Below are 144,179 nucleotides of genomic sequence, written 5' to 3'. Positions count from 1 at the left end.
AGAACACAGAATTTTATACACCCCACTTACTAAATTTCCCCCGGGTTAAATCCTTACCAGGACTAAAGAAATTACCCATTGGCCTCAACGATTGGAAACATGTATCAAGGCCTAATTTACGCAAAATCCGTGAAAGTTTCTCACTCAAACAAGGTAGAAATGTCAATAAAATGGAGCTTTTTGATACTCTAAATTTAAAAACCTAAGAAGTTCTATTAGCCCCATTGTTACGGTTAGATATTTTATTTTCAATTATTTTGTCAATGAATTTAATTTGGTAATTGCTACAAAACAAAACATTCCTCAAGTATAACGATTCCGTATCCAGAAATTCCTGGGAACAAATTTCAAAGGCTCTATCCACTACTGAAATTACAACCCCCCGTTTCACCGACATAGGTTGGCAAGAATGAACATTCAAATACCTATCATTGTGCGTAGGTTTTCTATAAATCGAGAAAAGTAAATGGAGATTCCTTTTAATCAATAAAATATCCAGAAAAGATAATTTATTATTTTCCTCAAACTCAACTGTAAATCTAATGTGGTTATCAAAACTTAAATGCTTACAAAATAGGTCTAAGGAGTCCAATCCATGTTTCCAAACGCAAACCACATCATCCATGATCCTACCCCAGAAACAAGGGAAGATTCGAAAACTGTGTATAGCGGAAGTTTCAATAGAATCTATGAAAAGATTTGCTAATAAAGGAGATAGAGAAGCCCCCATAGGTAACCCAAAATTTTTCTATAAAACTCCTCTCTAAAACCAAAATAAAAAGAAAATTCATTTACTAGGATAATTAGTTTCATAATGACTTCAATATCCAAAGTGGCTAAAGTCACATCTTGTATTAAATCAAAGTGTTTTTCTAATTTAGTTGTTAAAATTTCTTTGTATCTTTTTACATCACAATTAGAGTGCGTGAGCACAAAATCTAGAGCATAGATGATTGAGCTTCCCTGCGACGTGACACTTTGCAATTTAATTGTCGGACCAGTCGAATTTTTCTAGTATGATTTTTGTGTTTCGGAAGGTGAATGTAATGCCAACCAGAGCCATTGTCCTCATTTCGAAACAGGTGACGGAAAAGTTGACACAATGGGTCGGAAGGGGACTCCAGTCTTTTGAATCTTAGGTAAACCATAGATCTGGGGTGCCAAACAACCCCTAGGATAATATTTGTTATAAATCTGTGGGGTAATGTGAAAATTGTTTTTCAATGACTCCAATTCCTTTCTTGTCGATTTTACATATTTATCTGTAGGATCAAAATCAAGTTTTTTGTATGTAACTGTGTCAGAAATAATGGGTTTTATTTGATTATTATAGTCATCAGTGTTCATAATTACAATCGTGTTTCCTTTATGGGATCCAGGGAAAGTAAGGAATTTATGCTTTTTCAAATCTGTACGTATTTTAATGTCATTTTTTTGTGAGATGTCTTTTTCAATTATGCTCATATTAAAGGTATGTAGTCTCCTTACGATCTCAACTCTAAGTTCTTGAGGAGTTTCAGCTTTATCTATAGAAGCCATAATTCCTGACTCCACCTTTGAAATTATTTTTGAATAGAAGATTAGTGCTGGAAAACAGAACTTAGAACCCTTCGACAAAACTGTCTCCTGTTGAATATTAAGAGGCTTAGAAGACAAACTCTTAACTGCTGGACCCAGAAAAAACGAGGATAAAAAACATCTGAATCTTGGAACTTCTGAAACAAAAGTTTATTAAACTTGTCAACCAGACGAACCTTACACAAAAGAAAATCATGGCGAAAAGATCTAAATGGCCATTTCCTTAATTCGCATAAAAATGTCAGATGGAAGGTTATTCCTTAAAAGGGTTTCAACAGAATTTAAGTCCTTAGACAGTTGAAAACGTCTCTGTTTTGTTCAGAAATAACGTGATTTAAAGACATTAGGCTTAATTTTTTTTAATTTTGATTCATTTTCAATTCCGAAATGGGTACATATTTTAAAAGATTTCCGAATCACTGATTCCTTCTTGTAATTTTTTAAGAAAGTTTGTTGATTTAACAAATTTGTATGTTTTTTAACCAAAGACAAATAATAATTGACAGAAGCGGCTAATTGTTACCCGTACAATTGACGAATAAAAAAAAGGAAAAAAATGACGAATGAAAATTTTTCATTCGTTAATTGAGAGGGCTGTTAGTTGCTCTCCAATCACTTTTAACTTAAAAAAGGCACTAGCCCTTGCGATTTCCAATCGAATGAGGCCTTTTGACGTTTTTACGACAACGCTTTCAAAAAAAACCTTATTTGCCCCACGGGCATAACTTACAACCCTTGCCCTGGGGGCTGGGGGGGGGGTTCCCCCCCCCCCCCTCAAAGACCTAATTTCTAGAAATTTCAACTACGTTGAACCAAATAGCCTTCTCAAAATTTTGATTGGATGTGTTTGGGGAAATGGTGGACGTGAGAGGGGGATTTGTTGTCCTCCAATCACTTCCGACTATTAAAAAGGGCACTAGCCCTTTCAATTTCCAATCAAATGAGCCCTTTTTGAAGTTTTTACGACAACGCTTTCTAGAATAACTCCTTATATGCCCTAGGGCATAACTTACAACCGTTGTCCTGAGGGCTGTGAGGGGGTTGTCATCCTCAAAGACATAATTTTCAGACCATTTAATCACGTTGAACAAAATAGCTATCCCAAATTTTGACTGGATGTGTTTGGCGAAATGGTGAGTGTGAGAGGGGGTTATTTGCCCTCCAATCACTTTCTACTGTTAAAAAGGGCACTAGCCGTTTCAATTTCCAATCCAATGATTCCTTTTTGAAGTTTCTACGACAACGCTTTCTATAAAAAACCTTATATGCCCCTGGGGCATAACTTACAACCCTTGCCCTGAGGGCTGTCGGGGGAGTTTCATCCTCAAAAACATAATTTCCGGACTTTTTAACTATGTCGAACGAAATGGCTATCTCAAAATTTTGATTGGATGTGTTGGGGGAAATGGTGGGTGTGAGAGGGGTGTTAGTTACCCTCCAATCACTTTCGATTGTTAAAAAGAGCACAAGCTCTTCTAATTTCCAATCGAATTTCTGTGTAATTTTCTTCTAATTTATGTGGGGCAGTGTCCTCCTCATAAACATAATTTCTATCTGGAAATCAGCTACGCTGAACAAAATGGCTATCTCAAAATTTTGATTGGATGTGTTTGGAGAAATGGTGGGCGTGGAAGGGCTGTTAGTTGCCTTCCTTTCACTTTTGACTATTAAAAAGGGCACTAGCCACTCCAATTTCCAATTGAATGAGCCCTTTTCGAAGTTTCTACGACAACTCCTTCGATACGAAGTGCCCTGGTCTAGAACAAAAAAAAATAATAACAAATAATACATTTAGCAAACATCGTTCTTAACTTAGGCAGCGCGGTTGCACTGCCTATGATACGCCTCCGGAGAATAACTTAAAACACTTGCCCCAGGGCTGTGGGGGGTTGTGTTGACCCCGGAGTTTCCGTTATCCGGTCTTTTGAGTTAATCATAGGCAGCGCAATCGTTAAAAACGATCTAAGTAAAGAACGATGTTGGCACAATGTATTTTTTTTTTCTTTAGACCAGGGTACTTCGTATCGAAGGAGTTGTCGTAGAAACTTCGAAAAGGGCTCATTCGATTGGAAATTCAAAGGGCTAGTGCCCTTTTTAATAGTTGAAAGTGACTGGAGGGCAACTAACCCCCTCTCACACCCACCTTTTCCCCAAACACATCCAATCAAAATTTTGAGATAGCCATTTTGTTCAACTTAGTTAAAAGTTATAGAAATTAGATCTTTGAGGATGATAACCCCCTCAGAGCCCTTTAGACCAGGGCACTTTGTATCGAAGGAGTCGTCGTAAAAACTTCAAAAAGGGCTCATTCGATTGGAAATTAGAATGGCTTGTGCCCTTTTTAATAGTCGAAAGTGATTGGAGAATAACTAACACCCCTCTCACACCCACCATTTCCCCAAACACATCTAATCAAAGTTTTGAGATAGCCATTTTGTTCGACGTAGTTCAAAGGTCCAGAAATTATGTCTTTGAGGATGACACTCCCCCACAGCCCTCAGGGCAAGGGTTGTAAGTTATGCCCTGGGGGCATATAAAGTTTTTTTTTTTTTATAGAAAGCGTTGTCGCAGAAACTTCAAAAAGGAATTATTCGATTGGAAATTGAAACGGCTTCTGCCCTTTTTAATTGTCGAAAGCGATTCGAAGGCAATTAACCCCCTCTCACTTCCATCATTTTCCCAAACACATCCAATCAAAATTTTGAGATAATCATTTTGTTCAACGTAGTTGAAAGGTCCGGAAATTATGTCTTTGAGGATGACAACGCCCTCACAGCCCTTGTAATGTTGTAATTTATGCCCTGGGGCATATAAGGTTTTTATAGAAAGCGTTGTCGTAGAAACTCCTAAAAGGGCTCTTTCGATTGGAAATTGAAAGGGCTAGTGCCCTTTTTAATAGGCGGAAGGGATAGGAGGGCGACTAGCCCTCCTCGCACGCCCACCATTTCTCCAAACACACCCAATGAAAACCTTGAGATATCAATTTCCTTCAATGTAGTAGAAAGTTCTGGAAATTAGGTCTTTGAGGATGACAACCCCCCCCCCCCACCCTAGCCGTCAGGCAAAGGGTTTTAAGCTATGCCCTGGGAGCATATAAGGTTTTTATTGAAATCATTGTCGTAGAAACTTCAAAAGAATTCATTCGATTGGAAATTGAAAGGGCTAGTGCTTGTTTTAATAGTTGAAAGGGATTGGAGAGTAACTAACGCCCCTCTTGCGCCTACCATTTCCCAATCAAAATTTTTAGATAGCCATTTTGTTCAATATTGTTGAAAGTTCTTAAGATTAGGTCATTGAGAATGACAGCCCCCTCATTTCCCTCAGGGCAAGGGTTGTAATTTATGCCCTGGGGGGATATAAGGTGTTTATAGAAAACGTTGTCGTAGAAACTCAAAAAGGGCTCATTCGTTTCGAAGATCGATTGAAAATAGAAAGGGCTAATTCCCTTTTTAATAGTCGACAGTGATTGGATGGTAACAAGTCCCCCTCCCATGCCCACCTTCCCATTATATTTAAAAACTGAATGTTGCCTTAAGATTAAATCAAAATGTACTGTGTTAATGCTAATTCCCAATAAGGCATCTCAGCAGTATCCCAAGAACGACTGAGGGTATTATGTTCAAACTTCGGGGCTACCTCTGCTCTTAACATTTAAATATATAATAAAATAGCGTAAGTGTATCCAAGCTATCAAAGAAAGTGAATAGATTTTTTGCGAATGGTATCAAGTTTTCTATTTCAGGTCAACTAGAGGAGGTATGAAACTAAATTAAACACTCCTATTTGTGTCCAGATTTTTAAAAGGTTTTCCAGTTGTTAAATATCGCTTAAAATTTTTCTCCATTATATAAATAGCAGGCCAAACTATAAAGTCTTAAAAGAAACGAAAAGATTTAAAGTATAATTTCTTTTTCTCTGAAAAGACCATGTCAATATAAAACTTACAGAAATTAATTAAAATAACTTTTTCCACAAAATAAGTTTTTCAAAGAAAAGTAAAAACTCCATTAAACCAAAAATGAGCAAAAATAAAATCAAATAATATATCAAGCGTGAAAATACCACAAATCAGCATCGATAAATAAATGAAACCCAAAACGAACAAAAATTACAATAAATAACGGGCATTTCCTTATTTTAAATTAAAAATTTATAATTTTTGATGACACCATAATTATTTTTGCAGTCTACATAATAGCTTTTTAGCTTTATACACTATATACACAGGTATATCCAAAGTATATACACAATTTTGTGGAAAAATCAAATTGCTGAATATCTTGTCACAGTACGATGGATGATAGTGTACCTCTTGATCAGAAGTTAGCATGTTAATTCTCGCCTGTGGGAAGGCATGGTGCCTGCATTAGTCTTGTGTAATCATCATTTGTAACGATTGCAATTTTCTTCTTTTTTTTGGGGGGGGGGGGGAGGGATGTCTTCCTACAGGCATTATATAACTGGCTGCTTTGAAAACTGTAAGCGTACTGGGGTTTAATCTGTCGTATCTCTCTTTTCATGCTGTAATTGGATTTAACCTAATAGAAAAATAAAACTTTTTTTTTATTACGTGTTTATTTTGTTGTATATCTCTTTTTATGCTATAACTGGATTAAACATAATAGAAAATGAAACTTCTTTTAAAATTTTCAGGTACTTCTCTATTTTCAATTGAAAAAATGATAATTTTTAATGAGGCCCCATAAATATTTTTGCAGTTTACTTAATGGCTTTAGAGAGTCGGAACTGAAAACTGACATAAAGTAACATTTAAGATACTTTTAAGTTCAATTCAAAATTATGTTGACACGTGACGTCATTGCAATATTGATGTATATAAAAATGACATCATTGACATGAATATGTTTTTCCAAAATTAAGGCTCTTAACAACTTTTCTCAAGCTCCTGACCTATTTAGATTTTTTTTTTAGGCCAGAAAATCCCAGAATACAAGTTGTCCTGAAAAAATTAGGAGCTGTTTTCGAGAAAAAATAAATGAATAAATTATTATTCGTTTAAAGAGATAGTATATATATATAGTTTCAGCTTCGTCACTGACAGTAATTCATTTTTAAGCAAAAGAATTGTTTTTCTGCAGAGGAGGAATTTTTATATTAAAGAAATGAAGCTTTTTCAAAGGTATAATACATTTTATTTTTACTAATGTAATTTAACTTTCCAATTCAGTTTTTAAGCATTTAATTTCGAGCTTTGTGACTGATAATTCATTTTTTTTAAGAGTTATTTTTCCGCAGGGGAGGAAGCTACGTGCTCGGCAGGAATAAAGCCTTTGGCTGGCAAACCGTGGTACCAGCAAATTGGTCGGAAAGAAGCGGAAATTCTGTTGAGACAAGGTAGGCCAATATTGAAATACTTTATTTCACAGCATTTATTCTATTTATTTTGTTTCAATGGACTTATTATTTTAACCCAATTTAATTCGATTCTCCCTCTAAAATATGTAATAAAAAGATTGGGAGAACCTACTAGTTACCAGAAATAGATACCGGTTACCTGAATTTTTGTAAAAGATATCAATCAAACGTCCACTATACTTACACCAAGAACTATCAATTCAATTCTCTATTGTTCAGTGACTCTTCAATATACTGGATTAAATTTGCAATGAATTTTTTGCTTGTTCTGAATTCGGCAATAATAAATGTTGCCGAATCTTGGAGGGAAAATACTTATCAGATTATTTAATTTCTTGTTTTGGAATTCTGTAATTTCTCTATTAGTGGGAGGACAGTGTTCCTTCTCTTTCCTGATATATTCGGAATCTTTGGTTTTAGTAAACTTGTCTTTTAGCTTTTTTCCCCTTTTTTCGGTGTAAGTAAATAGCTTCAATGTTGACCTTTTTGTGTACTATGTTTAAGCAGAATATGTAAAAAGCGAGTGATTGCGTGTTTTAAAAGTTTATTTACTATGGATGTAATATGGTAGGTGTACAAGGTCCAAAGCGTAGAACTTGGTTGGGCACTATATTCAGGGGTTGTTTCTCTCTAATAGTATAGATATGACCAAGAAGGTTTTGTTAAGTAATTTATAAGGCCACACGAAAATTTAGACTTTTGTAATTTAGGTAATATTTCTAATAGCTTGTGCTATTACCTTGCTTGAAGAGAACTGTATCAGAAAGGTGGGACCGGTTGAATGTTGTCTAGCTCTCTTTGTTCATATATCTCTCACGGGCAGCGCCTTTTATATTTCAAGATATTCTGAAGTTTGATCTTTATAATCTCTGGAATTTTATTTGTTTTCTATTATGAAAATTAATGCTTCCTCTGGTAATTTTTCAGATAATTAGCGATTTTATTCCGGGTGCCATAAGGCGTGCCATAAGCGATTTTATTCCGGGTGCCATAAGCGATTTTATTCCGGGTGCCATAAGGCGTTCATCAAGACGACCCAAAATATGGTTAAATAGACCAGAATATTTTTGGTAATTTGAATGGCGCCTGACAATGTCTAATGAGATTTTGAGCCACCTAGGATTTTGTCCACCTATTCTGTTTTATTAGATTAATTTAAATTGGATATATATTAGTTTAATTAACTATATATTATAGATTGATTAATTAATTGATTGGATCAAGCACTATTACATTAATTTTAGCCGTTAGTGTGTATTTTTTTTTCAAATTGACATTATTGACCCTCTAGTATGTTTATTGCTGACTTTTTCTTTTGTTGCTACAGGGAGCAATGGCACTTTTCTTATTCGGGATTCGAAGCACGGTGGCCCATCTAACCCTTTTACGTTAAGTTTACTCTACGAGTCAAGGGTTTTTCACATCTTTGTGAGAAGAAGACAGGATCAGACTTTTGCCCTGGGTTCTGAAAAAGAACATGAAATGGTTAGTATTTCTGCTTTTATCTATTGTCAACTAAATGATAATTGTGAAGAATTTTCGTTTCTCCCTTATGCTCGTCATCCTTTTCTAACATTCGGTGCAATGATATAGGGGTTAATTTCGTATAAATGTTTTAAAAACAGAATACTTTTTGTAGCAATCAATGCATTAAAGTATGTTTTATAATGAAAATAGCTCAAATATAGATAAATTGTTTATATACCTTAGAGGTTACATCTTTTAAGATTAAAAGACACTTTTTTTCAATAAGGCAACAATAGGCTGTAAGTTAGATGTCATAGCTAGAAACGTGTAACTGTCTGTCTGACTCTGCACAAAGAGATTTCTCCCCCGTGGCCCATCTTACAACTCTTCTCTTATTACAACGTTAGTCGAACATTGGTAAAAGGTTACTTCGTCTGCGGTTGGGGTGGGAGGATGTCATAAAGAAAGACTTATGGGAAACGGGAACTTCCTGGGATGTGTAAAGAGGGAGGCTTTGAATAGACTAGGATGGAGGAGTGTGCGTAGCTATGTTTGCCTCAGGAGGCCTGGTGGTGCGGTGAGTAGTAGTAGTAGCAGTTTGAAGCTAGTCAATACGTTCAAACTATTTTAGAAAGTGCAGAATAGTAATTGAGTCTTTAAAGACTCAGGTATCAATGAGAAAAGTATTTGGTCTGTCCTTCCTCCTTTGATCCTGGAATGAACCTGGAATGTGGACCTGGAATGCCCACAAGTAATTTAATATAGTTAAGACATATAATATATGTGAAACCCCTGGCTTTCAGCTAAGGATTACCTGTAAGAAAATATTAGTTGATTCAACTGTTTATGCCTAACAAAATACAGGTTCCGGTGGTTGGGGCATGTTTTACGGTTGTACTTTTGTTATTCTAGCTAGAAACTTATAACTGTCTGTCTCGCTCAGCACTCTGTGCTGATTTTACAGATGACTGTGCTGACTGTGGGTTTGACAGATTTCCCCGCCATGGCCTGTTTTACGGCCCTTTCTCGTTAAAACGTTGGTTAAACATTGGTAAAATGCTTCTTTGTTTGAAGTTAGTCAAAATGTTTGAAATATTTTGGTGAACAGGGTCTAATAATGAACTTTTTGGAGATTCGGGTCTTACTAGGAAACAAACCCGAACATCCTTCTCCCTCCTATAACCTCGCTTATAATAACTAAACAGTTAAGAAAAATAATTGCTATAAAACTATTGGCTTTCATCCAGTAATTAGCTCTAGCAAAATATAGGTCAATTCTACTGCCTATGCATAGTGAAATAAGTGGTTGAGACTGTTGGAGCATGTTTTAAGGATAATATCTTATCAAAAATGTGATTTTTGGCTATCTAGCTGTGACGAAGCAAAAAACAGAACCTTCTCATGTGGTGTAAGTATTGATTATAAGGTAAGATTTTATAGAGGGTGAAGCACAAAATAGAACGGGGCGGAGAACGAGTGCGTGCAGTTGTGTTAGTTTCGGTCTGCAGTAAGCTGTTTTGTAGTAGTATCAATGGTTTTTGAGGTGAGTGGTAAGAAAAATTCTTCCTTCTGCCTTGTATAAGAATTTTTATTTCATTTTAGAAATTCCCAACAATTGATGGGCTGGTGCTATTTTATCAAAAAGAAGCTTTGCAGCTCTACTGTGAGGGGAAACCAGCTGGATCGACTCCGCTGACCACGTGGCCATCGAGTGTTGAACCTGTTTGAATGTGTTTAAAACATTGAGTAGTTTTAAATATTCCCGGTTGTAAGTTTGAATCTCTTGCCAAAGTTTGTTTTTAGTGATTAACTGTTGAATTTGTTGCGTTTTGATTGCTGATAATCATAGTCATATCTTGATGAAGTTGTCGGTGATGGCTTTTTTATCGGAGCTTTCTTTTGTTTTACATTTTTAACTTTTACTTTTTCTTACCTTCAATAAAGCTGTTATCCAAGCGCTTTGTTTTCATCAAAAACTGTAGGATTTTCCTCATTTGTAAAGCTTTAAATTCAGAACGGAATTCACTTTTGACGGGTCGCCATAGAAACAGAATATTCGACACTTTATTAAAATAAAATTGCACTCTTTTTTGAGGTTTCCCTCAAAAACAAAATTCTAAGCCTCTCCCTCCACAAAAGAAACTTTCCATGAAGGTTCCAACTTGATCCCCCAGTCGTGCGACGAAACAGCCGTGTGACAAAATAGTGCATATGTATAAAACTTTCGCGTAAAACTTGCTACCTTTCAACGAAACCTACTGACTGCAATCTCTTTAATAAGATATACTTGCTTGGCTTAGGTCGCCTGTTCGCCTGCGATTCCAGGCAATTTGTCGGTCATGTGTCAGTTCTAATCCTTGGTCGCCCGCCAGACACTCTAGGCGGGTGGGCCTATTATGCTTAGGTTGCTTTTTCACCTGCAAGTATAGGTGACTTGTTGGTCATGTGTCAATCCTAAAACCTGGTTGACTGCCTGTGATTCACACATCGACTTTCCAAGTAGGCAAAGCCACTACAATATGAAATATCAAGGTCACCCATTCGTCCTGCGACTTCAGGCGACGTGTTGGCCATAAGTTTTCCACCTAAAATGTATGTCATCAACTCATTCTGACTCCAGTGGGCTTTTCTAATAGGCAAAACTCAGAGTTTTTGATGAAATCTCAGTCGCCCGCTTGCCAACAAGTCCAGTGGGCATTGTCAGTCATGAGTCAACCTACGAATCTTGGTTTACAAAAAATTATTACGAAAATTATTTACGAATCTTGGTTCCCCACCTTGATTCTGCTGGACTTTCCCAATAGGAAAAACTCAAACTGTTGAAAATACCTCACTCCCCCGTTTCACATACAAGTCCATTGGACAATGTTCGTCATGGGTCAACCCAAAATTCTCGGTCGCCCCCATTGCAATTCCAGTGGGCTCTCCGAGCGGGCAAAGCTCATATAATATGAACAATCTCAGTCGCCCACTTGCTTACAAGTTCTTTGGACATGGTCCATCATAAATGTTCGAATCCTTTTTTAGTCTCAAATTGCCTTAAACGGGGTATAAGGAATGGTCTGTCTTGGCTTTACTCTAATTCGTCATGGCTCCCATGTCTTTCACCACTTCCACCAAGTTGATAAATCAGATATTAACGCCATAAAAATGAACTCAAAATTCAGGCATAAAAAGAGAAGAAAAACGTATAATCTCTTGTAAGCACCCGAAAACCAACTGGCTCTGCTTTTAAAAGTACCACGGAGAAATTTTTACCCGTTGAATGGCATCACGTAACTGTTTTCAGATTAGCGACTGGCTGGGTGTTGCGGACACTTACCAATTACATAAATTAAAATAACTGGTAATCTGAATTAGGGGAATTTTGATTGTATCTCAGATATTCCATTAATCCAATGGCGGAATCTAGAATGGGAAGTACTGAACCAGTATGGAATCTTTGTTCGGAAACTCCTCTGTATTGGAATTTGAAATAAGCTAAATCCATAATTCCAGTAGTTATAATTAAATTTAACTAAATGAATAGTAAACTTTAAATTTGGTAGTAAAATTTAAATTGATAGTTGATTTTAAATTTAGTTGTCAAACTTATATTGTTATAGTTAAAAAATAGTTAATGTTAACAGAGAAATACTAAAGTTAAACTAGTAGTTAACAGTTGTGTCAGTAGTCAAATTGTCATATTAAACTATTCAAGTGAATATTTAAATTTAAGCTAATAGTTAAATTTAATGATTAGCTGTTTAAATTACGGGGATTCAAATTCCAACTGTTACTCCAAATTTAAATTTCAACAGTTTTCGAGTGGGAAAATAGCCCGTTCAGTTAAAATTACCTTACACCCACGAAATTTCTCATATAAGGTAAACTTAAATGACAAAGACGGTTCTTCTTTTTTTTCGAATGATATTTGGTTATTCTACATCTTCTTGCAGTTCCCAAGAAACAGCATTGTCAGGTATTGAATGACGCTTTTCATCACAGTGACAAATTTTTGTGTTAATTGTGTAGCATACATGGATATACGTTTGTACTTGCCCAACTTTTGTACATAGCCAGGGTAGAAATCACAACAAAATAAATGAACTATAACGAATCATGGAAAAAGATTATCAATGAAAAAGTCATTATTTAATTGTTTTTTCTTCATCTTTTTCTTAGGAAATGCTTTTAGACGTCGTAAAAGTCTGTTTACTTATTATACTGACCTGATCATGACCTGATTCATTTATTCGACACTTAATTTTTACGAGATTGCGCTAATTCCAGATCCTGTGTAGTGAGTTTTATTTCATTCAGTTTCGTATATCCAGTTCAATATCTTGTAAAATAAATGTTCTAAATTTTCTCACTTCTAGAAACCATAATAATCAATAGTAATCAAATATTGCATAAATAATAACCGTTGTTATATATGATGCCCACACACACACAAAAGGTAAACTATAAAGAAAATATACAATATTAGCCAATGAGCTTGTCGGAAGACAAGAATAAAGAAGAAAACAATAACCATTTGTTTTGTGACAGCTCGATAAAAACAGTTTGCCCGTTCATCCAAGATTCCAGGCCCCCTTACTCCCTCTCCCTTGAAAAAAGGAAATTTTCCAAGGGATTTTCAACTCGACCCCTAAGACGTGAGACAAAGCAGGGTATACGTAGCAAGTTACATATGAAGTTTGTCATCCATTTATGAAACCTATTGACTATGCAATCTCTATAAGAGGCCACGCTATAGCGTTGCCTATAGTAAAGGCCATACGGCTCCAATGTTTTATGATTTATTTACGTATTTATTATTATTTTTTCCAGAGGCACTTCATATGGAAGGGGTCGTCGCATAAACTTCGGAGGGGACTCATTCGATTGAAAATCGAGAGTTCTAGTGCCCTTTTTAAATGTCAAAAGTGATCTGAGGGCAACTCGCCCCTCCCCCCCTCAAAGCTTTTTTTTTCAAATAGCCTACAATCGATAAAAATTTTGAGATAGCCATTTGATTCAAAATAGTTCAAAGATCATATAACAAAAACTCCGGTGTCAACGCAACCCCCTCGGGACTGCTGGCTGGCGTTGTAAGTTATACCCTGGGGGCATATTTGGTTCCTATGGAAGGAATGCTCGTATAAACTTCAGAGAGAGCTAATCTGATTGGCAATTGAAAGTTCTAGTTCACTTTGTAAGAGTCAAAAGAGACCGGACGGTATCCACCCCCCCCACCTACCTACGCCTTTTTTCTCCAAATGCATCCGATAAAAATTTTGTGATAGCCATTTTTTTTTAAATAGTTCAAAGATCATATAACAAAAACTCCAGTGCTGACAAAACCCCCAAGGCCCGGGGGGGAAGGCGTTGTAAGTTATGCCTTGGAAACATATGGTTCTTATGGAAGGGATGCTCGTATAAAATTCAAATAGGGCTCATTTGATTGGAAATTCAAAGTTCTAGTTCATTTTTTAAGAGTCAAAAGTGATCGGAGAGCAGCTAGCCCCCCTCGCCCCTTTACGGCCTTTTTTCATCAAACCCATCCGATAAAACTTTGAGATAACCATTTAAAAAAACATAGTTCTAAGTTTATATAACGAAAACTCCAGGGTCAACACAACCCCCCAGGGCCTGGGGGCAAGTGTTGTAAGTTTTACCCTGGGGTCATATATGGCTCTTACGAAAGAGATGCTTGCATAAACTTCAGAGAGGGCTTATTTGATTGGAAACTAAAAGTTTGAGCTCACTTTTTAAGAGTCAAAAGAGATCTGAGGGCAAGTAGCCCCCCCCCCCAGGTCCCTTTTTCCTCAAGTGCATCCGATGAAAATTTTGAGATAGCCATTTTGTTAAAATACTTCAAAGGTCAGATAAGAGAAACTCCGGTGTTGATACAAACTCCCAGGGCCCGGGAGCAGGTGTTATAAAGAATTCCCTGGGGGCACATGTGGTTCTTATGAAAGGGATGCTCGTATAAACCGCATAGAAGGCTCATTTGAATGGAAATTGAAAGTGTTAGTTCACTTTTTAAGAGGCAAGAGATCTGAGGGCAACTAGCCCCCCTTCCCCAACGCCCTTTCCCCCTAAGCCCATCTGTACAAATTTTGAGATGCCATTTTTGAAGATAGATAAAAAATTAGACTACAAAAATTCCATTGTCGACACAACCCCCCTGGGCCCGGGGGTAGACGTTGTAAGTGTTATCCTAGGGGCGTGTATGGTTCTTATGAAAGGGATGCTCCTAGAAACTTTAGAGAGCGCTCATTTGATTGGAAATTGAAGGTTTTAGTTCACTTTTTAAGAGACAAAAGAGATCCGAAGGCACCTAGCCCCCCCCTCTCACACACACACCCTTTTTTCTTCAAACCCATGTGATAAAAATTTTGATATAGCCATTTTGTTAAAAATAGTTCAAAGGTCAGATAAGAAAAAATCCTGTGTCGAATTAGCCGAGTGGGTTGGTGTGCTGGATTTAGGTTCCTTTGTCCGAGAGGGAGAGGGTTCGAATCCTAGTATACCCAATTATTTGGTTTGGGACAACGGTCAGTGGCGTGATTCTGTAAGCTCAGCCAGAGTCGACCCAGCTCTAAATGGGTACCTGGAGAAATCTGGGGAAGGTAAACAGGAACGTTGTTCGAAAGCACAGGATGTTTGGCCCCTAACTCCCCATTGCACTTCCTGGCTGATGGGCCAAGAAACGGAGATTTCTCTCATTTTTTTCTCATTCAGAGCTTAAAAATCTCTACTTTTCTCGCGGCTTCTTCTTGATACTCGCTTTGAAAGGCAAACTCTTTAAAATCAGGACTGGTATGCCGGCTTAATTTGTTTTCAGAAAATTTTCACAGACTCTCATAAAAGCTGCTACGTTTGTTAGTTAGTGTTGTCCCTTTTTAAAGACGCTATCGGAAACGTACTTTTTCCATACTTGCCCAAGTTCTTTCTGACTCTCTGCAGCTTGCCCTATTCAAGTGCTGGAGCAGAGAGAGTTCTCGTTTTTGTCGGTCATCAAAACTAAAAACCAGAAAAAGCTAAATGTCTCGAGTGTTTCGTCCCTGATGAAAACGAAACAACTTGTTCTAAGGTCGTCAAGTGGAGTACATGACTGGGTGATCCCCAGCAATTTGACTCGGGCTATCAAGATATGGAAACAAGTAGATCCCTTCAGTCAGAATTTGACACTAGTGGATACTTTCAATTCGGATGAGGCCGAGGACGATTAAAGCCTTTTAAGTGCAACTTTTTTTTATTGTGACTGCATATTTTTATTTTTACTTGTCAATTTGAATGATTTGCCTGACCTGAAGACTATTGACACAATGTTTTTTTTTTAAACTAATTATTGTATTTTATATAAGTTTTGTTTTTCTTGGCAGCCCTAGTCCAATTTGAGGTGAACTTTTTAATTTACATATTTTTATAACTAAATCGGTAGCTGAATATGTCATTTCCGTTTTGAAGTGACATAAATTGTATTGGTTTTTGATTCCCTTGAATACGAACGAGAGAAAATCCAGAAAAAATCAGTTAAAAAAAATCCTAAATTAATTGCTTTAAAATTTTCCAGAAGTCTTTGTAAGCAGTTTATCCCTTATTTAATAACCAGCCTAATTAGTGTTTTAAAAGTCGCAAATTTCCTCTTAAAAATGCAAAATTGAAGGGTTTAGATTTCAAACCTAAAAACGGAAACGTGGGCGAAAAATTTCAAACGCCGTCACTTTCAAACACACCTCAGATTCTAAGCACTCCATCGCCTGAATTGCTTTGTGAATATGAGGTGTAGCTGTTTTTCTTAGTTGATTGTTTTTCAATTTTCAATATATATGAACTTTATGATCTGAAGACCATTGATAAACTTAAAGCCGGGCTTCACCAGCAGGATTTCCAGAATCTAAGATTCCAGACTATTATTTGACGTCTTGGATACAGCGCATCTGGAATATGAAGCCTATCTAGTAATACATCCAAATAATAATAAAAAAGGATTTTTGAACTTATAGGTTTCCGGAATTTTCAAACATACCATGAAAACGAAAGAAAAGAGGAAAAGAGAATAAAAAGAAGAAAAAAACAAAAAAGATTGTGGAAATCCTATTGATTATCCGTCAAGCATCGATGCTTGACAGTGCGCGTGCGGCGGTAGCCACACGCGCAATTTTTTTTTTCAGCATTTAGTAAAAACAGATGCGATTTAGTAAATTTTTTCTCACATATTTTGCAAATTCTTCCAGGCCAGGGTGGCAGCCCTGGATACGAGTCTGTACCTCCTAGAGCTGCTGAGAAAGGAGACATGAGGATTGGGATGGCAATCTAGCAATCCTATATAAAGGGCTAGGTATAATGCGGTGTAAAGGGGTAGTTAAAGGAGTGCGTTTTCCTTTAACCTCAGCAATGTGACGAAACGCATGTCCTATGGGAAACGATTCAATGGGTTTGATTCCAATGCTAGTTTTTCAGAATACTGCAAATATAGGGTTATATAATGAATTAGCTTATTTGAGCTAGATTTGCAGATATATGTTGCAGAAACTACGAGAATTTTGTTCGTTTTAAGTTTCTACTTCGATCTTTACTTCGATCAGAAAAATTGGTTGTTTCAAATTAGTATCAAACAGTTCGTGGTAACGAACTGTAAGTAAGGAGCGACCCGGCTCAATGTTAACAGAAACTCTAAAAAACGGGATTTTGATACCAATAGATACATAAAAAGAATCAGATTTTAATTCTGATTTCAAATATATAAGTTTCATCAAGTTTAGTCCTACCCATCAAAAATTACGTGCCTGAGAAAATTTGGCTGATTTTCGAAAAAAGGCGGAAAGACCCCCTAAAAACTATACAACCTCAATAAAAATCACACCATCAGATTCAGCGTATCAGAGAACCCTACTGTAGGGGTTTCAAGCTCTTATCTACAAAAATGTGGAACTTTATATTTTTTGTCGGAAGAAAGATCACGGATGCGTGTTTATTTGTTTGTTTGGTTTTTTTTTTTTTTTACCATGGGTGATCTTATTGACCCAGTGGTCCTAGAATATCGTGGGATGGCTCATTGGAACGGAAATTAATAGTTATAGTTCCCTTTTCAATTGACCAAAAAAAATGGAGGGCAACTAGGCCCCCTCCCACGCTCATTTTTTTCCCAAAGTCACCCGATCAAAATTTTGAGATAGACATTTTGTTCAGCATGGTCTAAAATATGATAAAAATGTCCTTTAGGATGACTTGATCCCCCAAAGTCCCCAGAGGGAGGGCTGAAAGTTATGAACTTTACTCAATGTTAACATATAGTATTGGTTATTGGGACGTATACAAACTTTTTCAGCGGAGATATTGTCGGGGCGGTGGGGGCAGGAGCGGGGCGGGGGCTATAGGGAAGTATCTTTCCATGCAGGAAGTTTTCATGGGGGAAGGGACATTGCTATGAAGGGGGCGCCGGATTTCCCAGCATTATTAAAGAAAAAGATCCGGAATTAAATGAAAAAAAAACAAGTTTTTCAACTGATCAACTGATTGTGATTAAGAGGTCATTTTTAAAGAACTGGAAAAAAAATTCGAACTATAGTTTAAAGAGCAGGGTATTGACTAGGGGGCGAACCCCCTAATATACGTGTTAAAAATTTATGAATATAGAAGTTCGTTACGTAAGTTAATTCTAAGTTACGTATATTTATTACTAATAAAAACGTTCGTAAATAAAATTAAACAAGTTTCGAGAAAGCCATTTAACCAAATATAATATGCAAATTTTGTTTTAATTATTCATGTACGGTGAGCCAAAATCAAAACCTGCATTAATTCAAAAACGTTCAAAAATTAAATAAAAAAAACAAGTTTTTTTAACTGAAAGTAAGGAACGACGTTAAAACTTAAAACGAACAGAAATTATTCCGTATATGAAGGGGGCTGTCCCCTCCTCAACGCCTCGCTCTTTTCGCTAAAGTTTGTATTTCTCACAACTCTATTTTTTTAAAAAATAAAAAAAACTTTAGCGTAAAGAGCGAGGCGTTGAGGAGGGGACAGCCCCCTTCATATACGGAATAATTTCTGTTCGTTTTAAGTTTTAACGTCGTTCCTTACTTTCAGTTAAAAAAACTTGTTTTTTTTATTTAATAATACTAAAGATCAACTGAGATAAGTGGATATTCCTGCAAGAAGCTTTAAACACTGTAAGTGAAGGGGCTAAACAAGAAATTTAAAAACAAAAGTAAGACCAAAAAACAAAAAGGGGAGAAGACAATCAAAAAGAGAAAAAAGATTAATTAAAGTGCTCCTAACAGAAAAACAAGATCACGTTTCTTTAAGAAAATATTAAACGAATAATTAATATGGTATAATTAATTGCCCTTGCTCACTTGTTACGCCTTAAGTCGCATCCAGGCTCATCTTGGTTTAAGAGCTCGAATTCTATTGTATTTTAGTTCATTTATTTTATATGCTAAAGAAATTTAATCAAAATAAGATAACAAGAATCAACTAAGATAAGAAGATACCCTTGCAGGGTGCTTAGAAACGTGCAAATGAAGGGGTGTGACAAGGTTATGACGAGCTAGACTAAGACACAGAAAAGAAACAAAAAAAGAGAGTCTTCTCACAAAAAAGAAGAAATAATATGACTAATAAAATGATAGGCCGCCTAATTAACTGAGAAACAAGAAGATATTTTTCTCAAAATAATTTATTAATCAAATAATGGAGACATGGAAATATAAAGAAAACCTGCTTTTACCTTCTTTCAAGACAAAATACAAACTATTGAGCTGCGTAAAAAGTATCAACGCTTCTACATACGTCACGCTAATATAATACCATCAGTCATTTGATCTCGGAAAGCTGTTCATCTAAATGAAACAGGTTTTCAGGAATGGATCTGTTGCATATTAAATAAAAAAAGACAAGTTTTTTAAACTGAAAGTAAGGAGCAACATTAAAACTTAAAACGAACAGAAATTATTCCGCATATGAAAGGGGCTGTCCCCTCCTCAACACCTCAATCCTTATGCTAAAGTTTTTTATTGTTTTAAAAAATAGAGTTGTGAGAAAGAGTCTAACTTTAGCGTAAAGAGCGAGGCGCTGAGGAGGGGAGAGCCCCTTTTATATACCGAATAATTTCTGTTCTTTTTAAGTTTTAATGTTGCTCCTTACTTTCAGTTTAAAAAAACTTGTTTTTTTTTTTGTTTTTGAATTAATGGAGGTTTTGATTTTGGCTCACCGTAGATGAATAATAAAAAAAATTGCATATTAATTTTACTTTTATTTGGTTAAATGGCTTTGTCGAAAGTTGTTTAATTTTATTTACGAACGTTTTTGTTAGTAATAAATATACGTAACTTACGTATTAACTAACGTAACGAACTTCTATATCCATATATTTTTAATATGTATATTAGGGGGTTCGCCCCCTAGTCAATACCTAACTCTTTACGCTAAAGTTCGAATTTTTTTCCAATTCATTAAAAATTACACCTTAATCACAAAGGCCGTTAATTAGAATAAATAGCTCTTATGAAAGCATTAAAAAATCTTTGGCTTAAAGAGTGAGGTATGGACTAGGGGGCGAACCCAATCATATACTTAATAATTGTTGTTCGTTTTAAGTTTTGATGTGGCTCCTTACTTTCAGTTGAAAAACTTGTTTATTTTTTTATTTAAATTCTGATCGTTTTTTTAAATGATGCTGGGAAATCCGGCACCCCCCTCATAGCAATGTCCCATCTCCCATGAAAAAATACTCCATGGAAATATGCTCCCACGTAACCCGCAACCCCCCCCCCCTGTTACCAGAAAAAAACCTTGAAAATGTCAGTATGCTTCCCAATAACCAATACTATATGTAAACATTGGGTAAAGTTCATAACTTTCAGCCCTCCCCTCGGGGACTTTGGGGGATTAAGTCATCTTAAAAGACATATTTACTATATTTTCGACCATGCTGAACACAATGGCTATCTTAAAATTTTGATCAGGTGACTTTGGGAAAAAAATGAGCGTGGGAGGGGGCCTAGTTGCCCTCCATTTTTTTGGGTCAATGGAAAAGGGCACTAGAACTTTTAATTTCCGTTCGAATGAACCCTCCCACGATATTCTAGGACCACTGGGTCGATACGATCACCTTTGGAAAAAACAACAACAAATAAACACGCTTCCGTGTTCTTTCTTGTTGCAAAAAATATAAAAGTCCACATTTTTGCAGATAAGAGCTTAAAACCTCTATAGTAGGGTTCTACGGAAAACTGAAATTGATAATGCTACTTTCATAGATGTTCTATAAGGCTTTTAGGGGGTCTTCCCTACTTTTTTCAAAAATCAGCCAAATTCTCTCAGGCGCGCAACTTTTGATAGGTAGAACTATAACTTGATGAAACTTATATATTTAAAATCAGTATTAAAATCTGATTATTTTGATGTATCTATTGGTATCCAAATCCCGTTTTTAGAGTTTCGGTTACTATTGAGCCGGGTCGCTTCTTACTTACAGTTCGTTACCACGAACTGTTGAGAGGTACTATGAAGAGTTCACGACCTAACATAGATACTAGAATTTTATCTTAATTTTTTTTTCTTCTGCATAGTCTCCTAGTGACGCTATACACTTCTCTCAGTGATGCTCCCATTTCTTTAATCCGTCAAAATACTCGGCGTTCTTCTCTGCAAAATAATTGTTCACGAAGGTGATTGCCTCCTCATTTGACAAAGGTTTGTGTCCTCCGAGCGCATTTTTTAGTTGAGGGAACAGGAAGAAGTCGCTTGAGGCTAGGGCTGGTGAATAAGGTGGTTGATCAAGCAGTTCAAATCTTAATTCATGGATTTTCGCCATGGCAACTTTTGAGATGTGAGTTGTCTTTGTGAAACAGGATTTTCTTCTTTAAATGTGACCGTTTATCCGCAATTTCTGCCTTCAACTTGCCAAGTAAAGATGCGCAGTACTCTCCTGTAATGGTTTTCCCTTTTTGAAGAAAATTCATTACCATAACTCCATGACTCTAAAAAAACAGTCGCCATCACTTTCCCGGTCGAAAAAACAGATTTTGCTGTTTTTGGAGCCGATTCCCCCTTTGCAGTCCACTATTTTGAATGTATTTTTGTTTCAGGCGTATAGTGATGTATCCATGTTTCATCTTCAGTAATTGATCGGCCCCAAAACTCGGATTTATTGGGCCTAAACTGCGCCAACAAAGCATTGCAAATGTTCATTCAAACCCGCTTTTGGTCTAACGGTAGCAAACGCGCGGACAGCTTTCTCATGCTTAGATCTTGATTTAATATGTAACAAAAACGTTCTTTTAACATTTTCATTGCTCTGCTATCACTCTCGCTATAATTCGGCGATCGTCATCTGGTGGACTTTAGCGTTGTTTTCGTCAGTAGTTACAGTTGTTGGACGTCCCGAACGTTCATCATCTCCCAAGCCCTTACGGCCACGTTTAAATTCAACTGCCCAAAGTTTTACTGTGGTAGATGGCGGTGAAGTCATCGTACACAGAGTCTAACTCATCTTTGATTTGCGTAGGCGTATTTCATTTCAAAGAGAAATTTTTTATGACAGCTCGATACTCGATTTTTTCCATTTTCACACAAAGACTCACATCGACTCACTAAAACGACTGTCAAATAAAAACTGCGCGTCCAAAATGGCTGAAACTTTGATGTGTTGCTGTCAAAAGATACACAACTACATTCCCTGACCTTTATTGACGAGTTCATAGACATAGACATAGACATAGGTTTATTAATATCAAACAGCGTAGCCATGGCTATTTTATGTCGTCTTTACAACAATATGGAAAAAAAAAATACAAATAACACTATAAGAACACTAACACGCAAATACAAATAACACTAAGTCTTGTTGTATGCTTCTACGAAAAAGGGGACAAACGTGTTTTTGTAGCGGTTGGTCCTGCAGACCGGGGGTTGTAGCTTCGACTGGGATCTGGTTCTTTGGTTAACAGGAGCATTGGGTGGGAGGATCAGTCTGTGATGGGGCGAAGATAGCAGTGACTTGCCGAGGGACATGATCAGTGATAATCGTCTGTCGCTGAGAGATTCAAGGTTCAGTTCTTGCAAGAGTTTGTTGTAGTCGTGACTTCTGTTACCAACGATTATGTTAACAGCTCGCTTCTGCAAAGATTTAAGGTCATTGCAAAGGTAGTCGGTGCTCTGGACAAAAGTCCTCATACAGCAATGGCGTATTCGAGTAAAGGTCTCATATCCGTAAAATATGCATTTTTTAAGCTTTGAGCGTTGCAGCCAAACCTGCGCATCAGGAATAGGGTCTGAAGTGATGCATTGCCAGCCTTAATAACCTTCTCCACGTATTCGGTGAATGTGCAGTCCATCGATAATGTGACTCCGAGGATTTTTGCAGATGGAACAACAGGGAACGGGACTTGCTGGAATTCCAGATCACGTTTTAAGGGGCAAAACCTGAGGATCATTGATTTATCTGCATTCAGTGTCAGCTTGTAACGTTCACAGTCCTCAGAGAAGGATGCCAGAAGGGTCTCATTGAACTGACGTTCGATTACACCTTCTCTCACGAGGTATTTGAGGACAAAGGATAAATCGTCGACGAATTTGAGTCGCTCTTCGAAATTCTGAAGGAGGAAGTTGATGAGGGAGATAAATATGAAACCAGCAAGTCTTGTACCCTGAGGGGCTCCACAGGTAACTTTAGACCAGTATGAGATCAAGTCACCTTCAAATAATGGAAATACACACTTCATTTTGTCCTGAAGGAAGCTCATCACTAATGCAAGAGACCGCTTCTGTGCGCCCATTGCTCGCATATTTTTTGCTGCCGTAAGATGACAAATCAGGTCAAATGCCTTCCTGAAATCGGCGAGAGGTAGGTCGGTGAAGGTACTTCCCTTGTCAAGCCACTTAAAGATAATGTCAACTAGGCGCACGAGGCATATCGAGGTATTGCAACCTTTGAGGCCGCCATACTGGTAACGGTCTATATTTTCCCGCGTTTACTTGAGCAATTCACGCAGGATGAATGACTCGGTGACTTTTGCAAAGGTAGATGTGATTGATATCGGTCGTAGACATAGGTCGCGTTTCCAGCACGACGGGAAAGTTGACTGGGCAAAACATTCTCTGATGATGTGTCCAAGTGGCTTGGCCAGGAAAAGAGAGAACTCTCGTATTAACCTTAGAGGGAGCTCTTCGGGAAAAGAGCTACTGGATGGACTCAAGTTGTTCAACTCTTTGGAAACTTGATACTCAACTATTTTGATTTCACCTTCGTCAGGGCATAGTGACAGTAGATTCTCTATTTCAGTGTCAGTTGGGGCATGAAAGGATTTACCTACCATCTTCACTTTGAAGTCGGAAACTTTTCAGCACTGCCATCTATCTTTTCTATACATTAATATATATCGATATATATGTACATATATATATATATATATATATATATATATATATATATATATATATATATATATATATATATATATATATATATATATATACGCCGCCAGCGCGCCGCAAGCACGCCGGCAGAGGTGGCGGCGTTCGGTAGAGTATAAATTATTTTTACGGCAATTCTTTATTGCGTCAACCGCAAAGTCGGAGCTTTTCCTTCTCGTGTGGTTTAGTATTTCGATTTTCCTGATTGGAAATCAAGCAGGGCTTGCACCAACCCTGAATTTTCAGGTATTTCCCCAAAAATCTAAGCGTCACTCTGAAAAAAAAATTGGTTCTCCGAATCCTCAAAATCACGCAATCACGGTGCCACCCCTTGCGATTTACCACCTGTGTCTCACCTTGCCAAATAGTACTTTGCATACCATAATTCTTCACTACTCTTTGGTTTAGTAATTTTTGTCTCTGTTGGTTCTTGGCATAAAAACCAGACAGGGGCAATATGCTATTGCAAATATTGCAATATACATAGTTCTTCATGTGTTGACAAAAAAAAGTACCAGCTTTATGAAATGAGTTTAAATCATTTCGAATCCAGTTTCCCAATCGCTATTTCTTACATCATTCGTAGTCAAGATTTTTATTTTCAAGTTGAATAGAATTATAGAACGCATTCACTACTATACAGCTTCATCCTTTTGTTGGATTTTGAAATTGACAGCCGATATATCGTTTCTACAGCTGAATTGTAAGTTTGCAGATTTTTTTTCTTTTTTTGTTTGCTTTTTTTATAAAATATTTAATTAATTTTAAAGAAAAAATTATTGAACATCTTATAGAAAATACAATCTTCTTTCGGAACCATTTTTATCCCCCCCCCCAAAAAAAAAAACAGACTGCGGTTGAGCAAATATTTTTATTGTTAATAAGCTATGGACAAGGGTGTTTCCTTAAAGATTGAAACTTCATTAGCCCCAAAAATATAGTAAAAAAAATATTTTAGTTTATTGCCTATCGGGGAGGTTGATAGTGGGCTATCATTTTTAAATGATAATAAATCATTTTTATTTTATTGAAAGTGGAGAGGCAAAAAAGAGAATTACTTTTTTAATTTAAATTGGAGACAAGAAAATGATATCAAATTCCCTGGGAAACCATTGAAATATTTTGATAGACCCAGGGCCCCCCATTAGGACTTGTTCATTGTCTTGGGTATTTTGCGATTTATCATAGGCTACTGGCCTTATTTGGCTTTTGTGTGCGCTCCCTTTTAATTCGATTCTTTGGATCTTATGGAGTGCCATGGCGAATCTATCACTCAGTTTTCGAATAATTTGAGGTATATCTGAATAATTTTGACATTTTTGTTGTTGTCTTTGTACCACTTTACTCATACCCTCAATTTTTTTTTCAAGGAACACTAAGCTGTTTAACGTTATTTTGCGTGTTTGTTTGAACCATATAGTGACCTTGTTAATTATTCAGTAAACTATTTTTCTAATGAAAGCTGAGACGGTATCCTATGAAGGTGGTATCCAAGGGGGGGGGGGGTAGGGGGGTATTATATTTAAATGATAATAGCTCGAAATGTTATTTATTGAAAGCAGGGATCCCAAAAAGTTCATTTTTTTTAATTTAAAGCAGAGACGGCATCCTATCAAGGTGGTATCCAGAGGGGGGGGGGGTATTTTGCTATCAAATTTAAATGAAATACCTCGATGTTTTTTAAAGCAGGGGTGACAATAAGTTAATTTTTTTTTTATTTAAAGCAGAGACGGTATCCTATCAAGATGGTATCCAGAAGGGGGGCATAGTGAGTTATTATATTTAAGTGATAGTACCTTGGTTTTTTATTGAAAGCAGGGATGCCAAAATGTTGAAAAGTTGACAAAATTAACAAGATTTTTGTGAGTTATACTTGATGTAGCACTTGCATGGCTTTATCGTCCAAAGGGAAAGGGACATATGCGTCCAATCCGTTTTTTTTTCCTATTGATGAAACGGGTTTACTTTGAAAACATTCATTCATATGTACCAGGCAGATTCACACTAAAACGAATTGGTGTGACGAAAGCAATATCGACATCCCCACCTAACGGTGCGCTCGAGTAACAATGGCGCCCTTGGTCGCCATAAAAAAATAAAAGCTTTCGCATAATAAAAGCTTTCAATTTGGGAGGTTCAAGGAGGAGTCTTTGACAGTCTTATGACCTTAGGGTACTAGATGTTGCAACGTTCTTACGTATCTACAGTGGTTTAGAAAATTCGATCACCCCACAAATGATTACCAAAAATATGCACAAATGTAACATTTGGAATATTATAACACTTTTTTCAAAGCTTCGAAGAAAAGCAAAAAAGTCTAAATACCCCTAACTACGCTTGAAAGCTATTTTAAAAAGAAACTCTTTGGAGATTTCCATGGAAATGACCATAGCAGAAGCTTTGAGCCTGGGTGGGGATCAAAGAGGACTCTTAAGTATTTCGACCACAAGTGACATTGTAGTGGCTGTCTTAAATTTTGTAAGTCCCGTGATCACTTGGATATGCAAGCTTATACTCTATTACTGCCAATAATTGCCCTGGTGTTTTAATTTGACTAATATTAGCGGAAAATGAAAAACATCCAGGCAGAATTCTGGAGTTACTTCGGTCTGCATATTATTTCATTTAATTACACTTAAAACGGATGAGCTTTTCATTTTTTATCTAAGAAAATAGCTGGTACTTCATTTTTTTTCATAGCCAATAAACTATTAAGTGTTTTTTGTGTCATTGTAATTGAAGTGTTCTCATGTGAAGTGTTCATCATGTAGTTTTCAATTTGATAAATTTACTCCTTTTAGATACAGTTTATAATTTGACTGATATTAGGTATTTATGAGTTTATAATTTGGAATGAATCCCCAAAAGAAAAAAATGAATGATATCCAGAAGAGCAGCCGACAGCGATAAAAAAGCAGTAGTTTAGTCGTAGTCTACCAGGCAAACATTATATGAAACAGCCAAAAAAACTTTAAAATGTATTTTCAGTAAATAGTTATTAAAAACAATTTTTTAGCGATAGCGGTCCGTTTGTGAGTCCAAAAGAGCAAAAAAAAAAAAACAATCAATTTCAAAGTTACAACTTTAAAATTTTTTTAAGTTGTAAGAAAAGATGCTGGACAAGAGAATCATTAAAACATTAAGCTTCTAAGTTGAAAGTTATATTCAAAGTTTTACCCAGATGACTGACGAATTCTGTGATATGGTATTTGAAATTGTATATGCGGTAATGCTTGATGAAAAAAACAAATAATTTTGATAATTATTTATGTTAAGAATACATAGCTAATAGATACTTCAACCAATCGGATTATGCAAGGGTTCTGAAACGCCATAGCCATTTCGTTTCTGCCAGATTTCTACTTCTCTTGATGAGTAATCGAAGAAGACCAGTTTCCAGCCAGCGACTTGTGAATTTTTGAACTCATGAATAGGCTCGAATCTATTGTAAATTGAAGCTGTGATTTGAGAAAGACTGATGTAAACATTACTGTTTGCGGTCAACATTGATCGCGCCGGCGGCGCGCCGCCGACATCCTACCGGCGGCGTGGCGCGCTGTTTTTTGCTTGAATATTTTTTAAATCCTGTCAAGTTGAACAAAATGAATTCTTGAAGCATTTTCATCTAGGTAAGTAAATATCTACGAAATACAATATACAAATACATCAAATTCGTTTTTACGAGTGCTTTTTCAAGACTTTTGGATCTAACCTCGAAAAGGATGAGGGACGTGAGGTGTGGTCCCTTCGCCTCTAACTGGCTTTTGCTGTCTATTATGCTTAAAAACGCAACATTTGAATAAAAATAAATGTCAATACCCATGTTGAAAGCCAACTATTGAAGTGAAAGTTACAGCGTGGTACTTTTGAGAGAGAGAAACTAAGAGAGAGAGAAAGGTTTTAATTTAAATAAAGCAGCGGAACAAAACAAAAGAAAAAAACACAATAACAAAACTTTAAATGACAAAAAAATCCGAACACATCGACTCCACGTCCGGGAGCCTTTCCAATGAAAAAAAAAATAATTGAAAGAAAAGAAACATTTTTTTTTATGTTAGCTCATCTAAAGAATATGACTACAAGCACACAAAAAAAGAACAAAAAGATACAACAGCAAATAAATGCACCCACAATTTAACTAACATTTTAACACTTCTAGAACTGCGAAAACTGTAATTGTCTGACTAATCACCGACAAACCTATGTCGTCAGTACAATAGATATTTCTCCTCTTTAGAGTCAGATTGGCAAAAAAATTCAGTTTTTTAATTTAAAAGACTGATGAGTTAATTTAAAAAACTGTTTCTTTTTACTTTGAGTATTTTTGTTCGTTGAAAAAGGCTTCCGGACGTGGAGTCGAAATATTTGAATTTTTTTTGTTATTTAAAGTTTTGTTGTTGTGTTTTTTATCTTTTGTTTTGTTCCACTGCTTTATTTAAATTAACCCCGTTTTCTCTCTCTTAATTTTTAAATGGAAAAGCAGTGTGGTCTAAGAAATTATTTTTCGTGGTACTAACAGGAAATCAAAGTTTTGTTTTAAAACCGCTATATATTTCCATAAAAAAATCAACTAAAAAGTAATTAGTTGAAATGAACTTTTAAATGATTGCCTTGAGCTCTCGACGTAAAATCTTTCCAGTGGCAGATTTCGGGATATTGCCAAGGAATACGACACCACCATGTAGATGCTTATGAGGTGCCGCTCTTTCTGCCACAAAAATGCTCAGTGATTTCTCCGACACATTTGAACCTAAGCAAAAAGTAGGAGATTAGTACAGATTACAAAGGGAAAACTTGGTACAGTAATTCACGTAAATTCACGAAGAAACTTTTGGACACAATGTTATAAATCCCTTTATATATAAATGAAAAAAATATACATGAAAAAAGATCTGATTCCATAAAATCGAATAAAAAAGGATACCGAATATTTAAACTATTTGGCTAGTTATTTCGGGCAAACAATGCTAGTCACATCGTAGAAAACCGATTACTTGTTTTGTCATATTCAGAAAATTCGCAAGGTGAATTACAAAATTATAAGAATTTTAAAAGTGATTTATAGGGTTGGCATTTAATGCCAACCCTATAAATACCACGAAAAATGTGGTTCAATACCACTCTCTATGGCTATAATGAAAGAAAGGTTGAGGTGGCTAGGGCACGTTGTGCGGATGAAGGATGACAGATTGCCGAAGATTGTTCTTTTCGGCCAACCGTCTAGGGCTAAACGGAAAGCAGGTCGTCCCCGTCTGGGGTGAGAGGACGTCATAAAGAAAGAGGTAAAGGAAATGGGTGCTTCATGGACGGATGTAAAAAGGGAGGCTTTGAATAGATTGGGATGGAGGAGGAGTGTGCGTAGCTGTGTTGGCCTCAGGCGGCTTGGTGCTGCGGTGAGTTGTTAGTAGTACTAGTAGTAGTAGTAGTTTTTTGAACAAACCATTTTCCAAAGGGATGTCTCCTATGGCCGTGGGAAGGGGTCCAGGGTTCCAATGGCCCCAGTAAAAAAGAAGACATTAAAAAAATTATTTGAATAGTAAATTGTAAAATATTCCCATTTAGATTTAGGCAAAAACTAAGCTTCGGATAGCACTTGAATTTTGACCTAGATATATCGCAAGGTATCTAGCAATATTAGGCAAAACATTTTTAATGAAAATAATTTAATTGCCATACCTATATAGTCATCAATATTTTTGTTATCTAAAGTAAAAGGAAGGGGGTGGGGAATGTCTAAACTCCGATTTAAGGATCTGTAATTGATTAGATCCTTTATTACAAGCTTCTCTATTACCCTAAGCTTCTTAGCTGACTTTGTGCTTTCAAATTTCTAAATCTTTGCTACAACCATTGCCTTTAATTCTAGCACTTCCCAGTTAAGTGTATAGATTATAATTAAATTGGATTATACCTAATTATAATCGAAAAGAATATTTAGCCACGGCATCATCTCCGTAGTTGATTGGGTGTCGTTCCTTAGAAGTAGTTGAAATTTATATTTTTCCCTCTACAAAGTTAAACAGATAGCCTGTAAAAAGTAGAAACTTCTGAAGAATCACCAACGGTGTGTTTCTACTAGGTTTTAAGCTAATTTTCAGGCTAATGATTTAACTTAATTGTTTCTAAGTATATTTTAATGATTTTCAAGGTCAATTTTAGTTAATTTTCTAATTACCTTTAGTTTTTTAAGAGTTTTAACTTTTGATCTTTGTTAACTTTATTTTATTTAATTAACTTCTAATTGCCTCTATTTTAAGTTAATAACTACAAATGTTCTTGCCCTGTTTGCCCTGTTTTGCAATGTGTTATACTTTTTATTTGTTTTCTTGTAACTTTTTTATTTTCTTGTCTTTTGCTTTGGCAATGTTTACTATCTCTTGTCGGCATACATTAAATATTAAATCAAACTTAGGTTCAGAACTTTTCTAGCTGATGACCAATCGTTAACAATATCACAGTAAGACCCCTGGTCACCCCTATGATTATGAAGAAATTAAAATAAAGCCCCCATGAGTATATTCGCAGGTCACATGGTCTTGCAATATCACAGTGAGACCCCTGTGATCATGAAGAAATAAAAAGCAAGCCTCCGTGAGTATTTTTGCAGGTCTTATTGTCCTAATGAGCCAAGTTACAAGTTGAGTTCGTGCGAAAAAAAAAATTCAAAAGTTAAAAGGAACAAGATTAAACCTTTATTCATGCTCTGAAGAATATGCATGAAAAGATGTACTCAAGTCTGATAGAACTACAATAAATTACGTTAGGAAACTCTACAGTTCTTGCTAATAATGCAACCAAATGCCTTGGATTAATCCCAGATAGTAAACTTAGTTTTAAACCACATATCGACCATGTACAGAATTTAACAAGTGAAATATAGCGAAAACAAAGATAGTATTTTAAACAAAGCAATGGACAAAAAACAAACAAAAGGGAAACAAACTTTAAATAATAAAGAAATACGAAAATTTCGACTTCAAGTCTGAAATATGGTGGTACTCAAAGCTATTAAGATGTCAGCTTTGTTTATTATATTTTGTTTTCCTTTTCTTTATGTGTTTTGTTTAATTTAGCTTAATTCATTTTGTCGTTTTGTTTTCCGTTGATAAAGGCTTCCAGACGTGAAGCCGAAATATTCGGATTTCTTTATTATTCAAAGTTTGTTGTTTTTTTTTTTGTCCACTGCTTTGTTTAAAATATTTGTACCCATTTTCACTATATTTTCATTTGTTAAATTCTTTAAATAGAAAGGCAGCGTGGCCTACTAAATTATTTATCGACTATATCATACAAACATGCTTCAAAAAACAATAATTATGCAAAGATTATATGGTTATACATTAGAGCAACAAGAAGAGAACCGTCCTTAAACTCTATACCCAGTACATGAAACCAATAATGAGTGTGACCTGATCAACTATGGGAACTTGCTTAAAACAGCTTTTCACAAGACTGGAAACTATACAAAATACAGCAACCCACCTTGCAGCACGATGCATGAAAACAACAAAGATTCAAACTTGCCTTCAAAAAGCAGAAGTTCCTCGAATAGTAAAAAAGGAATAAACTTCTACTGGATACTTGACAAAAGTAGGAACAACCCTTACCAGCTGTCCTTTCCAGAAGCCAGAGCTAGCCGAATAGGGCCCAAAAAAGACCCGCTAATTGCATCAATCCCAGCCCGGGCACAAAACCCATCATGCTACCATATACACTTCAATAGCAAAAAAACAAACAGAGAGAAAAATCTCAATTAAAAAAAAAAAAAAACCAACAAACGAGACTGCGGCCAGTGGAAAGAAAAGACGTAAAATGTAAAAGAACGCGGATATTTTGCCTGTATCAAAAGAAGGCGTCTTCAGCACAAAAGAAACACAAGAAGAAAACCAAACTAAAAAAAATAAAACGAAACCACCACCGAAAAATATGCAATTGGCGTAAACTGATCCACGTAGGGAAAAACAACTATTAGATTTACATCAGTGAGAACACCAAAGCAACTGAGATAAAAAAAGATTATGTTAATTATTTTGTTGCGAAATAATCCTCTTGTTGGCTATTATTGAAGCAAATCGTTTTGGTGTTGTGGGTAAAATAGTCCCTTGGTCTTTGTTTAAGATCTTAATTTCCTTACTGACTTTTGATTCACTTTTCAAAAGATTATCATAAATTAAGTCAATATTCAAATTTCCATGTTTTCCAAATATATATTTTTTTAATTTCTATGGCTTCTTTCGCCCATTGAGTACAACCCCTATAATTATAAATAGCTAAGGCCTCATCAAATTTTACAAAATGATCAGGTTGAAACCAAATATGCTCTGCTAAGGCTGAAACAAAGGTTTTCGGAGGCTTGGTTAATTTTAGGGTTTTTTCTATTGAATTTCGATGTTCAATAAATCTTTCAATAAATTGTTGGTTAGTCCTACCAATATAGAACTTCCCACAAGAACACGGAATCTTATACACCTCTGTTACTAGATTTCCCCGGGTTAAATACTTTCCAGAACTAAAGAAACTACCCATTGGCCTCAAAGATTGGAAACATGTATCGATGTTAAATTTACGCAAAATCCGTGAAAGCTTCTTATCCAAACCAGGTACATATGGCACGAAATGAAACTTAGATACGTTTAAATCTGAAGACTGAGAAACCCCAATAACCCTACTGTCATGTTTAACACGTCTATTTTCAATTATTTTGTCAATGAACTTAATTGGGTAATTATTACAAAACTAAATATCCCTCAAATATAACAATTCCGAATCCAGAAATTCCTGGGAACAAATTCTGAAAGCTCTATCTACTAGTGAAATCACAAACACTCGTTTCACCGACACAGGATGGCACGAATGCAAATTCAAATACCTATCATTGTCCGTAGGTTTTCTATAAATAGAGAAAAGTAAGTGGAGATCCCTTTTAAATAATAAAACATCCAGAAAAGGTAATTTGTTATTTTCTCAAGCTCAACTGTAAATTTAATATTATTATCAAAACTATTCAAATGTTTACAAAATAGGTCTTAGGAATACAACCCATGTTTCCAAACGCAGACTACATCATCCATGATCCTGCCCCATAAGCAATGGGAGATTCTACAACTGCGTATAGCGGAGGTTTCAATAGAATCTATGAAAAGATTTGCCAATAAAGGAGCGAGAGAAGCCCCCATAGGTAGCCCAAAAACCTGCGTATAAAAATCTCCTCTAAAACCAAAATAAAAAGAGAATTCATTAATCAGGATAACTAGTTTCATAATAACTTCAACATTCAAACTGGCTAAGGTCATATGTTGTATTAAATCAAAATGTTTTTCTAATTTACTCTTTAAAATATCCTCACACATTTTAAAATCACAATTTGAATACATGAATACAACGTCAAAATTACAAAGAATTGAACTCTCCTCCAATGTGAAATTTCTTAATTTATTGGTAAGATCAATCAAATTTTTGAAATATGATCTTTGTGTTCCCAAAAGAGGACGCAATGTCACAGACAACCATTTTCCTAATTTCGAAACAGGTAGCGGAAAAGTTGACACAATGGGAGAAGGGGGGCCATGATTCATAAGACTGGAGGCCCCCCCCCCCCCCGTCTCCGTCCCTGAAGTAAGTCATAGTTGCTTTTCCCTACGTGGACTAGTTTGCGCCAATTGTATATTTTTTGGTGCTGGTTTATTGTTTTTAGTTTTTGTTTGTTTTTTATCTTGTTCTTCTTGTGTTTCTCTTGTGCTGAAGACGCCTTGTTCTGATACAAGCGAAATATCCGCGTTGTTTTACATTTTTCGTCTTTTCTTACCACTGGCCGGAGTCTCGTTTGTTGTTTTTTTTTCATTGAGATTTTTTTTTTTCTGTTGGTTTTTTTGTCATGGCTGGCCAGTTCGGCTTAAGATCTTTCATTCTTCAATAGCAAAACTCCCTCCATAGACATCCATCACCCCAGAGGTCAAACTGGAAGTCCTCCCAGAAAGAAACGAACAAATTGACCCTCCAGCAACCATTTGACATTTTAAACAGCTTCTATAAAATATTTACAAAGGATACAGCCTCCTATTTGACGATAGGTCTCTATATGACGAGTGGTGTGGAAGTAAATGCTTCTTACAAGAACAGGGTCTGTGAGCTATCAAAAATATAAGACAGGGACCAGTATATAATTATTGAAAAAGCTGCAATCGACCTGGGCTTGGAGTCTCCAATCAAGCCGAATAAAACAAAAAACACATAGTGATATTCTATGACCCTGACTTTGTCCTGTGTATCCTTAATAAATAAAATTTTGAATTAATAGATACAGATCTTTATCAGACGAAAAAACTCAATAGAATTGGAAGACTGTTGTGCTATTAAAACTCACTACATTAATAGACATCTAGGCATAGAAGGAAATCAGAAATAAGATGGAATAGGAAAAAAGGACCAAGTTCCAAAGAGAAGTAGTAAAGGTGAAGGGAGGAGGTAGCTTTTGAAAAAGGCCCTTTTTAACTATAACTTCGAAGTATGGCACCTCTTGATTGAGATGCTAGTCGACAAGCAAGAAGGACATCTTGAGGAAGACACCTGCCGATAGACTACCCCAAAAAGAAGGCTAGCAGGGCAATTGTTTTGCACATCAATTTTCATCAACTTACTACCATAGATTTGAAACCTGTCAACCCAATCAAAAAGAAACGCATGTCTTCCGAGCTTCAGGACGCATGTATAGCTTGTAAACAGCGGATTGATAAGAAAATTTCAATGGGAAATTTTGAAAATTAATTCTTTGAAAATTTACATTAACCTATAATTTGTATTTTGCCTCTTTGTAGTTCTTTTTATGAACCGCTAGAATTTGTGACATTTTGAACAACAGTAATAAAAAAACATAGGTTAATAAGATTACCTGGCTTCACCACAACGTAAGCTCTTGGCGCTTCCCCCGCCCTTTCATCTGGTACACCGATTACTGCAACGTCCATAACTTTTGGGTGTGACCTTAATAGATCTTCGAGCTCACTAGGGGCCACTTGAAGTCCTTTCACCTGAAAAGTATATCACAAGTGAATCCTTGTCAATAAAAACGATCATTTGTTTGACCAAGCACTTTAGAGATTTATCCTAAGTAGAGAAATGAGGAGCCTCCTTATCTAGTCCATAGTGGTACAACTTAGAATCTAAGGAAAGAGGAGTATCTGAGGATTTTCTGGGGAAGGAGGAGACAAGAAGTACTAAAAACATTGCATTCAAGATACAATATTTTCTGGGATCAATTGGTTCTAATAAAAATAATTTTTCTACTTCAAAGTTACTTGTTCCTGAGTCTTAAGTGTATAATGAGGAAGTGCGGTTGATTGCAACGTATGTGTAATATATAATTTGATTTGAAATTTTTAAAATAATTTAAGTAACTTAGAAAAAACAAAAACTTTGAAGTAACGGCAAGAAATTATAAGTCTAGCAAGTTTGCTACTAGGTGGTGATGCCATGCTTGGGAGATTGAATAACGTTGCTGTCACGCGTAAACGTCGAATTTAACCATTTCTCGGTTCTGAGGTAATGGCTGAAACCGTCCCCTAAGCTATTCTCAAAGGGAGGGTCATCAAAACTAGGTAGCTCAGGACGAACAAAGTGTAATTGAGCATAAATTATCCTTCTGGTTCTCCCTTTGGGCGAACGAACAGCTAAGCAAATGTGCTTGGTAATTATCTCAGAAGTGAAGAGATGCCAGATCAGTATTACTGAATTGCAGAGGCACGGTTCTGATCGAAGCCAAGGTATTGACGACTGCTCCTCTATCCTGCAATTTTTGAAGCCTCTGATTAATCCTCTTCCAACTAAACCTCAATGAGTTTAGAACAATTTTATGATGCTTTGCCAGTCCTCATTTTCTAGTATACCTAGTCCTGCTTTTCTAGTCCCTAGTAATTGTGCTTTTTCAACCTATATTTGTGTGTTGCTTACTAAAACTATTCTGGAGACTTTCAGTAGTTTCTCTGAGGATAGGCCATCACATCCACTGAATCCATGAACGCTACTGCTCTCACTACGTTTCCTAGGGTGAGCGAAAATACCTTATAAGGCTGCCCTTTTTCTATTAGTCCTCCTTAATCACCAAATATAGTTATATAGCAATTACAATAAGTGAACTAATCTTCCAATCGCTGTCCAGTAACTGCCATCCTCTCTATTCTCTCAGCGTGAGACAAGTACACTGTTGATATCAGATGAACTGAAGCCAGTGATGGCTATTAAAATCATGCCCAGGGGTTCAGTTCTCCTGGGCTTATGAAGTGCTGGCCGTGGAACAAATAAAAATCCCCTGAGGATAATTCTTAGGTTGGAGAAAGAGGTTCTCTTGCTTGTAGCTAGACGCCATAATAGTAAAATTATTTGAAAAAAACTACGTTTTCTAAAGAGTTAAAGAGGCTGAGTTACAAGGTCGAACCTTAAAACGTACAGAGATTAGGAGGCACAGTTGGGGGCTACCACCCCCAAACCCCCGCTTTCGCAGCCTTTAAATATAAAAAAAAATTCTTTAAACTGAAAGTAAGGAGTGACATTAAAACTTAAAACGAACAGAAATTATTCCGTATATGAAAGAGGCTGTGCCCTCCTCAACGCCTCGCTCTTTACGCTAAAGTTTGACTTTCTCACAACTCTTTTTTTAAACAATAAAAACTTTAGCGTAAAGAACGAGGCGTTGAGGAGGGCACAGCCTCTTTCATATACGGAATAATTTCTGTTCGTTTTAAGTTTTAATGTCACTCCTTACTTTCAGTTTAAAGAAATTTTTTTTTTATATTTAAAGGCTGCGAAAGCGGGGGTTTGGGGGTGGTAGCCCCCCAACTGTGCCTCCTAATCCCTGTACGTTTTAAGGTTCGACCTTGTAACTCAGCCTCTTTAACTCTTTAGAAAACGCAGTTTTTTTAAATAATTTCTGCACGTTTTTGTACAGTTTATTACTTATTATTGCTTGACTAACTGTTAGCTGATCAAGTCAGGAGTTAAAGTTGGGGGGCTGCCACCCCCCGAACCCCCCGCTCTTGAACATTCTTGTGTTAAGGCTTTTAATTCCTGAATACTCAAATCACGTCGTACAGGGTGCCTCCTAATCCCTGTACGTTTTAAGGTTCAAACTTGTGACTCAGCCTCTTTAACAGCCCCCCAACTGTGCCTCCTAATCCCTGTACGTTTTAAGGGTCGACCTTGTAACTCAGCCTTTTTAACTCTTTTGAAAACGTAATTTTTTTCAAATAATTTAAAAAAGAAACTGAGTTTCTTTTTAAAGTTTAAATTCAGTATATAAAAAAGTCGCTCTGATGGTGAATCGAACCCGGGTTTTCCGCCTGACAGTCTGGAGCATCAATCGCTGGACTATACAAACACAATAGTAATTGTTGTTTAGCAAATGGAAGCTATTTTCGACGCAAGCAAATTCCCAAAAATCTTGATATGTGGTTTTTGGAAAACAGGGAAGGAGTGATCAGATTGAGCTGAAATTTCGAGGATAAGCTTCCAGACCCCAGGACAGCTTATCCTCTCAATTTCAGCCCGATCAGACAACGTTAAAGGGGGGTTGTGGTGGGAAAAATTAACATCGGCTAATATAGGAAAATGAGGTTTTTCGTGAATGTAAAGTCGGGGGATAATATTTTCGGTCTGAAAATATCAAAATGCCCTAACAGGTCAAATTCTGCTTTGAATGAGCCCTCATTCACCTGGATCTGTTGCCACCTCTGGCCTGTAGGCGTGGCTAAGAAAAAAAAGAAATGATGATGATGAATTTTAAGTGGCTATATTTGGTTTTTTGAAAACAGGGAAGGAGTGATCGGATTAAGCTGAACTTTCGAGGATAAGCTCCCGGGCCCTAGGAAAGCTTAACCTCTAAATTTCAGCCCAATCGGACAACGTTAAAGGGGGGCTGTGGTGGGAGGGTCCAAAATTCCGGCCCAGTTTACCCCATGAAGATAAAGTCGGAGGAGGATGAAATTTTGCGAGTTTCTTAGTTTGAGCTTGGGCGACAAAATGCGATTACCGCTGTCTCTCTGTGACCTCTAGGACCTGAAATCGCTTAACATTGTGGTGGGTCGCCTCTTTATAGAGGCACAAGTGTGCCTCCTTGATATTGTACTGGCATGTTAATAAATTTAGAGCGAATAGTCAATCTGAACTTGGCCCAGTTAAAGACAGGAACGGGGCCACAATTAGCGACAAGAAAAGAATTAAATAGAGATGGGCAGAACATTTTGAGAATTTGTTAAACCGAGACAGAGTTGCAAGAAAAGATATAGAGGAAAATGAAAAAGTTTGTGATACCTTGGATCTCAATGAAGAATTGTTTTGTGAGGAAAAATTAGCGACAGTACTATAAGGATTAAAAAAAATGAGGCTCCAGGTGCTGATAGGGGGGTAAATGAGTTTCTTAAATATGGTGGCTCTGAGGTTAGAAATAAGTTACTGAAGATTATGAATATGATTTTTGAAAAAGGGGAAGTACGTAATGATTTTAGGAAAACCTTAATTAAGCCACTTTATAAGAAAGGTGATAAAAGTGAGTGTGGTAATTATCGAGGCATTAGTCTGGTTTCTGTAGGTAGCAAATTACTTAGTAATATGATGCTTTTTAGACTGAGAGATGCCACAGACAAAGTTTTAAGAGAAGAACAGTGCGGTTTTAGAAAAGGTAGAGGATGTGTCGACCAAATTTTCACTCTTAGGTTAATAATTGAGAAGTGCCTGAGTTGTCAAAGACCTTTGGTCCTCAGTTTTATAGATTATGAGCAAGCATTCGATTTGGTTGATAGAAGAGCTTTGGTAAAGGTTTTATCGTTGTATGGTATACCAGACAAATACATTAAAGTGGTTAATGCTATGTACGAGAATAACACTGCTGAGGTTAAGGTAGGAAATGTGGTTAGCAGCTGTTTTTGTATTAAATCAGGAGTTAAGCAGGATTGTGTTCTATCCCCATTGATACTGATTATTTTGATGGACTTTGTCTTAAGGAGCACAGGAAAGGCAATGGGAGACCACGGAATCAAATGCGGAGGAAAAAGTCTCCTGGGCTTAGATTATGCTGATGATTTAAGCATCCTAGATGAAAGTATGAGCAAAATGAATGAACTTTTAGAGGTTTTGCGAGTTCAGGTTTTGCGATGTGGATTATATCCACATTGATCTTTACTATAAAAATGTCAAGCCTTCCAATTACTTTCGACAATTAAAAAGGGCACTAGGCCTTTCGAATTCCAATCGAATGAGCCTTTTTCAAGTTTCTACGGCAACACCTCCTATAAACACCTTATAGGACCCAAGGGTATAAATTACAACTCTTACACTAAGAGCTCTGAGGGTGATTGTCATCCTCTAAAACATAGTCTCCAAATCTTTTACCCATGTTACACAAAATGATTCTATAGTTACAGTTAGTGAGCATGTTGAGAAGAACGCTAGCCGAAAAAGGGGCAATTGTCCTTCTTCCGTCACTGTCGACTATCAAAAAAGGCCATAGTCCTATTTATTTTTAATTAAATGATCCCTTTTTATGTTTCTACGACAACGATTTAAATAAAAACCTTATAGGCCCCCAGGGTATAACTAACACCCCGCGCCCCGTGGGCTGGGTGGGGGGGATTGTCATCCTCACAGACCTAATTTCCAGAACTTTCTACTACGTTGAACAAAATAGCTATCTGAAAATGTTGATTGGATGTGTTTGGAGGAATGGTGGGCGTGAAGGGGGGGTTATTTACCGTCCAATCACTCAAATATTAACAAGAGCACTAGCCCTCTAAGTTTCCAATTGAATGAGCCCCTTTTGAAGTTTTTACGACAACTCTATCATTAAAAACCTTATATGCCCCCTGGGCATAACTTACAACCTTTGCCTTGGGGACTCTCGGGGGTTTGTCATCCTTAAATACATAATTTCTAGAACTTTCAACTACGTTGAACAAAATGGCTATCCCTAAGCTTTGATTGAATGTGTTTGGGGAAATGGAGGGCGTGAGAGGGGAGTTAATAACTCTCCACTCACTTTCGACTATTAAAAATGGCAATTTCAATTTCCAATAAAATGAGTCCCTTTTGAAATTTCTTTCTATAACAGCTTTCTATATAAACCTTATATGCCCCCAGGGCACAAGTTAAAACCCGTGCACTGAAAGCTCTGATGAGGTTTTTATCCTAAAAGACCTAATTTCCAGAACTTTCGACTAAGTTGAACAAAATAGATATCTACAAATTTTTATTGGATGTGTTTGGGGAAATGGTGGGCGTGAGAGTGGGGTTAGTTGCCCATTTCAATAAAAACCTTATATGCCCCCAGGGCATAACTTATAACCCTTGCCCTGAAGACTATGTGGAGATTGTCCTGCTCAAAGGTATAATTTCCTGAACTTTAAACTTCGTGGAACAAAATGGCTATCAAGAAGTTTTGATCGGATATGTTTTGGGAAATGGTGGGCGTGGAAGGGGTGTTCGCTGCCTTCCCATCACTTTCGACTATTAAAAAGGGCACTAGCCATTTCAATTTCTAATCGAATGAGTCATTTTTGAAGTTTCTACTACGACGCGTTCAGCAAAAGCCTTATATGCCCCCAGGGCATAACTTACAAATCTTGCCCTGAGGGCTGTGGGGGAGTGTCCTCCTCATAAACATAATTTCTATCTGGAAATCCAAAACACTGAATAAAATGGCTATCTAAAAATTTTGATTGGATGTGTTTGGGGAAAAGGTGGGAAAAAGAGGGGGCTAGTTTCCCTCAAATCCCTTTCGACTATTAAAAAGGGCACTAGACCTTTGAAGTTCCAATCGAATGAGCCCTTTTTCAAGTTTCTACGACAAAGATTTCAATAAAAACTAACCCTTGCTCTGAAGACTGTGGGGGGAGTGTCCTGCTCAAAGGTATAATTTCCTGAACTTTAACTGCGTGGAACAAAATGGCTATCTCAAAAATTTGATTGGATGTGTTTGGGGAAATAGTGGGCGTGGAAGCGGTTTTACCTGCCTTCCAATCACTTTTGACTATTAAAAAGGGCACTAGCCATTTCAATTTTAAAATCAAATGAGTCCATTTTGAAGTTTCTACGACAACGTGATGTATAAAAACCTAATTTGCCCTCAGGACATAACTTACAACCCTTGTCTTGAGGGCTGTGATGGGGTTGTCATCCTCAAAGACCTAATTTCCAGAACTTAAAACTACGTTGAACCAAATGGCTGTCTCCAAATTTTGATTGGATGTGTTCGGGGGAATGAAGGGCGTGGGGGGGGGGGGCTTGTTGCCCTCCAACCACTTTCGACTATTAAAAAGGGTACCAGCCCTTTGAATTTCCAATCGAATGAGCCTGTTTTGAAGTTTCTACGACAATGCATTCTATAAAAACCTTATATGCCCCCAGGGCATAACTTAAAACCCTTGCCCTGAGGGTTGTGGGGGATTGTCCTCCTCAAAAACATTTTCTATTTGGAAATCAACTACGCTGAACAAAATTACCATCTCAAAATTTTGATTGGATGTGTTTAGGGGAATGATGGGCGAGGGGGGGGGGGGGGTTGGGCTAGTTGCCCTCTAATCACTTTCGACTATTAAAAATGTTACTAGCCCTTTGAATTTCCAATCGAATAAGTCTGTTTTGAAGTTCCTACAATGACGCCTTGTATAAAAACCTTATATGCCCCCAGGGCATAGCTTAACACCCTTGCCCTGAGGGTTGTTGGGGAGTGTCCTCCTCATACACATAATTTATATCTGGAAATCAACTACGCTGAACAAAATAGCTATCTCAAATATATCCAATCAAATTTTTATCGGATATATTTGGGGGAATGACGGTCGTGGGGGGGGGGGGGATAGTTGCCCTCCAATCACTTTCGACTATTAAAATAGGGTACTAGCCCTTTTGAATTTCCAATCGAATGAGCCTGTTTTGAAGTTTCTACGACAACACTTTATATAAAAACCTTATATGCCCTCAGGGCATAACTTAAAACCCTTGTCTTGAAGGTTTTGGGGGAGTATCCTCCGCAAAAACACATTTTATATCTAGAAATCAACTACGCTGAAGAAAATGGCTATCTCGAAATTTTGATTGGAGGTGTTTGGGGAAATAATGGCCGTGGGGGGGTGGCTAGTTGCCCCCCAATCATTTTCGACTTTTAAAAAGGGCACTAGCCCCTCCCATTTCCAATCGAATGAGCCCTTTTCGACGGTCCTACGACAATTCCTTCGATACGAAGTGCCCGGGTGGAGAAAAAACACATTGTGCTCGCATCGTTCTTTACTTGGGCAGCGCTAGCGCGCTGCCTATGATCAGGTAACATCATTACGAAAAGTCTTGCCTTTCCTTATTTTGTATTCAGACTCAGTCAACTTTGATTACACGGGCTATCATGCACATTTTTAAACTCTTTAAGAGTATTCCCGAGCAGCCTTACAATTATACACACGATATTAAGTGGGTACAAACCCACCACTATGACACATGTCTCATTTTGCAATAGGTATTTAAAAAAAAATGTGCATCGCTAAACCCAAGTGTCTAAATTTAGTAAATTTTAATATGGTTTTGAGACATTATATATGGGTTAACATTCTATTAAGGTTGTCACCGAAGGCTTTTAAAGGAGAGTTGCTCTACCCCAAGCGTGTTAGTATGACCAAAAATTGTGTTTCTTAAATAACTATAATGCTTCTAACATGTGTCAATATATTTTAAAACATCTCATAATTTCTATTGGTCATAAGATTTTCTCGCGTAAATTGGCCATGATATCAATCTTTTAACCCTTTGAGGGCTGGTGGCTCTTATAAAGCACATCAAGATTTTTGCCTATAGCTCCCTTCTGATAGGTTGAAACAAGAAATTATCTGCATAGCCAGAAACAAAAGAACAAGAGCTACTCGTATCAAATGGTATATTACTTTGCTCCTTTATGAGTCATCTAACAATGTTCGCACAGTACTGAATTTGACATAGTGAAATTTTCTGGATTTTGTGGAATGAAATAAATCTGACTCAGGTAGTATTGAAGTTTATGTTGCTTGGTGAAGGAAAAACAATCTTGTGGTATTTGTTGGTGTCTGACGGTTCCATCTGTATTTTTATTCAAAACTTTTTATTCATCCACAGGCAAGGACAGTTTTTAAGTATGTATCTTATAAGGCCCATCCGCTCTAGGGGAGGGAGTACTATACCGACCTGCTGAAAAGTTCAGTGTATTTTACACACGTTGCATCGAAAATCTTAGAAGTGTTTCCACTTTCTATGAGCTTTCTCATCCAACAGGAATATATTTCAGTAATGTAGCCAGTGTTTCCACTTCTACTTATATTGGTAGTAGAGTACTTATTTTGGGACTATTCTACTTCCAAATATTAAATCTACTTATCCACTTAGTTTTGGAGGCTTAAGTTTTCGGGCCGGCCAAGTATTTTGGTTTTGATTCCGTTGAATTATAATCCTATAATGTCTTACGGAATGGAAGGGTGCAATTGTTTTTAGCAGCAGCATCTTTTTTGGGAACGGAATCTTTGTCGGGAGCGGCAAAAAGGAAATCCGGGAAATTATAAAATACCATACGCAATTTTTATCCTGGTTGACCTATAAACAGCTAATTTATAATAATTTACCCTGGTTGACCTATACACAGCTAATTTATAATAAATGATCCTGGTTGACCTATAAACAGCTAAGTTATAATAATTGATCCTGGTTGACCTATAAACAGCTAATTTGCAGATATAAAGATCAGTTTAAATGAATGGATTTGTTTAAAAACCTAAGGCCATGCATCATCCGCCCAGTTTGCCAGTTTACTCTCTACTATCAGCAGCCGAAAAGCCATTGAGATTATGGAGCCCTCAGCCTCTTCATTAGTCGATGAGGCAATAGCAAAGAGTGAAAAAAGTCTGCAGGAAGCACTGAAGAGGTGACATGAAGGACGACTAAGAAGAGTGGACCTCAGCACTGCTGTTTCCTATGTCTTACAGCTGGACGGCAATCTCTGACCTGAATTTGAAGGATTCTGAAGATGACAATAACCCTCTTTTTTGCGAATCAGCTGAAGACGAGCACGATAGTAGTTGGGGTGACAGCGACAATGAATACGATCTGCCACTCAGTCGTAGAGCAAAGTCTCACCTAAAGTCTACAAAATTCTCCACCATGAAGCCAAAGTAGACGTGGTTCCTAAACCTTCGGCTGAAAAGAGACGAATCTGGAAGAAAACCCCTGTGCCAGAGAATGATTTGGACTGGATAGGGCAAATGCCAAGTCCCGACTTGTCTCTGGTTACTCCAATCGCATTCTTCCAAAAGTTCTTTGACTCTGAAATTATAAGCATCCTTGTAGAAGAGACGAATCGGTATGCTCTGCAAGAGAAAGGCTTGGAGCTGAAATGTACTATCAAAGAAATGGAACAATTCCATGGAATCCTTTTGCTTATGGGAATTGTGAAACTTCCCTACATGTCTATGTACTGGGAAGCGGCTAAACGTTATTATCCTGTGGCTAACACTATGGCATGCGACTGCTTCAAAAGAATAAGACAGTTCTTCAACGCAAATGATAGTTTCAAAGCAATCAAAAAGAGAAATCCGGAATACGACCCCCTCTTCAAGGTTCAACCTTTGTACAATGGGCTTCAGAAGAATATAAGAGAAGTCCCAAACAAAGAACAACAATCTGTGGATGAACAAATGGTCCCGTTCAAGGGCTGGCTTGGGTTCAAGCAGTACATCAAATACAAGCCACAAAAGTGGGGGATAAAAGTATTTACAAGAGCCGGAGCAAGAGGAATAGTGTATGACTTTTAAATTTACAGTGGTAAAGGAACCACTGTCGGTTCAGACCTTGGTGTTGGTGCAGTTGCGGTGCTCCGCCTAGTAGAATATTTCCCAAAAAACCAGAACTTCAAAGCGTTCTTTGACAATTCTTACAGCAGGGAATGGGAATCCAGTCAGTAGGAACAGTCAAAATAGACAAATTGCGGAAAGTGAAACTTCCACCCTTGGAAGCTGAGAACAAGCTGAAAGGCTCCAGAAGAGGATCGTTTGATTGGCGGGTTGAGCAACATTCTGGAATATTTGTGACAAAATGGTACAACAATAAACCGGTCCATCTTATTTCTTCATATGTTGGGCCTGACCCACTTGATCAATGCGAACGGTGGGACAAAAAGGGGAAGGTTTGAATCAATGTAGCCAGACCTCATGTCGCCAAAGAGTATAACAAGTTCATGGGTAGGGTGGACTTGGGCAACATGTTGATTGAGTTATATTGTACTGACATCAAGGGGAAGAAGTGGTACATGCGTCTGATCTATTACTTCCTTGACGTCAGTGTAGCCAATGCTTGGTTACTGTATAGGCGCAATATTCACTCTGACGCTGAGAAGACCCTATCCCTTGTTCGCTTTTGTTTGGATATTACTGACTGGCTTCTCAGAGGTTCAGTCATCCCTTTAACAAGGTAAGGTAGGACACCAAGCGAGTCTGCAGTTACTACCAGACCACAAAAGAAAACTGGGAGTGACAGCATCCCCAGTTCCAGCGTTTGCTTTGGCAAAACGGCCAACTGGCCTGAAATGGTGAACGAAAGACAAAGATGCAAGTACTGTGCAAAACACGCCCACATGTTTGTAGTGTCTGAAATGTAATGTGCACCTTTGTTTAGCCAAAGACAAGAATTGTTTCAAAGCATACCACTTAAGTGCATAAGATGACTGTATCACTATTTAGCTGATGTGCCTTATAAGATCCATATTCCATATTAAATGAATATTTGAAATAAATGATTTTCCTGAGTTGCCCCTATGTCATGGACCCCTAAGAAACTAGTAAAAAGCAAAACCGAATTTTTCTAATCACAGTTTCATAATTCAGCTATCAAAGGGTTAACTCATGGCGATATTGAATTAAAACAACTGCATTCAATTAAAGTAATGTTCAGTTTCCCTCATCGATATGAATCCCCACCAATCGACAGATCAGCGTCAATATACGGATTGTTTCGTTTCTGTAGCCCTGTCTTTATTTTCCCTTTTCAGGCAAAGTTGGCCATCTGACGTCGAAATGACAAACCAATCGGACTGCACCCACAAAAGCTTATTACTGACCCAACCTAGTCAAAGCGTGCAACTGAACCAAAAAATGGCAAATGAAGATGTGGCATAACTAAAAATATCTCCATTATTGTTGACAGTTGATTTGTCGTAGAAGTCATAAACGCCACTTCTAAGAGGCTTGGAAATTATACCTTAATAAGCTCTTTGAGGCGATCAACAATGTAAAACCTCCTTTCGCTGTCATATTTCGCAATGTCTCCAGTGTGAAGCCAGCCTTCCTCATCAATCATGTTCGCAGTTGCTTCCTTGTTTTTATAGTATCCTTTCATCACCTGTAAATATAATTGATTTAAATAAGTCTTATAAGACACCCAGGTGCCTATCTCTCAATGCTTAATAATAATAAAAAAAATGATCGATGGGCATTTTCAAATGCTCTCTTTCCAGTCTTGTTAAATAGGCGTATTCGCCGCTTAATAAGATGATTTTTTATGAAAGACAAGTTGGTTCTAGAATTTATACGATCAGCTTTAGTAGATAAGACAAAACGCAAAAATTGGGTGCATTTCCCCAAAAGTATTTTGTACTTTGTGTTGGGCATACCAAAATTTGTATCTAATATTTGAGGCTGCTATCTGATGAAAATCGTATTTTCTTTTCTTTTTTCATGTATTTGGCGATCATTGGACTTAATAAAATTATTTTTTGGCTTCAATTTGGTCTACAAGTTTAATTGGGAAACCTTTATATCCTGTTTCCACTAGCATGAAAAAAAACTGACGGTTACTAAGATAAACATATTTTTAACAAGGCACACCTTACTATATTTCATAATATTTGTTTCTAAGTCTTATTGCCAAGTTTACAACATAAACACGAAATCAGGCAAGAAGTTTCCTATTGGCTCTTAATTACGACATTAAAAGGTTGGCTTTAATCATTTTATCCCCTAGACCTTTCATCCAGTTTCAAGAGATTGGTTGAAAGTTAAACATGGAATTTCGTTCAAGTAGCTTAAATAATCTACATCCATATAGAAGAAGGCAAGAGTCAATCTGTTTGTCCAGTGAGGACAGCCCTTTAGACTTGTCTGTGAATACAAGAGAGATAAATCGATTTCGACTTAGTAAGCTGAAATTACATCGAAGTTCTTCACAGTATTCTTATTATAGATCCTCATCTCCAACCACTCCGGAACCTCTGTCTCTACATAATTCTCCAAGAATATCGAGAGAAAGTTCAGCAGAATCGCTTTTCGAGAGCGGAGTTACGGGAGTCAGTTTGTCCTGTCCCGTTACACCGACTAAGGTACCAAGTCGAGTTTTATATTGCAAAATTTAGCTAAAAATACAATTTGATTGCATAAAAAAAATCTTAAAAAATGCACTACATAAAAACACGACATGATCTGAAATCCTTTTTTTCTATTTTCCCCTGTTAGCACACTTACTTCGCTGTTATACTCATTTAGCGTTGGAGAGTGACACTAGGGGAAAACTGTGCATTTATTTTTTTTTAGTTTTGATTCCACTTTTAGCATTCTATCGCATACAACGCTCTGAAGTGAGTATCTATTTAAGAGTTGAATTCTAATTCCACTTGATAACTGGAAGATGGTACATACCAATTTTACTACATATCCAAACCACTTGCTAAGTGGTATGGACTTGTAAAGAACTATTCCCACTACAGGTTCTAATCTCCAACACCTCCAGGACCTCTGTCGCTAAGTCCTGACATCTGACATCACAGATAAACATTTCATGACATCACAAATAGATAGGACCTAATGTTTCTCTTAGAAAAAAAGTTCTATTGGCCCTTTCTATATGTAAGTATGAAGCCCGTAGGGAAATACTTATGAACGGTTTCCCACGTCTGCTCTGGACAAAAAAGTTGCCTGGCCCGTTTTGGACCTCAATTGGCCCAATATCCTTCAACTATCCTTCCGACAACTATCCTTCAAACTTTCAAGCCAACCGGACGAAATTTTTTTGGCACTCTTTTGGGCACTGATATCATTGAAGGGGGGGGGGGGTTCCTTCAGACAACGAATTTTCTTGTATAATAGGGTCTACTCCGCCCAAGGAGTTAAAGTCTTAAATTTCAATATGGTCAATAAAAAAGTTTGTTGGCGCTAAATTGAGCCCAATTTTTAGGTGACCCAGTGTTATTTTTTTGGTGGTTGGCTCGTACATCCAAACTATAATTTTTCTGAATGTGAGGGTTCACTTGGCTAGGGACTTAAGGTTTTAAATTCAAGACGTTAAAGAACACTTGATTGGCCCTTTTAAGGTTTTTGGTCCATTTCAGGACCTTCTATTACACTTCCCCCTCCCAAGAGAATGTTTGAAGCCTTTGGGGTCAGGAAGCGAAAAATTTAGCCAAAAAATTACACCAAATAATCGACCAATTTTACGGCCTTCTTTTTGGGGGCCTATGTTTAAAAACCAAAATTGTTTTTGTACGTTAGGGTTCCGTCGGTTCAGGGACTTGTGAGTTTAAGTTTCAAGCCGTTCAGGAAAAATAAAATTCTGGTCCTTTTTCAGGTCTCGTTTTTAAGAGAACCATTATTTTTTTTGTTTTTTATTCTGCATTTGGTTTCTCAAATACATTCTCCATTCTTGTTTTTTTCTTTGTTTTTATTCTACATTTGGTTCCTCGTAGCCTAAGGACTTAAGGATATAAATTTAGCTAATTGGAAAAAAGAGCTTTTTGGCTTTTTCTGGGCTCTATTTTTGGGGGACACCCAAACATTTTTTTTATGTTCACTAGGTTCTTCTTGGTCTAAGAATTTAAAGCTTTAAGTCCAAACTGATCATGAAAAAAGTTTTTTTCTCACCAATTTCCATACCTCCTAACAGTTAAATAAGCTATAAGTTTTGAGCTGATCTTAAGAGAAATTTTTGACCCTTTTTGAGCCCTATTTTAGCGAAAACCAAAGTTTTTTTTCCCATTTTTCGTCAGACTGTGAAGTCCTCATGGCCTAAGGACAGAGGGAAATAGGTTTCAAGCCGAAGAAGACCATTTTTGGGGTCCTATTGCGTTGCCCATACTCCTAAAACATAATTGTTTTAGTACTTTAGGGTCCTCTTGGCCATGGACTTATGACTTTGAGTTTCAAGCCGTTAAAAAAAAATTTCACTATAAATCCTATCTGTAAACAATTGGTAATTTCCATTATTTACGGCCCTTGCCCTAGCAGACGTAAGACTCATGCTATCCCCAGAGGTAAATTTATTGGACCTTATGACAATACTCAACAAGATAACTAGGGTGAAATTTGATCCAATAACATTGAAGTTTACGGGGGACAAGGTAGCAAAAAAGCAAACAGGGGGGGGGGTTGCCCTTCATTAACTTTGGTCTTCGAATCAAATGAGCCTCTGCCAAGTTTCAATGACTATTCCTATACGGAACGGGCGGGGAAAAAAGAAATGGGCAAAAACAGCACATAGAAGGCACATGGCTGTTTACTAAGGCATCCCTGGAGCGTTGCTTCTGAAAAGCTGACACAAAGCAGTTGACAATTCTTAATGAAGATGACATAGCCAAGCACACTGTAGGGATGGGGGGAAGATCTTTGTGCCAATGCCCCACCCCACCCTGCCCCGATTTGAAAATTTGTCTTCATATTTTGACAAACTCACCTATAACCTGCATTCTAACCTAAAATTATATTACCTCCCCCCCCCCAGTATTGTCATATATGAGGTGAAAATGAGACAACTTCGTTCACAGTCTCATCAGAAGAATTTAGTTTAATCCTAAGAAAATAGATTTTGCTCTAACTCGAATTCAAATAGGGCAAAGAGTTTTTTGCGGCTAAGACCGAAATTTCGAGTGCTCGCTTAGGGCTTAGGAGAAGTTTAGTATATTGTGGATGTTTTTACTTAATATTTGAAATCTAAAAACCGAAATTTTGTTTCATTGGGTAAGGTATTCATAGAGATGTCTTGGTGATTACATAATCATACTAATGAAACGGTTTACGGAATCCTATAATAAAGGTTACATGGTTGAATTGCCCAACCCTTTTGAAATGTTTCGTACCTCTTAAATTTGTTTCTTGGATGTTCAGGCAAGACTAAAACAAAGCGTAAAAAAATAAGATGAAGTCCAAACTTAATTGAGAAGATAAGTTGAAAATCCGACCAAAATAAGTATTTTCGCTAAGCACTTCACGTGAAAAATTGCCATGCGGGCGTGCAAGATTTTTTCCTAAGGGGTAATCTAAGAAAGAATATACTGCATGAAAAGACATATAATGCTTAGAAATTATGTTGTGGCAACTAAATTTATGAAAATAGGGAATAGCAGGCGGATTACATGAGGCCTGTAGGAAGCTGAGGAAGAAACCATAAAAACTATGAGCCATATTTTGTTAAGGAGGGAGGGTCATGGAATAATGCCTCCCTATATTTTTACCAGAAAGACAAAAAAAAGAATAGCTCATCGTTTAATGAAACGCTGCTAATGTCGAAATGCTGCTGGGCAGTTTTTGGTTTAATAATGTTCCAACAGGTGACTGGCATGTAGTATGCACATAACAAAAAAAAGAAGAAAAAAACTCTTGATTGATAAAACTTGTCAGGAGTTTTCCAGTGAGTTTTCCAGCACTCTGTTCGGCTCCCTTTGGAACAAAAGATAAATCTAAGTTTTGTTGGCCTGTGTTCATTTATAACCTTTGATTTCCTCTACACTTCATTCTATTCGTAACCCTGGCAAATTCAAACATGGGTCATAAGTAAGATTTTAAAAATAAATAACCTGGTTCACCTGTATTTAATTATAACTGTTTGAACCTAGGGCACATGTAAATTCTTAAAAAAATACGCTACTTAATTTTTCCAAATTTCATTATCAAACCAAACGCCAACTGTATCATTGTTGTTGCTTTATTGCGTTGAAATATACCCGAGAAACAACCTAATTTGTCATATTTTTGTTCGTTTTGCTGCTGGGTGAACGTTATCATATTGAACGTTAGTAGGATTAATTTAAAGTTTTTCCGAGGGAAGTAAAGAACAAAGTTGAAAGTTAAAAACGAACAAAAATTACTATTTCACAACTTATCTAATGCACATAAATCAACTGGTGATATTTCCCTATGTTTGTAGGAATACAGAATATACAGAATAATTTCTGTTTGTTTTAAGTTTTAATGTTGATCCTTAGTTTCAGTTGAAAGCTTTTTTTTTATGTAATTTTTAATCACCTCCAATCTAGGGGAGATAAGACACCTCAACACTTATTAAGGAGCTGAACTAGGAGCCGTACAAGAAGTGAAGAAGAAAATACGTTTAGAGCAGATAAAATCAAAACAGAGTCGTGTCTTTTTGTAAAAAAAAAATTTTTAAAGAAGAAATAAATATTTAATTCTGTGTCTTAAAAAAAAAATTAGTCACACCTAAGAAAGTAGCTTCAGGCGAGTAGCTTTGCCACAAAAGGTTAACTGAGCGGACAGGTTTGTATATCGACATACTTGCGGGAATTTTGATAGCTCAACAGAAATGTGACTTTAGGCTTAGGGATTTAGACTTTAGGGATTTCTTTTGTCCCTAAATAAAAAGCCACTCATTACTCAGAAATGGATAGAAATTTTCATAAGAAGATCATTTCTTGTGCAGGGACGATAAATGGTATTACAAGCTAAGTTGTTTTCATTACAAAATTTTCCTACATTCTCCGACAGAACTGTTTTCGTTTGTCTTTCTTCCTCTTTGGCTGTACAATCTTACGTATGGAGAGAACATTCTGATTAAAATAAAATAAATGTTACGGTGAAATTGTCAAGTAAATAATTTGAATAAGTAATTATAACAATAAGTAATCCTTCTTTTAATATACAACTTTGAGTGGTTCCAGAACCACATGCCTACACTTCTCCAACCACTTAATGGCAAGGGGTTGATGCCAGGGGCGTAATTTGCTACGGGGCAGAGGGGACAATTTCACCTCCCAGACCTCGGTTTTGCTCCAAACTCCAGTTTGGCCCATCCCCCTACTTCTCCCAGCTGAAATTTAGTTTCTCCAAAAACGTTGTCAAAACTAAGATAAGCCTACATAATTTAAGCATCCACTGAAACAGCTCAGTTTTCTTTAGTATCCTTACTTTTTTATTACTATATGGCTAGTTTTTCAGTTTTCTTGGTCCTTTTCGCTTGATTTAGGAAAATTGGCTCCACCTTCGACCCCCCCCCCTTCCCACAGGATTTTGACAAAAGTACGCTATTCGATGGGGTATGAATTTAGAGATCTACTCAGAATTTTGTTGAAAACCATGAACTGGATGACCTATATTCGCTTTTGAATCAAAATGCTTGACCAAATACCTTCCTGGGAAAAGCTTAAAAAAATGAGTGCCTCACCTTTACGAAAAACGGTGAAATTATCTGAAAATGATCGTATAGAAGGGAGAAAGCCATAATCCAAAAAAAAAACAACAACACCCAAGCAGGATTTGAACGTAAGGCATTCTATTTCATAATCGAACGCCATACCCACTGGTCTAAGCCTCTAATCATATTTTGGTGGTGTTACCTTAATTGTGTAGCTTATTAAGGGGGATTGGAGGAAGAACATACGAGAGGTGTTCTTGCAAACCTTTAGTTACGGATTTTGGACCATAATTATTACAATGATGATTTCGTTTTATACTTCCAAGCTTTACTAATTAAGAAGTGACATCAAAAGTATTGTTTTTAGTGTTATATCACACTTACGGATGGAAGAATTGATAAACATCACGTAGATATGAGCAACAGCTTTCAAATGAGCCATTAAACTTGACTTGACTTACTTGACTTAAGGCTCCTGCCGCGTTGGGGGTGGCGTAGAGAGCGTCGCAACTCTGCTCCTCCAGGCTGACCAGTCTACTGCTATTAGTGGGGCCTCTTCGACGCAATATTAGCTGTCTCAAGGAATTTGTTGAGGCTCTCCTTCCACCTTGTCTGAGGTCTGCCCCTCGGGCGAGACCAGCCATTAACTTTAGAGTCAAAATCGCTGACTATTCGGGCTGGGGTTGTCGTCGGCAAACGTAGGAGGTGTCCGAACCATCTGAGAGTACGGTGCGCTATTTGGACGGAGAATGGTACTTGCGAGGTGAGTGCGAGCAACCTTGCGTGGCTTACAAAATCTTCCAACCGAAGTCCCTCAATCCGACGGAGCTGTTTCGTCTGGCAGACGTCTATCATGCTGAGGATTGTTGATTTGAGAGGCCAGGTTTCCGCTGCATAGAGGAGGACCGAGCCCACGGGTGCATTATAAATTCATATCTTCGTGCACCTAGATATATGCGGCATTCTCCAGAGATTCTTGAGCCTTCCGACGATAGACGAGGCTTTTGAAACTCGACTGCACACCTCTTCCTCTATAGAGCCTTCATTAGACAGCACGGAGCCAAGATAAGTGAAGTTCTGTACAACTTTAACAGGAGCTCTGTAAACAATTATGTTCTCAGGGGGCGAGACTGGGCTTGGGGGCTCAATTGCCATTATCTTCGTCTTAAGCCAGTTTATTTTCAGCCCCACTTTTGCTGCCTCTTCCTGTAGGACTTACATTAAACGTCACTCTAAAAAATACTGTTAGCCCACTAGCCTCAGCTTTTCCACTTGGGACATGACACAAAAAGTGCCGTTTTTATTGCCATTTCGAACTGATAGTTGAATTTATGGGAAAGACGTAGATATGAGCAATGTTTCTTATATGAGTTATTAAAAATCTGCCTAGATACCTGCGATACCAATATGCCCAATAACAATACGCCAATACCGATACGCGGGATGTCAATATGTCCGATACTGACACACTATGCAGCCGTTTCCCGTGGGACTAAGAAGGGTCATATCATCACCAAAACCAAAGATATCTGACTTTTGAATCATATTGAACAAAATGGATATCTCAAAATTGTGATTTGATGACTTTGGGGGGGGGGGCTGGTTGAAGCTTCCGCTGTAATCATGATTAATGGAGATGGGAGGGGAGGGTAAACGGGAGGGTCTCTTGTAAACCTCTAGGGAAGAGTTTTGGAACATAATTATTACGATGGTACCGTTTTATGCTTCCAAGTTATTCAAGCTAAGAAGTGGCACCAAACGTGCTGTTTTTAGTGCTATATCGCACTTACGGATGGTAGAATTGATAAAAGCACGTAGATATGAGTAATAGCTTTAAAATGAGCCATTAAACGCCTCTCTAAAAAGTTCTCGTATCCCACGGGCTCCAGCCTTTGCACTTTAGACATGCCACCAAAAGTGCCATTTGGCACTTGCAAATGGCAGAATTTGTAGGAAGAACGTGAACATGAGTGATATTAACTATTAAATATTGGTCTACCATGCTCTGGTAGCCCGATAGCCCCAACCTTTGAGAAATGGCACAAAAAGTGCCAATTTCAGTGCCATGTGGCACTTGAAGAGCATACAGGAGGGGTTCTTGGAAATCTCCAGATAATGGTTCTGGACCATAATTGTTACAATGGTCCCGTTTTATACTTCGAAGCATTTCAACTTAAGAAGTGGGACAAAAGGTGGCTTTTTTGTGCTATTTGGCACTTACAGATGGCAAAACTGATTAAAAGGACGTAGATACGAGCAAGAACTTTCAAATCAGCCATTAAACATCTCTCTAAGAAATTCTGGCAGTCCACTAGCCCCTAGCTTTTCCACTTGAGACATGGCATCAATAGTGCATTTTTAGTGTCATTTAGCACTTGCACCTGGTGGAGTTTATAAGGAAAATGTAGATATGAGAAATAGCTTTTTCGTGAGCTATTAAACATCTGTCTTTTGTAGCCCGCTGGCCCAACCCCTTGAGAAATACCACAGAATGTGCCTTTTTGTGCCATATGGCACTTGCAGATAGTGGAATTTTTGAAAAGCACGTAGATGTGAGAAGTAGCTTTTGAATGATCTATTAAGCATCTCTCTATGATGTTCTGGTAAACCTCTAGCCCTGGAGAAAAGAAACATAAATGGGAGACAGATCAGTGCTATCCATGCAAAAAAGTGATTTTCCCTGTTGTTCAATGTTCGAGTCTGTAATTTCCCTGAACAAGGTGTTCAACTATTAGTTAGGTAGATAAGCGCCAATTTCCATAAGGTTTGTGCATTTTATATTAATAGCACGAAAATTGGCACACATATGTAGAAAAATACTGAGAATCTGACAGGGGACAGATCCAAATTTTCTGAGCACGTTTTTCTACGTTTCACCACGTTTTCCACACGGAAAATCGTGTTTTTTTTAACGGAAATATTTGGACGTCTGAAGGGTCGTTTCTGGTTGATCCAGGTCTGCTGATTTTAAACATGTGCCCACTTTTGAAATCAGATCAGTAGTTTCCGAGTTATCGTCATTTTCATCCTCGCTGGTCGTACTCTTTTCTGTATACTGAGGTAGTATATGCGCTTAGGGTATCTTTCATGGCTAAAACGAGTATGCTGAGTCTGAAAATGTGCTTACTTTTAATATCCAACCATCCGTTACTGAGTTATCATCACTTTCATCATCGCCGTGTGTAGACTGTCTTTCATAATTCTGAACTACATACTCTAGCTCACCTAAATGCGCAAGTGACGACTGTGGTCTGAATCAATGGACCAATTGTGGGTTTAAAAACGCGACTCGAAATACCTCACATCAAAGAGTTCGTGGTAACGAACTGTAAGTAAGGAACGACCCGGCTCAATAGTAAACGAAACTCTAAAAAACGGGATACCAATAGATACATCAAAAGAATCAGATTTTAATGCTGATTTCAAATATATAAGTTTTATCAAGTTTAGTCCTACCCGTCAAAAGTTACGCGAGAAAATGACCTGAGAAAATTTGACTGATTTTCGTAAAAAGGGGGAAAGCCCCCTAAAAATTATAGAACCTTAATGAAAATCACACCATCAGATTCAGCGTATTAGGGAATCCTACTGTAGAGGTTTCAAGCTCATATCTCCAAAAAAGTGGAATTTTTTATTTTTTGCCAGAATAAATATCACGGATGCGTGTTTATTTGTTTTTGTTTGTTTTTTTTTCTTCCCCAGGGGTGATTGTATCGACCCAGTTGTCCTAGAATACTATGGGAGGGCTCATTGGAACGGAAATTAAAAGTTATAGTGCCCTTTTTAAGTGACCAAAAAATGGAGGGCAACTACGCCCCCTCCCTCGCTCATTTTCTTCCAAAAGTCACCCGATCAAAGTTTTGAGATAGCCATTTTGTTCAGCATGGTCAAAAATATAATAACTATGTCTTTTAGGATGAGTTAATCCCCCACAGTCCCCAGGAGGAGGACTGAAAGTTATAAACTTTACCCATTGTTTACATATAGCATTGGTTATTGGGAAATATACAGACGTTTTCAGGGGGATTTTTTCTGGTAATGGGGGGATAGGTCGGGAGTTATGTGGGAGGACCTTTACATGGAGTAAGTTTTCATGTGGGAAGGGACATTGCTATTAAGGGGGCGCCGGATTTCCCAGTATTATTTAAAAAAAAGATAAGAAATTAAATTAAAAAAAACTAGTTTTTCAACTGAAAGTAAGGAGCAACATAAAAACTTAAAACGAACAGAATATATTACGTAGATGATTGGGTTCGCCCCCTTGTCAATACCTCGCTCTTTAAGCCAAAGATTTTTTAGTACTTTCATAAGAGCTATTTATTCTAATTAACGGTCTTTGTGATTAAGAGGTCATTTTTAAAGAATTGGAACAAGATTCGAATTTTAGCGTAAAGAGCGAGATATTGAATAGGGGGCGAACCCCCGAATATACGTATTAAAAACATATGAATATAGAAATTCGTTACTTAAGTTAATTCGTAAGTTACGTATATTTATTACAAATAAAAACGTTCGTAAATAAAATTAAATAACATTCGAGAAAGCCATTTAACCAAATAAAAGTAAAATTAATATGCAAATTTGGTGTTGATTATTCATTGAACGGTGAGCCAAAATCAAAACCTGCATTAAGTCAAAAACGTACAAAAATTAAATAAAAAACAAGTTTTTTTTAACTGAAACTAAGGAGCGACGTTAAAACTTAAAACGAACAGAAATTATTCCATATATGAAAGGGGCTGTCCCCTCCTCAACGCCTCGCTCTTTAAGCTAAAGTTTGACTTTTCCACAACTCTATTTTTTAAACAATAAAAAACTTTAGCCTAAAGAGCGAGGCGTTGAGGAGGGGACAGCCCCTTTCATATACAGAATAATTTCTGTTCGTTTTAAGTTTTAAAGTCGCTCCTTACTTTCAGTTAAAAAAAGTCAGAAAGTTCGAAAGTTCGAAAGACCAATTAGTCAGAAAGGACCCTCTGATCGGATAAATTTTCCATTCTGAAAGTCAGCTATTTTTTCCCGCGCGGAAAAACGCAAAACGGCACGATAATCGCGTCGAAAAATATGGTTCTGACCCCAGTCAGATTTTCCATTTTCCCCAGATTTTTTCCCCAGTCAGATTTACCGAATTTCATGATTTTACCATAAAATACACAAACTTGATGCTTATGTACCTAACTATATGCTGATTCTAATGGTACACTTTTCATTTTGATCTGACGCCATTTTCAAGGGGTTTCAGCCTTTTTTCGAAATTATTGTAAATTCCTTTTCGCAATAAACTTTTATTTTTAATACAAACGGAAATAAAAATTACTATTCCCGAATCAGTGTCAGATGGCGTTTTTTTCACTAGGCAGTTTTTTTCTAAACGCGTTTTTTAACTTTTGGTTACTATGGGCTGTTGTTCGCTCTTTACTAGGTTGCTCATGATGTGAGTTTGTTCATCGTTTTATTTTCCTTTTCTTTAAAAAAAGGAAATTTTTTTTAAAATTTCTCGGCGTGAAGCCGAGAAATTCTGAGTTTGTATTATTTATAGCATCTTTTTTTTTTGTTTTTTTGTCGCCACTGTCTTGTTTTAAAATATTACACCCGATTTTTCTGTATTTACATTAGTATGATGTTACATCCATACACAAAGGATACCACTAGGATCATTGGTAAAGGTAAAGATCAAGGGTACACTTGAAGGAAACCCTGATAAAGTCTGATAGCTACGTTGAAACAATCATAAATACTTACCTACCTTATTTTTAAAGGCACCACATTAGGGGGGGGGGGGTAAAGTATAGTGGGTCTGCATGCCTTATGTGTTAGGTACAATTATTCTGCATATTATGTAGTAAGAATTGTTTTCTAATTTCACACTGTCCAAATGCTTTACCTCCTCTAGTCTAGTAAACATGTGGTTTGGCCTCAAACAAATTGCCATACAAATGATTCTTTCACTATCCGGCTACAAAATATGTGCTGATTCCGAATCCGAAAAGTTTACTCCTCTAGCTATTTCACAAATTAGAGTTTTTTGACGTTTAATTTGAGCTTGAGGCAAAATATGTTGATTGAGTAAATGCCAGCAAATATTATTGGATGTGTCATTACTACGCTTTTTTTGCTGATGAACATGGAACTAAATGTTTAAAGTTAAAAGAAATGTTTGGGGCTTAAACCTTTGAGAGAGAGAAAACCTTTGAGTGGTTGGGGGAGACGTTCTAGAAAAAATGTGAAAAAAGGGGTCAACCTCAACCAGATTGCTATACAAATGATTCTTTCACTATCTGACTAAAAAATATGTGCTGATTCCAAATTAAAAAGTTTGCCGCTCTAGCTCGTTCACAAATTTGAGTTTTTTTTGGTTCAGGGTGAATTTTTTAATTTAAAGAATGTCATCCTGAAAAGACAATTCTGGATTTAGAAAGTGGTTTAGGGTTTTGATTTAACATCCCTACATACATCAGAACATTAAAGGAACTTGAATTGAGGAGGGAGGGTGAGATAGTCTCTGAGGCCAATCTTAGGTATATGAAAATCCGATTTCTTCGAAAATCGTTATTGTCCACAAGTTTCGAAGGATTGTCGCGTATCCGATACTTTGCCTGAACATTCTACTTTCTAACTGATGCTGGTAAAGGTTTGCGGTAGATTTGAGGTCCAAGAATTAGCAAAAAATCCGATTTTTCAATTGAAAATAGAATAATTCCTGAACATTTTAACAGAATCGCTAAAGTTTTTATGTAAACTGCAAAAATATCTATCGTGTCTGAGTGATAATTTTAATTTTTTAACTGGGGCCTCAATTTTTAACTGGGCAACTGGGAGTTTCACCTCTACAGTGGTGAACAGATGCTTCGGTTCTTCGCACCTTTGGTTTTTCGGTTCTACTGCCCCCCCCTAATGTGAAAATGTATAACCCAAGTCATATATTTTCCATCTATTCTATCAGTTCTCTTTGTCTTGCCTCACGCTAAGCTGAAAGAAACTAGCAAAAAACAGGTTCTATAATGCGTCAATGGATGAACAAATGGAACGGTAGGGGCTATATCATACAAATACCTAGCACACTTTATAGATAAATAGATAGATAGATAGATATTTATTGCAACAAAAGCCTTTTCGGGCAATGGCAAAATAACAAAACAAAAATAAATACAAAAAAAAAACACATTAAATTGCTCACAATTCATAAAAAAAGTTTCTCTATGTGCCATACCCACTCTTGCAAATTTTCCAAACCTTCTAAAATCATAAAAATTTCTACTTTTTAGAATTTTTTCAAGCCAATCCACCCCTCCAATATCTGTTGAACACACATCCCTCCTCAAATTTCTTAACTCCTGGCATGTACACATAAAATGAGTAAGATCTTCCTCCTCTCCACACATAGGACGCTGGTAAGGACCATTTTTAATCCTATAATTCCCAATATAATTCCTCATTTCTCGAATACCCAAAAAATTACCACGAACCGAAATTACCCATCTTAAATCCTCACTACTAATCCCTGCTTTAAAGTAAACTTCCTCCCCCCAAACCTCCTTTGCCAGCCCATACAGCCCCAGTGACGCCGAGGATGATTTCTGATTCTGCCAACTTTGAATTGCCAGCTCTATTTGTCTATTCTTTACTTTTTTAGCAACTAGCCCCACTTCCACACCTCGCCCCTTGCCCTCATTCCAACACTCACTAAAACCTCATCGATCAATAGTCTCTTTAACCCGGTTTGACCAAGAACTTTTCCTGCCATCTACTAGCATCTCCTTATATGCATTCTTTACTAGCCTCCTACTAGGCAGATTTATAATCCTTCCCCAATAATTTACTATCCGCACTAACCTTCCCACCCTTAATGATAACAAACCTAAATCACCTTTTAATACTACAAGATTAAACTTATCACTAACCCCCATTAACTGCTTAAAATACATCAACTGTAACCAGTCTACCTTATCAGCCTTCTCCATACCCCGCACCTCTGCTGCAAAAGACATTACGGAAGCTAGCTTAGTCTGGAATATCCTTTTCTGAAGCCTAAGGTCTGTCAGGCCTACTTTCAAAACACTACTCTTTAAAACTAGCCATATAGCCCTAAGACCTTTACTAGCTACACAATCAATTTGCCCTTTCCACCTACCATTTGAAGTAAACTTGCATCCTAAATAAACAAAATCTTCAACTAGTTTAAGCACTTCTTCTCCTACACTAAACCTTTCCTCTATATTTCCATGTTGTCGAAATACCATAACTACTAACTTTGTGACATTTAGGACCAAACGCTTCTCATTTAGGTATAAGGACACCATTCCTAGCAGTTTTTGAGGGTCAGGCCCATCTTTAGCCACCAATACTATATCATCCGCAAATAACAGAGCAAACACCTGCATTGCAGACAGATTTAGAGTTGGGGCTCCCTGCCCTACCATATAATTTTCTATATCATTAAGATACAGGGGAAACAACCTAGGTGAAATTGTACAACCTTGTCTAGCCCCTAACCTACTGACAGTTGCCCTAGAGTTAAAACTTTCCTACCTTAAATACCATTCTAACAACCAAAAGCATTTTAACAACCAATCCTACAAAACGTCTCGGCAGCCCTAACTTTATAAGTCCTTCTACTAACAAATTTCGTGAAACTTCATCGATCGCACCTCGCAGGTCCAAAAAAGCTGCGTATAGCCTACCATCCCTTTTCCTCATATACTTCCTAATAAGCCCATACAAAATAAATATCTGATCTACCCCACTATAATCCTCTCGAAACCCTGCCTGAATTTCTATTAATTTATTTGATTCTTTAAGCCAACTATCTAATCTAGCCATTAACACTTTACAAAATAATTTACTAAGGCTATTTCCTAAATGAATCCCTCTATAATTCTTATGCAATGCTCGGTCTCCCTTTTTAAAAAGTGGTAAAACTATTGAAATATTCCACTGTTGGGGCCAGACCAACTTGCTAAGGACACTTGAAAATAACGTTGATGACAAAGGCAACAAATATACCCTAGACCACTTCCAGAGCCTTGTTGGGATGCCATCAACTCCTGTTGCTGAGGTCCTTATCATCTTCTTTAGCGAATTCCATATTTCATCGCCTGTGAAAGGCTGCAGTAGTTTGTAATCTTCTTCCTTTAGAGGGAATTCCGCAAGGTTTTCACCGACCACCCACCGACTCAGGCTATCCGTTTCCTCTCTTTCTGTCATCTTGCTTTTGATGAATTCTAGCCAACTTTCCGCTGGCGGGATACTTGTCTTGTCAGAAGCGCTTGTAACTGATTTTTTTTATTATTGTCCAGAACTCATTTTTATTGCTATTCCTAAATTCTCTTTTCATTCTCTCTGCTTCTTCCTCTGTGAATTTATACTTCTTCACTTTTAACAGTTTCTTATATTCTTTTTTTTGGCTTTTATACATATTATAAATATATTACCAATCCTCATATGAAAATTGTCTCAGCAGCTCCAATGTTTGCACCAACTCTTATCTTTTCTCTACGCATTCACCATAAAAAAAACGATTTAACTTCCGTGGTTGTTTCTGAGCTGTAGTTACACCTACTTCATACGAACTATCAATTAATACCTTTAATGACTCTTCTATTTTTCCTTCATTTGTCAATATTTCTCCCTTCTCTAGTCCTGCGTGAAATTCATCTCCTAACAGCTGAACCTTATCCTTCTCTTCTTCCTGTGATTCTAGCCTCAATGGATCTGTAACTTCTAATCCTTCTTCTAATACCTTGCTCCTAAAACCCCCCGATGACCTTTTTAATGCCCTCTTTTTTAACACTTTCAAAGACAACCTAATCGGCAGGTGATCAGAACCCAAAACCGGGACCACCCCTAAACAAGCACAATCCGGCCAAAGAGACTTATTTACAACTATATAATCTACTACACTTGGATACTTCCCAAAAAAGCAAGTAAACTCTCCCCGCTCTTTATCCTCCCCGATCCTCCCGTTAACTATAATTAAATTTTCCTTACCACAAATTTCCAAAAGTTTACTTCCCCACCTATTTTTTCGGCGATGGTCCTTACTAGTCCTTGGAGGGATCTCATCCATTTCTTCATCACCCATTCCATCACGACGAGATTCCGAGTGGTTATGGTCTTCAAATTGGCAAGACCATGGCTCTCGCAACTCCCCAGTGTATGCATTGAAATCTCCTAAAATAATAAAGCCATCGGCAGGAAACTTTGTCAAAAAAATATGCAACTCTTTTTGAAATATCTCCCATGTATCCTCATCTGAAAAAGAACTACTTTCTGGAGGAATATACACAGAACAAAACACTTGACATCTTTTCCCCCGTGAAATTCTTACCCAAACTAAGTTACAAGATTCACTTTATAGCCGGATCACATCATTAGATGACAAAAAAACATCTGAAACAAACAACGATACACCTCCATAATAACGACCATTTCTCGGCATTTTACGATTTGCACTAAAACAACTATAATGCTTAACTATAATAGTTTCTCCAGACCATGTTTCTACAAGAGAAATAACTTGAGGACTACAAGCTTCAACCAGGTCCTTAAACTTATTTTGCGTGAACCCTTGTATGTTCCAATGTGACACATTTAATAGAGAATTTTCACCATGGCCCAAATTTCCCTATACCGCCTCATTTCCCATCGTCGGTTCTTGCTGTCTTGGGCGGAAAAGTTTTTTTGGTACTATCGCCCTCTTAGCGTCATCATCACCCGAGTTTACTCTAACACTATACTCTGCGGGTCTTGTCCACTTTCAGTCCAAAATTCAATAATCACTTATATATTCCTATTATATATTATATATATTCCTATTATATTTTAAATTAGGGTTACTTTTTTCTTCGGCGCTTGAGCAGTGTTTCCCGTTGCAAAATGTAAGCGTTCGCCGTTGGCTATTGTAAAATAGAATGGGAATATATAAAGCGGGCGAGAGAGGGGAGAGTTAAGTGAAGCGATCCACCTTTAGGAATGAGACGAATAAGTATTTATGGTTTTTTAAAGTAGTTTTCAGAATCTTTTTACGCTTTCTTCAAACAGTCCTATAGTCTTTCAAAATCGTTACTTACTAAAACCATTATGCTAGGAAAACAAGAGTCAATCACATAGTCAGGGCGCCACGCTTCGCTATCTCGCTTATTTCAAGAAGGGGGTACGACGGAATGCGGTTATTATGAAATTATACCAAAAGATAGCCTGAAAAAACGCTGATACTGAAAATAAAAGCGACATTAAAAAAAAGGGGAAGTCAATTAAATTTGGATCTGAACTTGAGATTTCCCGAGAAGTGCTATCTAGCGAGCAAAAGCCGCAAATGTCGATTTCAGATGTCATTTTCCGGTGTCCTTTAGAAGAATAAAGCAATATTGATGTTGTTTTGACTGCTGTTTTTTTAGTATCAAGACCAAATCAAGACAATAGAAGTGGAGAAAGGAGATCCTGGTGATAGTTTTTGGTTAATTTAGTGGAGGGTGCATAGCATGTTATGCTATTTATGAGTAAGGCCTTTTTGTATGCCAATACTTGGTCTCATTGGGTAATTTCTCCATTAACCGAAAAGTCTTGAGAGAAAGGTATTCCTCTGAAGCGGATATTAGAGTTCTCTGTTTAAGACCCGTATCATGTCATTTTGCTTTTACTGTCTTGATCCATGTCCAAACCATTTTGATTGGCAAACCAATTGCTGTTTTTTTTGGCGCTTGCTTGCCAGGCATCTGAACTGACACAAAGTTTGTAATGAATCTCAGTGGAAAGGATTTTCCTATGCATTGCATGGATTGCATCCAGTCAGGCCATAGCAAGATAGATATGAAATAAACAGATCATGTGATCCATAATTTAATCCTCTATCTGAATACAATAATCATTTCACATTCATTTCTGGAACTTCCAATGTTCCAGTCCCTCGTACCTTTCGCCTCGTACCCTCACCCCTCGTACCTTTCTCCGCTTGATTTTGGATGGGATATGAAAGACAGATGCATAGTACACATTAAATCAACCGTTCCTACTTGGCCATCCACTATTCAGAAAACTTCGCCATATTGAAAGGGTAGGCTAAATCTTCTGGACAAAAATGTCCATGTGCAGATAGAGGTTACGATAGTTTGTGCTCTTGTTGTGAGAAGTGCTGCGGGCCCAAGGCTGATTCAGACGAGGAATAATTGTGCGTTACTTAAAATGGAGGGATACTAGGAAAAAAACCGTAATGAATTTGGGAATGTGAGTATTAAATAAATAGTGTTAATTCTGACTTTGTTTAGTTTCATTACCTGCGTCATTGCTGCCATTTTTTTCTAACTAATCGTGTTACTTTGTTATGAAGGCATTTTATGGCCTCTAGGCATTTCTATCTCGTATTTGAGCGGAAAACTGCACCTCAAACTTCATGAAGTTGCATTTTCTTGCATGAAACACCAAAATATGATAAAATGTTAAGTTTTGGACTGTTCCACCCCTCGCAAGCAAGCGCCACTGGTATTTTTCGAATCAGCATGGTCCATTTAGGGGGGAGTAGGGCAATTCTCGTACCTGTCCCATTCCGTCGTGGTATGTTTCACATTTTCAACACCTGGCGCCCGGAGTAACATAGATGTCAGAAAACTGAGAACATATCTTCCTTGATATACTGTTTCCATCTGCTTCGCTCAAGAACAAAAATGAAAATTTACCAATATTAAAAACTACTTTTCATATAAATTATGCATTCTAATTATAATCAAGTAATAAAGCAAAAAAAGTGCAAGAGTATTCAAGAACACGTCTTCGAACGAAATTCAAAAACTTGATAGAGCTCAATTATTTTTTAATTGATCCAGTTTCCTGAGCGCACATGAAGCTCTTCAGCTCTTTATTTATAGGCCAACAGGAAGATATTGGATTAGTTTTATTTTTTGGATTCTACAGGTTGTCAGGACTTGTAAGCTCTTATTCTGACTTTAGATACCTGTGTGTCCCAAAATTAGCAAGCTGTATCCCAATTTTACATCCCGAAGACCACTAGCCTGGTTACCGAACATCCAATCTTAGTGGGAACCTCTCTTAACTAAATAGCAGCATAAAATACTGACAGTACACACTTCAAAACTACGGTGTGTATCAAATACTTAGACATGTTGAATTCTTGTGTGCGGGTCTTCAGTCATAAGAAAGAGCCTACTGCTATCAACCGATACAACCATCTAGAAGCACACAAGTCCAATATCAACGGGCATAAAAACAAGTAATTGATGGATAACCTAGGAAATACAGAATAAAGTAAAAAAAAAGGAAAGAGGAACAAAAAAAAATCAATAGCAACAAACAGCTTGCAACCAATAACATTAGCAGCTTTTTGGTTGTAAATTTTAGTTAAATTTTTTTTTAACCTATTCAAGCAGGTAAAATTTTAAATGTGCACAAAAAATTCTACACCTGTCACTAAGAATTAGTTCTTGATAGTGGGAGTATTCCAAAAAACGCAGTCTCCCAAAAAACGCATTAACTTAGAATTTGGCAAGTCACCTTCTTCCCAAAGATTTTAGTTTCATTTTTTAAAAGAGGGCGACTTAAAGGTTGCTTAGGCTCGATTGATAGTCCCCAGAGCCGTTTTGTATAAATTGGATATCATCTATTAGTTAATATATAAATTAGAAGCTATTAGAATATTAAGATATATAAATAGATTTTGTCCTTTGATATGTATTTCCCAATATGGGGAATACATATCACCACTAATGTCCCAATATGGCTGAAGGGAAACAAGTGACACAAATCCACTTCGTGTTTTCTATTCACTGTTGTAAAACACTTCGAGAAATCTACCCTCATTGCGAATTGGTCAAACAATTGTTTGCAGATCGAGTGAAGATCTGACAGGTAAATAGAAGATTTAATTTCAGAACTTAAAATCAGGAACCTTACTATCGCCAACTCCTTTTCCGTATTTTGTTCACTTGAATGCAGAACCCTTCTCTATGGCAAGAAATCGGGGCTCAAAATACACTCTAATGCCCATATTCGGAGTGTTTTTTTCTATTTCTGACCTTGAACAATCCTTGAAGTTGAACCACACCAACAGTTGAAAAGTGCCAACCTACGTGATGCATACTTTCGACGTTACGACGTCACTGCTATTATAGAACATGCTGTTTTACTATTTTGGATATATGCAACGTTGAATGCCCGAAATTTGGCAAAGAAGGGCGTACATTACCATAATCTGCCAGCCAGTATTAATGCAATGGCAGTCAGTGTAAATCTTGGATCGACTGTAGGCCATTTTCAAATGTCTAGTTTTAGGAGGTCTTAAGTGCTTTGAAGAAAACGGAGCAACTTGCTCGAGATCTCCGAAGACAGGGATCTCTCTGGTTGTCGAGAGATTATCGTCATGAGTGGCGCCCCATTTTAGACAGGTGGTTTGGTGCTAGGGAGGATCTGTGGTAGTTAGGGGGCAATAGTATGTTAGATGGGCGCAATAGTAATTTAGATGCTTAGTTAAAAATGGTTATGCCAGGAAGGCTTAGAATGGTTAGATACTTGGGTAAAAAATGGTAAAAAGCAAAGCATGGGACTACTGACGAGTCTTCCAATCTAATTGCTTAAGGAGAAAAAATCCTTGCTTTTGTAGCTTGTTACTAAAAAATATATTATTCTGTATTTTTGTTCCTTCAGGACCGAAAACAGTTTGAGGATTTTCGGAGAGTTATTGCAGCAAAACGAAGAGTTCAAGAGCACTCAAAACTGGTTGACAATGTGTTGTTATCACCGGTGAAAGTTGACAAATCTATAAGCCATGGCTCGTCTTTAAACAGGTCCATATCTATGTCGTGTGATGCATTAGTAACAGAAACTGGAGGTCTGTATCCTCCTTTATTTTTATTATTATTGGTAAACTATTGTCATCGCCAGTGAAAGTGGAAATATATAAGCCACGGTTTATCAAAAAGTTCGTGGTAACGAATTGTAAGTAAGGAGCGACTCGGCTCAATAGTAACCGAAACTCCAAAAACCAGAATTTTGATATCCATATATACATCAATAGGATCAGATTTTTATGCTGATTTCAAACATATAAGTTTCACTAGGTTTACTCTTACCCATCAAAAGTTAAGCACCTGAGGAAATTTGCCTTATTTTCGAAAAAAGGGAGAAACGCCCCCAAAAAGTCATACAACTTTAATGAAAATCACACCATCCGATTCAACGTATCAGAAAACCATACTGCGGAAGTTTCAAGCTCCTATATGCAAAAATGTGGAATTTTGTATTTTTTTGTCTGAAGAAAGATCACGGATGCGTGTTTATTTGTTTTTTTTTGTTTGTTTTTTTTTTTTTATTTTCCCAGGGGTGATCGTATCGATCCAGTAGTCCTAGAATATCGTAAGAGGGCTCATTTGAACGGAAATCAAAAATTCTAGTGCCCTTTTTAAGTAACCGAAAAAATTGGAGGGCAACTTGGCTCCCTCCCACAATCATTTTTTTCCCAAGGTCACCCAATCAAAATTTTGAGAAAGCCATTTTGTTCAGCATAGTCGAAAATCTAATAAATATGTCTTCGAGGATGACTTAATCCCCCAGAGTTCCCAGGGGAAGGGCTGGAAGTTACGAACTTTGCCCATTGTTTATATATAGTATTGGTTAATGGGAAGTATAAAGACGTTTCAGGAGGGATTTTTTTCTGATGGGGGGGGGGAGCTGGGGTCGGAGGAGGATGTTACGGGGGAGGATCCTTCCATGGAGGATGTTTCCTTGGGGGAAGGGACATTTCTATGAAGGGGCGCTGGATTTCCCAGCATTATTTAAAAAACGATTAGAAATTAAATAAAAAAACTAGTATTTTCAACTGAAAGTAAGGAGAAACATTAAAACATAAAACAAACAGAAATTATTACGTATATGAGGGGGTTCGCCCCCTAGTGAATACCTCACCCTTTTCGCTAAAGTTTTTTTTAGTTCTTTCAAAAGAGCTATCTATTCTAATTGACCGGCATTTGTGATTCAGGGGTTTGTGATTCGAGCAAAATTCAAACTGTAGCGTAAAGAGCAAGGTATCGCCGAAGGGGTAAACTCCGTAATATAAATAATAAAGCATACGAATATAGAGACTCGTTGCATGAGTTAATTCGTAAGTTACGTCAGAGCAAAATTTCGAGAAAGCCATTTAGCCAAAAAAGTAAAATTAATATGCAAATTTCGTTTTAATTATTTATGTATGGTGAGCATAAATCAAAGCTGCATTAATTCAAAAACGTTCAGAAATTAAATAAAACAAAACTATTTTTTTTTAGCTGAAAGTAAGGAGCGACATTAAAACTTAAAACGAAGAGAAATTATTCCGTATATGAAAGGGGCTGTCCCCTCCTCAATACCTCGCTCTTTACGCTAAAGTTTGAAACTGTCACACAACTTTATTTTTTAAAACAATAAAAACTTCAGCGTAAAGAGCGAGGTATTGAGGAGGGGACAGCCCCTTTCATATACGGAATAATTTCTGTTCGTTTTAAGTTTTAATGTCGCTTCTTACTTTCACTTAAAAAAACTTGTTTGTTTTATTTAATCTTTAAATAGGTTGTGTAGTGTTTTAGTACCGGAATCAAGAGGGTTGCATCATCTGCGAATTTGAATAACCAAAGCACTATCATCGCTAATGAAAATAGGCATATTTACAAGCCATGACTTATTTTTATTAAATTAAAAAAAACAAGTTTTTTTAACTGAAAGTAAGGAACGACGTTAAAACTTAAAACGAACATAAATTATTCCGTATATGAAGGGGGCTGTCCCCTCCTCAACGCCTCGCTCTTTACGCTAAAGTTTTTTTATTGTTTAAATAAATAGAGTTGTGATAAAGTCAAACCTTAGCATAAAGAGCGAGGCGATGAGGAGGGGACAGCCCCATTCATATACGGAATAATTTCTGTTCGTTTTAAGTTTTAATGTCGTTCCCTACTTTCAGTTTAAAAAACTTGTTTTTTTTAATTTAATTTTTTAACTTTTTTGAATTAATGCAGTTTTCGATTTTGGCTCACCGTACATGAATAATAAAAACAAAATTTGCATATTATATTTGGTTAAATGCCTTTCTCGAAACTTGTTTAATTTTATTTACGAACGTTTTTATTAGTGATAAATATACGTAACTTAGAATTAACTTACGTAACGAACTTCTATATTCATAAATTTTTAACACGTTTATTAGGGGGTTCGCCCCCTAGTCAATACACTGCTCTTTAAACTATAATTTGAATTTTTTTTCCAGTTCTTTAAAAATGACCTCTTAATCACAATCAGTTGATCAGTTGAAAAACTTCTTTTTTTTATTTAATTCCTGATCTTTTTCTTTAATAATGCTGGGAAATCCGGCGCCCCCTTCATAGCAATGTCCCTTCCCCCATGAAAACTTCCTTCATGGAAAGATCCTTCCATCTATCCCCCGACCCGCTCCTTCCCCCACCTACCAGAAAAAAACTCCTATGAAAAAGTCTTTATAATTCCCAATAACCAAAAGAATATGTTAAAAGTGATTAAATTTAATAATTTTCAGCCCTCCCCCTGGGGACTTTTGGGGATCAAGTCATCCTAAAAGACATTTTTATCATATTTTCGACCATGCTGAACAAAATAGCTATCTCAAAATTTTGATCGGGTGACTTTGGGAAAAAAATGAGAGTGGGAGGGGGCCTAGATGCCCTCCATTTTTTGGTCACTTAAAAAGGGCTACTTTTAATTTCCTTTCCAATGAGCCCTCCTACGATATTCTAGGACCACTGGGTCGATACGATCACCCCTGGGAAAAAGAAAACAAAAAAAAACACACAAAGAAACACGCACCCGTGATCTTTCTTCTGGCAAAAAATGGAAAATTTCACATTTTTGTAGATAGGAGCTTGAAACCTCTACAGTAGGGTTCTCGGATACGCTGAATATGATGGTGTGATTTTCATTAAGTTTCTATAGCTTTTCGGGGGTCTTTCCCCCTTTTTTCGAAAATCAGCCAAATTTTCTCAGGCCAACTTGATGACACTTATATATTTGAAATCAGAATTAAAATCTGATTCTTTTGATGTATCTATTGGTACCAAAATCCCGTTTTTTAGAGTTTCGGTTACCATTGAGCCGGGTCGCTCCTTACTTACAGTTCGTTACCACGAACTGTTTGATATTCGTCTATCTGTGTGCTGAGAGATGCTTCAGTGACAGGACCCGAAGGGTTTTTTCATCCTTCAAAAATGGGAAGCATCTAGTGATTTTAAGAAAACTATAATGAAACCCCTTTATTATAGTAATCACAGAGGCATTTCTTCGGGAAGCAAATTTTGTTTATTGATGATACTTACAAGACTAAGGGATTCTGTAGATAAAGTTTTAAGAGAAGCACAGCGTAGTTTTAGGAAAATGAGATGATATATCAATTTAAAGTTTCACGTTTAGACTAATAAATGAAAAGTGTCATAATCACCAGACTTTTTTAGTCCGCATTTTTTAAATATGAAGAAGCACCTTATTCAATAGATAGAAAAAGTTTCAGCAAAGATTTTAGTGAAATTTTTCCGATCCTTAAATAGTATACCAGATAGATAAAGGTTGGTAGTTGATTCGCTTTGAAACCGGGAATTAAGCATCGTTGTGTCATATCCCCATTTAGATGAATTATTTTGATGGAATTGGTCCAAAAGAACACAAGGAAAGACTAGGAGAACATGATGTCAAATAGTATGGTAAACTTTCTTGGGAAGGAAAGGCACTTATTTTTTCCCAGATTAGTGATTCTATGGGTATTGTTAAGTTATTTATGTGGTGTTTTCCTTATTATATCCTTGTGGATAATATTATTTTGTTTTTTCTTTTTTTTACTCCGCATTTCTTTTATATTGCGGGTTACAAATAAACTTACTTATTTACTTAGTAGAGGGAAATTTGTTAAGTGTTTTCCGAAGGAAGTGACTAGATTGGCAGATTGCCAAAGCTTGTGCCCTTTGGCCATTCATGTACGGCCAAGCAAAAAGCAGGTCGTCCCGGGGAAGATGTCACAAGACAAAAAAGGTTGCAAGCAATTTTTCGAAATCGCCGAAAATTTTCTTCGAAATTTGCTTTTACTGTTTGGATAAACATAGATAATATTTATAGTTATTTTTTTTTTTTTACTAAGCTTTGAATTTGAGTGAAAACATTTAGTAACTGGGTAGTTTTTTAAAACTCAACTGGCTTTTTAATTTTCACTTACTAAGGGAACCAGGAGAGATTCAAGAGGTGTATTTTAAGCATCCGGCTTAGGATTTTTGGTGATGGAGATTTCAATTTTGCACTATGCTTCCGGCCCTATCCTCTCTCAAGGTGCCATATGCCACCTTACTATGGCTTTGCCAAGACAAATTTGTAATTAATCATTTAGATATAAGCATTAGAATTGAAATGAGCTCTCAGACAGCTTTCAACGCTGTTTTGGAAGCCTGCTAGTGCTGGAGAAATAAGAATAACAAAAAAAGATATCAGTGTTTTAAGCTCTTTTTCAAAATTTTCGAAAAACTATTTTCGTAATTAACTTTCACTGTTAAGATAATCATAAACAAGAGTTTTGATTCCAAAAATAAAGTTAAAGCATTCTATTCCTGTTTTTTTTTTCAAAATTTATTTAGTCTTCACTAACGAAATGGGCTGGGAGGAGGAGGATGCAAGAGGGGAAGTTCCAAACCTCCTGTTACAGATCTTCAACCATGGAGATTATAATGGTGACTTTTCTATACTTCTCCACCTTTCAACTCCAGAAAGGGTGCCCAAAAATGCAATTTTTGATACTATATGACATTTTACGATGGCATTACCAAGACAAACTTAAAAAAAAAACGCAGATGTGACCAAGAGCTCCAAAATGAGCCATTAAGCATCTCTCTACGATGTTGCAGGTAGCCTGCTGGTTCTGCTAGTGAGCGGACGAGACGTGAGACTTACTACGGGAGCTGGGAAGGGAATTATACATTAAAGAAGATTATAAACCTCCAGTTAAGGGTTTTCGACCATGTAGATTATAATTACAAACATATCGTGTCTACCAGTCTTTCTACTTGAGAAACGGCACCAAAAAGTGCCCTTTTGGTGCTACATAGTACTTACAGATGACGTTATCGAGACAAATTTATAAAAAAAAAACGAAACCCACCAATATATGACAGTAGTTTTAAAACAAGGCAATAAATATCTCTCTACGATGCTTTGGTTGCTTGCTAGCCTTGATAGAAAAAAAGGAAAAAAAAAAACACATCAATGTTAGCAATGTAAAAGTGATGTTCTTTGCTGATGGTGGTGGACTGTAAGTCTCCTGCATAAGGGTTTTCAGCTATGGTGATTCCAATGGTGCACACTTTGTTTCTATCCGTCACCATTTTTGAGGAGTTTCGAGCTCTTTTTAGAAATTCGTTTCACTTTGTTTTCGCAATAAATCTTACTATTAAGATTATCCGACACAGTAGTTACCATTCGTAAATCAGCGTTAAATAGCAGTTCTTTTCATTAGACACTTTTAAAAAAAACTTTTAAATTTCGGGTACTGTGAGCTATGATTCGCTCTTTACTAAGTTACAGGTATTATTATAACCATGATGTACTTCTGATAAAGTAGCGACGTAGAATGAAAGAAACCATGACTACCCAAGTTATCAAAATACATTATGTACTTATCTCAAGAACAGCTTGAGGGATAGATTCAAAATTTTTAGGTAGGCGGAGGGGGCATCCGGACCTCAAATTTTTACTTTAGAGGAGAGTCGAAGATAAATAGAAATAAACCATACATCTTGTTTATCAACATGACTCTGTTCGGAGGGAGGAGATGTAGGAACCGTAAAATTTGTGTCTCCAATCAGCCTAAAATAGTAGCCTTCGGCAATAGTAGCCTTAGCGAAACTTTGAAGCTCTTCATAGTAAAGTAGAGAGGTAAATCAAAAGACAGTGTATTCGCTAGAGCTATTAAATAATCGTATCTGTAAAATTTTGGGAACCACTCTGAGGATCAACATAAAGCTTTAAGGGAGTGATTACAGGTCAAGGAGACATCAAACATTATGTTTAAGGAAAACGGCATGAGTGCCAAAGCATATTTATCTCCTAAATGATGGTCTGTCCGAAAAAGAACTAATGAGTTTTTCTTGAAAGGATGAGTTATATATCTGCAAGCTATTGGGTCAAAGGAACCCTTATGCACAGAGAAAAAAAACTTGAAAAAGTAGTTTCAACCGAAGAGGGGCTCAAACAGTTTTTTCCAATCAGCAAGGATTCATAATACTTTTGTTTCACTCAGTTATTTGACTTTGAAAGTTTTTCATCATTCATACCGAAAGCCCAAAAAGATTTTGGACAAGCAAAAACGGGGCCTTACACTTCACCTCTCCACTACGCTTGAAAATGACATACATAAGGTTCTTGGCCAAGTAGACCTTTAATTTGGTTGTATTTATTCATGGTGTCCAAAATGGGTTTTTGTCCAAAAACATTTTGTTTTTGGCTCTGATAAGCTCATAACTTATGGTGCCAGTAGATAGAACCTGGTAGACTTCAAATGAAAAAAAATGTTTAGAAAATTGTTTGTATAGATATTTGACACTTAAAATTGGGTCAGCAAGTTTTGTTTTCTCACAGGGTATGCATACACTGGGCTGAATGAACTAAAGAAGGGAAAATTACGTTGAAATCAGAATGAGTTACCTTGATCTTAAAAACCCCAAAATAGGTCAAATATCATTTTTTTTCCCACCAGGCGTAAAACTTTCAGGGTAAGTAGACTAGCTCAGAAGCACCTTAGCAAGGAAAATAAACTTTGGAAGAGAAGTGTGGTCATGTCGATTCTTGACGCAAATAATATGTATTTATTCAAACTGATCAACTTTATTCAAATCATTGTTACTATTAATATTGCAATTTGTATTATTATTATTATTGTTATTAAAAGTTTATTGCACAAAACTACTGCTGATCGAATGTTTTGGGTAAATATTCAAGTTTTGTTCGAATTTAAATTACAACCCAATATTTTAATCTCTAAGCAGAAAAGCCCCAAATTTTTTTTTACAAATACCTGTTAATACCCTGCCATTTAAAAACGAACAGAAATTAGTTTTAACAGCATTTTGAAAAAAAAGAAGTTTTTAAGCAAAAGTGAAGAGCCTTTTTTACCAAGTGGAAGCATTTGTTGACCTTTAATAGTCTCTTGCTGAGTCCATGGACGTTTCGATATTTAGCCCTACGTTTTCATCGGAGCGTGTAATGACGGAAACCAGCATATTAATATTTACATCAAATCCTATACAAAATTTTGATGCCGAGGAATATTCATAACCTGGTGAAAGATCCTACGTATTTCTAATCTTCTTTTTCAGTCAAATAGCTTGCAGAGGCACCAAATTCGCGAAAATTTAGGGTGGGGGGCAAGGAACTTTCATTTTTTTCTAATGAATACAAAAAAAGCTATTTTTCAAAATCTAGAGGTGGTGATTTTGTCTTTTTCGATTCTTTTTCAATAAAAATAGTAAGAAATGTACTTTTCAAAATCTAGGAGGGCAATCAAATCTTGGAGGAAGGGGGCAGTTGTCTTCCCATTCTCCTCCGCACCCAAAATTGCGTCGCTAATAACTTGACATATCTAGGGTTTCATTCCATTCAAAGCTTCAAAGTTGCCTAAGTCAACAAAAACAGTAATATTAAATTTACAAATCTAAGAAGTTTCAAATTCTCCCAGGAAAAAATCTCCATACGTTTCAATATGCTCGTGGTTAGATAGGACAATCTAGTTTGTAAAAATCTTTTTAAGAGGTTTGGTATAATTTTTCACTAGCCAACTTATAACATCCCAAAGGAAAGAAAAGACATGCCGGAATCGCTTCAAATAGTTTTGTTTTGCTTCTCTAGTATTTTATTTAATATAAATTAAAAGTTCATGGGAGGGAGTAAAGAATGAATGTTTGAACAGACTGGGGAAAGGAAGACTGCTTGCAGTTGTATCAGCATCAGGCGGCTTGGTCCTGCAAGAATTATTAGCAGTAGCAGTAGCAGCATAATATTCTAAGGTCTTCGACTCAATCGTAATTTCTTACACGTCTGGGTGAGGCAAGCATCCAATGTTGTGAAAAAAACACATCACTTTTGCATAACATCACAGAACTACATCAAAAACGGACCTTTGAACAGGCTTCAGGGGAGGGGGAATGATCTCATCTGTGTCGGCCTCAGGCGGGTTGGTGTTGCAATGAGTTATTAGTAGCAGTAGTATAGTTTTCAAAGGTTTTCGATTCCACCGTATTTTTTACAGATCTGGAAGAAGCAAGTGTCCATCCTTATGAAAGAACTACATCACTCATGCAAGCAAAAAGTCGTGACGCACAATTACCTGAAAACCTTTGGGATAGTCTAATTTCCCAAAGCGAATCAGAAAACTTGCAAGGTAAGAAAACAAAACTTTAGTCGAATCTCTTCACACGGATGCACATTCTGTTCTAAAGTCAAATCTCCCAAGAGAAAATTTCTAAGAAAAAAAGAGAAGCTAATTTACACAATAGTTGGGAAATTTAAGCTTAAATATGCCCCTTCTTGACACACCAGTCCCTTCTTTTTTAAAACCATTCTCCTTCTCTCAAGTTTATACTGCAGATTTATGGCATTATGTGTGTCAACTTACATTAGCAGAAAAAAGAAATTAATTCTGTTTGGTAACCATCTGGGCATATTCAGGTGCAACTGCATCAATTTTGCTTGGAGGAGGAGGCGGGCATGGTTTTCCAGTTTTCTTTAAGAGTTTAGAAGTAATTTTAGAACTGACTAAGGAAATAAGAACAATGATTATTCCAGTAAAACTACGAAAAAATAGGCTAACTTGGCATTTGAGCAACAGAAATGTTTTGGCACCAAAATGTTCAGAAAAATTCGGTTAATTCCATATCCAAAATCGGCCGAAATCTCCCATGCAAAAAAGCCCCTCCTTTCATAAAAAAGAGTAAAATGGAGGAAAACCTTGAATATTGTGCTAAGTACAACAACAAAGTAGAAATATATAATTGACAGCCATACGTTAATGTTATTGGTATGCGTGTTGTTTTTGTATATTGGTGTCTAAATCGCAAATGTAGTTACTAAACATGACTATTGTCATTATTATTTCAAATAATAATAATAAACACGAATAATCTAAATTCTGTTACTTTGAAACTCTATAAAACCCGCTTCCAGTTAATGTAACAGGTATGTAGCTTTACCTCCCTTTTTCATACAGTAATATTTTTGAAAACTACAGAAATATCATTTTTATTTATACTTAAATACTATAAAGCACAAAAACACTAATATTTAAATTAGACTTTGCACATAGTTAATTATTCTGTCTTTTCAGATACCACAGAAGGTTCTGCAGCATCAAGCACAATGTCTACAGAAAGTGCTAAGTTCGGAAGACTTGACTCACTAAACTCTGAAAATACTGTCTCCAGTCCCTCCCACGTAAAGTCATTAAAAGTGAAATTCAAAGGGTGCAGCACCTTCCACGATGACCCAGGTGGTCCCACCGAGGTAACTGAGGCACTGAGTTCAAGCTCCAATAAATGCCCTAATCTATCCCCGTTAAGAGTTAGGAGTTTAATGACAGCGGAAGAGAGACATCAAGAAAAGCGAAAAAGAAACAATGAAGCAGCAAAAAAATCAAGGAAAAATAGGAGATACAGAGAATTAGCAATTGTTAAACGTTTGGAATGGCTCGAAGAAGAAAATAGGCAACTTAAACTCAAATTTGAAGAAGCGGAAAGGAGACAAGAAACTGCAGAGAACAACGACGTAAACAGACAAATTTAATGCCAAGGAAAATCCTTACATTTTAGGTGAGGTGTGGCCAACCACGACCCACATGTCGCATGTGTGCAACACCTTGATCATTGCAACAACTTGTGTGCAACATGTGTGCAACACCTCGATCATTTCTCCTTTTCGTGAGGACCATCACACATTTGCAAAATATAATGGGTAAAGTATTGAAAATCAATGTTTAAGCGAAATACATCAGTTTTGCATGCATACATTCAAAAAACCACTTTCGAAATTATGAGAAAAAACTAATGCTGATTTCAAACATACTTCTCAACCTTACATTTTTGTAATACCTACTCTACGAAACATTTTCCAAATGGAGAAACTTGGACCAAAAAGCGTTAGCAGTTTTAGTGCAACTTGCACATTTAGATAGTTTTCTCGAAAGTAAAACTGGTCAAACACATAAGACACTCAAACATGACGAACGCTATCCTGCAACACTAATTACGATGTGCAAGTGCCCTAAATGAGATCAATATGTAAAAACTAAGTGAAAGAGTAGAGAAAAAATACCGAACAGGTAAAAGAACTATTATTTGATCATTACATTTTTTATAATTGATGTATTTTTTAGTTTTTGGTTTTAGCGTCATGCAATTTTTACAATTTGTGTTTACTATTTTTTGTTTTTCATAATTGATATATTTTTAGTTTTTGGTTTTAGCGTCATACAATTTTTACAATTTGCGTTTACTATCATTGCCATTACGTAATCTATGTTTACCTACACGAACAATATTAAACGCAATTTTAATTTTGTATGTGGCCTGGGGGCTGTCATTTGGGTTGGCTGCCCTTAAACTAGAGGGATGTTTGAAAATATCTTTTTTTAAGATTTCTTAAAAAACATGAATATTTGGAATGTCAGAACATATAATCCCCGCATGATCTCAACCCATATCCTTTAGGTGAGACTCAAGTGCCATTGGGAGTTCACATTTGAAAGATAGCTGTTTAATTTTGATAAGTTTTAGATTTGTACAATGTTACATCTGATTGAATTACATTTGAAAAGTTTTAAAATTAAAAGTTTAGGTTTGAAAGGATAGTGTTTCCTTCAAACTGGGCAATGAGTGCATACATTTCATATACCGAGTTATCAATTTTTCTCAGAGGGCGGGGAGAAGGCAAAACAATCGTAAAGGGAATATTCTTGCTTTTTCGTTTTATATTCTTTTTGTATTGGGTAAAACTATTGTAAATATTATTAGTGCTTGTTTTTGCAGGTTGATTTAATGATATTTTTGGAAAGCTGTACTTGGATTTGTAAATAAACAATGATTATCAAAAGTACTTTAAATGTCTTATTACGAGCCTCTATTTTTGACGATCTCGTTTTTCCCGAATCGGTTCTTCAATATCTCTGCAAATTTCGAAAATTTTTCATAAAGGAATGTATATTTGCCGTGGGTTGGGGAGTAAAGCTACGATATTGTCAGATTTTAGGACGGTCATGTCGGGAAAAAATTTAACCAACTGAATTTCATTGAACAGCATGGAGGGTGCCTTACTATTGAAGAGACTTAACTTCAATCATATGAAATATTTGTTGCTCCTCCAAACAGGATTTAACCTGTTGAAGACTTCAGCTGATTGTCGAATCCTGCGTTTTGTGTCGCGTTTTGTGTCGGGTTTACAAAAGGATTTTTTCGAGGGGGGTACAAAAAACTTAAATAAAACGCATCAGAAATCGGTGGCAAACACTGCTTTAATGGCCCTTGTCTTTGCGTATATGATAGATATTGTCGTAGTTTCATGTAATCATTGGTAAAGGATCAAAATAAAGAGGGGAGACTTGGAGGTTCACAGCCCTTTTTATATATATATAGGGTAGTTTTTGTAGGTTTTAGTGCCACTCTTGGATTTCATTTGAAACAAAATTTTAAATAGAGGAGCTTTAGAGGAATAACTTTAGAGGAATAAGTCTATATATGAGTTTTTTGGACGAAAAGATTGTACGTAAAGAAGAAGTTTTCCCAAACGGATGCAATTACACATTAATTATTATTTATTTTTTGGTTTCTTTCTTTCTTTCTTTTAGACCAGGGTATTCCGTATCAAAGGCGTTGCCGTAGCAATTTCAAAAAGAGCTCATTTGATTGGAAATTCGAAAGGGTTGTGCCCTTTTTAATAGCCGAAATTGATTGGAAGTCAAATAACACCCCTTCTACGCCCGCCATTTCCCCAAACACATCCAATCAAAATTTTGAGTAAGCGATTCTGTTCAGCGCAGTTGAAAGTTCTGGAAAATAGGTCTGAGGATGACACCCCCCCCCCCACAACCCTCAGGGCAAGGGTTGTAAATTATGCCCTGGGAGCATATAAGCTTCTTATAGAAGACGTTGTAATAAAAACTTCCAATCGGGCTTATTCGATTGGAAATTGAATGGTCTAGTGCCCTTTTTAATAGTCGACAGTGATTGGAGGGCAACTAACCCCTCTCTCACGCCCATCGTTTCCCCAAACACACCCAATAAATAATTTTGAGATAGCCATTCTGTTCAACATAGTTGAAAGCTCTAGAAATTAGGTCTGGGAGGATGAAAGCCCCCCTCACAGCCCTCAGCGCAAGGGTTTTAAGCTCTGCCCTGGTGGCATATAAGGTGTTTATAGAAATCGTTGTCGCAATAGCTTCAAAAAGGGATCATTCGATAGGAAATTTAAAAGGCTAGTGCCCTTTTTAATAGTTGAAAGTAATTGGGTGGGCAACTAACACCCCTCTCACGGCCATCATTTCCCCAAACACATAACAATCAAAATTTTGAGATAGGTATTTGTTAAACGTAATTGAAAGGTCCGAAAATTATGTGTTTGAGGATAAAACTCCCCCCAGAGCCCTCGGGGCAAGGGTTGTAATTTATAGAATGGGGGCATATAAGATTTAGAGATATATTAGAGATATAGAGAGCGTTGTTGTAGAAACTTCAGAAAGGGCACGTTCGATTGAAAATTGAAAGTTCTAGTGCCCTTTTTAATAGTCAACTGTGATTGGAGGGCAACTAACCCCTCTCTCACGCCCATCATTTCCCCAAACACATCCAATCAAAATTTTGAGATAGCCACTCTGTTCAACGTAGTTGAAAGATCTAGAAATTAGGTCTTGGAGAATGAAAATCCCTCTCACAGCCCTCAGGGCAAGGGTTGTAAGTTCGGCCCTGGGGGCATATAAGGTGTTTATAGAGTCGTTGTCGTAGAAACTTCAAAAAGGGATGAGTGGATAGGAAATTGAAAGGGCTAGTGCCCTTTTTATTAGCAAAAAGTAATTAGGTGGGCAACTAACACCCCTCTCGCGGAGACCATTTCCCCAAACACATCCAATCAAAATTTTGAGATAGGTATTTTCTTCAACCTAATTGAAAGGTCTGAAAATTATGTCTTTGAGGATTACACTCCCCCCACAGCCCTCGGAGCAAGGGTTGTAAGTTATACCCTGGAGGCATATAAGATTTTTATAGAGAACATTGTCGTAGAAACTTCAGAAAGGGCACGTTCGATTGGAAATTGAAAGTTCTAGTGGCCTTTTTAATAGTCGAAAGTGACTCAAGGGCAACTAACCCCGTTCTCATGCCCGCTATTTCCCCAAACACATCCAATCAATATGTTGAGATATCCATTTTGTTCAACGTAGTAGAAAGTTCTGGATATTAGGTCTTTGAGGATGACAAAACCCCATATCCCTCAGGGCAAGGGTTGTAAGTTATGCCAAGGGGGCATATAAGGTTTGTATAGAAAGTGTTGCCGTAGAAACTTCAAAAGAGCTTATTCGATTGGAAATTGAAAGGAATAGTGCCCTTCTTGATAGTAGAAAGGGATTGGAGGGTAATTAACCTCCCTCTCTCCCCCACCATGGAAATTAGGTCTTTGAGGATTATAAACACCCCCCCCCCCCCGTGCCCTCGGGGCAAGGGCTGTAAGTTATACCCTGAGGGCATATAAGGTTTTTATAGAAAGCGTTGTAGAAGAAACTTCAAAAATGGCTCATTCGATTAGAAATTGAAAGGGTTAGTGCCCTTTTAATAGTCGAAAGTGATTGAAGGGCAACTATCCCCTGCAAATATTTAGATAACTTCAATGACCCTAACCATGAAACGATCTGGGCATTATGCAAGCCAAAACATTTACCACGAGATGTCTCTTGCATCATTATTGCAAGTATCTACTATCCTGAAAGCGCCAAAAACAGACGGCTGTTGGTATCCTACCTTCAGTCTACGTTAGACACATTACGTCAGCGGTATAGCCACCCAGGCTTCATAATAGCTGGTGACTTCAACCAAACAAAGAAACAATGGCTTGCCAATACGCTGGGTATGTCACAAGTGGTCAAGATACCCACCCATGTGACCGGGAGCACCCTTGACCTTATTCTTACAAACATTGCTCCATATTACAAAGACGTGTCTTCGAACGGGCCATTGGGCAAATCGGACCATCACACTCTGCTGATGAAGGCAAAAAGTGAAATCAGGAAGCTTAAGAAAATAAAAGTACTCCGGAGACCTATCACGAGGTCTGCTATTAATACGTACGGAATGTGGGTCGGTACTCACTGCTTCAGCGAAGTATACAACGAAAGCGATGTCAACAGGAAAGCAGAAATATTTCAGTCCCTACTCTATGAAAAATACTTAGAAGTTTTCCTGGAAATGAAATTTGTCGTGAGCGAATCTGACAAGCCCTGGATCACTCCAAAAATAAAACAGCTGATTCGCGAAAAAACCACTGTAAGGCAGTCAAGTGGTGATGCAACGTCGTTACGATTATTAAGAAACAAAATAGTTAGCCTTTGTCGCGAGGCAAGAAAGTCCTTCGGAAAATCCCTTTCGGACCCTGAAATAAAAAAGGATCCCCGTAAATGGCACCGTCTAGTGAGGCAGATTGCTGGAAAAACAGTATCATCCAGTATCCGTATTCTGAACGATGATGGGTCACTCGTGAGTGCAAATGACGTCAACAATTACTTTACTGAAATTTGTACATCCTTTCCTGCCCCAACTAACACTGAAATAGAGAATCTACTGTCAATATGCCCTGACGAAGGTGAAATCAAAATAGTTGAGCATCAAGTTTTCAAAGAGCTGAACAAGTTGTGTCCATCCAGTAGCTCTTTTCCTGAAGAGCTGCCTATAAGGTTAATACGAGAGTTCTCTCTTTTCCTGGCCAAGCCACTTGGACACATCATCAGCGAATGTTTCGCCCAGTCAACTTTCCCGTCGTGCTGGAAACGCGCATTTGTGCGTGTTATACCGAAGACTAAAACACCCAAATGTTGCAACGAGTTACGACCGATATCAATCACATCTACCTTAGCAAAAGTCACCGAGTCATTCATCCTGCGTGAATTGCTCAAGCAAACGCGGGAAAACATAGACCGTTACCAGTATGGCGGCCTCAAAGGTTGCAATACCTCGATATACCTCGTGCGCCTAGTTGACATTATCTTTAAGTGGCTTGACATGGGCAGTACTTTCATCGACCTAGCTCTCGCCGATTTCAGGAAGGCATTTGACCTGATTTGTCATCTTACGGCAGCAAAAAATATGCGAGCAATGGGCACACAGAAGCCGTCTCTTGCATTAGTAATGAGCTTCCTTCAGGACAGAATGCAGTGTGTATTTCCATTGTTTGAAGGTGACTTGATCTCATACTGGTCTAAACTTACGTTTGGATCCCCTCAGGGTACAAGACTTGCTGGTTTCATATTTATCTCCCTCATCAACTTCCTCCTTCAGAATTTCGAAGAGCGACTCAAATTCGTCGACGATTTATCATTTGTCCTCAAATACCTCGTCAGAGAAGGTGTAATCGAACGTCAGTTCAGCGAGACCCTTCTGGCATCCTTCTCTGAGGACTGTGAACGTTACAAGTTGACACTGAATGCAGATAAATCAATGATCCTCAGGTTTTGCCCCTTAAAACGTGATCTGGAATTCCCGCAAGTCCCTTTCCCTGTTGTTCCATCTGCAAAATTCCTCGGAGTCACATTATCGATGGACTGCACATTCACCGAACACGTGGAGAAGGTTATTAAGGCCGGCAATGCATCACTTCAGATCCTAGTCCTGATGCGCAGGTTTGGCTGCGACACTCAAAGCCTAAAAAATGCCTATATTACGTATGTGAGACCTCTACTCGAATATGCCGTCGCTGTCTGGGGACCTTTTGTCCAGAGCACCCACTATCTTTGCGATGACCTTGAATCTTTGCAGAAACGAGCTGTTAACATAATCGTTGGTAACAGAAGTGACGACTACAACAAACTCTTGCAAGAACTGAACCTTGAATCTCTCAGCGACAGACGATTATCAATGATCATGTCCCTCGGCAAGTCACTGCTATCTTCGCCCCATCACAGACTGATCCTCCCACCTGATGCTCCTGTTAACCAAAGAACCAGATCCCAGTCGAAGCTACAACCCCCTGTCTGCAGGACCAACCGCTACAAAAACCCGTTTGTCCCCTCTTTCGTAGAAGCATACAACAACAATTATTGTTATTTTAATTCACGTTTTTTTTTTTTTATAGTGTTATTTGTATTTTTTTTTTTTTTTTTTCATATTTTTTTAAATAAGAAATAAATTATCCATGGAAAAGCTGTTAGATCTTAATAAAACTATGTCTATGTCTATGTCTTTTTAATAGTCAAAAGTGATTGGAGGTCAACTAATCTCCCTCCCGCACCCACCGTTTCCCCAAACACATCCAATAAAATTTTGAAATAGCCATTTTGTTCTACGTAATTGAAAGATCCGTAAATTATGTTTTTAAGGATGGCAACCCTTCATAGCCCTCAATGCAAGAGTTGTGCGTTATGCTGTTGGGTCCACATAATGTATCAGAGGCAGCGCAATACCGCTGCCTTAGTAAAGAACGATATTGGCACAATGTATTATTTTTGGTTTCTTTAGAACAGGGAAATTCGTATCGAATTTGTCGTAAAAACTTAGAAAAGGGCTCATTCAATTAGAAATTGGAAGGGCTAGTGTCCTTTTTAATAGTCGAAAGTGATTGGGGGGCCACTAGCATCCCTCCCAGGACCAGTACCTAAATAACAACAAAGTATACGAAAAAGTTAATATCAATGCTGTAAAGGTTGCTTATGATAATGTCAAAAAAGCCTTGGATGATCTTAGTCTCACATGTAGGATTAATGATCAACTTTATCGAAAACCCATTCCTGTCAGACCGGTCATTCCTAGATTTTATGGTGCACCCAAATTCACAAACCAGATATTCTCTCGTAAAAACTTAGAAAAGGGCTCATTCAATTAGAAATTGGAAGGGCTAGTGTCCTTTTTAATAGTCGAAAGTGATTGGGGGGCCACTAGCATCCCTCCCAGGACCAGTACCTAAATAACAACAAAGTATACGAAAAAGTTAATATCAATGCTGTAAAGGTTGCTTATGATAATGTCAAAAAAGCCTTGGATGATCTTAGTCTCACATGTAGGATTAATGATCAACTTTATCGAAAACCCATTCCTGTCAGACCGGTCATTCCTAGATTTTATGGTGCACCCAAATTCACAAACCAGATATTCTCCGTAGACCTATTGTGTCAACAATAGGTTCAGCTACACAAAATTTGGAAAGGTATTTGGCTGGTATTTTAAGATCCATAACTCTCAGCAGCATACACACAATAAGAAATACCAAAGAAGCAGTTGAAAGGCTAAAAACATCAACATCTTGGAGAATACCACAATGTGGAGTTTTGATGTTGTATCTTTTATTTACTAGCATAACCTTGCCACGTTTTATACCAGCTTTAAAATCAGCTTTGGAAAATGATGATTCCTGGAAAGAACTGACCAGCTTATATAACACAGAAATCATTATTCTCACGTCTTTATGTCCGAGCAATGCTTACTTCACTTTCAGGCATCAAACTTACAAACAGAAGTGGGGTATACCAATGGGATCAGCCTTGGCACCAGTTCTTAGTGAGGTATTTCTACAATATATCGAAAATAATATCTTCAAGCAGGACTTCAAGGATCTCCAACTCTACATGAGATATGTAGATGATTGCTTAATAATTTTGAATGGGACAGAAGACAAATTAAGATCCTTTCTCAATACTTTCAACCAGCAGGACCCAGATATAAAGTTCCCCATTGAACTTGAAAATAACCACAATTTACCCTTCTTAGACGTTCTCATTAACAAACGGGAAACTAGGTTTGACTTGAGTGTATATAGAAAGCCAAGTCATACTGATAGATATCTGAGATATGACTCTTATAACCACCCCATAATAAACAATTCTGTAGTCTATTCGTTGGTTGATAGAGCGTTTGTAGTGTGTTCCTCTGATTTTGAGCTGAAGGCTGAACTTGATCATATAAAAGATGTTCTTATAGCCAATGGCTATCCCCAACAAGTCATTGATAAGGTTATTTCAAGGAGAAAGATTAGCACAAAAACTAAGAGCTCCCCTAAGAGTGAAGAAGATAAACCCTTTTTGTCATTACCTTATATTAAGGGAGTTACTGACATTTAAGCTCCAAACTCAAAAAGCTTGGCTTTAAGGTGTTTTTTCCTTCTGGAATGACCATTTCCTCCTTCTTAAACAAGGGCAAAAATAAGATCACTTCAGATCCAGCAGGAGTATATGAGATTCCTTGCAGTTGTGGTGATATCTATATAGGTCGTACCATGAGATCTCTACATCACCGACTAAAAGAACATGCTGATTCCATTGATGCCTGCCTTAAAGAGACAAAGCTTAAGGAGGAAGATAGTTTTTCTGCACTGGCACTTCATACTTTTGAAAACTCTTCTCACTCCATTGAGTTTGACCAGGCTCAACTTATTGCTATTGTTCCACAACTCTTAAAACACAAAATCAGAGAAGCTCTGGAAATTTCTAAAAACAAACCAGCCATCAATAAAGACAATGGAGGGATCCACATCAGCGAAATTTGGGATCCCATTACCCATAGGCTAAAAACTCGCAAAAAACTCCACCCTACTTCTATAGACCCCACCTATTTGAGATCTACTAGGATAGCAGCCATCAATGCCTCTACCAAAATCCGGGCCATATTAAAACAATAATTCCGGGTTCGACTTATTATTAGTGTTGTGCAGTGATTTTAGTTTTATTTTACTTAGTGATTTTATATTCTGGCATGATACTTGATTTTGAACCTGATGATGACAGGCACAGGTCCTGTCGAAATAATCGTTTGAAGAAAAATTCAATACCTGACATCCATAGCTTAGGTAAGCTCAGTACCATCGACCATTATCATTTTGTTCAACGTAGTTGAAAGTTCTGAAAATTAGGTCTTTGAGGATGACGACCCCCCACAGCCTTCAAGGCAAGGGTTGTAAGTTATGCCCTGGGGGTATATAAGGCTTTTTATAGAAAGTATTGTCGTAGAAACTTCAAAAAGGGCTCAGTCAATTGGATATTGGAAGGACTAGTGCCCTTTTTAATAGTCAAAAGTGATTGGAGGGTAACTAACCCCCTCTCAAGCCCAACATTTCCCCAAACACGTCAAATCAAAATTTTGAGATAGCCATTTTGTTCAACGTAGTTGAAAGGTCCTGAAATTATGTCTTTGAGGATGACACTCTTTCCAAAGCCCTCTGAGCCCCCAGGGCTCAAAAAGGGCTCATTTTATTGGGAATTGTTAGGGCTAGTGCCCTTTTTAATAGTCGATAGTGGTTGAAGGGCAACTGACCTCCTCTCACGCCCAAAATTTCTCCAAACACATCCAATCAATTTCTTAGAGTTTCGATTACTATTGAGCCGGGTCGCTCCTCAGGGCCAGGGTTGTAAGTTATGCCCTGGGGGCATATAAAGTTTTTTCTTATAGAAAACGTTGTCGTAGAAACTTCAAAAAAGGCTCATATGATTGGAAATTGAAAGAGAAAGTGCCCCTTTTAATAGTCGAAATTGGTTAGAGGGCCACTAACCCCCCTCTCACGCCCACCATTTCCCTAAACACATCCGATCAAAATTTCGATATAGGCATTTCGTTCAATGTAGTTGAAAGTCATGCAAATTAGGTCTTTGAGGATGACAGCCCCCACACCTCTCAGGGCAAGGGTTGTAAGTAATGCCGTGGGGGCATATAGGGTTTTATAGAAATCGTTGTCGTAGAAACTTCAAAAAGGGCTCATTCGATAGGAAAATGAAAGGGCTAGTTCCCTTTTAAATAGTCGAAAGTTGTTAGAGGGCAACTGATCCCCTGCCACGCCCACCATTTCCCCAAACACATCCAACCAAAATTTTGTTTAACATAGTTGAAAGTTCTGGAAATTAGGTATTTTAGGATAACAACCCTCCCACACACAGCCCTCAGAGCAAGGGTTTTAAGTTATACCCAAGGGGCATTTAAGATTTTTATAGAAAGCGTTGTCGTAGAAACTTTTAAAAGGACTCATTCGATTCGAAATTGTAAGGGCTAGTGCCCTTTTTAATAGTCGAAATTGATTGAAGGGCAATTAACCCGACTCTCACGCCCACCATTTCCCCAAATAAATCCAATCAAAGTTTTGAAAGAGCCATTTTTTTCAACGCAGTTGAAAGGTCCACAAAGTTTGTTTTTGAGGATGACACTCCTTTTACAGCCCTCAGGACAAAGGTTGTAAGTTATGCCCCGGGGGCATATAAGGTTTTTATAGAAATTGTTGTCATAGAAACTTCAAAAAGGGCTCATTCGATTTGAAATTGAAAGGGCTAGTGCCCTTTTTAATAATTGAAAGGTATTGGAGGGCAACTAACTCCCTTCTGATGCACACCATTTCCCCGAACATATCCAATCAAAATTTTGATATAGCCGTTTTGTTCAACGTCGTTAAATTGAAAGGTCCAAAAATTATGCTTTAAGGATGACAAACCACTCAAAGCCCCCAGGGTAAAGGTTGTAAGTTATACTCTGGGGGCATATAAAGTCCATATAGAAAGTTTTGTCGTAGCTTGTCATACCTGAGGTCCTTTGATGCACAGCTCTCCTTCAAAATTGGCAGGAAGTGCAGCTCCAGTTTCAAGGTCAATTATTTTCACTTCAGTTCGACTTATTGGTTTTCCACATGAGCCAATTTGTGATCCTTTTAGTGGAGAAACATGTGCAATCGGAGAGGTCTCTGTTAATCCATATCCTAAGGAAAAAATCCATTTGATTCAGTGTTTCACCATCTACGAATTGTACCAGTTTTCATTGTCAATTTGAAGAAATGGCATCAAACAACCCCCCCCCCCCAATAGGCTGAACTTGACTCTAGAAAAGAGACTTTTTAAACATAGCGCTTCAGCTTTTCAAACTCAAATCTAGTTGGGAAATATCCTAATAGAAAACAGAAAAATACATTTTAAATGCCTGGGCTATAGGTTATTGTCCCCTGAGTGTTTGCAACTGATTTTGTGGGTTGACCCAATTTTAAATAGGGGATCCAAAATACTATCAGTACAGAGTCTTTCTTGAATGGTCCTTTACCAATTTACTGTTTGAATTGGTATCACTCATGGATTAAATCGTGTTAATACGTTGGCATTTGGCGCAGTTTCACGAGATATACAGCTAAACTTGAGCCAAACTACGCCTACCTTCAGGATTCTATTTCAAATCTAAAGCAATGCAAGTGTAAACTTGGTCAGGGCTTCATGCTTTTTGCTGAATGAACCAACTAAACTGTTTTGAGGTAGAAACGTGAGATTTTGACAACAATCTTGAAGCCATGGGTTTTTACTTTTATAAAAAGTGAGAAATTTGTATCGTGTAAGAGTCAAATGTTCGATTTAATATGCTAAGTGAGCGAAGATAGTAAGAAAGGTAAAAGCAATACAAGGGCTATATGCAAGGATGAAGACACTAAAAATAATTGCCAGATTTTAAGCCGTGTTCACCAGATTGCCAGATTTTGCACTTGCCAGATTGCCAGGTCTTATAATTGCCTGATTTTAAGGTGTGTTTTAAGCTGTGCTTGAGTTGGAGAGGCAGGGGGCCGTAATTTCTGAACTGTTGGACCATACTCAGACCCTCAGCCCCTTGGAAATGTCCTTCACATGACTTATTTCGCTTTCCTTTGATTTCTTCCCTGGCTATATTTTTGAAATTAGCCCTCGGGCCCTCACAGTGCCACGTACGGAGCTCAGGCCCCACTGGTATACATGTAGATGTTCCGAAGCGAAAATTCGCGTTGAACTGAAAGGAAATGAGTGGTATTAGCAATAATGCATCCTGGCTAGCAAAATGTCTGTTCATCTATTTTGTCACCTCTCTTTTCTTTTTTTTATTTTATTTTTTTTCTTAATTTTTTTTACCATGGTCAGCACTAAGCCATCGGCTGTCACAAATGACCCTTGCTCCAGTCAGTCAACACTTTGGCTTTTTGCCGACGATACTTGTTTTGATCGGGCATATGGTACTCACATGATTTTTCTTAAATGTATCGCTCTTACTACTAAACTCCTGAATAAATTTAATTTTCCAATCTCTCCGTGTATGCTCATTCTTTATCAGGCCGTTATTTGAATGTGCCTGTCCATCCTGATAATCCCGTCTTTCCAGTGAACTAATTCAAAGAAAATCGAGTAAGTCCAGAAGCGTTTCCTCAGGATTATCTACAAAAGGGTTAAAATCCTACACTCCTTTCTTACTAGATGACATTTTTTACTAACTTTGCCATCTTCAATGCTTTCCGCTGCTATCCCCAATGTATTAAAGATCCATGCTGTTAATAAGAGATTTGAAATTAGTTTTATCCTCTTCATCACAAAGCACTTTGATAGGTCTTAATGTCTTTCCAGAATCGAATAGGGTTTTTAGGATTCATTCATTTTCATTTCTCAAACTAACTGTAAGTTATTTCTTATATAATCAATCCCCATAGTTTTCTGTCTTGTTTTTTTTTTAGCATTCATCGTTTTTTTATTGTCTTAATGAGAAATTTCAGAAATTGCAAAGTATGAATTTTCGTTTCACAACTGTTTGCTAAGACTTGATGTTGCCATATTGATTTCCTGTTGACAATGAAGCTTCTTTTTGCCCTTTTCAATGACAAATCATGAAGGAGTTTTCTTTAAACATTGCTTTTCTCTTACTTTTTAATTTTATAAGACCATTTGTTCGATGCGATCCCCTTTAAAAAAATGAACAAACAAAAAAAAACACACATTTGGGATTTTTTTTCTGAAAAAATAAATGCAAAATTCTACATTTTTGAAGATAGAAGCGTGAAACCTCTACAACAGGATTCTCTAATATGCCAAATTTTAACAACGTGATTTTCATCAAGATCACTTACGTTCTTGGGAGGGGGGGGGGGGGGGCTCCCCCTTTCTTCAAAAGTAAGGCAAGCTTTATCAGGCTCATAGCCTGAGAGAGCCTGGGTGCTCCCCTCATTTTTGAAAATTGGGCAAATTTTAGCAGGCTCAGCTTATAATGGGTAGCCATTAACTTAATGTATTTTATATATTTAGAATCATCATAAAAACTGATTATTTAGATGTATTTATTGCTATCAAAGCTCCCTTTTTTAAAATTTCGACTATTATTAGTTCGTATTGTTCCTTACTTGCAGTTCGTTACCACGAACTGTTTGATACGCCACAAATCACTCCTGCTATAGCGGTTGGTTATTTTGGCAATTACATCGTATTTATTAGTAGAGATGCCTCAGGAGGTCCGGTTGCCCACCCGTGCTGCCACCTACAACTTTTTTTTACATAATTTATGTCTGTTTGTTGTCAGTGAGAATGAAAAAACAGGAACTTTCTCACATTTTTGTATGTTTTTATGGATTTTGTCAGTGAGAATTTGAAAAAACAGGAACTTTGTCGCATTTATGTCTGTTTTCTTGGATGTTTATGTCTGTTTTATGGATTTTGTCAGTGAGAATTTGAAAAACAGGAATTTTGTCACTTTCATGGATTATTGAGTCATTAACCAAATCGTTTCCGGGCATAGTTAATGACACTTCCTTCCTGTTGTTGTTCGAGGCAAAGTTAATGACACTTCCTTCCTGTTGTTGTTCGAGACAAAGTTAATGACACTTCCTTCTCGTTGTTGTTCGAGCCAAATGTTATGAGTTTCCGGGAAACAGTTAGATCGAGTGTATCCAATATTTGTTGTTGTTGTTCGAGCCAAATGTTATGAGTTTCCGGGAAACAGTTAGATCTCGTGTTTCCAATATTTGTTGTTGTTGCTCGAGGCAAATGTTATGAGTTTCCGGGAAACAGTTAGATCGCGTTTTTCCAGTATTTGTTGTTGTTGTTCGAGGCAAATGTTATGAGTTTCCGGGAAACAGTTAGATCGCGTGTTTCCAGTATTTGTTGTTGTTGTTCGATGCAAATGTTATGAGTTTCCGGGAAAAAGTTAGATCGCGTGTTTCCAGTAGTTGTTGTTGTTTCCGAGGAAAATGTCAAGGTCAATGTTGTTGTTGTTTTGGGCAAGCTCCCAGCGAAAGTCAAGGGGAACCACGTGGTCAATGGGTCAATGGTCTCTTTCTCCAGGTTTGTTTTTGGCACGCTCTCAGCGAATGTTATGATCCGAGTATTTGTTGTTGTTGTTGTTTTTGGCACGCTCTCAGCGAATGTCATGATCCAGAAATAGGAAATAGATTGTTTCCGGGCAAAGTTAATTAATGTCTGACAGATGACGCCAAGTTAATTAATGTCTATGGATTTCGACCAGAATTATTTCCGAGGCAAAGTTTAGATCACACATGACAGATGATGTCATGATTGATTAAATTGTCTCCGGCGCGAAGTTTATTAATGTCTGGAGTTCTTCCAGAAGAACTGTCTCTGAGCGAATGTTTAGATCTTAGCGCGGGAATCAGGTTTCCAAATAATTTAAAATGCGCCAGCGCAGAGATGCCAAACATGAGGAACTCGCTGAAATTACGTTTAGGGATAATGTTGGCGAAACCGTTTTAGCCATTTTATGGAATTATTTCGGCGAAACAGTTAGAGACATTCTAAAAGATGATTTTAGAAAAGGTTTTAGAAGAGAATTTAATGGTAAAACTCTGTGGTCGTTATAATACACAAGTTCCATTTGAACAGTGTTGTGAGGTCCTCTACCCCAACCCCAAAGGGTTCCGATCCCCCTACCCCAACCCCGAAGGAAGCCCCCGGTCCTCAAAGGTTCTCGGGGCTTCCAAAGGGCCCCCGGCGCCCCCAAAGGCCCTCCCCAGACCCCCAAAGGCCGTCCCCGGGCCCCCAAAGGCCCATCGAGCTCCCAAAAGACCACCGGGGTCCCAAAGGACCTCACCCGGGCCCCAACTGTCCCCCCGGCGCCCAAGTGTCCCCCCGGCCCCCCAACCGCCCTCCACCCTTCCCCCAAGGTCCCCCCGGCTCCCAAAGGGCCCCGGACCCCCCCAGGCCCTCCCCCCGGTCCCCAAAGGTCCACCGGGCTCCCAAAGGACCAATCGGTTCTCAAGGGCCTCAAGACCCACAAAGGCTCTCCCCGGGCTCCCAAAGGACCACCCAGCCCTTGGTTAAGTTTTAGTTAAAAGTATAGAGTGTTTTGGCTTAGAGTCATAACTTAGAGTTTTTTTTGAAGTTCTAGTTTAGTTTAATTTTAGTTAAGAGTTTGATGTTTTACCTTTGAGTTTCAGTTAGAGTTTTAGTTTGGTTTAGTTTTAGTTAAGAGTTTTTAATTTTAGCTTAGAGTCTTAGATTAGAGTTTAAATTAGAGTTGTTGTGTAGTTTAGTTCTAGTTAAAAGTATATAGCTTTACCTTAGAGTCTTAGCTTAGAGTTTTAGTTAGAGTGGAAGCTTAGTTTAGTTAGAGTTAAGAATTTAGAGTTTTATCTTTGATTCGCAGCATGTATTTTTACTTAAAGTAATAGTTTGACTAAATTTTATTTCAGAGTTTAGAGTTTTAGCTTATAGTAATAGCCTGGAGTTTTTTTTGTAATAGTTATATTTTAGTTTAATTTTATCTAATATTTTTTTTTTTTAAATTTTATTTTAAGTTATAGTTATAGCTTAGTTTATTTCTAGTTAAGATTTTAGAGTTTTTAGATTAGAGTTTTTGTTGAAGTTCTAGTTTAGTTTAGTTTTATTTAATATTTTAGAGTTTTAGCTTAGAGTCTTAGCTTAGAGTTTTTGTTAGGGTTCTAGTTTATTTTAGTTTTAGTTAAGAGTTTGATGTTTTAACTTTGATTTTCAGTTAGAGTTCTAGTTTAGTTTAGTTTTATTTAAGAATTTAGAGTTTTTAGCTTAGAGTCGTAGCTTAGAGTTTTTGTTGAAGTTCTAGTTTAGTTTAGTTTTAGTTAATAGTTTAGAGTTTTAGCTTAGAGTCTTAGCATAGAGTTTTTGTTAGAGTTCTAGTTTAGTTTAATTTTATTTTAGAGTTTAGAGTTTTAGCTTAGTCTTAGCTTAGAGTTTTTTTTGTTAGAGTTGTAGTTTAGTTTAATTTTAGTTAATAGTTTGATTTTTTTTACTTTGAGTTTCAGTTAGAGTTTTAGTTTAGTTTTAGTTAAGAGTTTGGTGTTTTACCTTAGAGTCTTAGATTAGAGTTTTAATTTGAGTTCTAGTTTATTTTAGTTTTAGTTAAGATTTTAGAATTTTAGCTTAGAGTTTTTTTGTTAGAGTTCTAGTTTAGTTTAATTTTAGCTAAGAGTCTGATTTTTTACATCTGAGTTTAAGTTAGAGTTCTAGTTTAGTTTTAGTTAAGAGTTTGGTGTTTTACATTAATGTCTTAGCTTTGAGTTTTTATTTAGAGTTCTAGTTTAGTTTAGTTTTGGTTAAGAGTTTAGAATTTTAGCTTAGAGTTTTTTTTAGAGTTCTAGTTTATTTTAGTTTTAGTTAAGAGTTTAGAGTTTTTGTTGAAGTTTTAGTTTATTTTAGTTTTAGTTAATAGTTTAGAGTTTTAGCTTAGAGTCTTAGCTTAGAGTTCTTGTTAGTGTTGAAGTTTAGTTTATTAATAATTAAGAGTTTAGAGTTTTAGCATAAAGTCTTAGCTTAGAGTTTTTGTTAGAGTTCTAGTTTAGTTTACATTTAGTTAATAGTTTAGAGTTGTAGTATAGACACTTAGCTTACAATTTTATTTTAGCTTAGTTTTAGTTAATATTTTATAATTTTAGCTTAGAGTCTTAGCAGAGAGTTTTTGTTAGAGTTCTAGTTTAGATTTAGTTAAGAGTTTATAGTTTTATCATCTAGTCTTATCTAAGAGTTTTTGTTATAGTTCTAGTTTAGTTTTAGTTAAGAGTTTAGAGTTTTAGCTTAGACTTAGAGTTTTTGCTAGTTTTTTAATTTAGTTTAGCTTTAGTTAAGAGTTTAGAGTTTTTAGCTGAGAGTCATAGCTTAGAGTTTTTGTTGAATTTCTATTTAATTTTAGTTTTTTATAATATTTTATAGTTTTAGCTTAGATTCTTAGAATATAGTTTTTTTTAGAGTTGAAGTTTATTTTAGTAATAGTTAATAGTTTAGAGTTTTAGCTTAGAGTCTTAGATTAGATTTTTTGTTAGAGTTCTAGTTTAGTTTACATATAGTTAATAGTTTGGAGTTTTACATTATAGACATATATTATAGTTTCTGTTTAGTTTATCTTCAGTTAAGAGTCTAGAGTTTTTTAGCTTAGAGTCTTAGTTTATAGTTTTTGTTAGAGTTCTATTTTAGTTTAGTTTTATTTAATATTTTTGTTTTTTAAATTGTAGTTTTTTTTGAATTTCTATTTTATTTCAGTTTTAGTTAATAGTTTAGAATTTTAGCTTATAGTCTTAGCTTAGAGTTTTTTGTTAGAGTTCTAGTTTATTTTATTTTTAGTTAATATTTTAGATTTTTTAGATGAGATTAATATAATAGAGTTTTTGTATAAGTTCTAGTTTAGTTAAGTTTTAGTTAAGAGTTTAGAGTTTTAGCTTAGAGTCTTAGCTTAGATTTTTTGTTAGAGTTGAAGTTTATTTTAGTTTTATTTAAGAGCTTAGAGTTTTTAGCTTAGAGTCTTAGCTTAGAGTTTTTGTTAGAGTTGAAATGTAGTTTAGTAATAGTTAAGAGTTCAGAGTTTTACCTTAGAGTCGATAATTTCGGAGACCACACTGCCTTTCCATGACGATAAATAAAATTTCAAATATGGATAAAATACTTTTAATAGACAGTGATGATAGAAATTCACAAAAATACCAGATATTTCGGTCACATATACAGTGACCGTCATCCGAAATATCTGGTATTTTTGTGAAGTGACGTCGACCGAAATATCTGGTATTTTTGTGAATTTCTATCATCACTGTCTATTAAAAGGATTTTATCCCTATTTGAACTTTTATTTATCAGCATAGAGTCTTAGCTTAGAGTTTTTGTTAGAGTTCTTGTTTAGTTTACATATAGTTAAGAGTTTGGAGTTTTACCTTAGAGACCTAGCTTAGAATTTTAGTTTAGTTTAGTAATAGTTAAGAGTTTAGAATTTTACCTTGGAGTCTTAGCTTAGAGTTTTTGTTAGAGTTCTAGTTCAGTTTAGTTATAGTTAAGAGTTTGGTGTTTTACCATATAGACTTAGCTTAGAGTTTTAGTTTAGTTTAGTTTTAGTTAAGATTTTAGAGTTTTAGCTTAGAGTCTTAGCAGAGAGTTTTTGTTAGAGTTCTAGTTTAGTTTAGTTTTAGTTAAGAGTTTATAGTTTTAGCCTAGAGTCTTATCTCAGAGTTTTTGTTAGAGTTCTAGTTTAGTTTAGTTTTATTTAAGAGTTTAGTGTTTTTATCTTAGTATTAGTTTAAAGTTTTTTTTTGAAGTTCTAGTTTAGTTTAGAGTTTTAGCTTAGACTTAGAGTTTTAATTAGAGTTCTAGTTTAGTCTAGTTTTAGTTAAGAGTTTAGAGTTTTAGCTTAGAGTCTTAGCTTAGAGTTTTTCTTAGAGTTCTAGTTTAGTTTAGTTTTAGTTAAGAGTTTAGAGTTTTAGCTTAGAGTCTTAGCTTAGAGTTTTTGTTATAGTTATAGTTTAGTTTAGTTATAGTTAAGAGTTTGGTGTTTCACCCTAGAGACTTAGCTTAGAGTTTTAGTATCGTTTAGTTTTACTTAAGAGTTTAGAGTCTTAGGTTAGGGTCTCAGCTTAGAGTTTTTGTTAGATTTCTAGTTTAGTTTAATTTTAGTTGAGACTTTAATGTTTTTAGATTAGAGTATTAGTTTAGAGTTTTTGTTGAAGTTTAGTTTAGTTTTGGTTTAGAGTTTTAGCTTAGACTTAGAGTTTTAATTATAGTTCTAGTTTAGTTTAGTTAGCTGATAGTTAAGAGTTTTAGCTTAAAGTCATATCTTAGAGTTTTTGTCAGAGTTATAGTTTAGTTTAGTTTTAGTTAAGAGTTTAGAGTTTTACCATAGAGTCTTAGCTTGGAATTTTAGTTAGAGTTGAAGTTTAGTTTAGTTACTTTTAAGAATTTAGAGTTTTAGCATAGAGTCATAGATTAGAGTTTTACTTTAAGTTATAGTTTGGTTAAGTTTTAGTTAAGAGTTTCGAGTTTTAGCTGAGTCTTAGCTTAGAGTTTTTGATAGAGTTCTAGTTTAGTTTAGTTTTAGTTAAGAGTTTAGAGTTTTAGCATAGAGTTTTAGTTTATAGTTTTCGTTAGAGTTCTAGTCTAGTTTAGTTTTAGATAAGAGTTTAGATTTTTAGGTTATAGTCTTAGCTTAGAGTTTTTTTTTAGAGTTATAGTTTATTTTAGTTTTAGTTAATATTTTATAGTTTTTAGATGATAGTAATATACTAGATTTTTTTTCGAAGTTATAGTTTAGTTCAGTTTTAGTTAAGAGTTTAGATTTTTAGCTTAGAGTCTTAGCTTAGATTTTTTGTTAGAGTTGAAGTTTATTTTAGTATTAGTTAAGAGCTTAGAGTTTTTAGCTTAGAGTCTTAGCTTAGAGTTTTTGTTAGAGTTGAAGTGTAGTTTAGTAATAGTTAAGAGTTTAGAGTTTTAGCATAGAGTCGATAATTTCGGAGACCACACTGCCTTTCCATGACGATAAATAAAAGTTAAAATAGGGATAAAATCCTTTTAATAGACAGTGATGATAGAAATTCACAAAAATACCAGATATTTCGGTCACATATACAGTGACCGTCATCCGAAATATCTGGTATTTTTGTGAAGTGACGTCGACCGAAATATGTGGTATTTTTGTGAATTTCTATCATCACTGTCTATTAAAAGGATTTTATCCCTATTTGAACTTTTATTTATCAGCATAGAGTCTTAGCTTAGAGTTTTTGTTAGAGTTCTTGTTTAGTTTACATATAGTTAAGAGTTTGGAGTTTTACCATAGAGACCTAGCTTAGAATTTTAGTTTAGTTTAGTAATAGTTAAGAGTTTAGAATTTTGCCTTGGAGTCTTAGCTTAGAGTTTTTGTTAGAGTTCTAATTTAGTTTAGTTATAGTTAAGAGCTTGGTGTTTTACCATAGAGACTTAGCTTAGAGTTTTAGTTTAGTTTAGTTTTAGTTAAGATTTTAGAGTGTTAGCTTAGAGTCTTAGCAGAGAGTTTTTGTTAGAGTTCTAGTTTAGTTTAGTTTTAGTTAAGAGTTTAGAGTTTTAGCCTAGAGTCTTATCTCAGAGTTTTTGTTAGAGTTATAGTTTAGTTTAGTTTTAGTTAAGAGTTTAGTGTTTTTATTTTAGTCTTAGTTTAAAGTTTTTTGTTGAAGTTATAGTTTAGTTTAGAGTTTTAGCTTAGACTTAGAGTTTTAATTAGAGTTCTAGTTTAGTTTAGTTTTAGTTAAGAGTTTAGAGTTTTAGCTTAGAGTCTTAGCTTAGAGTTTTAATTAGAGTTCTAGTTTAGTTTAGTTTTAGCTAAGAGTTTATAGTTTTAGCTTATAGTCTTAGCTTAGAGTTTTTGTTAGAGTTCTAGTTTAGTTTAGTTATATTTGAGAGTTTGGTGTTTCACACTAGAGGCTTAGCTTAGTGTTTTGGTCTATTTTAGTTTTACTTAAGAGTTTAGAGTCTTAGCTTAGGGTCTCAGCTTAGGGTTTTTGATAGAGTTCTAGTTTAGTTTAGTTTTAGTTAAGAGTGTAGTGTTTTTAGCTTAGAGTCTTAGTTTAGAGTTTTTGGTAAAGTTTAGTTTAGTTTTGGTTTAGAGTTTTAGCTTAGACTTAGAGTTTTAATTAGAGTTCTAGTTTAGTTTAGTTAGCTAAGAGTTTAGATTTTTAGCTTAGAGTCATAGCTTAGAGTTTTTGTTAGAGTTCTAATTTTGTATAGTTTTAGTTAAGAGTTTAGAGTTTTACCATAGAGTCTTAGCTTAAAGTTTGAGTTAGATTTTCAGTTTAGTTTAGTTACTTTTAAAAATTTAGAGTTTGGTTAGAGTCGTGGCTTAGAGTTTTACTTTAAGTTATAGTTTGGTTAAGTTTTAGTTAAGAGTTTTGACTTTTAGCTCAGTCTTATCCTAGTGTTTTTGTTAGAGTTCTAGTTTAGTTAAGAGTTTAGAGTTTTACCTTAGAGTCCTAGCTTAGAGTTTTTGTTATAGTTCTAGTTTAATTTAATTTTAGTAAAGAATTTCATATTTTAATTTTGAGTTTCAGGTAGAGATCTAGTTTATTTTACTTTTAGTTAATAGATTATAGTTTTACCTTTAAGTCTTGGTTTAGAGTTGTAGTTAGAGTTCTAGTTTTGTTTAGTTCTAGTTAGGATTTTAGAATTCTATCTTAGAGTATTATCTCAGTGTTTTTGTTAGAGTCCAAGTTTCTTTTAGTTTTAGTGAATAGTTCAGAGTTTTAAATTTGAGTTTCAGTCAGGGTTCTAGTTTAGTTTAGTTTTAGATATGAGTTTAGAGTTTTTAGTTTAGAGTCTTAGCTTAGAGGTTTTTTTGAAGTTCTAGTTTACTTTAGTTTTAATTAATAGCTTAGAGTGTTTTTTGGTTTAATTTTGTGTAAGAGTTTAGAGTTTTAGCTTAGAGTTTTTTTGTTAGATTTCTAGTTTAATTTAATTTTATTTAATATATTTATTTTTTTTTAAATTTTAGCTTAAATTATAGTTCTAGTTTAGTTTTATTTAATAGTTTTGTTTTTTAACTTAGAGTTTCAGTTAGAGTTCTAGTTTATTTTTAGTTAAGAGTTTGGTGTTTTACCTTAGAGTCTTAGCTTAGAGATTTTTGTTAGGGTTCTAGTATAGTTTAATTTTAATTAAGAGTTTGATTTTGTACCTCTGAGTTTCAGTTAGAGTTATAGTTTAGTTTTAGTTAAGAGTTTGGTGTTTTACCATAGGGTCTTAGCTTAGAGTTTTTAGTTAGAGTTCTAGTTTAGTTTAGTTTTGGTTAAGAATTTAGAATTTCAGCTTAGAGTCTCAGCTTAGAGTTTTTTTTTACAGTTCTAGTTTATTTTATTTTTAGTTAAGATTTTATTTTTTACAATAGAGTCTTAGCTTAGAGTTTTTGTTTAAGTTTTAGTTTATTTTAGTTTTAGTTAATAGTTTATAGTTTTAGCTTAGAGTCTTAGCTTAGAGTTTTTGTTAGAGTTGAAGTTTAGTTTAGTAATATTTAAGAGTTTGGTGTTTTACCATAGAGTCATAGCTTAGAGTTTTAGTTAGAGTTCTATTTTAGTTTAGTTTTAGTTGAGAGTTTAGAGTTTTACCTTAGACTCTTAGCTTAGAGTTTTTGTTAGATTTCTAGTTTAGTTTAGTTTTAGTCAAGAGTTTAGAGGTTTTAGCTTAGATTCATAGCTTAGAGTTTTTGTTGAAGCTATAGTTTAGTTTAGTTTTAGTTAAGAATTTATAGTTTTAGCTTAAATTCTTAGCTTAGAGTTTTTGTTAGAGTTTTAGTTTAGTTTAGTTTTAGTTAAGAGTTTAGAGTTTTAGCTTAGAGTATTATCTTAGAGTTATAGTTAGAGTTGAAGTTTAGTTTAGTTATAGTTAAGAATTTAGAGTTTCTAGCTTAGAGTTGTAGTTTATAGTTTTTGTTATAGTTATAGTTTTTTTTAGTTAAGAGTTTAGAGTTTTATCATAGAGTCATAGGTTAGAGTTTTTGTTGAAGTTGAAGTTTAGTTTAGTCATAGTTAAGAATTTAGAGTTTTTATCTTAGAGTCATAGCTTAGAGTTTTTGAAGTTCTAGTTTAGTTTAGTTTAGTTAAGAGTTTAGAGTTCCACCTTAGAGTCTTAGCTTAGAGTTTTACTAAGAGTTGAAGTTTAGTTTACTTATAGTTAAGGGTTTATAATTTTAGCTTGTAGTCTTAATTTAGAGCCTTAGTTAGATTTATAGCTTAGTTTAGTTTTAGCTAAGAGTTTTTAGTCTTAAATTAAATTACTAGATTATAGTTTCATCTATAGTTCATGTTTAGTTTAGTTCTAGTTTAGAGTTTTGAGTTTTACTTTAAAGTCTTAGATTAGAGTTTTAGTTTGGGTTGAAGTTTCGTTTAGTTTAGTTATATTTAAGAGTTTATAGTTTTAGCTTAGAGTCTTAGCTTAGAGTTTTAGTTAGAGTTATGGTTTAGTTTAGTTTTATTTAAGAGTTTTAGCTCTAGCATAGAGTCTTAGCTTAGAGATTTAGTTAGAGTTGATGTTTAGTCCAAACTAGCATAACCACAAAATTACACAATATTGCATAGAAATACCAAAACCATAGGTTAGTTTAGGTCAGGTTAGAAGTTTGGTTTCTCCACGTTTAAGTTAGGTTAGATTAGGTTAGCTTATCATGAGCACTCATTAACTAAAACTAAACTATTAACTATTAACTAAACTATTAACTAAAACTAAACTAAACTAGAACTTCAACAAAAACTCTAAGCTATGACTCTCAGCTAAAAACTCTAAGCTCTTAACTAAAACTAAAATAAACTAGAACTCTAACATAAAACTCTAAGCTAAGACTCTAAGCTAAAATTCTAAACTCTTAACTAAAACTAAACTAGAACTCTAACAAAAACTCTAAGATAAGACTCTAGGCTAAAAATATAAACTCGTAACTACAACTAAACTAAACTAGAACTCTAACAAAAACTCTCTGCTAAAACTCTAAGCTAAAACTCTGAAGTCTTAACTAAAACTAAACTAAACTAAAACTCTAAGCTATGTCTCTAAGCTAAACCTCTAAAATCTTAACTAAATGTAAACTAAACTAAAACTCTAACTAAAACTCTAAGACTTTATGATAAAATTAAAAACGCTTAACTATTAATAAACTAAACTTGAACTCTACCAAAAACTCTAAGCTAAGACTCTAAGCTAAAACTCTAAACTATTAACTAAAACCAAAATAAACTAAAACTTCAACAAAAACTCTAAACTCTTAACTAAAACTAAAATAAACTAGAACTCTAAAAAAAAACTCTAAGCTAACACTCTAAGCTAAAATTCTAGACTCTTAACCAAAACTAAACTAAACTAGAACTCTAACTAAAAACTCTAAGCTAAGACATTAAGGTAAAACAACAAACTCTTAACTAAAACTAAACTAGAATTCTAACTGAAACTCAGAGTTAGAAAATCAGACTCTTAGCTAAAATTAAACTAAACTAGAACTATAACAAAAAAACTCTAAGCTAAAATTCTAAAATCTTAACTAAAACTAAACTAAACTAGAACTCAAATTAAAACTCTAAGCTAAGACTCTAAGGTAAAACACCAAACTCTTAACTAAAACTAAACTAAAACTCTAACTGAAACTCAAAGGTAAAAAAATCAAACTCTTAACTAAAATTAAACTAAACTAGAACTCTCACAAAAAAAACCCTCTAAGCTAAGACTAAGCTAAAACTCTAAACTCTAAAATAAAATTAAACTAAAGTAGAACTCTAACAAAAACTCTAAGCTAAGACTCTAAGCTAAAACTCTAAACTATTAACTAAAACTAAACTAAACTAGAACTTCAACAAAAACTCTAAGCTACGACTATAATCTAAAAACTCTAAATTCTTAACTAAAACTAAACTAAAATATAAATATATCTGAAACTAAAGGTTAAAACATCAAACTCTTAACTAAAACTAAACTAAAAAAGAACCCTAACAAAAACTCTCAGCTAAGACTCTAAGCTAAAACTCTCAACTATTAACTAAAACTAAAATAAACTAAAACTTCAACAAAAACTCTAATATAAAAACTATAAACTATTAAATAAAACTAAACTAAACTAGAACTCTAACTGAAACTCAAAGGTAAAACATCAAACTATTAACTAAAATTAAACTAAACTAGAACTCTAACAAAAAAAAACTCTAAGCTAAGAATCTAAGCTAAAACTCAAAACTCTTAACTAAAACTTAGTCAAACTATAACTTTAAGTAAAACTCTAGGCTATTACTTTAAGATAAGATTCTTAACTGTAACTAAACTAAGCTTCCACTCTAACTAAAACTCTAAGCTAAGACTCTAAGGTAAAACTATAAACTCTTAACTAAAACTAAACTAAACAACAACTCTAACTTAAACTCTAAGCTAAGACTAAGCTAAAACTACAAACTCTTAAATAAAACTAAACCAAACTAAAACTCTAACTGAAACTCAAAGGTAAAACATCAAACTCTTAACTAAATTTAAACTAAACTAGAACTTCAAGAAAAACTCTAAGTTATGATTCTAAGCTAAAACACTCTATACTTTTAACTAAAACTAAACCAAGGGCTGGGTGGTCCTTTGGGAGCCCGGTGGACCTTTGGGGACGGGGGGGAGGGCCTTTGGGGGTCCGGGGCCCTTTGGGCGCCTGGGGGACCTTTGGGGACCGGGGGAGGGCGTTTGGGGGTCCGGGGGGCCAGTTGGGAGCCTGGGGGACATTTGGGGACCGAGTGATGGCCTGTGAGACCCCTGTGGTCTTTTGGGAGCTCGATGGGCCTTTGGGGGCCGGGGGTGGGCGTTGGGGGGTCTGGGGTGGGCCTTTGGGGGCGCCGGGGGCCCTTTGGAAGCCCAGAGAACCTTTGAGGACCGGGGGCTTCCTTCGGGGTTGGGGTGGGGGGATTGAAACCCTTTGGGGTTGGGGTAGAGGACCTCACAACACTGTTCAAATGGAACTTGTGTATTATAACGACCAAAGAGTTTTACCATTAAATTCTCTTCTAAAACCTTTTCTAAAATCATCTTTTATAATGTCTCTAACTGTTTCGCCGAAATAATTCCATAAAATGGCTAAAACGGTTTTACCAAAATTATCCCTAAATGTAATTTTAGTGAGATCCTCATGCTTGGCATCTCTGTGCTGGTGAATTTCAAATTATTTGGAAACCTGATTCCCGCGCTAAGATCTAAATATTCGCTCAGAGACAGTTCTTTTGGAAGAACTCCAGACATTAATAAACTTCGCGCCGGAGACAATTCAATCAATCATGACATCATCTGTCATGTGTGATCTAAACTTTGCCTCGGAAACAATTCTGGTTGAAATCCAAAGACATTAATTAACTTTACGTCATCTGTCAGACATTAATTAACTGTTTCCCGGAAACAATCTATTTCCTAATTCTGGATCATAACATTCGCTGAGAGTGTGCCAAAAACATCAACAACAGCAAATACTCAGATCATAACATTCGCTGAGAGCGTGCCAAAAACACACCTGGAGAAAGAGACCATTGACCCCATTGACCACGTGGTTCCCCTTGACTGTCACTGGGAGCTTGCCCAAAACAACAACAACATTGACCTTGACATTTGCCTCGGAAACAACAACAAATACTGGAAACACGTGATCTAACTGTTTCCCGGAAACTCATAACATTTGCATCGAACAACAACAACATATACTGGAAACACGTGATCTAACTGTTTCCCAGAAACTCATAACATTTGCATCGAACAACAACAACAAATACTGGAAACACGCGATCTAACTGTTTCCCGGAAAATAATAAAATTTGCCTCGAACAACAACAACAAATACTGGAAACACGCGATCTAACTGTTTCCCGGAAACTCATAACATTTGCCTCGAACAACAACAGGAAGGAAGTGTCATTAACTTTGCCTCGAACAACAACAGGAAGGAAGTGTCATTAACTTTGCCTCGAACAACAACAGGAAGGGTGTGTCATTAACTTTTCCCGGAAACGATTTGGTTAATGACTCAATAATCCATGAAAGTGACAAAATTCCTGTTTTTCAAATTCTCACTGACAAAATCCATAAAACAGACATAACCATCCAAGAAAACAGACATAAATGCGACAAAGTTCCTGTTTTTTCAAATTCTCACTGACAAAATCCATAAAAACATACAAAAATGTGAGAAAGTTCCTGTTTTTTCATTCTCACTGACAACAAACAGACATAAATTATGTAAAAAAAGTTGTAGGTGGCAGCACTCTCCTTAATATATGCGTAAACATATTTATCGAAAACCTGTCATTATTTATGCAGATTATTAACTTCAATCTCTGACTACGTGAATCTTCTTCCTTTTCCCAAAAGGATGTTTTTTATTTTGGGTTAGCTAAGATAGATTGAAAATTTGTTTGCTAGAAACTTAAATCAAGCATTCTAATATCCCTTATTAAGTACCTGACTTCTAAAATCTTGTAAATTATAACTTTATTTTGTCCTGAATTTCACCTTGATTTCATCTTTTTTTTCATCCTTCAGTGCTTTTTTTCCGTCCGTATTTCCATGCGATTTTCATCTTTCCGTATGATTTCACCCTTTTTTAATCTTTCCACTGTTATTTTTTTCGAGAATGGAGGAGGTTCATCTCCACTAATGTGTTTTCCCAAATTGTTTTCTTCACCCTACATTCTAATTTTTTTGCGTAAGTATGTGAATTGAAGCCTTGCTTATCAATATGGCTTGGATTAGGCGGGGGGGGGGATTATGGATCTATCTGGACCTAATAAATGGCACTTTATTACTTCTCAACATCGATAGTTTATCTTTAGAGCGAACAAATGTATATCCTGCCTGTATGTTTCATGGAGGAAATTAGCATGCGGACTTATTAGGTACATTTGCGAAAGATCTTCAAATTAATTTAGGAAATAATTTACTTAAAGTACCATTGACAGTGAAACTAAACAATAGTGAAGACTTGCAAAACCATGTGTATCTTCAAAAATTAGGAAAAGTTGAGAACTCGTTTTCTAACGAAAAAGACCTCCATTTTTACACACGAAAAGCGTTGTCAAATTTAACTGATTAGTTTCGCGTATTTATTGTCATAGTTCAATCTAACCCTAAAAACTTAATAATTGTGAAACAACCAAAAGAGTAATCTTAGAAAATCAGAGTTTTTAGGGGTTAACAGATATATAATGGGTCCAAGGTTCAAAACATATCTTTGCTTTGATGTTCTTGGTACTGCAAAGAAGGAATGAAAAACAAAAGTTCGTGACAAACCTTCTTGAAGAAATAGAGAAGAACTGTTAATTCTCTCCAGTAGCTTATTGGCAATTGATGGCCCCAGGGGAGCAGCGCCCGACATTATCGTGTGAAGCCTCTGAAAAATTTTTCTATCCAAGTTTGAGGAATTGGCAAGGAAACTGATAAGTGGTGGAACCAGTTGGAGGACTGTTGGCTGTAAGGAATATTATATATTAGTTGTTAATATATATTACTTGGTCCATTTCAACTAAAAAATTATAAATTATTGCTCCGAATCATAGGCAGCACAAGAGCGCTGCCTAAGTAAAGAGCGAAGAGGGCAAAAAGTATTATATTTTTCTCTGATCAAGGCACTTCGAAACGAGCTCGTTTGATTGGAAGTTGAAACTTCTAGTGCTGTTTTTAAGAGTCAAGAGTGATTGGAGGGCAACCAGCCCCCCACGCCCATCATTTCCCTAAACACATCCAATCAAAGTTTTAAGGTAGCCATTTTGTTCAGCATAGTTGAAAGATCTAGTAACTTTGTCTTTTCGGATGTAACCCCCCCCCCCACATACAGCCTTCAGGGTAAGGGCTGTAAGTTTTGCAATTTGCCCATTGTTTACAAATAGTATTTGTATTGAGAAAGGTAGGCATGTTTGACCTTTAGTTTCCAAAAAGACAAAAGACATTCACGTGAACCATTAACAGAATATTGAGGGGAATGTTGAACTAAATCAAAACGCATTATGTGCATATGGTTTGTCAAAAGGGCATCATTCAGGAATGACTGATCATAGTAATTTGAAAATTTCAGGAAATGATGAGGGAGATGATAAATCGACCAAAAAGACAATATTTGCACGATAATACTACTACTACTACTATTACTGCTGCTACTTCTACTAGAAGTACTGTTACTATTACCCCTGCTACTATTACTACTACTACTACTGCAACTACTGCTGCCATTGCTGCTACTACTACTACTACTACTGTTACTACTACTACTACTACTACTATTACTACTGCTACTAATGCTGCTACTACTACTACTACTACAACTACTACTACTACTACTACCACTGCTACTACTACTACTATTACTACTGCTACTACAACTGTTACTAATACTACTACTAATACCACTACTGCCACTAAAACTACTGCTTCTCTAGCGAGTATAGCGAGTACTACCAAGCCTACGGATATTGACGTGAGCATCTGAGGAAATGTTGAAGGGAAAGTTGAACTAAATCAAAACATACTATGAGCAATAATATTGTCAAAAGGGCGTATCGGCAATATTTTTAGAATAGTTTTCTGTACCAAGATGAAACAATCGTGGCATCATAAGGGGGTTGTTCAACTGTCCAAAAAGCAACATGTACATGCTATTAGCACTATTAATACTGCTGCTACTATTATTACTACTGCTACTAATACAACACTATTGCTCCACCTATTACTACCACTACTACTATATTAGTACTATTAAGGCTAAGCATATGAAGGTGAAAATTTGAGACAATATTGAGGGAAAATTTGAATTAAATCAAAGTACACTATGTGGATGCAGATTTTCAAAAGGACGTATCTCGAGAAGGAATTTGGGTATTATGTTGAAACTTTGAGAGAATACTTAGAGAGAAAGATCAAGTGACCAAAAGGCAATATGTCCACGCTACTACTAATACGAATACCACTACTACTACTACTACTACTACTACTAAAATAATAAAAAAAGCCGAATATTTCTGACCCACGCCCGGTAGCCTTTATAAGCGGAAACTATCTATTAAGCTAAATTATAAACTATAGCACAATCTAATTCTCAGGAAGCCAGATATTTAATGTTAGCACGACAACATAAAAAGTTTTGAATCTTCACTTTATCTATTGATTCCGGTGATTGAATTATGCAAAAGCATCTCCACAACAATCCAAACAAGAGGAAGAGGTAGAAATTATGAATCTGTTTTATTGTAAATACTTCTTTTTTTCGACCAAATATGTTTCCAATTATCGTATTCTTCCACACACATGAAATCTAAATAGCCTCTGGTTACAATTTTACCAATATCTAGAGTATTTTAATGCAAATTATTTGTCGAGAACTTAACAGGAAGAAGATGTAATCTCAATCTTGGGCTGTTGGAAAGGAAAATTTCCATCAAAGGTTTAAAAATATGTCTTATAAAAATATGATGGTAATCCTTAGAATGTGTAAACAGTCCATTACTCTTACCTTTACTGAAGCCAAAGTCCTTAAAAACAGGTCAGGATCGAATCTTGGGAGAACCGTAATATGTGCACCATACCACAGTCCAGATAGCAGTGTCACAACAAGGCCATAAATATGAAAGTAAGGCAAGATTGACACATATTTCTCATGATAATCATTAGATGCAGCTTGAATTCGAGTAGTTCCAGGGACGTGGTACTGACACAAATTATTAACAACATTACCATGACTTAGTATCACGCCTTTGGGTAAACCTGTTGTACCACTTGAGTATGGAAGAATTAGCGGATCATTATCCAGGTCAACCTGTAAAGTAAAAGAATTATTTTTATTATACCGTTTTTTATTTTAAATAATGAGGCCAAAGCTAAACAATAATAAGCTTTTCAAAGAAAATTAGAAAACGCACTTGCATATACATTCCCTGCTGAACCCTGTATAAAGCTTTCATCATCGTATCCACCCCCATTTCAAAAGGATCCCCTCTCACCTCCACTTAGTAGTAGTATTAGTAATAGCAATTCATTATAAAAATAAAAAAAAAAAAAGAGACAAAGTCAATCGGTAGCTCACAAAAAGCGTCGTTTGCAAGGATGTGCTACTAATAAAAAACAAGAGAAAAAAATTGAAAAAAAGAACAAAAAAAAAAAACAACCAGCAAGTATAATCTATAATAAGCAGAATGGTGAAACCATGCACTGAAAACAACTTATATAAATAATTCATACACAATAAAACAACATAACATCATGACCCCGAAGGAAAAAAAAACAATAAACAATTACTGTCTATTTTAATTTCATCAATCTCAATATGTTTCGAAGATATACTCACCAAGCAGCCCAACACATAGCTCAGATTTAAAGTAACTAATGGGTAATTCCTTGGTACTTGGGATAATATAATTTCACAACTTAGCCCCTATATAAATAACTGAAAAAGCAGTCCTACTTGAAACTAGGCGAGGAACTTCATTATTTCCACTTGTTCGAGTCCCGTGACAATGAACATTGGATCATTCCCTCCAAAATTCCTGTAAAACAGTCTGGAAGGCACCCATAAAAATACTTATAGATAAAAACCAGTGTATAAAAACCACGCAATCCATCTGCAGGCATTATATTAATTATACTGTAAATTGACCTGACCGAATCCGGTTCCCAATTCCACAAAATGATCTAATGGCATTATTCTGCAGTAGGCCTACACGTATTGCACGAAGTATTATGGGGAAAGTAGCAAGCCATACTGACGAACAGTACAAAATATACGGATGTCTTAGAGAAAAATATAACAGCCGTATTACATATAGAGGGAAAAAGTGTTTTAATTTACGGATAATCCCTCAGTTCCGCGATAGTATTTTATTTATAGCTTTTACATGATACTTGAATGATAAATTTTTATCAATAATAATCCCAAGGTACTTAACGTAATTTGACCGCTTAACTATTCCCTTCGGTGAAGCTATTTCAGCCCAAGAATAATAGTTTGGAGACCGTGAAAATATAACCAAATTTGACTTACTTATATTTAGGTCAAGCCGGTTTACCTTCAACCATAGACATGTCTTGATCATTGCTGCATTAATTGTAGAGGTAAGTAGTTTTTCAGTTGGAGCAACACACATCAATGTTGCATCATCAGAAAATAGGGGTGTAGTGATCCCAGAAGGCCTGGCACCCAGAAGGTGCAAGATCAACTAAATCTCTATTTCTAGAAGTAGTTGCAACAGCATTTAGCAGATCATTAATAAAAATAAAAAAAGAGTAGGACCTAATACAGAGCCCTGGAGAACATCACATTTAACAAGACGTTCACTTGAAACAAATCCATTAAGGTGAACATACTGCTCTTTGTTATGGAGGTAATCATGAAGCAAAGCCAAAGTAGCCACTCTTAGTCCATAAAATACACATTTTCGCAATAGCATTTGGTGGTCAACAGTGTAAACCAAACAAACCTACTCTAAGGTTAATATCAAGAGCTCCATTAATTACCCAAGGTATATATGATAATGTACCCTTCCTGAAACCAAATTGAACTGGATTTTACAGTTTACGCAGTTCCAAATGATCATATATTCTAGTATTAATACACTTTTCTAGAACGCGAGAAATAACAGGTAAGACCGAAATAGGCCGATAATTTCCAAGATCATTCTGATTACCGCCTTTAAAAATAGGAGTTATCCTAGCAGCTTTCAGGCAAGCAGGAAACCTTCCCTGTTTCAAACACACATTAATAAGGGAAGTAAAAACATCAGGAATATAAGGAAACGCTGTTTTAACACAAGCCGATTAAGCGAATCACTACCAGTCGATGTACTTTTCATCCCAGAAATAATTTTCTCTACTTCATCACGAGAGAAGGGTTTCATATACATAGAAATATTAATTGGAGTCTTCATAAAAAATCCAAAAGAGGCTCATCATCTGAAGGTACAATACGGGAATAAAATTTACGCCAATATTAGTAAAATATTAAGAAAGAGCATCACATACCTCTTCTGGCTTGTTCGTTGGTTAACCATTCCAAATTACTACTTAGTCGGGGAAAATAGAATTTTCTGATGATATCACGCTTTTGATTACTATCCATGTTTTTGCAGTGTTACCAAAAGTCTCAGTGAATTTATTTTCGAAATATTTTTTTTTACATTTATCAGCAGTCTATTAAGGGTATTCCTGTAATCTTTATAAATTCGTGAAAAGATTGGATCACTTTCATTATTTAAGGAATTCTTATAAAGTTGATCTCTTTTATTAATACAACGTAACGGGGTAGGCTAAAGCCATGGTTTCTTAGGATTCTTTCTCCTTGATAGTGAATGAGCCATCATGCAAGTCTTTGTCATTATCAGAATCTGCATCCGTAAGATCGACCAAATTATTCCAATCGACTTTTGCAATTTCCTGCTTAAAATTTTGGAGGTTCCTCCGGCTAAACGCGGGCATTGGATTCTTTGGAATTATTGGTGCTGGCTTTGGTGGAATACAAAGGTCAAGTAACCAAACTTTATTTATCGATACCGAAAAAGATTGTTTGTTCTCAGTTTGAGTATTGAGCTTACAGAATTTCTGGCCTAGTTGCCAACAGGCCGCGTATTAGATATCTTGGCGCGCGAATAGTCCTGAAGTCAATAGCTGAAGAAAAACTGTTTTTTGAGTAAATAATTATATTCGATTTATTAGAATTGTTTCGAAAATAGAGTGCTATAATGTAATTTTATTCAGCCAAGATCCTACACTTGTATGATATACAAGATAAATAGATTAAAGTGATTGGGGCTATGTATGAGAACAACAATGCTGCAGTTAATGAGGTTAGCAATGTAGTTAGTAGAGGTTAGTACTTAGTCGTGTAGTTAGAAGTGAGGTTAGTAGCAGTAGTAAGCATGTATATAGTATCAAGTAAACGCCTGGGGGCATAAATATACAGTGCAGTTTATACGGTACACTGGCTTACCACGGTCAGTCACCTATTGCTACGAACGATGCATGAGTTACCAGACGGGTTTCTGAGGCAACACCCATTTTTTTGGCGGCCAAAAGAGAGCGGAGCTACTCCATATATGGTAGCTTGATTAGTAATTGGATTCAAATATAAGGAGTGATTTTCATTGTAGTTCATATTAGTAAGAGAATTGATTTCAGAGAGAATAGTTATTTGAGACGATTAAAGATTAGTAAAGAAAATGAGTGGTACATTTACACTATTGGAGCTTGATGGTGGTACAAGTAGCAGCAATAATATAAGTGCGAGAGTACCAAACGTGGCTGTGGAAATAACACGAGGATGTAGACTAAGCCTTGAATGGGACATATGTACGCTAGATATGTGATATCTCTGAGCAAATTTAAATTGGAGGAGCAATTATGCTTTGCAGTGAAACTGAACATAGTGCATATAAATAGACTTCAAGCTGCATTAGATGCACTAATGAAATATGTTGAGGAAAATAAACTGAATCAGTCATTATAATTGTTGTAATTATACTCAATAAAATTGTTTCTAAATCGAAGATATTTTTCTTTCTGCAGCAGGCTAGCGTATATTTTTTAGAGTAGAAAAAAAGAATCCTGGTTAGTCTGAAGTTGGTTGTGAGAGTGTTAGGACTCTAAAAAATGGATAGATTTGAGAAGGAGCGAATCATGGAGAATCTTGTGTTTATGGAAAAACCTTTGATTCTAGATGATGATTTTCTAGAGTTGTCCATTCAAAGGAAGATATTTTCTCGAGGAATGCTTATGGATATAATGAAAACTGATTCTCCATCATTGGATTATTGCATGAAGCTTTTATGTCATAGTCCAATGGCATTTACACAGTTCATTGACATATTAATCACGACAAAGCAACATGATATTATGGATTTACTTTTAAACACGCACACTAGCTTAGAAATTTAAGACATTTTTCACGAGAAGGATGATTTTCAACGCGAATTTACTCCTCTCTCTCTCTATTTCACTCAATTTTTTTATCGTAGCTCAGTTTCATTTTGGCGGTGAGAGTGTCAACACATGAAAAAATGTTCCATACATGTCCACTATGCATGTATACACTGGGAAGCTGGTCATCATGTGAGAATTGTACAATGATTGATGAGTATGATGAAAAGTGCAGATTATGCAACCTGTGTAAATTGCAAAGAGGATATGCTGTGCAAATTAAAGGTTGTAGTTCCTGTCTTGAAGTGGTGTGTGACTCTCATCTTAGAGGGCACCTATGCTCTAATTGCCACTATGATAAATGTAATCAGTGGGAGAATACATATCCTGGTATGATCGGAAAGAATCCTAAGCGTGATTTTAGCTTATTGCTAAGAGATTGGTATCGTCATGGCTTTAGATTGTTCTGGGAGGAGGAGCAAGGTCTACGATTCAACTTTTGGAACAACAAAAGAATTTGGTTTCTACGTCATCGTTGTGAAGACAATGGCTACTATGATTATAAGCCCACTGATTTTTATTTCGCTGTTAGGGAATGTGATTCGCCACTTGAGGACACTGTTTGTGACATTGCTTCAAATAAGCAAATTGAAACCTGTGAATTCTACAAAATGAATGAGAATAGTATCATTGACTATAAAAAAGAGATATGATAAGAGTGAAGTTACACTGTACTGTAGATAATGTGACCCTGACATTGCTGCACATCAGGATCAGTATACTGTGAATTCAGATAATATACCTGCATTAGTCGTTCTTGACAAATACCTATACGTAGTAGAAGATGAAATCTAAAGAGTAGAAACGTTGGTTTTATCATGTACATACATTATTTTTATTAATAAACAGTTTCACATACATTTTTAGAACATTTTATTCGCAGGACACTAAAATCAATATTAAACACACTTGAAAGTATATTTTCCACTAGAAAGTCGTTCAATCGAGGAAAAGCAACGCAAATGTTGAGAAAGTGTTTGTAGGTATAGCCTCGACATCTGAACATGAAAAAGAGTAGTGCATGAAATCCGCATGTCTTAGTCGTTAAATCCTGTACTCTCCTCTGATTTTGAATAATAGTTTTCCCACTGCTCTCAATAAAGTTGTTGATGTGTGGACTGTAGAATTTTTATGATAGACCAAGAGGATAAAAAAATTCAATATTCTTCGCTGTTTGAAATATGCATAGCCAATCTCTTGTCTTCAAAGTCGATGGACTGCTTTTAACAATGATTAGGGTGTTGTTAAAACTTGAAATTTTTCAATGAAGTCCGATGGTATGAAATAGGACTTGTATTGAGACATGTATAAATCCATATTAAATACGCTGATTATTTGGTTTGTGTTCATGGTGCTAGGTTTAGTGGAACACTGACGTCAGTGGTGATTTTCCAATGGTTTTCAAACCGATTAAGTGATATTAACGCAATACTTTCATTCAAAGCATTGGGAAATGTGCACTCAAAACGTGCATTCACCGTTCGTAGCGACCTCATACCCAGAGTACCAGACAGGTCCAAAACAATTGCACCATGATTTTTGAAAATATTGAATGGGTTATTCCATTTTCAAATAGTTGGGAGTCATGATCTAGGGATTGCATTGTCAACTCATACAGAAATCTGTAGGATTTTTTGTCAAATGATAGAGTGTGCAGTGGAATTCCATTCATTTTGCACACAAGGCTAGATAGACCAAAAAAAAAAATCAAAATCATGGGGAGATGCAGTTCAGGATCCAACAGCACTGCAACTCTTCAAAAATGCCAAAGCGAGTTTTGATGGGATTTCTCGATTGATAAATGATGAATCGGTATAACTGCGAGAGCCAGTGGCAATGTGACGTAGATTGGTGATCGTATGGGGGACAAGAAGTTTAATGTTCTTACCATTGGCTGTCAGCTTTTCCACTGCCAATGCAACAGAGATCATAACCTATTTTTTTAACATGAAGAATTGCCGAAGTGATAATGACACTTGCATCAGGTGCTGTAGCAAGTGTTTTTCTCAAAATGAAATTCGATGGAGCTAGTTGCAACTTTATGTCAATCTTCACATTGGGGGGGGGGGGGGGTAACCATTGAGATATATGGAATATCTCATGATTTAATTTTCCAACTAAAAGATATTCCTGGGTCACTGCAGTAGTTAACTCACCGTCAGTATCAACGCCTGATCAATATTCATAGCCCAATAACAGTCCTCTCTACTCCTTATATGCTTTTGGTGTCATCATCATAAATTATATGTAACTTGCATAGTTGGATAAATTATTGCTAGTGCTCACAAATGTTCCATTAATGAATATATTACTTTTTGAACAGGTTGTGTAGAATACAGTTTTCATAGGACAGACCATCGGCAGCAGTTGGGGGGTTGTATTGTCTGACTTTTTCTTCACCACAACATTCAAATCAATAAATGTTGATGATAAATCAATGAAATAGTCTTCATTGGAAAATATCTGAAAGTGTATATTTTCCGAGAGGGGTTGTAGAGGGTGAAGTTGTTCATAGTAGCCATACTTGACACTGACATCAATATTATTGGCATTGAATAGATTTAATGAGGAGCTGATTGATGGATGCGATACCTTGTGAGGGAGATAGGTCATCTTTAGAGAAGAAATCCTTCTTTGATCTAACAATCTTTATCTTCTTCTGCTTATTGGTCTTCTTCGTTTTATTCCTCAAAGTCGTTGTTGATGTCCTTCACTTCCCGCCTGGGCAGAGACTGATGAGTGAATGATGCCCATGCATCCTTTTTAATCCCTTCCAATTTTTCTGAGATTTTAATTGCTCAATAACGGCTCTTGCTGAAGATCTAATATTTTCCTTAACACCCTCCTTGAAATTTTTACCTGACCCCCAGTCCTCTGGTGTTGCGGCAGCAAAATTTGATACAGCAGGTGCAAGATATTTTCTGGCAAGGGGTAGTTCAGAACAAAATAGCCTAGCAAACCAGCTACCAACACCATAGCCAGACATTGTAGTACGCCCCTTGTAATAGTCCAATCCATGACCTATTTGACGTGGACTCAGAGCACTAACATAGCAATTGATATCAAAACAGAAAAATAGAAACAGCACTGGATCTAAATCTGCGTCACTAGGTAGAACCGAATTGGGATCAGAAAAACTACAGCAACTTCGTTAAATTTGTTCAGATACAACAATAAAAAGATCATTGATGAATATAAGGAATAAAACAAGGTTATATAAAACAGGATATAACCTTGAGCAACACCAAAATCAACACGGAATTGATCTTGAATATTAGGGTCAATACTGATAGACCTTTAAGATAAATTAGTTTCAAACCAATGATAGCTGATTTCCCGTGTCCCTATGTGCTCTACTTTGGTGAGTAGGATAGTATGTGATATGCTGTCGAATACTTTTCTAACATCAAGGAAAATTGCAGCTGGAATTCTACCCTCATCAAGTGCCTTGTGAATGAACTTCAGCAAGGCAATGCAAGCATGTTCTGTTGAGTGTTTAGGGCGAAAATCAAACTGATTGTAATGCAAAAATCGTTTTTTATCAAGAAACAAAAAAGGTCTAGAATACATACATTTTAAAAAATTTAACTATGGCTTACAACCTCGAGTTGATATGGAAATAATTTTAATCGCGATCAATTTCAAAACTGAGACTCATAAATCCTCTAAGCTTAAAATGCTGTGCCTAGCATACATATCTGGGATGCGAAGGATTTTCTAGATCGTGCCAGTTCTTGCGATAAGGTTTGAAAGATTTAGACACACAAGTTCTTAAGTTCTAAAAATAAAGCAACCGACATTCAAACCCGACATGAAAACAATATAATTTCCTTTTTGTTCAACCTCGCTATCAGTTACGGAGTATAAAGCGATATCAGCCTGCCGATTTTTGTCCATAATTTCCCTCAAAGCTTTCGAAAGATTGGGAGGTACCAACCCGTTGGATTTTACAAATGAGGCACCTAGCGTGCAAGTTTATGCTGCAAATGATTTTAGAATTCAATTTTTCTCTTCACAAGTCGAAGAGATTGAGAAGCACGAACCTTAAGTTATAAGTGTGGGACAACTGTTCAATTCCTATTCTTAAGAAAATCAATTTTTCTTTTACGAAAGTAAGGAAATGTAAGTAATCGGAAAGACTTGCAAAGATACTATAACTTCGAAACTCAGTCTACTCTACACCCGTAGACATTTTGGCTTCATGGCGGAAACTATTTTGGAAAGGGAAGTTTTCGGTATCCTTTTTAGTGAGTCTGCAAATACAAGCTTAAATAAGTGGTGCCTCGTCCTCCTGCTAGAAAACCAGGCATAATCTGGAGGTCAAACTGAAGGACGGTGCCAGGTATTAGAGAAAATATGTGGTGATAATGATATGGAATAGATGGATTAGACTTGGAAGGGGTGGAGGTAGATGTATCTCTGAACCAAGAAATTTGAGCCAGACCTCTAAACCAGCAATTTGTTATGGACTGTCAGGGCCAATTATGATTGTCGTAACAAAAAGTCACCTTACCCAACTGCACCCTGAGGTATTCCCTCCTCTATCACCAGTTGCTACTTTTTCTTCCTACATCTGTACACTGTAGCCCTTTATCGAGTTTCATTTTTACCCACAGCTGGAATTTGTAATTTCCCGCTATATGTCTACCTCTTAGGCTGGGACCCTTCCATTGTTAATATATGCTCCCTTCAGAGCTTATACCCAGTGCCCATTTACCCCAGTCGTTCCTCAGACACTTGGTTCTGGTTTCCATTGTTAATTTTCAATCGTGCCGCAGTGATAAATTTTCAAACAAGTTTGAAGCGACTTCCACCGATAGAGGTTAAGTTGGTACTGGGGCCAAATTTTCAGAGAGCCTGGTTGCGTCCCATATAACAGAGTCAAAGGGGAGTAAAAAATCGAACGGTCCAACTCAGGAGTCGCTTCGGACAGTAGTTGTTTTCCATCTGGGTAGGCACCAGAACCCAGCAGCCGTGGTAGCCCACCAGTTTGAAAGAATAGGGAAAACAGTGATGTGTGAAGGGAGAGGGGGATCATAATTTTGTCAGATACAACATGTCTCAATCTTCTTAGATTGTTTTGTGGCGGTGTGGCTCAATAACAGTTGACTTACAGGAGTGTGTTGCTTCTTTTCTCAATCAAACTATCATTAGCAACCATTGTTGAATAGATCATGCTATTATATGAGGTCACGTTTTTAAGTGGTTACTAAAAAATTGTCCAAATTCTTTGAGTAAATTTTATTGTCCTTATGTATAGCCTCTTCGTTGTTTAGTTAGCAAGCTATCTCATAGTTACTGTGGAGCATAGTCAAACAGTTCGTGGTAACGAACTGTAAGTGAGGAGCGACACGGCTCAATGGTAACCGAAACTCTAAAAAACGGAATTTTGATACCAATAGATACAGCAAAAGAATCAGATTTTTATTCTGATTTCAAATATATAAGTTTCATCAAGGTTAATCTTACCCATCAAAAGTTATGCGCCTGAGAAAATTTGGGTGATATTCGAAAAAATGGGGAAAACCCCCTACAAGTTATAGAACCTGATTGAAAATCACACCATCATATTCAGCGTATCAAAGAACCTTACTGTAGAGGTTTCAAGCTCCAATCTACAAAAATGTGGAATTTTCCAATTTTTTGCCAGAAGAAAGATCACAGATGCGTGTTTATTGGTTTTTTCCTCTTTTTTTTTCTTTTCCCCTGGGGTAATCGTATTGACCCAGTGGTACTAGAATTTGTAGCAGGGCTCGTTGGAACTGAAAATTAAAAGTTCTAATGCCCTTTTTAAGTGACCAAAAAATGGAGGGCAACTAGGCCCCCTCCTACGCTCATTTTTTTTCAGTCACCCAATTAAAATTTTCAGATAGCGATTTTGTTCAGCATAGTCGAAAATCTAATAAATATGTCTTTTATGATGACTTTTATATAGACATTTTCAGGAAGGATTTTTTCTGGTGGTGGGGGGGGGGGCTGGAGGAGGGGGTTACTCGGGAGAATCTTTCCATGGAAGATGTTTCTTTGGGGTAAGGAACATTTCTATGAATGTAATATATTTACATTCATAATTAAATATTTTTTATTTAATTAGTAACTAAAGATGAGTCTTTCGATACTTCACGAATGTCTTGTCCCTAATTTAGAGGAAAGGTAAACTACGGGATGGCAGTTTGAGCAATCTTATGGGTATATCACCTATGAGGCTTGGCATCCCCTAGTCCCAAGAATAACGAATAGCGTTTAACGAATAAAGTTTCTTCATCCGGAAAGATACCGAGAGTAATTTTTCTCCAGGTTTAACTTACATTCGGGTATACTCAACTGAAAATAAAAAAAATTGTTTCAGTTCTATAATTTCGATATCAAACAGTTCGTGGTAACGAACTGTAAGTATGGAGCGACCCGGCTCAATGGTAACCGAAACTGTAGAAAACGGATTTTTGATAACAATAGTTACGTCAAAAGAATCTGTTTTTAAAGCTGATTTCAAATATATAAGTTTCATCAAGTTTAATCCTACCAATCAAAAGTTACGGGCCTGAGAAAATTTGGCTGATTTTCGAAAAAAGGAAAAAACACCCCCTAAGAGTTATAGAACCCTAATGAAAATCACACCATCATATTCAGCGTATCAGAGAACCCTATTGCGGAGGTTTCAAGCTCTTATCTACAAAAATGCGGAATTTTGCATTTTTTGCCAGAAGAAAGATCAAGGATGCGTGTTTATTTATTTGTTGTTGTTTTTTCAGGGGTGATTGTATTGACCCAGTGGTCCTAGAATATCATGGGAGGGCTCTTTATAATGTAAATTAAAAGTTCTAGTGCCCTTTTTAAGTGACCAAAAAATTGGAGAGCGACTAAGCCCCCTACCACGCTCATTTTTTCCCAAAGTCACCCGATCCAAATTTTAAGATAGCCATTTTGTTCAGCATGGTCGAAAATATGATAACTATGTCTTTTAGGATGACTTAATCCGCCAAAGTCCCAGGGAAGAGGGCTGAAAGTTATGAACTTTACACAATGTTAACATATAGTATTGGTTATTGGGAAGTATACAGACGTTTTTAGCGGGGGTTTTTTCTGGTCGTGGGGGGGGGGCGTGGGTCGGGGGTTATGTGGGAGGATCTTACCATGAAGGAAGTTTTCATTGGAGAAGGGACATTGCTATGAAGGGGGTGATGGATTTCCCAGCATTATTAAAAAAAGATCAGAAATTATATATATAAAAAACTGAAAGTAAGGAGCAACATCAAAACTTAAAACGACAGAAAATATTACGCATACGATTGGGTTCATCCCCTAGTCAATACCTCGCTCTTTAAGCCAAAGATTATTTAGTACTTTCATAAGAGCTATTTATTCTAATTAACGGCATTTGTGATAAAGGGGTTTTTAAAGAATTAGAACAAAATTCGAACTTTAGCTTAAAGAGCAAGGTATTGACTAGGGGGCGAACCCTCTAATACACGTATTAAAAATACAAGAATATAGAGTTTCGTTACGTAAGTTAATTCGTAAGTTGTGTATATTTATTACTAATAAAAACGTTCGTAAATAAAATTAAACAGGTTTCGAGAAAGCCCTTTAACCAAATAAAAGAAAAATTAATATTCAATTATTTTTAATTATTCATGTACGGTGAGCCAAAATCAAAACCTGCATTAAGTAAAAAACGATCAGAAATTAAATAAAAAACAAGTTTTTTTAACTGAAAGTAAGGAGCGACGTTAAAACTTAAAACGAACAAAAATTATCCCGTATATGAAAGGGGCTGTCCCCTCCTCAACGCCTCGCACTTTACACTCAAGTTTGACTTTCTCACAACTCTATTTTTTTTAAACAATGAAAAGCTTTAGCGTAAAGAGCGAGGTGTTGAGGAGGGGACAGCCCCTTTCATATACGGAATAATTTTTGTTCGTTTTAAGTTTTAACGTCGTTCCTTACTTTCAGTTAAAAAAAAACTTGTTTTTTTATTTAATAATTATAAAACACCTATTCTTTCTACGATTCCACATGAATAGTTTTTAACAGGATTCTCTCTTTTTTTTTCTTCCTCTATACTGCGTAGCGCCATTGGTTTAAGCCTTTGTGATGTATTATTTATTATCATGTGATGTATTATGATGTAAATCAGTGATATATTAATATGAATACTCGATGTTCTCTGGGGGATAACGTTAGGTCCTATGGATCATTGATCAGTCCCTTGAGTTGTGCATTTATTTGTATGTTTCTAATTCAAAAAAGTTAAGTCCAATTCTTCTCTTGAGTAAAGAGGCCAGGTGTAAGCCCTTAACTTCAACATACTAGGTATCTAGTAGTGCTAGAAATTCCAGTCAGCAAGTTAACTTAATTCCAGCAATGTGTTTTGAACCTCTACAGAATAAATATCAAATCTTCATTTTAGAATACGAGGTACTATATCCTTTTTGGTTGTTAACAGAACACAAGGGAAAACAACTATACCTGTCTACTATTAAGGCGGGGCCAAGTACTGCCAGGCTGGGATTGCATCCACCAATTGGGCCTATAAAAATTGCCTTTGACAATATAGGAAACAATAAATTAAACTAAATCGATTTAAAAACTGTAGAAACCGTCCAAATGACTAAATTGAGCTAATTATTCCCACCATTTAAATAAGCATAATTCAAGATATCCAGGAAATTGTGAGGCTAAGTATGGGAAAGATTACCTGCGCTCCTTCTGAATATATATCGGCAGATAGCAGGTCCTCTAAGCTCACCCATCCGTCTACATGGCCAAAGGCAGTAATAAATATATTTGCAGTTGACATATTATTTAATTTGGGCTTCAGCATAGATGCAACTTGACTATGACAAAGAATAGCTTTTATTTCTGCTGCTTTGAACTGACGGACAACCTCCACTGAAAAATACGTGATGAATGTAAGTCAATATTTACACTTTTCAGAGATTACTGTCATCGGTAGGATATTATGTATTATATGAGTTTCTTATTCAGCAAAACAGTATTTTGACAAATAGCAATTAATGTGGAAAACAAAGCTCTAGGTACTACTATATGTGCCTTGTCACATCAAATTATTGTTTTTTATATAAATATAAGTATAAAAGTATATAACTCCCTGCCACTGATTCTAAGAGAAAAGTATGAAGCACGTTTTTTTGCTCATTACATACGGAAAAATCCCGGTGTTAGGGATCTAGCATATATTTTGTTCCCATTTAACTTTATTCAGCGCTTGCATGTCGACAATCTCTTATCCCCACCTATATTTGTCGTCAGTTCTACTTAGGTGTATTAGACGTTTCAGACATACCTTATGTCAACAATAAAATTAATAGTGCAGTATTGTCTAAAGTTTATATCTATTTTAGTTGTTAAATAAGATAAGATATTTTTTTAAATCGCTATCGCAAGACACGAAGGGCCGAATTCGAATCTCAGGGGACGGGACAAAAACATCAAAACAACATTAGAATGACACACTTAAAATGACCAAAAAATGCAAAATTAAGTTGGTAGAATAAATAAAGCATTTACTACTCATTATTTAAAATTTCATTCATCCCTGGAGGTGAAGTAGCAAACGAAGGACAGGGTCGGAGGGGTCAAGAAAAGACCAGAGGTGGGCAGAATCTGAGAGGGCACATCTTTTGGGAAAAGAATTTTCCGTGCGAGGGTTTGTCATTGCGTAAAAGTGTTTATTCTCATTTCCAAGTCTGAGGCACCTTGTACAATGTCATTGAAGATGCTCAGAACGTTGCTCTTTAATTTTTTTTGGAGTAGGTTTCAACGACTGTTAGGTCATCGACAAATATCCACCTGTGAGGAAATCCCTTACCCTGCTTCCAAACATAGCTGAGAAAAGGGGGGGGGCTTAGGAGAGTACTTTTAATTATCCTGTTGTGGACAGTAAGAGGACTGGTATAATGATTTAGATAGTACAGGTAATCCTTTCCCCAGAAAGAGTTAATGTTGAATGTACCGACAAATTTTTAACTAACATGTTGTGGTTAACAAGATTAAATGCTTTTTGAAGGTAAATGTAAATTAAATCTAGTCAAATATTATTCTTTCCAAATTTTTTTCCAATGGAGTAGATGAGATGAACAAGGTATTGGGAAGTTGAAGTGGATTTGTGGTTCCCAAATTGTCTCGAGTAAATATAAGGGAGGATTTATTTCTTTAGCCAATTTGCAAGGAGTCTTTCATACAATGTTGAAAAAATCAGAGTTTTAGATATAGGGCAAACACCTTCAAAAGAAGACTTTCTGTCTTTTCTTTTTAGGTGGATTATGACACCCTAGTTTCTTGTCTATGGAAATTGCAAAGACTCGGTAATCTCATTGAAGAAGACAGACAAGGGTTTTGAAAGAAAATCACTGAGGACATTAATAAGAGGTAGGCTAATGGGGTATCGACAAGGCAGACACTTGTCTTTCTTGGTTCACGAATTCTTCTTTCTATCTGATAAGGAGAAATAAAGGGTGAAGTAGGGGAAAATCATCAGGTGGTAATTGATAGGACAATTCCAAACGGCTATGTACGATGGAAGCGAGGAGCTTGTTAAGGTTATTGCATGTAACTTCAGGTAGGTTCAGGTGGGTTTAAATATAGCTGGTTAAGTCTCCCGTCATACAAATTTATAGCCTTTAAACAACAATTTTTGGGTTTATTTTTTCTTAGACCTTATTTTCTAGTAGGATCGAGCTGATCTACGAATTTTCTTTTTAGTATTTTTTTTTAGTTTATTAGCTTCATCCGATTTATCATTTCTGAAAAGCTTGAATTTGTTTCGAATTACTGTCTCTATGGATTGATTGAAATAGGACTTGTGACTTTAGCACTTTTAAAATATTTTTTCGGGAAGTGAAACTAAATTTTTGTCATTTAGCTGTTTGTGAGAACACCATTTTTTTCATCAATATTTTGTAAATTGTCAGTGTCGGACCAATCTAAGGTATTCATCCATATGCCAATAAAAGAAGCCCAAAGTTGTGAAGTAGGCGTTAATAGCCATAGATGACTGCAAAAGAATGCTTGAAGTTAGAAGAGGGAGACAAAAGGAGAGAAAGGTGATAACTCCCAGCCATTGGGGGTAAAGCTGTGAGGAAACAGTTAAAATTGTTAAAACAGTTAAAATGTTAATCCCTCCAAACTTTTGTCTCCCCTAGTTGTTGGTATTTTAACTCTATCCTTAACCTTTAGAGGATGGCAAATTGAATCCATCTGTCAGCACCATAAATTTCTTCTACGTCTAATTTTACCACGGAACATTATTAGCACAGCCTCCAGTTGCTTTTTACCATTTCTGTCATGGATGAAGAAAGCCAATGGTGAGTGGAAGACTTTGCTGGCAACGATCAGCATCACACTTTATTTTATTTCTTATTTTGACTTAAAATATTCCTATTAAAACATTACCTCAAGTAATTTTTTCTGTTACGGTTGTGCCATAAGGAGGCTGAGAATGAGTTATTAACATTGTGTTAATTCGCAAATCTAATGTCAAAGAAATACCATGCAGTGGGATCTCTGCCATACAATTTAAGAGGTCACGTTACTGAGCATTAAGATTTAAACTTCTTTAAGACTGACTAACAAAAAGGACCGAAGGACTCGTATGAGTACCAAAGTGGACCTATGGCCTTTAAAACGACTCAGCACCCAACCCCATTACCAGACTGAATCTTGCTTGAATAAGAATGACACCAGTGCAATATTTGAGGGCCTGAGTGGATAACAAAAAAAACTTTCCGAGCTCCTTTTAGCACATAGGTAAGCATGTCAATGGCATAATCTGAGTAATTTGAGATCGAAAGTGGAGCCTTGACCTCTTCAACCCCTCCCATTACGTCCTATAAGCAGTGTAGAACGTAAAACCACAACTGGCTTTATATGAACCATCTCACCTTGAAGTTTTCACATTACTTGTACTGTATTTGTACAAAACATTTTTTGCACACAAGGAAATAAATATGATAGAAATATCTGTCAAAGAGTAAAAACTATAAGATGAAAATGGTAAGCAGTGCGTTTAAGAAAAACGCTATTACCTCCAAATACACCAGAAGGGAAAAAACATTCCTTCTAATCACAGAAATTGAAATTCTGTAATAGAGCCATTTATTACAACCTGAAAATGCTTGTATTTATAGACTGAACATTTAGAAGCCAGAACATTTCTTTTTTTGCAGCAAACTAAGTGATGTAACTTAAGTTCTTTTAAGTTCGTTTAAGTTCTTTTAGTTTTTTTTTCTTTTATAGCTAGTTCAGCTTTAGTTTTTGTTCTTCTAGATTATTTGCCGAAGCTTGTCAACGCTTCCAATGCCTCTCTTCTGAGGTGAAGCAGAGTTTGGATATCATTTCATCTTTTTCTTTTTAAGCATGTTGTAAATTTTGTCATCTTTCTCTGTTAGTCAAACTCTTTTCCCAAAACATCTGTAACTTCTCTACAAGTGGAGTGAGTGTGTACAAAAGATGAAAGCTGGTTCAATTTCAGGTACTGACAGTGGCGTCACCTTTTCTTGCCCCCCCCCCAATAAAATTGCTAGAGCTAAGCCCTTGGTTACTGAAAATTGGTGTTATGAGCCAGTAACTTCATCACTCCAAGATAAATGAGCAACAAAAGTAATAGATCCTTTAATCTGGTCGGTGGCTTTGTCGTCCAGTTTCGAATATTATCTTGCTCGGTCCGAATATCTTACCTGATTTGCCGCTTGGCGTGCAGCCAGTTTTTGTTTTTTACGAGAAAACATGTTACAAAAATGGTGTCAGAATTCATTTCAGTGAGTCGTGTTAATAACCTTCGAGTCAGCTCATGCCTCGGTGGACGACACATACTACAAAAAAATGGTAATTTCGGTAATTAATTTTTTGAGCTTTTCTTGATTTTTGTGTTGTATTTTTAAGTTAAGATCTGGGAAAGTGAGCCAAGAGAAAACTTTTCTAAATGTATCAAATTGATTTGTAACAGAGGTTATAATTGTTCTTAAACAAAGCCTTCAAAACCGGTTATGCTAATACTGTCAAAAACGTGGCCGTTATGATTTTATCAGTTCTGATTTAAGCTGGTTAAGTTGGGATATTTTTCAGATGTCCACTTTTTCTCAATATATTATAAAAATTCGTGCTTGTATTTCCAAGAGGGTGGAGAAAAAGTCCCATTATACCTCAGGGGCATCAATCCGAATAAAAAACTGTAAATATCGAGATTTTAAAACGTTCTGTTAAATAATTTCTTCTTTGGATATTTTCCTTGAAGAACCACATAGTCAATATTCGTCTTTGACATTACCAACTATCTTTTGAATACGAATGTAACTTATTAAGGCTAATTAGATTGACGAGCAGGTTTTAAATAGAGCATTGACAAAGGACATGTTCAACAAAGGTTCAACAAAGGACATGTTTATTTCTTAGTTATTTAAAAATTCAGTTGATCATCAAAGCTACTCTGAGAAAGATACAACATTCATCAGTTTATCAACTGAATAGAAATGAGATAATAGGCAAAAAAAATTATAATAGTCGAGCAAGTAAAGCCACCAGGCATCTAACAAGATTAATGAATATCAATGGTGACAACAAAGAAGCAGATGGAGGTTCAAAGACCTTAAGAAACCTGTGACAGTGTCATGGAAGGAATAGTGCAAAGAGTCACCAAAACATACATTGTATGCTATAAATAGGTGATATTACTAACCGGCGGTATAAGCAGGATTGGCAGGTGTCACTGTTACTCCAACATAAGCGGAACCAAGAAAGACAAAAGTCCACTCTGGACAATTTGGTAGAACCACACCGAGTACATCACCCTTCTTAAGTCCCATCTTTATTAAAGCTGAACCAAACCGAACGGAAAGTTGCCGAATTTGGCTGTAGCAATATTTTCTTCCTGTAATCCCACATTCCTGAAAAGAGATCTTTATTTAATCTTCTAGGAATTAATGTAAGCATTGGGATTATGTCCTCTGCACTCAAAAGAAAAAAGGTAGTATTTTTTACAAGATCTAAAGACTAGAAGCTTTAGATGTACCTAAGGATTTTTCTAGGCGAGCTCGACCAGCAATAGTTGGGAGATGAAAAAAATGAAATTTATTGTCTACGGTCAGAACTTAGCTCTAAAATTGCTTTTGAGGATATCTTTTTCTAGGATTTTTTTCTAGGGGAGGGGTGGGAAACGATATTTCTAAGGGAAATTGCCTACCACACCCCAACCCCCGACTAGTCCTTGCAACCAACTAGTTTTACATAATTGAACCGTATCGTGATACAGAGGGACATTCAATCAGCATTTTACCTACTTTTTGCTAGAATTTTGGAATGTTAGCTATAGAATTGCTTTGACTAGGGCACACTAGCTGGTGTTAATTGTATTCTTTTTACTGAAGACTAGTTTGAGTTCCCAGTCATTTCAGTTTTTCATAACATTTAATGTGCACCTTTGAATTATGGATACACGCCATCTTCTGACTGCCTAACTACCTCTTCATTTGTGAGTTTCAAAATAGTCAATATAAATTGGTATATAGGACTCCTTTAAGGCCTCTATCTTGTTTTCAAGATGCTGTATTCAGGCTTCAGAGTGGTGATTTTAACCAAGATAGGATTGCGCAAAAAGCGAAAATTTGAAACACCAGAACAAGAGGCATTAATTTGGGGAAACCAAAGGAGGGGGGTCAATTTCCTTTCAGATTTCCTCAGAAAATTATTTTCAGATGAAAAGAATTCGAGACTTATTCCCCAAGAAAATGTCAAATCGGGTTAGAGCCTAAAAACCCACAACCTGGAAATTACTTTTCACCTTTCATCAAATTCGACCCCCCACTTTGACCCCCACTGAAGTTCGACCCCCTCTTTGGTAGAGGTCAGATTACTGAACTTAAGCTCACTTTCACCCTAGCCCCAATAGAGGCGAAATCAGTTCTCGACCCTGAAATTTTACAAGTAGGATACTGTCAACAATTTTTTTAAGTTTTAACAGCTAATTCCGGTGAATGTTAGGACCCATTTGCATAAGGATCCCATTCATGCTAGGAGATACCATCCGCCTTGAACTCAAATAAAGCATAAAATGGAAATCATGCTTGATCCAATACTAGCTTTTGTGGAAATCTGACCACCCCTTCCGGTAGACGTCTTGATTAGAGGAATCTAACCCCCTCCCTTACCCACTCTCCGTATTCTTCGAGGATATAAAATCGAGATGAACTCCGAAAAGGCGAGGTGAGATACCGTACCAGTAGTTATTTCCCGAGGAGTTTGAAAAAAAACTAATTATAAATTTATGTCGATAACAAGAAGTAGCGAAGGAAATTCTAAATCCTAGACTTATTTAACCTTATATTCCACCAAGTTTTGTCGGAATCCAATAGCCGATTCTCTTAGAAACTGTGGGGACAAGAATTTAAGAACTTTCTTACAGCAAGATAAGATTTGGCACAGACTTCACGAAGACACGAGTTGGAAATGTACTCTAACTTCCCACCATGTTCAAGTTAGATATTTCAGGGGTCTCCTCTTTCCAGAGGGGTCAGAATGATTACAAACTGAAAAAGATACAAGTAAGATACGATCAGTTTCTAATTACCACCAAGTTTAACTGAGATCCAACAGACTTTTTTAAATAGATGTCATGATTACGCAAATTAAGGTATTTCATAACCTCATTTAAATCAAATCAGGTATGCACTTCCAGAAAGATCAAATAAAATTACTAGTTTTCGCTCCTAAGAATTTTTCTTGAGATTTTTAAATGCGTTGTTACAGATGTTGTTATGTCAAAAATCTAGGGACCCTTTCTCTCCAGGAAAGTTGGATTAGGTATAGACTTAGAAAATGCACAGCAAGGACACCACTCTTACTTTTCAAATTGCCCCATTATTATTTGACAACCCGCTCTAGTTGAAACTGCAGTGACAATAATGTGGGACCCTTTCCCTAAAACAATTTAGGGTGGGCAAGGACCACCAACAGGCACCGCTAAGACCCTACTCTTACTACGTCGCTGCTAAGTTTATTAAAATCTGATAAACCCTCTTTTGAATCTTGTCTTATTCCCTATAAATTAAGAAGCCCTCATTCCTCCACCCTCCCGAGGGTTGATCCGAGCTTTTATCATGAAAAGGGAAACCTATGTCACTAGTTCTTCCTTGCCACTAAGTTTGGTTAAAATAAAACCGTTTTCTGGTAGATGTTCTAATAGAATGAACTTAGAGCCACCTCCCCCCCCCCTATCCCGAAAGGATGGATTGTATTTGAACACCAAATCTTATTCGCGATAAAGTTAGATCCATCTAATGAAACATTCTGGTTCATATCGTGAAGACAAAAATGCCCCACTACCCAGGAAAGTCGGAGTTAATGTAGGCTCCTAATCGGACAAATGGTATGTCAAATTTGATTGAGATTTGAAAGCCCATCCCGGCTTATACCCTCATAAAGATTTTGACCAAAACATACATTGCCTCTACCTTTGCGTCGGATTACAAATAACATAAGCTCTATGTGTGTATAAATAATCGAATTCCATCAAAATCGGAAATTAAAGAAAAAAGAAAAAAAAAATCATATTTTGGGGTTTTGAGATAATTGTTACATTCCCGCAAATTTAGAAGCGCTATATAATTTGGATATCAGGATTTGGAATAGAAAATGTTATGATCTGAACAAGCCTGAGAGTAGCCGGTTCTTTAAAAGTTTAACTTTCAAGACAGGATTTGTTTCTGGTTTATGCTATTTAGTAGGCTTTAATAAAAAGAATTCTTATTACTTTTGTCTGGAAAATTATTTAAGGCAAACGAGATATAAAGAAATTATTTAAAGAAACATAAACAAACGCTTCTTCTGTTCCTGACGATCCCCATATCAAAAAAAGTTAGAAATTTTCTCCTTATAGCGTTTGCCTACTCAGCTAAACATCAATGATAAAGACATTTAAAACAGTTACTAAAACTAAGAAAACTAAAAAAACATTTGCGGCACTCAACAATAGAGGGTTACAATTGTTTCGAATTTAATGTTAGAGGGTATAAAATATTCTTCTGCACTATACAACACTAGAATAGAATATCATAATACAATATTACGTGATATTCAAAATGTGCATTTCGGGTATATTAGATGAAATTAGATCAAGATATTTCATTTGACTCTCAGATGTTTCTTATCTCGCCACTGCGAATGATCTTCTACTTTTATGTAAAAATAAGCAAGGTCTCTCGTTTATGGTGTCAAAAGTTTCACGTCTACTTTCTAAAATTGGTCTTTCTCTTAATGTTGATAAATGTGAATTTCTAGTATTTAATGGTCTGACTTCCTCTAATGCTCCCTTAGTTGGTCGTGGTTTTTCTATACCCTCTGTTTCCGCCTTTCGATGGTTGAGAATTACTGTTACTAATTTAATTTCTAGCCTACGGCAGTGCAATGTTCGTGATGTTCAAAAGAAAATTAAATGGGTTATTCTAAGATTGTTGCCAATCGAGGGAAGTATAATAGACGTGCACTGGGTAGCCTATATGCTAGATTATGTGATCATTCTGTCCTTTATCTCTCTGGTCTTTATCCTCTTCTAAAGAAAAAAGATGTTAAGCAGATCCGCTCTTTTTACTTCAGATTTTGTAAATTTTCACTTTATCTCCCCCCCCCCTGGCATAGTAATAGTAAGATAATTCGTAAGTTTAATGTCCCTGATATAACTGCAAAGCTGGCCGTGCTGCATGGAAGGTTGTCGAAATCAGCTTTTTATCGTTTATCGCCTCATCATCCTTTGGTCCGTCTGTTCGGTTAATCATTGTATTTTTTTTATTTGTAGTGTATTTTTTTGTAGTGCATTTATTTCTCTTTTTTTCCCTTCTCTTACTCCACAAGTGTCACAACTTATTATGACGTGGGTTATAAATACATTATTATAATTAATATGACACATTCCAATATGAAAGCTACACTGGCCACACAGAAAGGATAACAAAGGAAAACATGAACAAAAGTTACTACTATCATATTGAATACAGTAGGCTACTGTTTGGACCAAAATAGTCACAAGAATGAAGAAAAATTAACTGCTTACTTCAGCTATCACACCATCAAGAAGACAGATCTTAAAATCTGATTAAATATTCACATGTTCAATTAAACGCAGAAAAACATTCATTTACCACTAAGCCGGCATGTACTTGTGTTTTCTGTGCGTATTGGAGGTATGGAGGCATAGAGCAACAAGTAGAAGACAGGGTTTCTCAGTTATAAGAGGTATGGAGGCTACAAAAACCCTGGATCTCTCCCCATGTTAAGTTTTGTACCTACGGAAGAAACGCAAAAGACAAACCTATGAGGCTATAGAAAAAAACAGCTCACCAAGGCAATTTTTTGTCCAAATTTGTCAGTTTTTTCGAACAAATATTGTGTCAATGAGATGTTTGGTAGATGGCAATCTGGAAGCTCCGAATGTACGATAGATGAATCGGTTGAATTATGGCTACTTTTCCGTATTAGCTGCTTCCTGTAATGAAAACTATACATGATAAGCAAATGAACGGCAAAAGTAAATGTATATTCTGGTGTTTTAATCTTGAACATGTTGCTGTTGCAACAAGTGGGTGGTCTGGTTGTAAATTTGGGTGGGTGGTTTCCTTTAAAATAGGCAAAGGTAAGTCTTATATACTGTCTTATCAGGTCTGAACAATGGAATGAGCCAAAGCGTGGGAAAGGGGCAAGAACTGAAATTGGCACACGTACAAAAAAATCGCCAGCGTTGTAAATTATTTTTAGCACCATCTAACGCAAAATACAGATTAATAATCTCAATTATCTAATTTCCTTGTAAATTGCATGCCTTTTAACGAAAACAGCTGACCCAGCAGTAAATGGGACGCTTTTGTTCTTATTTCGTTTTTTCTATCTTCCGATTAATAATCTCAACTGCAGAACATACGACTTTAGCCAGCTTCACATGACCATGAAGATGGTTTACATTAATGGAGAAAGGGATAGAGGTCAGGTTGGGTGAGGGAGGTCAATGCCTCCCTCATTAAAATACATATGTTTATGTAGTGAAATCAGGGGAGGGGTGAAATAGGTTAGGGATGGTTTGGAATAATAAGAGCGAAGGAAGGGAGGTGCTTAAGAGTGAAATTATACTAATCTTTATATTGCACGATTTTTAATGACTGAATGACTTAGAGAAGAGATATTTAGAGAATATTTCTTAGAGATATTTAGAGAAGATACTTAGAGAAGAGATATTTAGAGATATTTAGAGAATATAGAGAGAAATTCGTTTTGGAATGAAAATCCATCGTATCTAAGATTCGAGTCTAAGATACCACAGGCAAGTGTCCTTTCCGCTGCCCTTTCAAGTTGTCAATAAGAGTCCTTTATATATATTTTTTCCTGTGCCCAAATGCCTGTTTATGATATTTTATTTATACAAGGGTTTTGTGTACAGAAAGGGACAGTTTTGGTGCCACATTATTGCTCAGTCATCGAAAATGCATATACTTATACAATTTTGAAGCAATTGAACATTCATAATCGGTCAAAAAATGGATCACAAACTAACAAATTTATGTGACAGACAAAATAACCTGCAATCTCGATTAATTTGTCAAGGTTAAATACCTCGTAAACTCTTTTTGTGAAAAATCCTAGATTTTTTTGGGCAAAGTTTTCAGAGAGACGCGAAGTTACACATGTAATTAGATGCCGTATTTTAGCAAAAACTTGTGTTAGCTTCTTTAGTTTCTTTGCCTAGGTGGGAGACAGATCTTTTTAAGGTTTATTGTCAATATTTTTAAGACCTAAAAATCGTAACCCTCTTTTTAATTAACGGTATTTAAAGTCTTCTACATAAATACTTATTGACACATTTATTATTGAATTTGTCTAATATTTTCAACGGGAGTTGATTAGTTGAGAATTAGATACTCCGGTCAACAGCCCTTAAGTATTTAGTGTAGGTGCTGATAATCTATCAACACCAAGTTCTTGGTTGAGAGTGTTGGTACATGAACACATTATGATAGATCAAATGTTTCCATTACCTCCTTTTTATAATTAAATAAAAAAAGTTTTTTCAACTGAAAGTTTTTTCACCCCCTCGTCATTACCTCGCTCTTTACGCTAAAGTTTTAATTGTGTTCCAATTCTTTAAGAATGACCCCTGAATTACAAAGGGTTTAATTCGAATAAATAGCTCTTTTGAAAGTACTAAAAAAACTTTAGCGTAAAGTGCGGGGTATTGACGAGGGGGCGAACCCCCTCATATACCTAATAATTTCTGTTCGTTTTAGGTTTTAATGTAGCTCCTTACTTTCAAGTTTAAAAAAAAACTTGCATTTTTTTTATAATTTCTGATTGTTTTTAAATAATGCTGGGAAATCCGGCGTCCCTTCATGGAAAATTCCCTTCCTCTATGAAAAATTTCTCCATGGAAAGATCTTCCCACGTAACCTTCTCTCCCGAACGCCCCACCAGAGAAAATCCCCCCTGAAAAAGTCTGTATACTTCCCAATAAACAATGCTATATGTAAACAATAGGCAAAGTTCACAACTTGCAGCCCTTCCCCCGGGGACTCTGGGGGATTAAGTCATCCTCAAAGACATAGTTATTATTTTTTTTACTATGCTGAACAAAATGGTTGTCTCAAAACTTTGATCGGATGACTTTGGAAAAAAATGAGCGTGTGAGGGGGCCTATTCGCCCTCCCGTTTTTTGGTCACTTAAAAAGGGCACTATAAATTTGAATTTCCGTTCGAATGAGCCCTTTTGCAAAATTTTATGATCACTGGGTCGATACGATCACCCCTGGGAAAGAAAAAAACAAACAAATAAACACCCATCCGTGATATTTCTTCTGCCAAAAAATATAAAATTCCACATTTTAGCTGATAGGAGCTTGAAACCTCTATAGTAGGGTCCTCTGATACGCTGAATCACATGGTGTAATTTTCACTAACATTCTATGAATTTTAGGGGGTGTATTTCCTTTTTTCGAAAATAAGGCAAATATTCTCAGGCTCATAACTTTTTATCGGTATGATTACACTTGATGAAACTTATATATTTAAAATAGCATAAAAATTTCGATTCTTTTGATGTATCTACTGGTATAAAAATTCTATTTTTTAGAATTCGGTCACTATTGAGCCGGGTCTCTCCTTACTTATAGCTCGTTACCACAAACTTTTTGATCATAGGCAGCGCAATAGCGCTGCCTATGTAAAGAGCGAAGTTGCCACAACGTGTTGTTATTATTATATATTTTTTTCTGACCAAGGCATTTCGTATCGAAGGAGTTATCGTAGAATATTGTTATATCGTAAATATTGATAGTAGCCAATTGTTAACATATATGGTTTGTATGGAAGGAGTGGGCGCGTGAACGGAAGGGGCTTATTCAATTGGATATCGAAAGCTCTTGTGCCCTTTTTAAGAGTTAAAAGGCAATTGGAGAGCTACTAGCCCTCCCCCCTGCCAACGCCCTCTTTCCTCTAAAGTCGTCTGAACGAAATTTTCAGATATCCATATCGTTCAATCATGCAACAATGCTTCCAGGGTTGACACGACCCCCTAGAGCCTGTGTGCAAGGTCTGTAAGTTATACCCTGGGGGCATATAAGGCTTTATAGAAGGGATGGTCGCATAAACTACTTTGAAGGAGGCTCATTTGATTGGAGATTGAACGTTCTAGTTTCTTCTATAAGATCAGAGTTCCCTTTCAAAAGTGATCAGAAGGCAACTAGCACCCCCCCCACATCGTCTTTTTCCCAAAAACTTCCAATCAAAATTTTGAGATAGCCATTTTGTTCAAAGACATGTTCCCTCCTCTCCTCCCTCTACTCCCCAAAAAGAAAAACAGACTAAATTAAAAATCCTCCGAAATTTTTCTAACCTTTTTTGAACCGTCTGTAGATCATATGATAATGCCTCCAGGGTTGACAAAACTTCCCAGAGGCAAGGGTTGTGATTTATGAGCAAGGATGTAAATTTTGAGATAGCCATTTTGTTCAAAGACATGTTCCCTCCTCCCCTCCCTCTACTCCCCAAAAAGAAAAACAGACTAAATTAAAAATCCTCCGAAGTTTTTCTAACCTTTTTTGAACCGTCTGTAGATCATATGATAATGCCTCCAGGGTTGACAAAACTTCCCAGAGGCAAGGGTTGTGATTTATGCATCAGGGGAATATAAGGTGTCTATGGAAGAAGCGGTCACATAAACTTCGAAGGGGGTTAATTCGGTTGGAAGTAATATGAGTCGTATCAAGATGGAATGAAGGGGGATATTCAACTGACCAAAAGGCAACATGTACATTCTGTTACTGCTAATAATACTTCTGCTACTACTGTTAGAAATACTATTAATACAGCACTATTACTGCTATTACTATTCCGATTACTACCACTACTAATATGATAATAGTACTATTAAGGCGAAGCGTATGAATATGCAAATTTGAGAGAATATTGAGGGAAAACTTGAACAAAACAAAAACACACTACATGCTCGCTGATTATCAAAAGGGCATATCTTCAGAATGAATTTGGGTATTAAGCTAGAACTTATAGAGAATGCTTAAAGTGGAAAATCAATTGACCAAAAAGCAATATGTGCATGCTAATACTAATGCTACTGCCTTCGCTACTTTTACTTCTAATACTACTACTAAACTACTTCAACTATCACATCTATTGCAACTACTTGTAAGAATAGAATCATTAAGATGAAAAGGGCGTCAAAAGGGGTCAAAAGGGCCTATCAGCAGTATTTTTGGAACGGCTTACCGTATCAAAATGAAACTTCCGAGGTACCATCAGGAGGGATGTTCAACTGGATCAAAAGGTAACATATACATGCTACTACTGCTAGTAATACTGCTGCTACTACTGTTTTACTACTACAAATACAGCCCTACTACTGCTACTACTTCTCCTATTATTACCATTACTACTGTGATGATAGTGCTATAAAGGCGAAGTGTATGAGGGTGAAAATTTGAGTGAGTATTGAAGGGAAATCTTAGCTAAATCAAAACACACTATGTGCACGCAGTTTTACAGAAGGTCAGATCTCAAGAATGGATTTGAATATTAAGTTGGAACTTTGAGAGAATTCTGTTTGAGTACTATCATCTCTGGATATCCGACTCTTAAATAGCCATCATGACAATTGTTGAATTGTTTTGGTAGTCAAAAGAAATTTAATCTCTTACTGTCATGACAATGCACACATACATTTCCAATAAGATCCCTGCTATTGCTTGTTTCATAGTTAAAATATTTGTCATTGTTAGCGTTCAACGCAACGATGACTTTATCATGTGGACACACTTTCTTCGAATATTTCATCTTCGTTTTTTCTAATATGATGCAAACGTTTATGATTCCAATGTACAAAAAATACTGACTGAAAACATAAAATAAACTAGGTAGTGTCGATAACCAGCTATAGAGTTCCACTGGTATAGCCGCGTAAATAAAAAAAACAACATAAAAGTCGAATAATCACAAGTCCAAAAACAATTTAGTTAAAAAAAAAAAAAAGTGTCACTACAAACATTATTTCTCTAATACTAAAAATCACAACTAACGTATCTATATCATTCTCATTTCGTAGTTTGAAAATATTAAATGTGAACTTTTTGTTTTAAGTATATTTGACATCATTTTATGACATAAAAAAGGTGAGAAAGTTTGTATGTTAAAACAAGCTAAAAAGTTGAAAAAAGTTCAAAAAATAAATACAAAGAAAGGGGGGGGGGCAAAAAGTTGAGGGGCATTGGGGCCTTTGGAGGTTAGGTAATCAATGATTAAGGTCTGTCGTATCATTGCCTAAAATGTTTACGACTTTTTGTAGTAGCTCTAATAGTATACTCCCCAGGGGGAGGACTAAAAGTTATGAACTTTACCCAATGTTAACATATAGTATTGGTTGTTGGGAAGTATACAGACGTTTTCAGGAGTTTTGTTTCTGGTAGTGGGGGGGGGGGTGGGTCGGGGTTATGTTGGAGGATCTGTCCATGAAGGAAGTTTTCATTGGGGAAGGGAAATTGCCATGAAGGGGGTGCCGGACTTGCCAGCATTATTTATTGGTTATTGGGAAGTATAAAGACATTTTCAGGAAGGATTTTTTTCTGGAGGGGGGGAGGGGATGGAGGAGGGGGTTACTCGGGAGAATCTTTCCGTGGAGGATGTTTCTTTGGGGTAAGGGACATTTCTATTAAGGGGGTGCCGGATTTCCAAGCATTATTTAAAAAACGATCAGAAATTAAATAAAAAAAACAAGTTTTTTCAACTGAAAGTAAGAAGCAACATTAGAACTTAAAACGAACAGAAATTATTACTTATATGAGGGGGTTCTCCCCCAAGTCAATACCTCACTCTTTACGCAACATTTTTTTTAGTGATTTCAAAAGAGCTCTCTCTTCTAATTAAACGGCCTTCGTGATTCAGTGGTTTGTGAGTCAAAATTTTTTTTTAATTTTAACGTAAAAAGCGTGGTATTGACTAAGGGGAGAACCCCCTCATATAACATATACGTAATAAAAAAAAACAATAAAAAGACAAGCGATACGGCTCAATAGTAATCGAAACTTTTAAAAACGGAATTTTGATGTTAATAAATGAATCAAAAGAATGTGTCTATAATGCTGATTCTAAATATATAAATTTTATTAAGTTTAGTATTGCTCATCAAAGGCTACGAGCCTGAGAAAATTTACCCGATTTTTTAAAGAGAGGGGAAACATCCCTTGCAAGTGAAAAAATTTTAATGAAAATCACACCGTCAGATTCAGCGTATCAGAAAACCCTATTAGATAGGTTTCAAGCTCATATCTGCAAAAATCTGCAACTTTGTATTTTTTGCCAGAAGAAAAATATACGAATATAGAAGTTAGTTACGTAAGTTAATTTGTAAATTACGTCAGAACCAAATTTAGAGACAGCCATTTAGCAAAAGAAAAGTCAATTTTTTATGCAAATTTTGTTTACTTATTCAATGACGGTGAGCCAAAATAAAAGCTGCATTAACTAAAAAACGATCAGAAATTAAATAAAAAAAACAAGTTTTTTAAACTGAAAGTAAGGAGCGACATTAAAACTTAAAACGAACAGAAATTATTCCGTATATGAAAGGGGCTGTCCCCTCCTCAACGCCTCGTTCTCTACGCTAAAGTTTGACTCTGGCTCACAACTTTATTTAAAAAAAACTTTAGCGTAAAGAGCGAAGCGTTGAGGAGGGGACAACCCCTTTCATATACGGAATAATTTCCGTTCGATTTAAGTTTTAATGTCGCTCATTACTTTCAGTTTAAAAAACATTTTTTTTTTTATTTAATTTACATATAGTATTGGTTAATGGGAAGTATAAAGACGTTTCAGGAGGGATTTTTTCTGATAGGGAGGGGGTGTCAGAGGAGGGGGTTATGGGGGAGGATCCTTCCATGGAGGATGTTTTCTTGGGCGAAGGGATATTTCTAGGGAAGGAATACTGCTTTTCCAATCATTGATTTAAAAACGGTCAGAAATTAAATAAAAAAAACAAGTTTTTCAACTAAAAGTAAGGAGTAAAATTAAAAACTGCAACAGACTGAAATTTCTACGCGTGTTAGTGGGTTTGCCCCCTCGTCAACACCTTGCCCTTTTCGCTAAAGTTTTTTTTTTAGTACTTTCAAAAGAGCTATCTATTCTCATTAACCGGCCTTTGTGTTTCAGGGGTTTATGATCTGAATAAAATTCGACCTTAGCGTAAAGAGCAAGGTATCAACTGGGGGGCAAACTCCCTAATATACGTAATAAAGCATACGAATATAGAAGTTCGTTACGTAAGTTAATTCGTAAGTTACGTCAGAACAAAATTTTCAGAAAGCCATTTAGCCAAAAAAGTAAAATTAATATGCAAATTTCGTTTTAATTATTCATGTATGGTGAGCCAAAATCAAAGCTGTATTAATTAACGATCAGAAATTAAATAAAAAAACAAGTTTTTCTAACTTAAGATAAGGAGCAACATTAAAAATTAAAACGAATAGATATTATTCCGTATATGAAAGGGGCTGTCCCCTCCTCAATGTCTCGCTCTTTACGCTAAAGTTTGACTCTGTCTACCAACTTTATTTTTTAAAACAATAAAAAACTTTAGCGTAAAGAGCGAGGCGTTAAGGAGGGGACAGCCCCTTTCATGCACGGAATAATTTCTCTTCGTTTTAAGTTTTAATGTCGCTCCTTATTTTCAGTTAAAAAAATTTGTTTTTTTTTAAATTTTGATTATAAGGAAAGGGTGAATATATCATCCTCAATAGGATTCCAATTTTTACGAGGGTATTCCGCGCTTGCTTTCTTTTGTCCATAGACAGACATTAAATTCCGTAGATCTACGGACAAATCCATAGAAGTGGGAAAACATGATAGATCTTATATTATGCCATTATGCAAATATTTCCAATGACAGCTATTATTCGAAGTACTGGTACATAAATAGCCCCGTGGTTAGCGCGCTTAACTTGAAATTCCTTGTCCCTGAAGACGGGGTTCGGATCATGGTGTCGCTGGTTCTTTGCTTCGGAATGGGAGTCTGCAATGTGCTCTCTGAGCTCAGCCAAGAGTATACTCTACTCCAAATGGGTACCTGGAAAAACCTGGGGGAAAACACGGACAGTCTTGGATGATTCACCTCTGACCACGCATTACCCAGCCGAAGGTACAGAATAAGGAGATTGGTACGCGCGCTACGCAAACCATTGGTCAGCACGCGAAAGAGGCAGGGATGGATCTAGAGCAAAACCTTGGGGGAGGCCCAATGTGACAAGGGCACCAATGAGCAAAATCTTGGGGGGCAGCAATTTTACAAAGGTGCCAGTAATTGACCAAATTGAAAAATTTAATCTAAAAAAAGACTTGAAAAAGAAAAAAAAACAAGGAATGAGGCTGCCACAAAAAAATCTTGGGGGGGGCGCCCCCCCCCCCCCCCCCGCCCCCCCAATCCACCACTGAAAAAGCTTAAAAGAAGTACATAAATACGCTATTTATTATACATTTGTATTTATTAGTACATTTGTTAATTGAATGGGAGTTGATTGATCAGTTAAAAATTAGACAGTCTCGTCGAAAGTTCGAAAATTTATTGCGTTCGTTTTAAAATTCATGGCTGCCAGGTTGCCACTGACACAGTAATGCTTAAAAAAGCTGCTTTATGAACGAAGCCTAATATGTCTTTTATTGTTACATTATGACTAGAGGCACCACTAGCCAAAATTTTAGGGGACGGGGATTTTACTGAGTGGCTTGTCATTTTCACCGACTGGTTTGGGCGATGCTGTTACGAATATTACTTCATTTTTTTTACCGACTGAGACCTATCTTATTCTATTAATTTTACACAATTTATTTCTTTTACCTATTAAAAAATTAAGCCAGTAAAGTGGTGGTGCTCCAAGACAAATGTAATAACATGTTTTAAAATTTTTGGTTACTATGACCTGTTTCAAGTCGTTTTAGCCCATTAAGGACTCAAAATGCAATTTGCCCCAGAAGCAATCATTCAATTGTGAAAGAACCTAAAACAAGGCATTAAGTGATTTATTCATTTTCATCCTAGTTAAATTTTGTTGTAAATTACAAATTTACCCAATATGTTTCGAACTGTTATTAATAGCAATGATAATAATGATGCACAGTTACTTCGCTAAAGGTGCCCTTGAACTGTCTTTAGTAAAAGTTACTAAAAGGTAAATTTAAAGTTACTTTTCTGTTGATCCAGATACTACAAAACATCACCTGAAGCAAAAAAGTTACTTTTTAGTAAGTTTTTATTACTTTTTCTTGAACCTGGAATGCAGCCTAAGAAACATAGAAACATATGGACATTATGGTGGGTCTAGGCTTCTTGTATCCTCGTCAGCGCCCAATCTAATTAGATGTATTAGAAAACTTAGCCGTTTCGATTAGATGTCTCTCCGAAGTAAATTAGCGGCCTCTCGAAATCAAATTCTAAAATTTCTTTAAATTTAATCCATCAGGGGTTGGGGGATCGGAATAAGAAAATTTCCGACAGGTTAAGGAGGATTATCACTGAGGGACTTTTGGAATAATTTACACAGTGGCTATGGTCTATTTGAAATGCTCTTCAAATTAACTGCAATATCTGTACTTTTCCAATTAATTTGTGAGCGTGTATTAGCCTATGTCATGAGGAATTAGCCTATTTCATAAAAAGCATCTTACTGACTGTTTTCAATCCATTTAAGTTTTAACAGTCTTTTGGAAAGCACAAAAAACTTCCTCATATTCAAAAAAGATTTGACGTTCTCTAGATTTTGTTCAACCGAATGTTAACATTATTCATTAGCGCAGGCAGAAAGCCAAAGAAATTTACATACTGGTTTACAATCAGGTTTCGTTCTATGGACCAGTTTAGAGTAAATTCCACCATCTTGGACGTATGACTAACACAACCAGGTAGAGGTTTTATGATGTTCATCCAGATATCTCCCCCACATAGTGGTCAGATAGAGCGCAATTGCGCCATTTTGGTGCTTTTTTGAGGCGGTAGCGCATTTAATTTTTCAAATCGGTGCCTTTTTTTGGGGGGGGGGGAATCGTTCACTCGGTGCATTTTTTCATTATAAAAAAGGAGCTTCCGGCGTTTGTTCACTTATATGGCGGCGCAACTTAGACCAGACATCTGATAACACTGCTCCCCCAATAAAACAGTATAGGAACACTATTACTTTTGCTGATTTTATGGCTCGATAGACCTAGTATACCCACTCCTCCAAAATGAACGAAGGGTTTACAACTTTGCAAAATTGTGCACTGTTGTGTACGCCGCACTTGGCGGAATATTGCACTGTATATCTTGAAGTTTGTAAGGCACGGCGAGAAGAAATGCAGGGTGATGGAAGTGTGTCGTATATGGCAAAACAAATGACACTCCGAGATTACATCAGGTGGATGAAAGTGGCCAGTCCTGACTTACTCCTGACCATCCCAGCTGCTGTTCCTTCAGATTTTTGCAAAGATCACAAAATTTCAGTTTTTCCCTTGGGATTTTTATAAATGTAAATACCTTAAACATTTGAAGGCTAACCCTCTTTCCACAACCGGGTGTATATCTTTGAGTGCCAAGTAAGCCACAGGTACTTATCAGTTACAGCGCTGACACTCAAGAAATGAAGTTAGGTTAATCCTAATGAAATATACCTAAGTATGACGAAAATATCATACTTTAGAAACAAATTTATGCTATATATTTGCACTTTAAGGGTGAGGGGGGGGGGGTAAAGTATATCGGTTGTCCATGCAAAATGTGTTGTATACAATTTTTCTGCCTATTGTGAAGTAAGAATTGTTTTCGAAATTCACGCTGTCCAAATTTTCTACCCCCACCCACCCTCCTAATGTGCAAATATATAGCCCAACTTATACATTTTCCATGTATTATGTCACTTGTCTTTGTATTGTCTCACGCTAAGCTGAAAGACTCTAACGAAAGAAACCGGTTCTACAATGCATCAATGGATGAAGAACTTGAGTTTCGGCGCTATAACAGATAAGTTCCATGCCGCACTATAGTAGAGATGCCTTATTGAGTCCTGTTGCCCACCCCTGCTGCCACCTACAACTTTTTTATATAGCTTAATGAGGACAGGGTCAATGACCTCTTTCACCCGGTCTGTTTTTGGCACGCCCTCAGCGAATGTCAATTTTGTTATTGTTTCAGAACCAAATGTCAATGTCAATGTTGTTTTGAACAGACTCATTAGAGAGAACACGTGGTTAATATGATCAATGTTGTTGTCGTTCGAAGCAAAGTTAATGACACGTACTTCCTGTTCGAGGCAGATGTTATGATCCAGAAATAGTATTTTTTATTGTTATTCGAGCCATATGTTATGAGGTTCCGAGAAACAGTTAATGACACTTCCTTCCTGTTCGAGGCGGATGTTATGATCCAGAAATAGTATTTGTTATTGTTATTCGAGCCAGATGTTACGAGTTCCCGGAAACAGTTAGATCACGTCTTTCCTTCTCAGCCAATCAGCGAGTCGGTTACATCCCCCTTCTCAACCAAACAGAGGGCTTGTTACATATGGTTTTCCCCGTTACATAACAATTCGCCCTTGAGATTTCGTATATAACGGACATGCAATGTGACTAAATTATCAGAAAGTATTTTGACACAGTGCAAACAACCTGACAATGGATAGAACAATTTACATAATTGATGAGCTTGAGGCCTTGGCAGCCGCAATTAGCAATGTAAGTGCATTTTTATTTTCAAACAAATTTTCCTTGGACATCCTCCAATATATTCAGCTAAAAAGTAAATATATTCCTCTACCCCCCCCCCCCACCATTGTTTTACAATCCCAAATTCTCTCAAAATAAATACCTTTTCAATAAATTCCTTCCCTCTATATTTGCATCTAAATCCCCCCTCCCTCCACCATTGTTTTACACTCCCACATTCTCACACAATTAAATACTTTTTTCGATAAATTCCTTCCCTCTATATTTCCAGCTAAATCCCCCCTCCCTCCACCATTGTTTTACAATCCCAAATTCTCGCAAAAAGAAATACCATTTCAATAAATTCCTTCCTTCTATATTTCCAGCTAAATCCCCCCTCCCTCCACCATTGTTTTACAATCCCAAATTCTCGCAAAAGAAATACCATTTCAATAAATTCCTTCCTTCTATATTTCCAGCTAAATCCCCCTCCCTCCACCATTGTTTTACAATCCCAAATTCTCTCAAAAAGAAATACTTTTTTCAATAAATTCCTTCCCTTTATATTTCCAGCTAAATCCCTCCGCCATTGTTTTACAATCCCAAATTCTCGCAAAAAGAAATAGCATTTCAATAAATTCCTTCCTTCTATATTTCCAGCTAAATCCCCCCTCCCTCCACCATTGTTTTACAATCCCAAATTCTCACAAAAAGAAATACTTTTTTCGATAAATTCCTTCCCTCTATATTTCCAGCTAAAGCCCCCCTCCCTCCACCATTTTTTTACAATCCCAAAGTCTCGCAAAAAGAAATACTTTTTCGATAAATTCCTTCCCTCTATATTTCCAGCTAAATCCCCCCTCCCTCCACCATTGTTTTACAATCCCAAATTCTAGCAAAAAGAAATACCATTTCAATAAATTCCTTCCGTCTATATTTCCAGCTAAATCCCCCCTCCCTCCACCATTGTTTTACAATCCCAAATTCTCGCAAAAAGAAATACTTTTTTCGATAAATTCCTTCCCTCTATATTTCCAGCTAAATCCCCCCTCCCACCACCATTGTTTTACACTCCCAAATTCTCGCAAAAAGAAATACTTTTTCGATCAATTCCTTCCCTCTATATTTCCAGCTAAATCCCCCCTCCCCACAAACCATCCTCAATGCAAAACGTAAATATATTCTTTTACCGTCAAAACCTAACCACCGCACAAAGAAATACCTTTTTGATAAATTTGGCCTTTCTGTAAGCCTTATCAACTTCTGCATATCTCTTAGCTATTAACCCGATATGTTTTTACAGTATATTTCCACAGGGATATAATTACTTTGTCGTCCCCTCTTCCGATGTGTTTACAAACGCAGCAGCCAAAGTGTTTCTCCGTCAAAATTAAAACACATTTAAGCAATAATTAGATTTGTAGTATCGTAACCTATATGGAAGGAGAGAAAGAGATCAAGTTTAACAATATATTTAGGGCATTATGTGAAAGGGGGCAATACATCGCTTCTAACAGCTTCGTTATATGTAAAACTAAGGGGGATTCTGTGTATAGACATGTACGCCCATTGACAAGAAAACTAATGTGTAAATTTATAATCTTTTCAAGCCTTCAATAAAGTTTCTTTTATATTCCCGGGCGTGAATCCAGGATTTTTGTTGGTGGTTAGCACTTTTAATAGTGACAAAATAGAAAAGATAATTGCTCCGCTTTCGCTTGAATAAAACGCATGATTAACTCTATGAGACGGATGGCTTAATTTTCCTAATTTAGGGGGAGAGAATATAGGTTTTGTGCTTTCTTAGTGATGAACTAAACAAAATAATGGTTAATAACTTTCCTTCTTTAAAAAGGGAGAAATCTTTTTGATTCGATTTTTCTTCTCTTCTTTTTAAGGCGAATTATGGAGAATTTGCGGGCACTGCATTGATGGGGCCTATGTCTGACGCAAATAGCGAAGAATGCGTGCCCCCTCCTGCTAAGAAGACGAGGGCCAATAATGCGCCCCCTGCCATGCAATATGATCGCTGGCCAAAGCCCCCCAGCTCCACACTACCTGCCCAAGTGCAGCCACCTACACAAGCCACTCT

General features: G+C 36.4%; 3 protein-coding genes across 4 annotated transcripts in view; 2 read left to right on the top strand and 1 right to left on the bottom strand.

Moving 5' to 3' along the window:
• Positions 1-10,378, top strand: part of LOC148949735 (uncharacterized) — a 100,638-nt gene extending 90,260 nt beyond the window's left edge. The window contains exons 9-11 of the mRNA XM_089093081.1: positions 6,835-6,933; positions 8,282-8,439; positions 10,024-10,378. Coding sequence (XP_088949207.1) covers positions 6,835-6,933; positions 8,282-8,439; positions 10,024-10,149 — 383 coding nt within the window. The 3' untranslated portion in view covers positions 10,150-10,378. The remainder of the gene's footprint in view (positions 1-6,834; positions 6,934-8,281; positions 8,440-10,023) is intronic.
• A 17,962-nt stretch (positions 10,379-28,340) lies between these two features.
• Positions 28,341-140,176, bottom strand: LOC148949733 (uncharacterized). Of its 2 annotated transcripts, none has more exons than XM_089093078.1 (10): positions 140,081-140,176; positions 130,217-130,373; positions 125,565-125,772; positions 120,567-120,760; positions 107,418-107,720; positions 105,206-105,383; positions 87,974-88,146; positions 46,063-46,203; positions 34,706-34,844; positions 28,341-28,567 (listed from the first exon to the last, which is right to left on the bottom strand). In XM_089093078.1, the coding sequence occupies exons 1-10, from the start codon at positions 140,140-140,142 to the stop codon at positions 28,416-28,418; spliced, it is 1,707 nt and encodes a 568-aa protein (XP_088949204.1). In that variant the 5' UTR covers positions 140,143-140,176; the 3' UTR covers positions 28,341-28,415. The 2 variants fall into 2 exon arrangements, with proteins under 2 accessions (XP_088949204.1, XP_088949205.1); XM_089093079.1 differs by having other exon boundaries at positions 130,217-130,361; positions 140,081-140,170.
• Positions 66,993-77,755, top strand: LOC148949734 (uncharacterized). The gene is made up of 3 exons (XM_089093080.1): positions 66,993-67,045; positions 75,488-75,619; positions 76,562-77,755. Exons 1-3 carry the CDS (start codon positions 67,012-67,014, stop codon positions 77,014-77,016), a joined length of 621 nt encoding a protein of 206 aa, XP_088949206.1. The 5' UTR covers positions 66,993-67,011; the 3' UTR covers positions 77,017-77,755.
• Positions 140,177-144,179: the final 4,003 nt, after the last annotated feature.

Source organism: Artemia sp. Qi Xiang Cuo, chromosome 8 (assembly GCF_049724085.1).
Source record: "Artemia sp. Qi Xiang Cuo chromosome 8, ASM4972408v1, whole genome shotgun sequence".
NCBI lineage: Eukaryota > Metazoa > Arthropoda > Branchiopoda > Anostraca > Artemiidae > Artemia > Artemia sp. Qi Xiang Cuo.
Note: the sequence above shows the minus strand (reverse complement) of the source record. Positions and strands in the feature narration are given on the sequence as shown.

Bases quoted from the DNA above. Each gene is read 5' to 3' on its own strand.
- LOC148949734 (XM_089093080.1), top strand. From the start codon at position 67,012: ATGTCGTGTGATGCATTAGTAACAGAAACTGGAG. The intron at 67,046-75,487 runs GTCTGTATCCTC...TATTTTTTACAG, and splicing joins ATTAGTAACAGAAACTGGAG to ATCTGGAAGAAGCAAGTGTC. The intron at 75,620-76,561 runs GTAAGAAAACAA...CTGTCTTTTCAG, and splicing joins CGAATCAGAAAACTTGCAAG to ATACCACAGAAGGTTCTGCA.
- LOC148949733 (XM_089093078.1), bottom strand. From the start codon at position 140,142: ATGAGGAAGTTTTTTGTGCTTTCCAAAAGACTGTTAAAACTTAAATGG. The intron at 130,374-140,080 runs GTAAGATGCTTT...TATCATGTATAG, and splicing joins AAATGGATTGAAAACAGTCA to TTTTCATTACAGGAAGCAGC. The intron at 88,147-105,205 runs GTTTGTCACGAA...TTTTTTCCTTAG, and splicing joins TTCTCTATTTCTTCAAGAAG to GATATGGATTAACAGAGACC.